The sequence below is a fragment of the Chenopodium quinoa genome, unplaced genomic scaffold (assembly GCF_001683475.1).
Source record: "Chenopodium quinoa cultivar QQ74 unplaced genomic scaffold, ASM168347v1, whole genome shotgun sequence".
Lineage (NCBI taxonomy): Eukaryota > Viridiplantae > Streptophyta > Magnoliopsida > Caryophyllales > Amaranthaceae > Chenopodium > Chenopodium quinoa.
Genome location: NW_018745650.1, coordinates 4,178,242 through 4,289,000, shown reverse-complemented (window position 1 = coordinate 4,289,000; position 110,759 = coordinate 4,178,242). Strand labels below are relative to the sequence as shown.

General features: G+C 36.1%; 4 protein-coding genes across 6 annotated transcripts; 2 read left to right on the top strand and 2 right to left on the bottom strand.

Moving 5' to 3' along the window:
- Positions 1–26,286: 26,286 nt before the first annotated feature.
- LOC110716846 (glutaredoxin-C4-like) lies at positions 26,287–32,199 on the bottom strand. 2 transcript variants are annotated; one of them, XR_002510611.1, is made up of 6 exons: positions 31,828–32,199; positions 29,760–29,833; positions 28,350–28,448; positions 28,144–28,260; positions 27,045–27,161; positions 26,287–26,927 (listed from the first exon to the last, which is right to left on the bottom strand). XR_002510611.1 is itself a non-coding variant. In XM_021895492.1 (5 exons), exons 1-4 carry the CDS (start codon positions 31,986–31,988, stop codon positions 28,184–28,186), a joined length of 411 nt encoding a protein of 136 aa, XP_021751184.1. In that variant the 5' UTR covers positions 31,989–32,197; the 3' UTR covers positions 26,287–26,927; positions 28,144–28,183. The 2 variants fall into 2 exon arrangements, 1 of the variants encoding a protein (XP_021751184.1); XM_021895492.1 differs by lacking the exon at positions 27,045–27,161 and having other exon boundaries at positions 31,828–32,197.
- A 770-nt stretch (positions 32,200–32,969) lies between these two features.
- Positions 32,970–58,059, bottom strand: LOC110717047 (ABC transporter B family member 25, mitochondrial-like). Its single transcript, XM_021895684.1, has 20 exons — positions 57,809–58,059; positions 55,003–55,221; positions 50,931–51,117; positions 50,753–50,814; positions 48,827–48,870; positions 48,509–48,611; positions 48,308–48,415; positions 46,191–46,274; positions 46,054–46,114; positions 42,642–42,787; positions 42,434–42,550; positions 42,032–42,117; positions 39,842–39,930; positions 39,216–39,271; positions 37,339–37,419; positions 37,193–37,258; positions 37,027–37,119; positions 34,954–35,018; positions 34,465–34,600; positions 32,970–33,542 (listed from the first exon to the last, which is right to left on the bottom strand). The coding sequence occupies exons 1-20, from the start codon at positions 58,022–58,024 to the stop codon at positions 33,399–33,401; spliced, it is 2,163 nt and encodes a 720-aa protein (XP_021751376.1). The 5' UTR covers positions 58,025–58,059; the 3' UTR covers positions 32,970–33,398.
- A 17,374-nt stretch (positions 58,060–75,433) lies between these two features.
- Positions 75,434–76,851, top strand: LOC110716921 (transmembrane protein 230-like). The gene is made up of 2 exons (XM_021895574.1): positions 75,434–75,802; positions 76,294–76,851. Exons 1-2 carry the CDS (start codon positions 75,613–75,615, stop codon positions 76,413–76,415), a joined length of 312 nt encoding a protein of 103 aa, XP_021751266.1. The 5' UTR covers positions 75,434–75,612; the 3' UTR covers positions 76,416–76,851.
- Positions 76,852–97,347: 20,496 nt separating this feature from the next.
- On the top strand, positions 97,348–99,810 carry LOC110716812 (zinc finger BED domain-containing protein RICESLEEPER 4-like). 2 transcript variants are annotated; one of them, XM_021895455.1, is made up of 2 exons: positions 97,348–99,457; positions 99,569–99,810. In XM_021895455.1, exon 1 carries the CDS (start codon positions 98,554–98,556, stop codon positions 99,166–99,168), a length of 615 nt encoding a protein of 204 aa, XP_021751147.1. In that variant the 5' UTR covers positions 97,348–98,553; the 3' UTR covers positions 99,169–99,457; positions 99,569–99,810. The 2 variants fall into 2 exon arrangements, with proteins under 2 accessions (XP_021751147.1, XP_021751146.1); XM_021895454.1 differs by having other exon boundaries at positions 99,549–99,810.
- The last annotated feature ends 10,949 nt before the right edge of the window (positions 99,811–110,759 follow it).

Below are 110,759 nucleotides of genomic sequence, written 5' to 3'. Positions count from 1 at the left end.
GCGAAACGGGCCAGGCGGCAAGGCTACTTTTGGCCTACTCTTGAGGCAGACGCCATGGAAATGGTGAAAAAGTGCGATAAGTGTCAAAGATTTGGCCGGCTCATACACCGTCCGGCTACTGATTTGACGGTTATCTACTGTCCGGTTCCATTTGCAAAATGGAGCATGGACATCATGGGTCCATATACGCCTGCTACAGGAGGACGGAGGTACATCTTGGTGGCTGTAGATTACTTCACCAAATGGGTTGAGGCAGAGGCGGTCAAGGGCATTAAGACAAAGGATGTCATCTCCTTCATCTGGAGAAACATCATCACCCGATTTGGGGTACCTATGTCTATAGTCTTCGACAATGGCCCTCAGTTTGAAACACCTACCCTCAAGAGCTAGTTGGGAGATTAAGGGATCTCACATTATTTTGCATCAGTCGGCCGGCCCCAAGCAAACGCCTAAGTTGAAGCCTGCAACAAACTCATCTCAAACGACATTAAGAAGAAAATTGAAAGGGCTGGCGGTTTATGGGAAAATGAGTTGCCTCATGTCCTATGGGCCATCAGAACAACTGAAAAAAGGGCAACCGGTGAAACCCCGTTTCTCATGACATAGGACACTGAAGTCATCCTGCCCATTGAACTTTATAAGCCAACACTTCGAATCATGCTCTATGATGGAGAGGCAAATTGGGAGGCCATGCGTCTAGCATTGGATTTACTACCGGAGCGCAGGGGCAATGCCGCCTTCCGTCATGAGATATACCGTCTGAGAATGACGAGGGCCTACAACAAAAGAGTACAGAAACGACCCCTAAAAGTGGGGGACTTTGTATTACGAAAAATGGAAGCAACCGGTAGGGCTAATGAGCAGGGAAAGCTAACCCCTAATTGGGACGGCCCCTACCGTATTTTTGAAGAAGTTAGAGGTGACACCTACCGCCTGGAAACCCCAGACGACAGGCAGCTAGTCAGAACCTGGAACGTAGATAACTTGAAAAAGTACTTCTTCTAAGGACTTGTAAATATTTGTAAATAGAGTATATAAATGAAAGAATGCTTTATTTTCATCGTCTTTTGTACAGTCCCATCTGTGCAATGCACAACCGGCAACCGCCTGCTCTAAACTGAGTAGACGTAAGCTGAGTATCAAACTTAGCAGCTATTTACAAGGCCAATGGCCAGATAGTTTTCAAACCACCTGCTCCAACATGAGCAGGCAACCGGCGACACCCATTTGGGTGAATTCGTCGAAGAGAGCATCTCCCATTTGGGTGGTACATTGTTCTATAAATCATAATTCAAGTGGCTTTAACCGACTGTCTAGGTTAAAGATAACTCATGGCCGTTTCAATGATCAATCGAAACCTAGATACAATCGGTCGTTGCTTCAAAGCAACACAGACGGTAATTCAAATATTGGTTGAATGTAGCCGGTCTTTGCTCAAAAGCCTTACAGCCAGTTACAAACTCAAATTAAGCAAGGTCAAAACCTTAGCATTTAATTTATAACCTGGTTATGATACATACGTTCGGCCAATGGCCACCTGCATGCCAGCAAATGAAAATGACGGATACCCAAAGGGTAATCCACAGCCGGTTAAAAGAATAATCTAGGTTGGCCCTAACTAGCACCGTCTGCTAATCTAACTTAGAATAATTCTATTTAAAAAACGGTCAAGGACCGCCTATCTATTTGTCCGGATGCTTGTATGGACGACTGCCTGCTTAGAGTTGAATAATATTAAGCAAACAACCGTCCAGGGTCAGACAGAGCCAATGCATCCGGCATACCGCACATATCGAATCAAATTGCAAAAAGAAAAAGATTTGTACGAGCGAAAAATTGCAAAAATTGAATAAAATAATATCAAAGGCAAAACCGATTCAATCTGAAAAATATATTAATAAGAAAAGATTGTCAACCGGACCTATGTCTGGGGAAAGGAGATACAAGCAAATTACACGGCTCGCAAGCCAGAAGTAGAAAGAAAGAAACAATTCAAGCTACTGCTGTTGCTGATGTTGAGACGGTTGGCCCTGGCCGGCAGGAGGAGCATCTTGAGTTTGCCGGGCTTGAGCTTCTTTAGCCTCACCCGGAATTTGATCTTCCGTCTGCTCCTCCTCCTCTTCCTCCTCGGCAATGCCAACCCATTCTTTAAAGGGAGTCGACTTCTCTGTTCCGAGAACCTGGGCATCGAACACCTCAGTGGCGTATCTGTACCGCAGGTCAAAGAAAGCCCAGTCGGTGTCCGGATGGATCATAGATAAGGCCATCTTCATGCGCTCTTCACAATCGCGCTCATTCTGCTCATCCTCCAGCTTCCCCTTGTGGTCCGTCTGGGTCTGGGCCAACTCACTCTTCAGCCGGTTGACCTCTGCCCGCAGCTCAAAGTTCTCCTTGTCATAATCCCCCAATGCTTTGACATTAGCTTGGAGGTTTTTGACTTGAAGTTCAAAGTCGGCTGCTTTCTTGTTGGCTGCGTAAACAGCAGCCGTAAGCTCCTTGATTAGCTCCTCCTGTTTCATCTCCCGGCTTTTAGTTTGGATTTCATACATAAGGGTGTTATATTGGGTAACATCAATTAGTTCGGCTGCCCTTCTATTGGCATCCCTTACCTCCTCTTGCTTCTTCCGCAAGGGGACCTTTAAGCCGTCCACCCTCAACATCAGCTGCAAAGTCAGCTGGAAAGGGGTTAGTTTTTCAATTACGTTACAACAAGCAAAACAATAAGTGGCACAAAAGCACCCTAACCAGTCAATTACCTCAGCGAGCAGTGAGTTAATGCGGTCTATGTTGACCTGGTGTATACCCGGCACCGCCTCCTTCTCGGACCGGGTAAGGGTTCTGATAGGCCGTCGTCGAGCCTACCAAAGATAATAGTTCCTATCTTGGTCTCACTAACAATAGTAAGGGTAAGAAAGGGTCGAACCCAAGAGAGGCGTTGAATCAACCACCGAGTACTACCGTTTAAATAAGCTAAACGAATTCTAAATTGGGTTGGTTTTGAGTAACTTCTTCTAACACAATTCAACTAAGCTAAGAGGAGGTTAACAATATTTAGAGGAATCTAGCGCTTGGTTTATACCACTCAACTTCATCACAAATCACAATTAGCATGCAACAATCAAGGTAAATTAATGGGATAAATTAGGGGAAGTCATCTAAAGCACCCAACTACTCTCTCAAGCTAGAGGGATTACTTGAATCATGAATACAACCTACTCTCGTGGTTACATAGTAATAAACAAGTGTTAAAGCATAATCACGATGACATAAATATTCCCTTGACCGGTAATCCCTATTCTCATGGCATTTCGGGTCAATCAAGCATAAGGGAGCTAACTCAAGTTCATCTCTCGATCCTTCGTTGCGAAAGCTTGGATAAATAGTTCTAGCAATGGCCATATACAAGAACTAAGCAATTAAACCACTTAAGCTCAACTAATTAACATCCCACAACAACCAAAATAGCACATGCAACAAGTAATTAATGACTACATTGAGGGTTTTACCCAAACCCTAGAATTTAGACTACTCACAATCCATGGGGGTTAAACCAATTAAAGATTTCAAGCAATTCATGAACAAATTCAAACTAAGGATTAAGCTAATTAACAATCCAAAACATGCAAGAACTAGCAAATAATCAACAACAAAGTAAAGAGAAGTAAAAAAGATGAGTAAGAAATGGTTACTATGAAGCTTCAAGGTGAGCAACAATGGTGGATTTTGTCTTCTACAATGGTTGAATTTGAATAATTCCAAGCTAATAATTGAGAACTAACTAATGATTTGAGAATTTAATGTTCTAAGACTACAAACTAAGAGAAAAGCTCTGAAAAACTGCCTCCTCTGCCTCCCCCGTACAAATGAGCTCTAAAGGGGTATTTATATGACCCCCAAATAAAAAGGACGGAGAAAACAAGGAAGGAGTTCGACTGCAGGTCTGCACGGACGTGCCAGATTTGGCACGGACGTGCAAGGCTAAGCACGGCCGTGCCAAGTTTGGCACGGACGTGCATGAGGGGGCATAATTGAGGCTGAACGTACTGCTAAGAGTCGAGCAGTTCCGCACGGACGTGCAGATATTGGCACGGACGTGCTTAATTTGGCACGTCCGTGCAGGCCTTGGCAGAATGTTATGAGTTTCTGGAGCACCCTGCACGGACGTGCAAAGTCTGGCACGGCCGTGCACCCTCTTCTGCACGGACGTGCCAGATTAAGTACAGCCGTGCAGGCCTTGGCAGCTTGCTGAAGCTTTCTGGAACCTCCTACACGGACGTGCAAGGTATGGCACGGCCGTGCAGGGTCTTCTAAGCCCCTTTTTTCATCTTTTCTTCTATAATGCTCCTTTCCTTGGCTTCTTTTATCCATCTTCTTGCTTCTAACCTCGGCTTTGTATCCGTGGGCTCCATTTGGTCGTTCTTTTGAACCTAGAATCTCAACAAAAACACCAACAACCCGTGAAGCATAGGATACACAAAAATTTCATAATAATAGAGTAAAAATGAACCAAAACGCAATTTATATCAAGTAAACTAGGTTCAAAACACCCTAAAATCGTATCAAATAGCAAGTTATCAAATCCCCCCAAGCTAAGCTTTTGCTCGTCCTCGAGCAAAACAAAATATGTCAAACCAAAGGAGGAAAACAAATTGCTAATCATCAATCCAAGGATAGGCAACAAGGGGGAAGCATACATAAACAAATCCGCTTGGTGACAACCATCATCACTTTTAGCACAAGTGAGAAGCAATTTAAACCTCTAAGTCGCCTTAGAGGACGAGTTTTTATCTCGTGAGGGTTTCCAATGAGTTTGCCCCACAACTCACGCAGTCCACAACACATCGCCAAAAATCGCACAAGTTCAAATTTTCGCCCAAGTCAACTCATCGGGATATGAGACACAAGCAAGACAAGTGAACGACTTTCAAGAATTACCGATCATACAAATGTACACATGAGTTGGGGGTAGAGAGGAGAACTAAACAAGGTTGCACTAGGATACTTCCTTTGGCCTTTTACTAGTTCATTAGAGCACACCTAGATATTCCAAAGTTGTAATGAGCCCTCTTTTGGTTATAAAATTTCAAAATGCTAGTCCACCTCCCAAAATGCACACCCAAGGCCCCTTAATTACACTCTAACTCGGGAATTTCACAAGAAACAATAAGCAACAAATTCGACAATGTGTGGGAGGCATCCACAAGTTGACCTCTAAAGAAAAGAAAATCAAAATTTTGAGAAATTTTGGGGGAGTTTTTTTTTTTTTTTTGTTCTCCCTTCTTTTCTATTTATTTTTTTATATAATTTTTTTTCATTTTTTTTTACATTATTGCCCTCGCCTCTTTTAACTGTGAGCGGTTCTTTCTTTATTCGAAACATGTGGCTTATTATGCCACTTATTACACATAATACAAGTATAACCAATTCCCTAATAGAGTTTCATGTCGGGGAGGAAAGGAGGCACATTAAGGGCACAAGGGACCGCAATTTGACTCAAACATATCCTACTTTGGGCAAATTTAACAATATCCTATGCTAGACGTGCAATTGAGCATTCATCGACTTTCATTTCATATACACTAATGCAACCAGGATTAATAGACCTCTAAATGACCCCAACTCTTGCATGCACCCTTCTAAAAGAACTTTTACTCATCACTCAAGAGTCAAGCAAGCAAAACATATTAGCGTCGTCATTTGAGTTTCATCCTTGGGCAATTTTTTCATTTTTTCAATATTTTTCGTTTTTTGATTTTTTTTTTTTTTTTTAGTAAGAAATGAAAAATTACAGCATTAGGGTAGCTAAACTAAGCATAAAAATAATAATAAAAAAAAACTATACATCTAAATGAAAAGATAGGAGAGGTATTCACAAGATAAGAAATTTGGATTTAGGGTATTGGATTTCAAAGGGAGCAAATTTGGATTTAAAGGATTTGGATATTAGGGAAGAAGAGAATGGGAAAAACCAACATGCAAACTCAATCATGAAAACACGAAAACACAACACGAACCAATGACACATGAGAGAACACTCCCCCCAAGCTATTATAAACATTGTCCCCAATGTTAAAGTCATGCAAGCACAAAGAGAAGGGGAGGAAGAAACTAACTCATTGGTTCGGGCCCCCTTGGGAGCTTGAGCCCCCTGGGTAGAGATGCCGGTACATATTGCGGAAATCGCCTAACTCCGATCTGAGACCTTCGAAACTTGTTCTCATGTTGTCAAAAGAAGTCCTCATATCTTCGTTTGATCTCCTTAAGGTCTCGAATTCGGTGGTCATGCGGGCGAAATTCGCATTCATGTTGGCTACCTGCTGCTCAAAAGATATGTATGGGTTATTTTCACCCACACCTTGATCTTGGTAACCCTCTTGGTCCCTTTGTTGGAACTCGTGTTGTTGATGAAATTGTTGTTGCTGAAATTGTTGATGATGTTGATGTTGTTGAAATTGTTGATGATGTTGTTGCTGTTGTTGTTGTTGTTGTTGGAATTGTTCCTCACCGCCTTGGGGTTGGTCATCTTCTCCACCCGGAATCCACTCAAAATCCGGCTCAAAGACCCAATTCTCGGGGTTGTAAATAACCGTGGCTTCCGGATTTGGAAAAGTTGCATAGGGGCGCCTACTTACCATCCACGTGTAGGTCCTACCCTCTTCATCTTCCTCCAACCAATGCATAGCCTTGAGGGAGCGGATGTCAAGTGTCGTTGGCCCGGGAATGATTTCCAAAGCTGCAAAATTAAGATCGAGAAAAGCAGCAATAATAGTGATCATCCCCCCAATTGTTATCACTCCACTCCCCGAGGATACATCATCTAGGTGGTCTACAAGCCAAGCCCCTAAGTTCAACCTCTCGTCACCCTCACTCAAGTGCCAAAGAAAAAGCAACTCACGGTTAGAAACTACACCTGAACTATCTCCCCTAGCAAAAATAGTATTAGCTATAAGGCGCTGGGATAGTCTAAAGGCGGGGTGTACTATGGCCGTGGCCTTGTCGGTCCTAGGATCTCTAGTAAATAGGCCGGTGATTTTTCTCCAAAAAGATCCTGAGTTATGCTTTCGAGAAGGCTTATCCTTAGGTCCGAATTTGCCATCCGTTGGCCACCCAAATGCTTGGTTCACTTGTTATTTCTATGGTTAGAAACCGTCATAATGCTGCAGGCTGAATCTGCACGGACGTGCAGATTTTGGCAGAATGGCAACCTGTTCTGTCTTCGACTGCACGGACGTGCCGATTTTTGGCACGGATGTGCTTATTTTGGCATGGACGTGCGAACCTTCAGAATGCACTAGTCAGGTTCTGAGTTCGTCTGCACGGACGTGCGATGTTCTGCACGTCCGTGCAGACCTGATGGTGCACGATTTCTTCTTCTTTCCCCCCTTTTTTTTTATTTTTTTTAGAGAAACCTACAAAACAAAACAAAAATATATATATATATAAGTAAAAGAAAAAAAAGGGATAATAATAAAAATAAAACAAATGAAATAATAATTGAGGGGGAGTGAGGAACTCGGGTTGCCTCTTGGTAGCGCTTCTTTAACGTCACTAGCTTGACGACATTACGGGATCAAATGTTAGTGAGGAATATCGAACTCATCAAGGTGAACAAATTTTGCCTCTTCATTCACAAAACCATCAAAGTACGCTTTTAGCCTTTGGCCATTTACTTTGAACGGTTCACCATTTTCTTTGGCAATTTCGATCGCACCATATGGGAACACCTTCTTGACGGTAAAAGGTCCACTCCATCTTGATTTTCGCTTACCCGGAAACAACTTCAACCGGGAATTGAATAGTAGGACCTTGTCACCTTCCTTGAACTCTCTTTTGTTGATATGCTTGTCATGCCAAGCCTTGGTCTTTTCCTTGTAGATCCGTGCATTCTCATATGCATCCAATCTTAGCTCTTCCAAGGCATGGAGGTCAAGTAACCTCTTTTCACCGGCACTTTGAAGGTCAAAGTTCAACGTTTTAATAGCCCAATGAGCACGATGCTCAAGTTCTAACGGTAAATGGCATGATTTCCCATATACTAGCTTGTAAGGGGTGGTGCCAATGGGAGTCTTGAATGCGGTGCTGTAGGCCCATAGAGCATCATCTAGCTTCGTAGACCAATCCTTTCTAGGCCTATCCACCGTCTTCTCTAAGATAACCTTTATCTCCCGATTTGAAATTTCGGCTTGACCACTTGTTTGAGGGTGGTAAGCCAATGACACCTTGTGCCTCACACCGTACTTCTGAAGAAGAGCTTGGAAGGACCGCTTTGCAAAATGCGAACCTCCATCACTAATGACGGCACGTGGCACCCCAAACCTCGGAAAAATGACCTTATTGAAGAGTTTGACCACCACCTTAGCATCATTAGTAGGAGATGCAACCGCTTCTACCCACTTTGACACGTAATCGACGGCCACAAGAATGAATTTATTCCCAAAAGAGGTTGGGAAAGGCCCCATAAAATCTATGCCCCATACATCAAAAATCTCCAACTCAAGAATGTTGTTCAATGGCATTTCACTTCTTCTTGAAATATTGCCGGTTCTTTGACACCGGTCACAAGCTTTCACTACACCCCACACATCTTTGAACATGGAAGGCCAATAGAAACCACATTGTAAAATCTTTGCCAAAGTTTTGTTAGCACTCATATGTCCTCCACAAGGTGATGAGTGACACATTGTGATAACACTTTCAATTTCATCATCCGGGACACACCTTCTAAAAAGGCCATCAACACCTTGTTTAAAGAGCAAGGGTTCGTCCCAAAAGTATTGGCGAACATCATGAAGAAACTTCCTTTTTTGTTGATAGGTGAGGTCGGGAGGAAGAATAGAGCAAGACAAGTAGTTTGCAATGTCCGCAAACCATGGTGCCGGTACTTGAAGGATAGCAAATAGTCGATCATCCGGAAATGAATCATCAATTGGCAAGTTATCAAGATCACCTACAAAGATAGGCAACCGTGAAAGATGATCGGCCACAACATTTTCGGCACCCTTCTTGTCTCTAATCTCAATATCATAATCTTGCAAGAGCAAGACCCACCGTATCAATCTTGGCTTAGGTTCCTTCTTAGACAAGAGGTACTTCAAGGCCGCATGGTCGGTGAAAACTATGACCTTAGAGCCCAACAAGTAGGACCTAAACTTCTCAATTGCATGAACAATGGCTAGAAACTCCTTTTCCGTGGTTGTGTAATTCCTTTGTGCCTCATCCAATGTTTTGCTAGTATAATAGATATCATGAAGCTTCTTGTCCTTCCTTTGTCCAAGAACAGACCCAACGGCGAAATCCGAAGCATCACACATAAGCTCGAAAGGAAGTTCCCAATTAGGGGGTTGAATTATAGGAGCCGAAATCAAGGCCTCCTTCAACCTATCAAATGCTAGCAAACAATCATTAGTAAACACAAAAGGGGCATCTTTTACCAACAATTGAGTGAGCGGCTTTGCGATTTTTGAAAAATCCTTTATGAACCGGCGGTAAAAACCCGCATGTCCAAGAAAGCTCCTTATCCCCTTCACATTTGTAGGGGGTGGGAGGCGCTCAATTACTTCAATCTTGGCACGATCTACCTCAATGCCCCTACTAGAAATCACATGACCAATAACAATTCCCTCCTCTACCATGAAATGACATTTCTCCCAATTCAAAACTAAGTTCACCTCTTGACATCTTTTTAACACTTTAATCAAGTTTGAAAGACAAGTGTCAAAAGATGAACCAAAAACAGAAAAGTCATCCATGAATACTTCAATTGATGATTCAAGCATGTCGGAAAAAATAGACATCATACACCTTTGAAATGTGGAAGGTGCATTACAAAGCCCAAATGGCATTCTTCGATATGCGAAGGTGCCAAAAGGACATGTGAATGTAGTCTTTTCTTGGTCCTCGGGGTGGATTGGAATTTGAAAGAATCCCGAGTATCCATCCAAGAAGCAATAATGACTATGTGATGCTAGTCTTTCCAATATTTGATCAATGAAGGGGAGTGGGAAGTGGTCTTTCCGGGTGGATTTATTCATTTTTCGATAGTCAATGCACATCCTCCACCCGGTGACCGACCTCGTAGAAATGGTCTCACCCTTATCATTTTTTATGATGGTCATGCCTCCCTTTTTAGGCACAACTTGAACCGGGCTAACCCACTTACTATCGGAGATAGGGTAGATTATGCCCGCCTCAAGAAGTTTTAAAACTTCCTTTTTTACCACTTCCTTCATATTGGGATTGAGCCTTCTTTGGTGCTCAATCGAGGAAGCATGATCATCATCAAGTAGAATTTTATGCATGCATATGGTGGGACTTATCCCCTTAATGTCATCAATTTTGTACCCAATGACATCTCTATACTTCCTTAAAACAACTAGGAGTTTCTCAAGAGAGGTGTCATCGAGCTTAGCATTGATAATAACGGGATAATTCTCACTATCATCAAGGAAAGCATATTTAAGTAGAGGGGGAAAGGTTTAAGTTCAACCTTAGAGGAGGCGTAGTCCTCTCCTCTTTTGCCTCCACGTTAAGCACTTCAAATTTTATCACCTCGTGGACCAAAGGTTGGTAGAGCAAGAGATCGTACCCCTTTGCTTCTTCACCCTCCTCAACTAAGCTTCCTGCTAAGGTAGCTTGTAAAGGATCTCTTTCATACAATCTTTCTCGGAACTCTTCTAAGTCCCTCTCCAATGTGTCAATTCTATGAACTTCATCAATCAATGGCTTTTTTAAAGTTTGTGATAATGAAAATGAAATTTTCTCATCTCCCACATTCAAAGTCAATCTTCCTTCCTTCATATCAATCACCACTCCCGCGGTGTTCAAAAATGGTCTCCCCAAAATGAGGGGTACTCTTGAATCTTCTTCCATCTCCATTACTACAAAATCACATGGCACAAATACTCTTCCAACTTGAACCGGCACATCTTCAAGAATCCCCAAAGGTAGCCTAACCGTGCGGTCGGCTAGTTGTAAGGACATTCTTGTTGGTTTCAAGTCTCCAACTTTCAAGGTCTTTGCAATAGAATAGGGCATCAAGCTCACACTTGCCCCAATATCACATAAAGCATCCATAGCTTCCAAATCTCCAATCTTCACCGGTATTGCATAGCTACCGGGGTCACCAAGCTTTTGGGGAAGCTTGTTTTGAATGATTGCACTCACCTCCTTAGGGAGGGAGATGGTTGCACTCTCTTCAAGCCTACTCTTGTTGGATAGAAGATCCTTCAAAAATTTTGCATAGGTAGGCATTTGTGACATAGCATGAAGAAAGGGGATGTTCACTTGAAGTCCTCTCATGACTTCAAGAAATTTTGAAAACTTCTCATTCAACTTCTTCTCTACAATTCTATGAGGAAACGGAATGGGGGGCTTATATACTCTCATAGAGGGCCTTTCTAATCTTTCTTCATCTCCCTCGTCTTTCTTTGTGGCTCCCTCATCACTCTTTTGCTCTTTTCTCTCAACTTCAACTACTTCATTTTCAAAATCATCCTCACTTCTCACCACAACTCCCTCATCTCTCTTTTGTGGCTCCTCTTCACTCATAACCGGGCCCTCATAACCCCTTCCCGATCTCAAAGTGATAGCCTTAGCTTGCTCCTTTGGGTTCACTACCGTTGAGCTTGGAAAGTGACCACTAGGATTGGAGGATGAACTTCCAACTTGTTGTGCAATTTGAGCCAATTGGCCTTCCATTATCTTATTATGTGCTTGGAGTTGTTGGATGTTTGCATTCATCTCCGCATTGTTCCTTATTTGTTGAGTCATGAAAGTTTCAAGAACGGACTCAAGGCTAGTCTTTTGAGGAGGTGGAGGAGGAGGAGCGGGTTGGTTATATTGGGATCTTTGGTGGTTTTGATCCCTTTGGTTGGGATGGCGGTATGGAGCTTGTTGGTTTTGTGATTGAGGTTGGTTGTAGTGGTTTTGAGGTTGGGTTTGATTTTGGTTGTAGTTATTTTGTGGGGGGCCTTGGTTGTATTGCTTCCATCCCGTGTTATGTTGGGGCTTCCAACTTTGATTGTGGGATTGGGAGTATTGTTCATTCCTTTGCCCAATTGCCGCCGCTTGCTCTTGATTCGTTGAGTTGCAATAAGAGGACAAGTGATCATTTCCTCCACAAGTCTCACAAGACATGACTTGCGAGGAAGAGCTTGAGGGTGTGAAGGTGGCTTGATCTAGCTTGTGAGCTAGCATATCAAACTTTGATGCAATAAGATCTATTGCACTAAGATCATGAATTCCGCCCTTCTTTGTTTGAGGTTGCCTTCTATCACCTCCATATGCATAATGCTTGGCCACTTCTTCAATCATCTTGTATGCATCGTCCACCGATAGCTTTTTGAGGCTACCACCGGCCCCGGAGTCAAGGTTGGCCCTTGAAATAGGAGTAAGACCGTCATAGAAGCTTTGTACAATGATCCATGATGTAAAACCATGGTGGGGGCATTTCCTTGTGTAATCTTTGAAACGCTCCCAAGCTTCACTCAATGTTTCATCAATGTCTTGATTGAAATTGGTGATCTTTCTTCTTAATTCGGCGGTCTTTTCCGGAGGACAATACTTTCCAAGAAAGGCTCTAGTGACTTCGTCCCATGTACTCAATGATCCCTCTTCAACCGTTCTCAACCAATGTTTTGCTTTATCACGGAGGGAGAATTGAAACATGTGCATACGGATGAACTCTTCCGAAATGTTGTTTTGCTTGATGGTTGTACACAACTCAAGAAAGTTGTCCAAATGAGCAAAAGGACACTCATGAGGACTACCTCCGAATTGATCGCTTTGAATCATACGGATGAGTTGAGGTGAAAGTTCAAAGTTGTTTGCATTTGTGGTGGGAAGACGTATGCCACTCCGAAGTTGGAATGCGTTGGGGTGGTCATAGTCTCTTAAAAATGGTTTAGGAGGATTCTCTCCCATGTTATCTTCTTCGTTAGTTCCAAAAACCTCTTCCGGATCGGAATCCGAATATACAATGGAAAACTCGGGTGTGCCTTGCAAGAGTCTCCTCACGTTTCTCAAAGTCCTATTTAGCTCTGGATCAACGGGAATAAGCGGTGATTTCTTACTCTTTCGTGTCATGCAAAGTCAAACAAAGCTAAGAAAAACGTTAGCAATGACTATCACAAGTTAAACACACATAAACAAAAATTAAGGTTAGAAAACTACTATACATATACACACATCTAGTCTCATTCCACAATAATACATTCAATGTGACCTTGCCTCCCCGGCAACGGCGCCAAAATTTGATAGGTCGTCGTCGAGCCTACCAAAGATAATAGTTCCTATCTTGGTCTCACTAACAATAGTAAGGGTAAGAAAGGGTCGAACCCAAGAGAGGCGTTGAATCAACCACCGAGTACTACCGTTTAAATATGCTAAACGAATTCTAAATTGGGTTGGTTTTGAGTAACTTCTTCTAACACAATTCAACTAAGCTAAGAGGAGGTTAACAATATTTAGAGGAATCTAGGGCTTGGGTTATACCACTCAACTTCATCACAAATCACAATTAGCATGCAACAATCAAGGTAAATTAATGGGATAAATTAGGGGAAGTCATCTAAAGCACCCAACTACTCTCTCAAGCTAGAGGGATTACTTGAATCATGAATACAACCTACTCTCGTGGTTACATAGCAATAAACAAGTGTTAAAGCATAATCACGATGACATAAACATTCCCTTGACCGGTAATCCCTATTCTCATGGCATTTCGGGTCAATCAAGCATAAGGGAGCTAACTCAAGTTCATCTCTCGATCCTTCGTTGAGAAAGCTTGGATAAATAGTTCTAGCAATGGCCATATACAAGAACTAAGCAATTAAACCACTTAAGCTCAACTAATTAACATCCCACAACAACCAAAATAGCACATGCAACAAGTAATTAGTGACTACATTGAGGGTTTTACCCAAACCCTAGAATTTAGACTACTCACAATCCATGGGGGTTAAAGCAATTAAAGATTTCAATCAATTCATGAACAAATTCAAACTAAGGATTAAGCTAATTAACAATCCAAAACATGCAAGAACTAGCAAATAATCAACAACAAAGTAAAGAGAAGTAGAAAAGATGAGTAAGAAATGGTTACTATGAAGCTTCAAGGTGAGCAACAATGGTGGATTTTGTCTTCTACAATGGTTGAATTTGAATAATTCCAAGCTAATAATTGAGAACTAACTAATGATTTGAGAATTTAATGTTCTAAGACTACAAACTAAGAGAAAAGCTCTGAAAAACTGCCTCCTCTGCCTCCCCCGTACAAATGAGCTCTAAAGGGGTATTTATATGACCCCCAAATAAAAAGGACAGAGAAAACAAGGAAGGAGTTCGACTGCAGGTCTGCACGGACGTGCAAGGCTAAGCACGGCCGTGCCAAGTTTGGCACGGACGTGCAAGGCTAAGCACGGCCGTGCCAAGTTTGGCACGGACGTGCAGGAGGGGGCAGAATTGAGGCAGAACGTACTGCTAAGAGTCGAGCAGTTCCGCACGGACGTGCAGATATTGGCACGGACGTGCAGCTACATCTGCACGGACGTGCTTAATTTGGCACGTCCGTGCAGGCCTTGGCAGAATGTTCTGAGTTTCTGGAGCACCCTGCACGGACGTACAAAGTCTGGCACGACCGTGCACCCTCTTCTGCACGGACGTGCCAGATTAAGCACGGCCGTGCAGGCCTTGGCAGCTTGCTGAAGCTTTCTGGAACCTCCTGCACGGACGTGCAAGGTCTGGCACGGCCGTGCAGGGTCTTCTAAGCCCCTTTTTTCATCTTTTCTTCTATAATGCTCCTTTCCTTGGCTTCTTTCATCCATCTTCTTGCTTCTACCCTCGGCTTTGTATCCGTGGGCTCCATTTGGTCGTTCTTTTGAACCTAGAATCTCAACAAAAACACCAACAACCCGTGAAGCATAGGATACACAAAAATTGCATAATAATAGAGTAAAAATGAACCAAAAAGCAATTTATATCAAGTAAACTAGGTTCAAAACACCCTAAAATCGTATCAAATAGCAAGTTATCAGGTTCTCAGCATTCTCTTGGCATAATTTTGGAGATCCGGCCAACGAGAAGAGGCATCTGCATCAATAGATTTATCGGTTAAGTACTGAGCATAGGCGGTACCTATATTCTACCGGCTGCCTGAAGAATCCCCTGATTGGGTTGCTTGGGACTTGACTCGCATAGGCTCAAGCGGCCAGGGGGGATCAAAGATGAGAGCAATACCTTGATTTTCAGGCTAAGGGGTCACTCCACCCCCAGCCGCATTGGAGCCGGATGCTACAGCAAGCACCCGGCTTGGGGGAATTTCGGGCTCCCGCGTTCCAACCTCAGCCGGCCCTGAGCTAAGGCCAAGATCTTTCAAGCTTTTTCCTGCTGAGGTAGGCCTCTCAAGCACAGGCGGCCTTCCAGTTAAGGCAGGGGCAGCCGGAACCCTTCTTGATTTGGAAGCAGGTTGGGAGGGCTCCTCTCCCGGTCTCTTCAGCATCTGTTTTAGAGAACGAAGAACATTCTTGCTCCCCGTCTGAAAAGGAAAACAACACATCTGGTTAATATAAAAAATAAGCTTCAAACAATACAAATGGTAAAAGAGCTCAGCCAGAGCTTACCCCATCATCTTTGGCCGCCAGTTGGGCTCTCTTTTTCTCCAATTGATCTTTTCGGATCTCTATAGCAGACTTAGTCGGTGTCTTTTCAGGTGGCACCATCTCTAATCCTTTCTCTGCAAGGAAGAAAAATCAAAAAGTTAAAATCCATTCAAGCATGATACAGACGGCATAAAGTGCCGGTTAGCAATCAACATACATCTGCTAATCATTGTGCTTAGGCCACAGGCGGAAAGGAACGCCTCGTCCTTTAGCCAATCCGGATGGGGGTTCCGGTTTTTGGGGACAATGACTTATGTCCCATCATCCAAAGGCAAGGAGGTCTTTTTGAAGAGACCCGTCTCCATTATTTGATTCCAAGCCTCTTCCGGTACTCTAGGAAGGGCGCACTTCTTTCCAAGGAGAGCCGGGTGTGTGTTATAGCAATGCAGCCGGTGGTTTAGCTGCAGCGAGGGGAAAGAAACCATGTAAAACTTGCTCTTCCAGCTGCTCCATTTTGACGGCTTGTCAAGCGTCATCATGAATTTCGGATGCATGGTCAATGTATACCACGCATTCCAGCTGCTGGGGCACGGCTGAGGTAGTTCATATGTGCAAACGCCTCCCAGCTAGGCGTTATGTCCTACATCTCGTAGGCGGCTATGTATCCTAGTATATTCACCCAAGAGTTGGGTGTTAGCTGCCAAACGCCAAGGTCGTAACCCCTTAAAATGACCTTTATTGTATTATGGAGGGGAAACCGGAGGCCGGGTTTGAACGCCGCCTCATAGCAGCCAAAATAATCATTGGCATGGTCAAGGTCGTCATCCCAGACGACAGTTACTTCGACAGGCGGCACAACGATCTCCCATCCGGCCCCACCCGGGCGCTTTTTCAATAATGCGAGCTGGGTGGCATTTAGAGTGACCACATCCCGGGCGGTCATGTGTGCCTCTGTTGGATTGTTGATAGAGGGCCACTTATATGCCTCCTTATCCTCTTGAGGGGCATCCGATTCCATAGTTGACTCAGTAGAGTCTGATTGCTGGACGGTCTCTTCGCCGCCTGTATCCTCGGATTCGTCCAAGATATCATCCCCGGGCGTGCTAGGTACGCCCGACTGGTCATAAGGTACATAGTCAACCGAAACTTCTGCTTAGCCGTCTGACTGATATTCAGGGTCTACAGCCGCCCGTCTCGTTCGAGTCATTCTATCTTGCATATGAACAGAGACGGTCAGATTTGAGAAGAGTAAGGGTGGTCCAAACACCCCCCTGACGACATCCCCAGTCCTAGACTCAACCGTATCCGGTGACCGGCTGACAACTGTCCTAGGCCGTGCCGTGTGTGTGTTGGGTGAGTCCATTATTCGTTACAGCTATACAACCGGAAAAAGCGTAAAAAATTTGCAAGGGGTAAAGACGGTACCTTGAAGTTGTAAAAAATCTGAAGAAGGTTGACTCCTTGAAGTCAGCAGCCGGAAATCCTTTTTGTTGCTTGATGATACCCCAGACGGTATCCCGGATGTACCCCCTTGAAGAGCATCTGAATTTCATTAAAGACCTAGACGTTTTTCCCAGAAATTTGCTTGAAGATACCCCAGACGGTTGTGACCGGCTGTGGGTGTATTAGAAGCTAAGGAAAGGTCAAAGGGTCTTCAGGCGGTTTGAAGGAAATTTGCTTGAAGATGCCCCAGACGGTTGTGATCGGCTGTGGGTATATTGAGAGCAGAGGGAAGGAATTTGAGTATGGTCAGGTGGTATCTATGAGCTTTGAGCAAAGAGCACTCAGGCGGAAGCCGGATGAGTGAAAGAGAGGAAGTTTTTGGAAATAAAAGCAGCCGCTCTTAGAGCTTTTCTCTCAAAAAGTTTTTTGAAAAATATGTAAAGTGTTGAAAATGAGGGGGAGGGTTTCTACTTATAGAAGAACCCAGAAGGCGAACAGTCACCTCCCCATTTCAAATTCAAAAAAAAAAAAAAAAAGGGAGACGAAGCATCACCTTCTCAGAGCGTGACACCTGTCACAGGTGCCACGTGGCAAGCCACGTCACACCTGTGAGGGGCAAATGTTTAGGGTAAAAATACCCTGTCCACGTGGCCCTATAGCATGCTGACACGTGTCAGCCTCGGCGAGGTCCTAGGAGATCCAATCCTCTACTGACACGTGACACTTTAACCCTAAAAGGGGAACTGATCCCCTTCCACTATAAATAGAGGAAAATCCTCATTTATTACTCATTAATAAATATACACATAAAACCCGAGCAATATTAATTGCAGAATTCTCTCCGAATCTGCGAGAAAAACCTTTACATTCCGCACTTTTATACATCCGGAAACGTTCTAACTTGATCGTCGGAGGCGGAACTCCACCCAACCGGAGTTTTCATGATTTTGCAGGTACAGACGATCGACACGCAGTCTTGAAATTGTAACTCTCTCGAGAGACTCTAATAACCCTGAAACAGAACCCATTTTATATTTATTATCTATTAATGTACATTTAAGTCAAAATTTAGTAAAATTAGACAATTAGATCCGATCAAAAAACATAGTTCAGACCACATAAAAAAAAAAAAGTGAATTAAACATAACCTTAACTTGTATAGATTCAAGTCGTGGCTTTGGAGTTGTATTCAAGTATATATAAAATTAATTAATAATTATCAATATTTTGTTTATATGTAGTTTTAATTTGTAGATTTGATTGGTCATTTTAGATACGTCTTATAATAATGATCTAGAATTTTTATTTATTTATTATTATTATTATTATTATTATTATTTTTTTTTTTATTTTTTTTTTGGTCAAGACTCTATTTTCATCTTGTTAATACAATAAGCTAATCTAATATGTTTGTTTAAGCTTAATTTAGAATAATTTTAGTTGTCTAAATTCAATTCACTACTAATAATATAAGCTTTAATAATTTTAGATTAGTGCATTTCAAATTGATGAATAAGGCTAGATAAACGGAAATTATATGAATAATTAATTAGCATACCTTATTTATTTTATTTTAACTTATAGTTTAGATACACAAACTATTGTGTGTGGCAATAATTCGTACGGCGCTCCTAATAACTACCTCAAACTTCTTATCTTCTTCAATATCCTGCATTTCATTCAAACACCATTTTCTTCTCTTCTTCCATTTACACCTCTGATGGCAGAAAAATTAATATACCAATTATCGCTCCCATTGGCGGTGGCATTGTCGACGGCAAGAAACTCATCGGGATCAAAGACGTCATTCATGGCGGAAGAGAGTGAAAGTTTAAGAGAATTGAAGAGGATGGAGAGGAGAGAGAAAATAAAGATTGTTGATTATATTTGTCCATGATTTATGCTTGAATTGACTTGATAATTGTTTGAGATTCTCGAATTTTTCGAAATATGCCAAAAAAAATCGAATTGGGGTTTTCTTGTGTGATGTATAATTGTTGAAATTGATTGTCCCATGTGATTGTATGTTTAATTGTGAGTATTTTGATAACAAATGCATGTATTTTGGTAGAGAAATGAGGAAGTTATGTTATACCTGTGAGCTTAGTACGGGACCTTCAATGGAGGTTCCGCCATTGTTGACCTTTTAATTATTTTTATGTATATCAGCCAACAAAAGGAACTTATCGACCAACAAATGAAACATATCAGCCAACAAAAGGAACATATCAGCCAACAAAAGATAGATATCAGCCTACAGATTGAACATATCAGCCAACAAATGAATCATATCAGCCAACGAAAGGATGAAATCAGCAAAGAAAAGCAACAGGTAAGCCAACAAAATAAACATATTAGCCAACTGTACATATCCTCTAACAAACTATAAATATCCTCTATCAAATAACACATATCCTCCACCAAATAGTACATCATATCCTTTAACAAACTGTACGTATCTTCTATCAAAGATAAATTATATGTATCCTCTATCAAATACTACATATCCCCTAACAAACTGTACATATCCTCCACCAAATACTACATCATATTCTCTAACAAACTGTACGTATCCTCTATCAAAAGTAAATTTTACATATTATCTATCAAATACTATATATCCTCTAACAAACTGTACATATCCTCCAACAAACTGTACATACCCTCTATCAAATAACACATATCCTCCAACAAGTTGAACATACCCTCTATCAAATAACACATATCCTCCAACAAGTTGAACATATCCTCTATCAAATAATACATATCATATATACTTACCGCACAAATTCTTTGGTGCGGCTTGCCACACCCAATACCTTCTCATTTAGATATTATTGAATATCTGAACTTAACTTGTATAGATTAAAGTTATTGATTTGCTATATTGGAGTACTTTAAAATTAATTGTTTTGATAGTGAAGTTTATATTTAATATTTATTATATTGTTATTTTATAGATCTAATTTATGATTTTAAATACATCTGTTTGTTATATATGATGATTCCTAAAACAACTAAACAAGTATTAACAAGGCTATATTTTGTTCATCTGATTTTATAAACGCATTTCATTAAGTTGAACTCGGGATAAACATGACTACTCCATAAATAAGTAGGGATGTCAGTGGGGCGGGGCGGATGTTGGCCTTCCCATCCCCATCCCCACCTAAAATTTTCATACTTATCTCCATCCCCATCCTCGCGGCGGGTCTAAAATTCATCCTTATCCCCGCCCCGGCATGTACAACTCCAAAACCATCTCCGCCCCACCCCCCACTTGGATATCCACCCCCACCTAATCTCCACCTAAGACCCGCCTAATCCCTGCCTCCCAAATACACAATCTTTCATAATTAATAAAGATTGCAAAAAGAAAAAAATTATTGTTAATATTACACATTTTTTTGTTTATAATATAAGTGTATTACATAGTATTATATTTACTATTTTATTTTACATAATTTTTTTTTTATAAAATAGTATAAAAGTATATAATTTTGTTTTTAAAAATATATGGATGTGGGGGTGGGACGAGTACGAAGTGAGGCGGATACAACCTAAAATCCACCTTCGCCCCATCACCCATGGCGGGTATAATTTTTATCCCCGTCCCCACCCCGTCACCCGCCAAATCAAGACCCATCCATGCCTCGTTGGAGCGGGGATGGGGTGGGTCTCATATTTGACTCGCCCTACTGACATCCCCGTAAATAAGTTTAAGTAAGGAATAATTAAAGCTACCTAAATTAAGTTCACTACTACTCTGTAATATACTACTATCTCTATTTCTTTTCTTTTTTTTTTTTTTTTTTTTTTGAAATTACTATCTCTATTTCTATTTGTTGGCTATACTATGAATTATTTTGTGAGAGAAAAAGATCAAAATGCAATTAACAAAAAAGGAACAGAGGGACTGAGGAAGTAGCAAGTTATAATAATTTTGGATACGAATCGAATAAAACTTGATAAATTAAACTCATGGAATAATATATTTACATAAGTGAAATTAAAAATAGATGAATAAACAAAGAAAAACATATTTAAAAAAGGTTAAACGACGGCGTTTGGGTCGGCTTGATAAAATAGTTGACTGTTGAGTTGGAGGCATCAATGTGTTCATTTTGTTGTTTAAAAAGGGAAAATGACTTTTTCAACCCCAAATAAAAATAATTAAAAAAAACATAAAGTGAAAACGACGTGTTACGGTCCATACCAAGTAATGGTATGAGAATCCAAGTAATTTAGGCTGGATGAACTGTTAACAGTTGAGTAGCTTTTGGAAGGTTTTATAAACACATTTTTTTAAAAAAATTGATTTTTCATACTTTGAGAAAAATGCCAAAAATTTTAAATTCATAGAATGTTCCTCTCTTAATATTTTTGTCATTTAAGACAAAATAAAAATTCTTTATTCTATCAAGAGAATTCACAATATAATACTCCTACAGTTCTACTATGACTTTGTTCTTTTGAGCTGCTCTGCTCTGTTCTGCTGTGTTCAACTGAAATCTGCTTTGCTCTGTCCTGCTGCGTTCAACTGAAATCTGCTTTGCTCTGTCCTGCTGTGTTCAACTGAAATCTGTTCTGCTCTGTCCTACTCTACTCTGCTTTGTAGTGTGTGGAAGCCTTGCCCTACTCTCCTCTACTCTGCTGAAATCTGCTCTATCCAGAAACTCAAAAAAACAGGGCTTATGTATAGGTTATGACTAAGGTTTTTCTATTGGTTATTTTCCATGACATTTCTCCATAATTGATGTGTGGTCACTGTAAATCATTTTTGAACATTTAGGTTTAAGCCATATCACATGAATCTTTAGCACTAAAAGTCATTGTCAAACGATTTTACTGTCATACGATCACCATAGAAAACTTAGTAACAGATACCATGAATAAAATAATAAATTATAAAATAATGTAAATAATAGGGTCATTAACACTTTTGAATACACACTACTCACTTCCTAAGCAATCACAAGTCATTTGCAACCATCAGTGGTGAACAACTAAACAATCCATCCTCCATTTCACCACCTCATACACTTTATTTATAACACTAATAAGTTATCCCAATAGGCCAATAGTGTCCTCAATTACTTTGAAAAGTCATTTTAAACAACTTTTTTTTTGCTTCTTAATCTCATTATTTATGCATGATATGGGTGATTGTAGAGTTAATGTTTATTATTGGAACACATATATCTCAACTTGATTTAATTATTTTCCTTGCAAACAAATATAAGAATTAAGCTAGCTAGTTTTTGGGTCCGGATGATGCACAAAGTCGAGTTATCATATAAACAGATTATATATATATTATATTCTTATAAATAAAATTATAATCGAATATCACTTTAATTTTATTATTTTTACTATACACACTAGAAAAGAGTCCAAAAATCTAACATACATTATTATATATCTATGTCCCATATGACGCTATTTGAAACACACAGAAACATATACTATATGGTACGTACTCTAACATCTATCTCTTTCCCTATCCTAGTCGTCTCTCCCTCTCAAAAGTGACTTAGCTACTAAACCATTGACCAACAATAGTTTTTTGATCATGTGTTACATGCAACTCAAGTATGAGTGTGTTGAAAAATAAACCATATATAAAATCCAACATATACTACTTGTACATGTTTGCTTCAAAGTTAAAAAAGTCATATTGTATTTGTTAAGTCATTACAAATTAATATTCTAATTAAAGAATAACAACTAGAGAAAATGAACTAGCATCTTCATGATTGCTTCATAATTCATATAAACCAAATTGGAAGGTATGACTTGTCTTTAAGCAAAGTGACATCTTTTAGTTTGAAGAATCTCTTAAACGTGAGGTTTTCAATTCCTATCAATTTTAGCCACGTTATTGGCATTTTCTAATATCTTCTTCTTTTCGTGCTCATTTTTATATTGTTCTATTCTATACAACTATACAAGTCTCGTCAAATAAAGAAAAAAGTCATAAGAATGAAAATAATGTACATTTACTAGTAACAAGATACGGTGGCACGTAGAAAAATTAAATAACGTTACTTAACATGATTAGATTGCTAATACTTTCCTTATTCTGGAAGTCCATTGACCTAATGTTGCCAAGGAGGGGTTTGATAAGTATACAAACTCTTAAATGGACCTGGTTCACACTAATTTATCATGAATCACCAATATTAAAGACACTATGGTTGTTTTATTAAAAAAAAAACACTATATTAAAATAAAGTTATTATGTTGAAATAAAAGTTATTGTGACATCATTATAAAGACTATAAGAGGTTATTTTTTTTTCTTAATGAAATTTTTATATACTAATCAATATGAATAATAAAGGTCACTATTTCAACATAACGTCATACTTCATGTTCACAATAATATTAAAGGTCACACAAGTTTTAATAAAGATTACTATGTTAAAAATAAGGTTACTATGTTAAAATTAGAGTCACTATGTTCAATATAACGTCAGTTGCGTTGCATATAAACCTTAGGTCTACAATAATTTCATTGTGGACCAGGTTTACGCAAGTTTTTTTCCTGATAAGTCAAAATGATAGCCGAATTACTGTAGATTGTAGTCACAAAATTCTCATTTAGTGTAGATATACATCAAAACATATTACTAAAAAACATACTTCGTATATAATAAGTTGATACTATATGTGTGATTACTTTTTTTGTCACAAATCGGAAGCGTAGCCATTTATTAAACCATCAAGCTTTCAAGAAGAACACCAACGACGGTGATCATTTTTTTCCTCATGAGAAAAATCATGAGGAAATTTGGTCTAAATGGGCATCACAATAATGAGCATTTTTCGTTTTTCTTCCCGAGGAAAACTGAATAATTTGTAAAGGAATAGTACCAAGTGGCCCCACCACCACTTGCTTAGTAGCATTTTTTTTTTTGCCTGCTGCACCTCTAAATGACGAGTTTTGGGGGGTGTTATTCTAGTCCGCACCTCAAAAGTCGATGATTTGGAGGTGCGGTAAGTAAAAAACAATAATAAATGGGCGTTGATCGAAGTCGTTCTCCTTTAATTTAATGTAGTCGTTAAAACTTAATGTAGTTGTAACGATATTTATCTTTGTAATGTTATTGAAATATTAAAAATAAATGAGTTTTTAATCAAACGGTTGATTTTTGGTGTAAATTTTCGTTATTGTAATTTGACTAATTGTTAAAGTCAAATAATTTATATCTAATTATCAAGTATAATTAGAAATTTTTTTGTTTTAGAATCGTAATTTGTAGTAGTATATTTTCAATAAAACATAAGATAATATGAAGTAAATAATTTTTTTTGTGTTCCACCCGCTTTACCCTTTGAACTAATCTAGATTCAGGAATCAATTCTGGGTGGTTAAGTTCCAATCCCCCTGCCAATTGTTGTTGCGGAATAAATATGAATATGGTCATTTGTAGGAGAAAGAAAATGTTGATAGGATATTAAAAAAAGTAAGAGAGAGAGTGTTGAGGAAGTTTTTTATTTATTTATTTTTTTTATTTTTTTTATCGTTGCTGATCATTGGTGATATGGTGATTTGTAGGAGAAAGAAAATTTCCACACCAAATCTCCTCATAAGGAAAATGAAGATTTTAGAGAGAGAAAATGGGTAGAGAGAGAATGAGGAAACCTTTTTTTTTATTATTATTATTATTTATCATTGTTGAAAGTGCTCTTACAAATAGCCTCTTGTAACTCTCTTGTAACTCAAGATCATTACAAATATTATTTTTATAGAGATAATATAGACTTAAAGCGTGATAAGAAAAATGGTTATTATAGGTTCTAAATGACTTAAACGATAATCCGTGAAACAGAAGAAGTACTATGTAAGTATGTATGTAATTTTACAATTTACATGGTAAAAATAATATTAGTGTTATTGATGTAACAAAAGCACACAACTTTATACAATAACAAAAGTACATAAAGATAGAAATACTAGGAACATACTGTAGCACTACTATACATTTGCATAATTGCATTAGACATTTTTTACAAGAGATTAGAGAAGGTAAACAGATAAATTGGATAATCAATGTTTCATTACTATAATTTGTTTGTGTATTTTCCTTTCCTACCTCTTTCATAAAATGCATGCCGAAGAACATGTCACGATTTTAGAATAAAAAAATAAAGAATTTTAGTAACATCAAGTCCAACTATTACCGGTTTACCACTAATCAAAGGAGGCATTAGATTATAGATAATTATCTGTTAAATTAGCATTAGTGTCACTTCTTTGCGTAGTTTGCAATGGCAATAGATTGAAATTAATTAATAAAATTATTAAAATACCTTTACCTTCGTTTGCTTTCGGTGATGGGCAAAATGAACATCTTATTATCAATCCCGATTTCCACCCCTAATTTAGTAATCTATGTTCCCTACAAATTAGTAAAATCATGACAATTTCAATTTCACCTCTTATTTTGTTTTCCACAAACCAAATATGGATGTATAATCTCGCCCTATTTTACACTAAACAAATACACCCATGATAATATAATCCCCTTGTAGAAAATAGAGCTGCAAAACCAAAATTATGGGTTAACTCGGATTTGAGTTCTGATGAAGTATATTTCCAACTGTCTTAGTATATTGAGTTAGTCGAGCGATATATTGTTTCAATTCGTATTGATTTTTATATAAGCTTAAAATTTTACTATGTTGGTATATAAAAAAAAAAGGACTTTAAAAACCAATACGTTGATATGAACACATTCTCAACATCAATTAGATCTTTAGATGAAACTCATGTGTATGTACTCTATACTTCTATAGTAGTCTCCTCCCTCCCTTTCCTCCTTTAATAGAGTATGAACTAATTATAAGTTTAGCACAAGTAATTACACAAGGACCCACCTTTAAATTGTTAACTTCCCATTTCCAATTTTCCACCAATTTATGGTGCACATCACCAAAGGTAAACAACACATGCGACGTATATGGTGCAGACACCTAAAAAATATCTATTGCCATAATACTCTCATATTTAGAGTAATTGTTGCACATATGGAGTTACACCGCTAATAGGTTCTTCCTAGATTGAATACACACCCTTCCTTTTCCTCCCCCACTCCCCGACATAGAGCCATAGCCGCACAACCATTGTTGGTCATGAGAGCATTTCCCACCACCAAAAACTCATCAGCAACAATTATGGCAGCAGTAGAGGATGCAGCTAAAGCCTTGCTGTTAACCAATAAATTTTGACAGGATACAGATGGTTCCTCAAGGACAGGATGCAGATCACAGCTCAGAGAGAGAATCAATAGATGAGTAATAATCAGCTACGAACAGTATAAGGCGGTACAAGTGAAAAAAAAAAAAAAAAAAAAGTGGAAAAGGGAGTGCAGGAACATTGCAGCATCAAAGACATCCACTCTTTCGCCCAACAAGAAAGCATCCATACCGTACAGGAAGGGCCACCGGCATTTTAGATATCTGTCGCGGGACACACATTATAGATACCCTGCTTGTAAAAGACTAGCATTGGATGCAATTAATGTAACACAGGAATCCAACGTAAAGTGCGGAACCTGATTGCCACTTGATGCACTTTCTGATCAAGGCCAGGTGATACTTTTAAAACTGTCGATAGATGCTCAAAAATGACAAAACCACAACTTAAGATGAGACAATGAGTCCAAATTCAAGTCCAAAACTAACATTGAAAGAAAGAAAAAGGTTACAGAAATCATTCCCTACTCTTAGTTTCAGGGTGTATGCTAAGCAAGAAAAGATTACATTTGCATTGTCAACTAATGCCATGGACCATAACCACAATGTTTGTAGAAATCATAGCATAGATCACGAGGAGCTCAAACTTCTAGCAACCTCTACATTTTGAAGCCTGATTAGCTAGTACCTGAACCATTTTCAAACCAGTTCTGTAAGATGTTATCAAAACAATTGGAAATACAAGCGATAGTAGGTTTGAAGCAGAGAAATTTATAAACAAGTATAAATAGTAAGCTTTTGACACCTTGTTTCAATCTCAGGTCAATTATCATTGTTTTCTTCACATCACTTTTTGTTTTCTAATCATGAAATTGCAATTAAGGTAAGGTCTTTGTCTCAGTCTTGCATACTCCATACTTATCTGCATGAATAACTTAACTATCTTTAAAAGGATCAATTAATACTTGCTTGTAATTGACCATAAATTATTGAAATAAAATATGCATTAAAGTAAGTTTCTCTTTGCTTAACCACTTTAAAATAGGGAAAGAGGTTTACAGAAGGTGGATATAAAGGGTGATATGATATGGGTATAGACCTCCAAGAGATTTGTACCATAGAAGATATTTGTAACTCTGAACTCTGACACTTATGGTCACCAATTGAAGATGCTCATCTATAACCTTTTTCTAATGCTGGACATATAAATTAGCATTCTCTACTAGATCTGGTTATTGGGTAAGTAAGGTCAGGGTCGGTGCCCCAATTGCAGGTTGGGTCACAACTCACAAATGCCTTGTGACAAGTCAAAGTGGGCAGGCCAATAAACGGGCAAGAAAAATGCGAAGAGAAGTGTGAGACAAAACTAAACACAAGTGAATATAAAACTACAAATTTTCCCCCACTACTCCCTCCGTTCCTGAAAGATGTACACATTCCATTTTGAGGTGTTTTAATTGATGTAACCATTTCTATTTCATTCTATTTTGGGTAAGCAAATTTTACTATCTTACCCCTTACCCCACAATATTTAAACCTTTCCATATACTTACTATATACTCATTTATCTTATAACCACCCTTTTTTTTTTTTACCCTCTTACATCATCCACCATTTCTTACACTCACTTAACTTTTCTAAAAACAAGAGTCGATAGCAAATGGATACATCAAAAGAAAACGGACGGAGCACCTTCTTTCCCAAAATTATTAGGCTATCATACCCAGATACACTAAACCCATTAACTCTGTCCATTCTGACTAACAAGGCAACATTCCTTCTCAGCTAAAAAATCCATTCTCAGCTCACAATGGAAAAATCAAAACTTGATCTAAATGATGAAAGAAAAAGTCACAGACATTGCTGAAAAAACCATTGAAATGAAAAATGATTAAAATGCGCACCTTCATTCTAAAATTATGACTATAGTCTGACTTCACAGAATCACAGATCATCATGATCGGTTAAATCAATACCCAGAAGTTTGGCCAGCTCTCCATTTTGATAGGCTTCAACAGTATCTGAAAGATGTACAGGTCATCATCCTAAGTCATTTTCACAATTTTGAGACGAGGACTGTCTTAAGTTTGTTACAAACGAAGCAACTCACCATCTGATCCACCAATGTGTTTTCCGTTGATGAAGACCTGGGGCACTGTACGTCTCCCAACAATATCTCTAAGTGCATCCTGAATGCTATAACCATCATCTGCAAAAACACAGGTATACACAAGTTAGAGGGAAAAAACAAATATGAAGAGGTCAGCCATATACCAACATAAAAAAAAAAAAAAAAAAAAAAAAAAAAAAAAAAAAAAACAATGATTTCACTTGCCAATTCAGAGATATTCTATAGCATATATAAATATAAGTTGCAACACATCCATCAATATTCATAGGACACATCATGTCAAAAAGAAAAAGAAATCATACATCAAGCAATTTTGCATCATAAGTAACATCCACAGCTCAAACTTCCATGCAGATCATTTCAGATGAGGCAGCTCAGCTGATTCCAGCCCTAAATATTGCCCTAGGAAAAAATAAGCAAAACCCCTCCCCCCTTCTCTACCCCCCACTGTGCCCTCTCACCCCGCCAAAAGAAACAAATAAATAACCTACGAATAGAGTATACAGCAAAGAATTGCATATAAGAAGGAAAAACAGTCATCCATCAAGAGGTTTAAGAGCTTATCAAGCACGAATTACATGAATACAAATGAAAAGACATTTTTCAAAGTGTTTTAATTACAAAGAGAAGAAAATTGAATATGATATAATAATATTGTATGCAATAGAAGATCAAGTGACTGAAGGAATAGTGCATTCTATTCTATTGACTCCCCTCCCCCAACCAGATTTACAAACAACTAAGAGCCCATGCATTGCAATGTAAAGCATTGATCTTCTTCATAAGACCGTCGGATTAGCAATTTGAAGGGACCACTAGATGGTTTTTAAGGTTACAAACCTAGGATGTGATACCAGAATTCCATTGCATATTTCCACCTTATCCCATGTTTTGCCTCTTTTATCAGGATAATAATGATTACAATTTAAAGTTTAGGTTTGAGATTTTTAGAGTAGACACATTGATATTTAAGTTTAAAAACCTAGGATGTGATACCAGTATTCCATTGCTCATATCTTCCAATTAGGAGGAATAAACATGAGAGCCCCCAGATTTCTCCTCCCTCGCATATTTCCACCTTATCCCATGTTTTGCCTCTTTCATCTATCCTTCCACATTTGTCTCCGTTCCTACAAAACTTCTTCCTAAAAGCCCTGATCAATTGCTATACAAAGCAACATAACCAAGTACATCTATCTAAACAAAAGTCCTGAAATTATTATTCAATCACTTCAAAAGGGCAAGAGGATAATCCTCTACTTCATGATGTTTCTCCACAGTGAACACAAATGGGGAAAATAAATAAATTATTATTATATACAAAATAAGTCTAAAAGTTCAAATATATATCAATCAATATGAATGTCCCAATAGGACTTTCAAATATACCTCTCTCATCCAACTCAATAACATGTGGTGCTTGGTCTAACTCTCTAAAAACCTCTTTCGCCCTCTTACAGTACCTGTAAAGAAGCAGATTCCACAACATTATCTTGAGGTATGAGAAATGTCAAAGGATATAAAATAAATTCTACAGTATACAAGAGAACAAGATACCGTGTCTTTCCTAAACTAGATTCATCTCTTCATGAATAATTACTTCCAAATTAAGATTTATGCACAAGAGAGTCAGTGTAGGCTTTTTTTTTTTTTTTTTTTATTTACTTCCAACTCTAGGCCAATAATTATACTTCGCAGTTAGGTTCTGTCCTAATTGAAGGCTATACTGCTTTTTATGCTTTCGAGAAATCATGCAGCCTGCCCTTAACTGCCACTTTAACAACATTGCTCTCTGCAGTCCCTCAATACAAAATTGGACTAGGTTTTCATGAGTTACACTGTTTGGATAGAGAGAAATGGAGGGAAAGGAAGAGAAGAGAAAGGGGCGGAATTGGCATCCCTTCTTTGGATATCACATGGAAGGAGGAAAGTGAAGGGAATTGGTAGGATCCATTTTCCTTCTCCTTTATTTAGGCTCCGTTTGTTTTGACAAAAAACATTTTTCGGGAAAATGATTTTCCATGGAAAAATAATTCTCATGGAAAAACACAATTGTAATACTAGCTTTCCTTTGTTTGTTTCCTTAAAAGAGAAAATTATCGAGGAAGAGAAAAATGAGAGTGAAAGGGAGAAGATGTTTGAGAGGAGATGAGAAGGGTGTTAGGCGTGGAGAGGAAAAAGTGACATACCTTTTTTGCAAAAGGTAAATGTCTTCCACTCTTGGGAGAACTATTTTCCACCTTTGGGAAAATTATCTTCCACCATTTTCTGACCAAACAATGGAAAATGAGAAAATTATTTTCATGGAAAATGTTTTCCATCAAAACAAACAGAGCCTTAATAAACAAAAATTTTCCAATACTGGAAAGGTTTGGAAAGACAATGGAAGCTCACACTCTCTCTGCCTTCCTTTTCCTTCCCCGTCTTTATACTTCCCTCCCTTACCTTTCCATCTATAATTGCTACCCAAACATAGTGTTAATGCCTTTGATGCAGATACGGAGAACTTAATTATCTTTTAGTTCATATCACAAGGCATGGCATGCAGTGATACAGAAAGATATGATGCTTATATGTACATCATCGAGATACAGAAACATAGGGAGAAATCAAAGGAAAAGAAACACATCAGACAGCATCAGTAAATCAGCAACAATTATAATAAACTAAATAGAAAGAAAGCAGTGACTATTTTCATGTGCTGCAAAATTTATAGAGCCTTTTGCACGTCTCTATGATATGCTACCAGAGAAGAGCTCATAACTCTAGCTGAAGAGCTGCACAATGCACCAACACTTAAATCGCCAGAAGCAAAACCCAGTACCCTAAGAAAAATTCGACTTCACAAATCGTTACACACAGACCTTAAGCTCTAGATGTTGGGCCTTGATTTCTTTCTGTCACTTTTGGTAATCACTTACGGCATTTAAAGGGCTCCAATAAAGGATATTATTTCATTGAAATGTGCTTGCTATTTAAGATCAAGTATGAAGAGAGCATTAAATAGCATTGATTGTATCCTGATTCCATCATTTGCTCATGTACAACAAATGGATCAAAGACGATACATCACTTAACTACTTTTCGCCTTGAATTTATAATGTTGATAGCTTAAACAATTATTGTTCTATCTGGTGACTAAACATCAGGAGTATAATTTAATTTGTCAATGATAAATAAAATTCAAAAACACACACACACACATATATATATATATAAACCATTTCCTCAACAAATTAAATAAACATCTTTCAAAACAAATACGAAAAATTACAAACTTCAACCCTAATCCCCCAATGTAGCTAAACTACTCCAAACAGAAATGCACTTCAATTTGATCCAATTAAACCCAAACCAATCATTCCAAAACTCTAATCATTTACAACAATACTAAATCCAGCTCAATCATTCAAAATCAAGCAACAAAAATCAAAATTCAAAAAGGTGAGAAAATTACGGGCAATAAGATTTGGAGAAGATGACAATTGTATGAGAAGAGATAGTTTTCTTGATGAAATCAGCCTGAGAAGACGAAGCAGAAGCCGGCGACGCCGCGAGGCAGACTGAAAGCAACAGAATGACGGCGATGCTACGGCGGCGCATGGTTTCTCTCTCCATTGTTGGCGGTGGTGTCGAGGTTAAACTTTTAGTTTCAGATGCTGATGATGTTATTGTTTGTAGTTTGTGATTTTGTATAAATGAAGATGTAATTATTTTAGTAATAACAATATTCCTATTTTGCTTGTAATTATTGGATTTTGTTACATATTTTTGGAGCGGAAAGTTTAGTTGAGGGTATTTTTTTACATGGAAAAGTATGATCTTTAGTACATTGGTGAGGACCATTATTCTCTAGCTATTGCAATAAGCCAATGAGTCGATGTTTATGGTTATGGGCGGTATCGTCATTATGACGTATAGACATATGGTAATACTTTAATTTAAATTGTAAATTCTGCCACGGACATTTCTGAATACATAATACTTTTCTTTTCTCCCACTTATTACATGACGTAATATTTCAATTAATGGATTCATATCATATTATTACTGGATACCCAGTATTTCAACCAATAAATTCATCCCACGTCGTTTCTTGCCATAATATTTCTCATATCTCCTCACTGAAATATTGATATAAGCATGTTTAATTGGACTATTTTTATTAATTGATCACACATGGATTAATTAAAGGATTCATATGGGATGATTTAAGTGAAATTAATTTATTAATTATTTCATGGGGTGGTTGTTATGAACTTTACTCACTCTTGTGAGTGAAGGATTAATTATATTTTATTAATAATATAGATGGTCAAGTTTAGGCTTTTGCGATTATTAAGTGAAGGATTGTAGTCGACTTATGATTATGACAAAGGCCTAATTTAAAGGAATTAAATTATGGGTCAACTTGCGGCGATTACTAAGAGTATAAGAAAATGAGTTACTTAGATTGATTAAATGAATTGTTTGAGAGTCGGCATTCATTTAAAATGGTTAATCACTTAAAGTGAAACATGGATGAGCAATATCATTTTTATCATGTGCTACTTCATCAAGAGTAGAGTTGAGGATGACTAACTTGTGGGAAAACTCAATAAGAATCTCTTTTGGTGTGAGAAAAAGGAGATAAAACGCAGATTATGATTAATCATTCTCAGAGTTGAAAGGTTGATGCAAAACTAGAGATCTAATTAATCAAATTAAACTAGACATTGAAGCACACTATAAAAGAGCTTTTATACACATTTCAAAAAAGAGATGATGGGGAAGGTTACAAAAGCTCCAAAAGGATTTCCCCCCCCCCCCCCCCCCCTCTTCCTTTTCAAGTATATATTATTAGTCACACAATTATGATCTTGCCACTCTTTCAGGATTTGGCAGTAGAGAAGGGAGTGGCTTGCAGATTAGGTACACTTCCTTTTGCGTTTAGATGATAGCCCTGAATCCCGACTGCTCTAAACTGAGCCCCAACTAACAAAAAATTCGATGTATTCGTCTGTTGCCTGAAAGCTTCCTCATTTGTGCCTAGGTTTGCAACTTGACAGCTGAATCAACAAAATCAACCGTGCTGTTCTGCTGAGTCCAGAGCTGAGAGTATCTACCAGCCTTTGACAGAAGAACCTCATGAGATCCCTGCTCAACAACCGCTCCATTTTCCAGAACCACAATCTAAAGGCAGAAATTTCAACAAGTAGTCAAGTTAGAAGCAACTTAATCATAACATGCAAACTAAATTCTAGTCTTTACACCAACCAGTTAGCAGGTTAATATAACTTAAAGTATCGTAATATCACATACTAACACTTCAACAGGAAGAAAAAGTGTACATTCCTTTCAATCAGTGTTTCTGTAGAGCCAGAGTTGATCATTGTCCATTTCAAGCATTATTGCATATTTCAAGAAGACATGCAGTGTACTACTTTCAAGACACAAGTAAAATTGTGAGTTTCGTACTAGATTTTCATATTGCGAATTTAAAGCTGAACTTCAAGACAATTTGACAACATCTATGACTTTGTTATATGGGGTCAAGGTTTCCGTCCTCAAATGTAGAGCTAAGCTTGGTAAGCTTGCGGCAGCCACACTACCCTTACTTTTCACATTGGAAAAGAAGCATGAAGAGATAATAGCAACAAAAACTAAAAAATTGGAAACAATAATTCCAGAGGCTGAGATTTCATTTTAGAAGCTGTAACTGACATTCATTTCAAATTTCTTTGGAAAATAACTTATGGATATGCATTCGAAGTTCAATTACACTCTTAAAATTAAATAGAAGGTTCATTATTAACTTTATAGTAATGATTTATCAACAGATTTCACAGACAATAATAGAATGAATAAAATCGTATTTATTCAAGTAAAGGATCATTTATATGCTGTATACAGGTTGTAAACACATCACTTATCAATAGAATTCAATTTGAAGTTCATCTGGTAATCTAGTATAGTTGGAACATTATTTGGAATGCTCATTGATGAACATCAAAGTAGAACCATGCTTTTTTCTCCCAGGGCCAGGGGCAAGAGGTACTTTTTCATAATGACACTAATAAAAGATCAAGATTTATTGACTAGCTACAAAACTTACCTCGTCACATTGCATAGCAGTTGTAAGTCGGTGAGCAATGAAAATGGAGGTGCGATTAGTTGCAAGTGACCTCAAAGCACTTAGAATTTCTGCCTCTGTGGTGCTGTCTAGTGCACTTGTAGCCTCATCACAGAGCCTATATAGATAAATCAATTAATAGTTGACGTAGTCTAAAAGCTATTCACTTAAACTTTCATAAAGTGAACCTTTATACATGAATCTGGTGATCATACAGATCAAAGACTCTTACACTAATAGCCTTCATACAGTTAATTAAAGGGGAGGCAAGAAAATACATAACTGGCTAACTGCGGATTACAAGCAATTCAATTAAAATGTACATAAACAATATTTCAAAATTTTAAGCACCCAGAACTGTAACAGTAATTAGAAGTTTGCAAGTAGGTACTGGCAAAGTGTGAAACTAATCCCTATCCATTGCACATTTTATCTTGTACTACTATGTGCACATTAAATAAAAAAACTTACAGAATGGGAGGAGATTTGAGAAATGCACGAGCCAATGCAACGCGCTGCTTTTCACCACCACTCAGCTGCAATCATGAACAAAGAAAGTAAAACATGAGCATATGTGATGATGAAATAAGTCACAGAAAGGAACAGTGTATTAGCAATGAATTTTTTTATTTTTTATTTTTGGTTAAAATCAGCAATGATATAACAATATGTTACAACAATGTTGGAAGCCACCTATGACCTTTCGTGGACCAACCTGAATTCTTCCAACATCGTTCTTGAACAAAGACCCAGACACTATATAAAATTCCTTTTTCCTGATTAATACTTATTTAATGATGCATCAATACACGATGGATAAAAATCAAAGGCCAGGGTTGGCTACCCCTTCTACCATCCACTCATTCTTCAACTGCAAAATCACCTAATTAACTCCATTCTTATAAAAATCCTGCACTGGATATCCTCTAACCCCTTCAAATCTGCCTGACTACTACCGGGTGTATCTGCTTGTATATATACATGTATCTTTATTTGACAAAGCCAAACCATAAATCAAATTTACTCATTATCTTGGGTTGACATCAAACTTGTCTCTCATGGTGCTGAAGATGTCATTGCCGTACCATCCTCCTTTCTACTACCGGTAACATCTAAAACATTGTGAAAAGCTAAGCAGAAATCACAGGCAGCAGTTGAGTGTTTGACTTTTGTGCGGTCCATGATGATTTGGCCACCATTGATGGTGGATAAGGTGAGGTTGTGAAAAGTGTAGCTGACATGGTCAGAGAATTTTGGGCCGAAAAGTTGCAGGAGAAACTAAAGTGTCAAGAACAGAGTTAACGAAGGAAACTTTAGGAATACACCAGGAATATTGTATATAGCTTGATTTCCTAATGGCCAGCTAAGACTTAATTGCAAAAATTAACCACATCAGAAGATAAAGGAGTAATGAGTTGCATGGAAATGGAAACGAGGAAATAGGGATAATGGGAAACCTAAAAACTTTCAGATGGTAGGAAACAAGGAAACGGAATTTAAATACATAAATAATAAAAAAAAATAGCATTATAATCAAAATAAAAACTGCTCAACCCATCCCATATTAGATTATTCAGGACATTTTCTATAGAAAAAATTATAATAAAATAAAGATATTAAAAAAAAAAATTACAGTAAAAAAGCTCCTATTATCAATTTCACTTTCAATCCTTTCTTTATTCTCTCAACCTCACTTCTTTCTATAGTGTCTTGTTCTCTTCGCCTGCTGCTCCATTTTTTTGCGCACATTGTTGTTCTCATCTCCTGCTCTTATCTTGTTCTATGGCCATAATTTCTTATCCCTCTGTTCTTTTATCATCTTAATTTTAGTTTGGGACAAAAGACAAGCACAGAAGCTGAAAATGCAGGTGGAAACGTGAACATGCTAACGAAATTGGGTTTCCCCTATGTTTTCTGATTATCTTACATACAAAACGTTTCACAAAATTGGAAACTGGATTTTGATACGCAATTTCCATTTCTCTTTTCAAAGGTAATTTGGAAACAGCTTGCCACAGAAATTTGACATTTCCATGCAATGTAAATGATAGGTTTGGCTGTAACTTGGTAAACAGCCAACTGAAGCACTAATAATATGAACAAATTTTAGACATATTAATACTTGAGGGTTTCATGATTTCACCCATATCCTTAGACTATCAAGTACGTAGTATCAATTAATCCACAAAATCAAAGGCAAGTGCAGCACTAATTGCGATAATTTCCCTCCAACTATAATACCTTAAGGCCTCCCTTCTACAATTATTGCTGCTTAAGTTTTTAACTTTTTCTTGTTTTACATCTCCCCTTCATTCTTTGCTTCTCAAAAAATGCATCAAAACAGGTCTCTTGGATGTAGGTTGTTGTAAGCTTGCAACACTATACGGTGTGGAAATCCATAATGAACATATACGACTTGGGAAAGCATCAGCAGGGAGCTTAGATTCTCATTTTGAATCAGATATTGTCTCAGCTAGTCAGCTGTAGGCCTGTAGCGTATTGGTCACCAAAAAACCAAAATTTGAATAAAATAAATAATCTGACCTTTAGGCCTCTTTCCCCTACAACAGTTGAATACTTCTCAGGGAAATTCATAATAGTATCATGAATTGCTGCTCGTCGTGCAGCCTCATACACCTGATACATATGTAAAATCAGATAACCAGTTTACATGTGTAAAATTAGCTAAGAAAGAGGTGACATTACAGACCTCCTCTGCTGTTGCTGTCAGACAGCCATAATGAATGTTGTGAAATATTGTGTCATTAAAGAGTACCTGAGACCAACCAAAAATTTCTCAGTGAACATGCCTCTGTCAAAAATTAAAAAAATCTTTCAATGGTATCCTAACTTTACCGTATCCTGCGGCACAACACCTATAGTTTTCCGGAGACTTTCAAGAGTAACCTCACTTATATCTTGGCCATCAATTCTTATCTGCAATGTCAGACATGATGTTATAACAAAGTTGTGAGTCGCAAACAATAGAGAAATTAATAGAGCAGAAAACATGATGCCTCAATCGTAGAGATTAGAAAACAAAGATAGCTCAGGTTCCAACAAGGCAACAATAAGGCACACAACAGCGATGATAAATATAACAAATTTAATCACCATGGTACAAAAATAATGAAGAAAATAATGCTTCATTATTTTTCTAGCATGACATCTTTTCTGATGTGAGCATATATGTATAATATATGAAGTCACGACACTACAGTCCACAGCTATAAGAACATGATTACTGCATTATCTTAAAGAAGGGAAACTGTGACAGGAAAATGAAAATATATTAGCTGTAGGCCTGTAGCATGTGCTGAACTGGGTTCATAGGAAAAAACATTTGACATCAGCAACTTTAATATAATTCTAAGTTTTCAAGAGGTAATAAACAATCAGTATTATTTTTCATATTTTCATTCTCTCTACTCTTCTCTACAGATACTTATTTAAATCACTCCCCTACCCCCTCCCCCCTTCTCTAACTAGCGCACTGCGTCCTTCACATGCTTCTCATAACTGAACTATATAATATGTTTCATATTGCCAATAAAGGTTTGCTTGGCATTAGCTAGTTCACATGGAAACAACTACAATAAGGACACTGAAACAGCATATGAAACTTCAGGAACGCTGGTACAGGAAAACACATTATGATATATACAAGTATAAAAGGGTTGTATTTCTGATAACTTCAAATTATACTTCCTCCATTCTCAATTAGATTGGAGTTTCACGCATCCCGACACACTACTTTTACCTTTAAAATCTTCAATTATCTACAAATTAAAAGTACAAAAAGTTGATACTATGAAAGTATATACATCAAGACTATATTTTTCCTTATGTAAAAGTCACAATAGATTGTCACATGATAATGTGTGAATAATGTAAAAACCCAATTGTGGCAATGATTAAATACCAGAGTATTTAATGTTTAAGTGACTTGTGAGGATTATATTATGTTAAGTTTAGTTAGTAAGGGTAAATAATTGTTAGTGAGAGAAAATTAATATATAAGCAGTGAAAGTGGGTTTAATGGGAGAGAAAAATAACTATGGGCCCTTACCAAATAAAAAGTGTTGCAATTAATCAGAAATGGATGAAAAAGGAAAGTGTTGCGATTAATAAAAAACATAGAAAGTATAAAAGTTCACTATACATGTATCAATAATTTTAGGCAACATACAAGTATACAACCTTGATGTTAGCTAGTGATCAATTATTTTAGTGTTGAACGTGTCACATAAGTCTTCCAATATTGTGTGTCCTTCAAGTATTATTTGACGGATATGCGTTGGTTAGGTCTTATGGTACATTAAGTAGAAGGTGCATCCATGTCTCCTAGGTTAATATAGTCTAATCTCTACCCCTCCTTTTGGGCTCGGTCCTTGAAGCATGCTTCTCAATTATGCAATAAATTTTGGTCGACAAGGTTAATAATCTTGGCATGTTCAATGTTTCCTTGTCAGCGGCACATTTCCATCAACCGATCAAATGGTTTCAGCTCTTTGAGATCAGACATTCTTTATGTCCCCAAAATTGCTTTGATCTACTCATAGTGATTTTATAATAAAGTGCGATTATTAAGGGGATGATGTCCCTTTGACGAGTCAGAGTAATAGACTAATAGCTGCCTAATGTAAAAGAGCATAAAAGTCCACTGACAGAAGAACAAAACATCATTGGGAAGTGATCACAGAGAAGACAAACTGATAAGCATTATTCCTTACATGTCCAGTGTGAGGATCAAAGAATCTGAAGAGCAATCTGAGAATGGTCGACTTGCCTACAATGTTATGATACAAATCAGAAACATACATAAATAAACAAATTAATTAATTAATAAAAGATTATATTATAATCGCAAAGTTTTCAAATTAACAGTGTCAAGAAAAGAGAGAACATTAACTATGACTCATCTTCATTTAGCCATCTCTAGAGATTAAAGTAATACCTAATCAATAGACAAAGAAAGCTTAGGGTAGCTAATAACAAGGCTTAGCATACTTAAAAATTTAACAGAAGACAACTATACTGCCATCCAAAATTCAGTTTTGCCGATGTTAATCTTTACCAAAGATGCACATGTTTCAAGGAAAAATTAAGTTACCATGACATGCTAAATTAACATTTAACAACAAAATACAGAGCTTATCGGGGGAAGTAAATTTACATCTAGTCCCAGATAATTAATACTAACAAGAAAAACACAAACAGTGAAGTAGTGAACTCACATATCATTGAAGATTATTATTCAATTCGCTACAATTTTTTTCTCCATTAATAGAATAAGAGAAGGAAACACACACAAGAGAAAAGAGACATAATTCAAATAGAGGATACATATTTAGCATACCACTTCCACTAGTGCCAACAATTGCCACACTTTGTCCAGCTGGTACAACAAATGATATCCCATCAAGTATCTTTCTTTCAGTCAGGTAACTGTAATTGTCCATAACCATTTATAAGAGACTATAAAAACTAAAACAATCTTTATACTACCTCCGTTTCATATTATTTGCAACGATTAGACACTTTCCACTCACACTTTATGTCAAATCGTTGCAAATAATATGAAACGGAGGTAGTACACAAAAAAGATACGCAAGACAGACTTCAAAATCTTTGAAGAAGTCCACATACTAGATATTTTTTTTACTACCACAGAGCTGTCAGAATAAGCACAACTAGCATAGTAGAGAGACTACAAGATTATAACTTGCATTACATACAGTAATCCCTAAAATGAAAATGTTCACTGAAAATGAGTAGTGCAAGAAGACGTGGAGGATGAGAATAGCACAAAAGTCATAAGAATCATGATTACAAAAACCTCTGCCTCGAAGTGAGGCTAAGAAAACAAAATCCCCAAGAACTCTACATTAAAGCCAAAATTTCAGAATAAAAGTCTTCTCCACGTATCTAAAACTGAGAACATGTCCAGTGTTGCTCATTACAATCCAGATAAGTGTCACAAAACCTTGCTCTACCCCAATTGCTAACCCAGCCTTACCTCTTCAGGGCATAGTACTAGACAGCAGTAATTTTGTCAAGGGTTGCAATGTTGCAGAAAAGGTACCTTTTTTGCAACACATCAGGGCCAAAACAGTCCTGGCGTGCATTAAACAATTAGGACAAATTTAGATTCGAAATTCAAAAACAAGGTCATACCATCTCATTAATAATGGAAAAACCATAAATCAAAAGTTTAGTAGCATCAAATGGTACAAAGTCCTGAGCAGTGGTCTATAATTCTAGCCCCTTTTCTATTAGTATCCTGAAAAAACTCTCAACGGCTATTAGCAAAAACCCAAAGTGAAGGCAAGGAAAAGCCTTATGGACCAAGGAAATAACATAAACTTTTATGTTTTAAATGGAGTTAGTTTTTAGAAGACCCCCTTCAATCAGTGAGTGAGCTTTTTCTTCATTTATCAGTGACTCTTTACTCCACCCATGGTACAACGGTACAACCACCATAATAAAAAATAAAAATAAATAAAAAAATATAGTCACAATAACTAATTAGGTATGCCAAGTCCCAATTACATTCAACTGTTCCATATCAACCAGCTCTGTTGAATAAGGTTGCCTTGTAATCCAGAAGCACAAACTCAGCTTATCAAAATATAAGAGGCACCAGAATAACATATATCCTCGATAACAAACATCTATGAATAGCTAGAATCATAAAACTCTATGCTGCATCCTACACAAGGTCCTTACCTAAAAAAAGGCTCTAAGCTGTCACAGAACTCATTTGTAGGAAAGATGACATTTCTCCGTGTCTTAAACACATTTCTTTCAGAAGGGGATGAATTATTATCTCAAGTGTGTTCTCAACAAAACCATGAACAGATTTCACGTCTTCGAGCCCCAAAGTTCATTCCGAAAGGGCTTCCCTGAGGTTGGAGGTGAACTCTTTGACTGCTTAGATGAAAAGACTAAAAGGGAGCAGGTCAACCTAAGGGCACATGGCTAAGGTAATTTTCCCATTTGTCAGTCCCTGATTATAAGTTCTCATTGGAACCCCCCAATGGGAGTAATTACTAGGGTTATAGGTTGTTGGACAGCCAGTGCACGGAGCCTCAACAAGGAAGCACAGCGGCAGCTGTATTATTGAAATGGTTCTTCATTAGAGACGTTCCCACAGGTGCCCCTTTTTCCAATGGTATTTCAATTCTTATTCAAGTTAATCTTGTTAGAAAGCAATATTTTGCTTTGGCAAATTGATTTGATGTTCAGAGATGGAAGAATTTCTGACGCTGGCGGTAGCATATGCTAAGCTCAAGGAACTACAATATCTTCTTTGCGTTAGGCAAATTCAGATGACAGAGAGCGAACAAAGAGTTCAGGCACACTCCCAAGACCACTACCATGTAGTTAGGTAGGGACCCAATTAACTTAACATGAAGGAGTACTTTCCAACATTCCAAACAGAAACAAAGAACAGAGAAGCATATGAAAAAACTGTGTTACATATACGTATGATAGAGCTATGTGTCAAGGCACTAAAGCTGCTACTGTATGAAATTCCTCTTCCTACCTGAAATGTACATTCTCAAATTGAATGCTACCCCCTTTTAACATCAAAGGTTTTGCAGTTTCTTTGTCACTGATATCAGCCTTTTCCTGCAATGTTAACAATGAAGTATATATAATGAAGCCTCTAAATAAAACTTACATACCTGCAGAAAGAACACTCCCTAAAAAGAATCACCACACAAATAGACATTAAACAATTCCACAGATTTTTCAAGAGTATAATAATGCAGCACGCAATTAATCAGCCTCAGTGAAAAAGTTCCTTCATATAATAAAGGTAACAGCCAAGCCACAGAGTACAATACTCACCTAACATATATGTAAAAAGAATGGCAAATCATCACAATTAATAGTCAGACTATAATCTTTAGCAGAGATCCAAGTAATAGGTCTTGAAGCATACCTCTAGCAACTGAAACATTGATTTCATGTCAACAAGACTCTGGATTGTCTCCCGATATACACTACCAAGAAAATTCAATGGAAGTGAAAGCTGAAAGAGGAGACCATTAACCATAACCTGCATTTTAATTGTTTAAGTAAGCACTCCACAGAAATTTTGGTCTATAATAACAAAAGTATTCAAGCATCCAGAACGAGAATAATAATACCAAATCACCAACTGTCATCTGCCCAGCCATTATACCGTTTGAGCACAAAACCATAGCAGTTGATAGAGCTGTGCTAAATATCACATTTTGGCCAAAATTGAGAAAAGCAAGACTGCGTTGAGTCTTCAGTGCAGCATCTTCATACCCTGATATATTAAAATAAAAGAACCATCATGATAATTTGAATAACAAAGGTGCCCAAGAATTGTCTATGATGAAAGGTTATATAGGTGATAATCGATAGAGCGATATGATACATATTTAATGGGCTATACTTGTCCCGTTTTGTAGTGTTTACTCCATATAGAGACGTAGACTGGCCATGGAATTTGGCATTGAAGCTTGAGTGATAAGCTTTGAAGATTGGTGGTAGCTTTTCCGAGCTTTGCTCACAGCTTTTGCCTTATCTGGGCTTGGCGCAGCAAGCTTTGCCCAAGCAGTTATTAGCCTCCGTGCACAAGTGAGAAACATCAAATAGATTAGCAGACACCACAGGCAGGGCAAAACTTGCCTCTTGGGGTCCTGTGGCCTTGGCCTGCCCGTTGCCAACACATGACAAGCCCTTAACTACTACAGAGTATTATTTTTAGATATTTTTAGAGTTTAAATTAGGGGGAAGAAATTTTCCTAATGTTTTGAGAAATAAATAGGCCTTTGTTAGTCATACATTATTCTTCCTCACACGTTTTTGTGGGAGCAAAACTCTATGGCATTACTCATACTTTCTACTTGGAATTGTTCTAAGACTTCATCTTTAATTAAATTTAACCAAGTATTTGGTATTACCTTCCCTTATTCTTATATTATTGCACATCATAGCTTTTATTTATGTTGTTATTTTATTATGAGTGAGTAGATTATTAATCTAGGGTTAAGTTGAACCCTAATTACGATGAATGTATTATTTTCCCTAAATTTTTAACTAGAATAAACTATTTGCTCTTGCTTTTGAATTGTGCTATTTGATCGATGCAAGGGTAGACATAATTTGGTGTAAATTGGACCTAAAACTATATTATCAACAAAATTGGATTTGAATGGTTGTGATTAATTGCAATGAGGGCATGAAATGGAAATAGATCTAATCAATTTTTGAGAAGTTAGGATATTGTGTCAAATGTCTCTAAACCTGCATGATACCATGGAATAGGCTTGAATCGCTTGACTGCATACTAAGGAGGCCATAAATACTCTGAATAGTTTTATTAGGAACCTTTATTGGGGATATCTTTCAATTTGAGCATCTAATTTGATTAGTGGGCAAGGGATTTTACCTTTCATTGGTCATGTTTTTGAAGATACTTAACTAGGATTCCTTTATTAATTAAACTAGCACTATATGCACGCGATGCGTGCGATAATTTCATAAGTTATTAATCTTAACTATCTTATACTTGTATGATTTTATCATGTATACAATGAGGAAGAAATATTTAAAATAATATATTAGATAAAAATAAATATATAAATTTGTAAATATGAAAAGGTGAAGGTATGTAGTTGGCTTGGTACGGTACTCCGACTAACAATGGTAGCGAATAATCGTGTTTTCAATGTCATCCTTTTTTTGTGACTGAATTTCAAATAAAGAGAGTAGAATTGAATTTCTACGTCGCGTATACCATAAACCTCAATATAAAATGTATCAATGCTATTAATATATTGACTAATCATAATTTAAATCAATAAGTTATGGAAAAAAGACATTTTTATTTCTTTCCATTATTAGCTATTGAATTCAATTAAGATGATCGATCGCGATTATACAAGTATGTTTTAATTGATTAATTGAAAATTTATATTTTTGTATTATTGATTGATTATACTAATTGACATAATTTTAAAAATTCAAGTAATTGAATTTTTTTTTTTTTATTCATAGTTGATTGATTGACCTTCCTTATTCTTTGTGCTGATCGATTGACTTTATTCAATTTTCTCTTTTTCACTATATTTAAGGAAGAGGGGTAATTTAGTTATCATTGGGGACACCACAACCCCATGCCTTGGCTTATATAATTAAGATTATTTCATTATAAATTCAATTACAATTCCATTAATACAAATCAAACCAATTAATTCTTGATTCTGAATACATAGCTAACTTTGATTTTCTGTAAAAAAAATAACACACATTTAATGAGTTTTATATATGGATTAAAGTGAAAAACAAGAATTGTGTGTTATTAGTTTGTTTTATTAGTTGACTTACAGATATTTGGATGTTAAATTAACTTTATGAAATAATTCTTTTTGATAAAGAGATAGTATCAAGATGATATATCTTTCATAAAAGTTCGTGGGTATAATAAGTTAATAACTCTTTCCTAAAAGTTCATCAGTATGATCAGGCTGATAAATTATGAAAGGGAATTCAAGGCTAAACATATCTTTCTCTTGGTTAATTGAGTAATGAAAAAATATGACGCACTGATTATAATAGCACTGGGCACCAAGCAGATTACTTTAGAAAATATTTGTCCCCAACACGGCAACACCTCCTTAGTTGATATGCAACTTTTAAGGTGACAACATTTGCAACTTGTTTTTGAAAAGAGTGATTAGGTTTGGCTCAAATTGCAACCTTATAGACAAACCTCAATGCAGATAAAGGATAATAAAAATAAATAAATAAATAAATAAAAAACCTTCACTATTTCACATAAGTAATCTGGTTCATTCCAATTACAAGCAAAAATTGGAAGGTAGCCTTCAAGTTAAAGCTGAGTTAATACATGATGTTTTCCATGTGTCTCAATCAAAGAAGTTTTGAGGGACACTTCCAGTGGCAACTCATATTCCTAGTTGGTTTCATGACCAACATGTCTACTGTATTACAGCATCCCAAGGCTATAATTAGCAGGAGGGTAGGATCCAGAATCATGCTGCTACACAATTATTGGTTAGATGGTGGGATATATAGATAGTGAAGCTTCATGGGAATATGCTGAAGATTTTGAAAAGAAATATCCTACTTTTGTTATATCTCAAGAGGGGAAGTATGATAAGGGAGTTGATAATGATAGTATTCCGTAGTTAATAACAGAATGTTGTTATTCTGTTAGAATTCTGTTATTACTGTACCTGAAATTCAGGAATTCAGTTAGCTGGTTAGTTGCTTTCTTATTACAGCTTTGGTGATTAAATGTTTTTACAACTATATAAAGAGCTTTAAGCTCACTTTGTAAGATTCATTCAGAAAATCAAAAAAATCTCTTATTTTCTCTCTATCTTTCTCTATCTCTACTATAATTCTGCCACTTCTAACCAGTGATCTTTGATCCTGCATCACAACCCACCCTCTTGAGGGTAACTTGTGAGCTAAAACAACAAAAATTAACAACCTTAAAATGAAAAGATCTATTACAAGTATGAAAGCAAAAGCATGCGACAGATTAACTAGGAAACTTACTCTTCAAAAACTCATCATATTTGTCAGCTTCATAAGTTTCATTGTTGAAGTACTTGACAGTCTAATAATGCACAGCATAAAAAATTAGAGTTTGAGAATCATTGTATTATGTAAAGGTGGACTATATGAGGACACACCTCATAGTTGATAAGTGAATCGATAGCCCTTGTACTTGCATCATTATCAGCTTTATTCATGACCTTCCTGAACTTTGTCCTCCACTGCAAAAGACACAAAAAAATTAATAAAAAGATGCGTTCTCAAGAAATCATTTTATATGTCAACCTAATGCCACATTACCCACCTCACACAAGAGGCAGAATCCAAACAGTAACTTAAAAATCTTATATGAAACCCTAATTTGGATTATGTGGGAGAAAAGTGATATTGGTAACTATAATGCCAATATTTGGCATATTCTCGATTCTAGATCACAAAGAACTAAAACAGATGTCCAACCAAATTGTTGTCAACTGCTTAATATGTTGAGAGGTATGCCTGAAAATTGCCATTCAAAACAAGGTTCCAGTGAAACATCATCTCTGCAATTGAAAGGGTAGGGTTATGTATTCCCACCTTAGGTAGAAGCCTTATTGGAGGCATATGTTAATGATAGAAAATATAGAGTGTTGGTAGCAAATTCTATTCCTATGATGGGATTGAGGAGCAAAAAGAGGTATAAACTGGATTCAGATGGGTCTAGACTGCAAGGGAGGGAAAAGGTAATGAAAGCAAAACAAATACATAGTAAGTTGAACTATGTCACCTCAAAGTAAGAACTTTGAGAGAGAAGAGTTGGAATCACAATTTACTGCTATGCTTTGCACTTATTGAGAATACCTCAAGTAATATACTCCTTTCAATAGTACTACTTAATTTTACTGCCATACCAAGCACTAAAATTTTATTATTAAGTAATTCTCCACATAATAATGACCTTAAAAATGAGAAGGATTTTATATGCATAAATTTTGAACTGAGTATGCATATTTTTGAATTACATGTGCAATTTTTTTTTTTACTCAAATTGATGTGCGTCATTATTTAACATAATATAATTACTTTTTTCAGAACATTTAAAATTTATACTAGCTCAAAAATCAAATTCGCACATATAGTAGAAAAAATATGCATACTCAATTAAAAAAATTTTGCACATTTATCCTTCTCATTTTAAAAAATACTCATTAGATCCCAACCCTATATATATTAAATTAGGGTCAAATGAGAATTTTCTTAGAAGACATCGATTCAGGGTCAGAACATTCATCCTATTATGTTAGAACATTCTTTCACTTCAAGTCTTCAAAATGAGGGTGCAAACATCCTGAGCTTCTTAGATCTCACAAGACATTTGATAAAGAGAAAGAGGCCAAAAGGGGAGTAAAACAAAAGTTGTTTCTATTTCTCCAGTAGCCCAAAATAGGTTCTTCGGAGTGAGAAAAAGAATCTTTTAAAACAGCTTCTCAGGGAGCTATTTACCAACTAATAATATTTTATCAGCAGACCATATTAACCCCTGCTCAAGTTTATGAATGCCATTCTTTTCTTAGAAAATATAGTTGAGCCTATGTTTCTGCTTGTCCTCTCACAGACTCTCACTCACACCCACCAGTCCACCACCGCAGCACCGCCATTAAGTATTTACTCAACCCTTTTTTCTAATCTCCTCAGTGATTGCCAGCTCTCTCCCCTTACCATTCTTGAAACCAAAATCTTTCTTAGAACGTGTTTTCCCCGTGTCTTTCATTAATAGAACAACTTTTTTGCCATCTCCACTTTGTTGAAGCGTTGACTTTTACCTTATAAATAATAATATCCAACCAAAAACTATTATATCTAACCAAGTATTCACACTTGAGTCAACCTGATTGTCAAAGTTGCTTGAGAAACCTAAGTGTGTAACAGTGTAAGTGAATAGGCTTATTGTGTGGGGCGAATAGAATAAGCCCTAAGGGTACCAGCCTTCATTACATGACAATTTTACAAATGAATTGCCTTAGCTCTAACCCAAGTGTGCAAGTTGGCTTTGCCTTGTGGGAGATATATGTTTTAAAGGTGTCAATGATAATCCAATGTAATCTATATTCATGCATCAGGGATTCAGGGTTCTTTGAGTGAAACAAAATAGAGGTATGCATGAGAATACATCAGCACATTTGAGTTGTTCAGTAGTTGTTACTCATTCAAAGATTTTCCACTATTAAACACCAATTTCTATACTCTTAGGTAATAGTAGACAGAGTTACTCTACCTGCGTCACGGTCAACGTGAAAGCAATGTATGCAGCAACTGACAAGGAAGTAATCCATGCAAAAGGCGCTCCAAATTTGTAAGCCAAAATACCTGACACCATAGATATCTAAAAAAGTATAGGTTAAATATGTCAATGACTCTTTGGGAGATGACAAAAATGAGCCTTAAGAGGATAATGGGATAAACTTTAGAGACATACCTCTAAAATAGTGGGTACAATATTGAACACCATAGATGAGAGAATGAAGTTTATGGCACGACTACCACGATCAATGATCCGATTCAGACCACCAGTCTCTCGACTGTAGTACAGCAAACAAGAAATGTCAGACATACACTTTATCAACTGAGTCAAGAATAATAGCCAGTCAAACCCGAGTATATATAGTGTTTGCAAGCGCCATCCTCAAATAATTCAAGTAATCAGAATAGTGTTTATCAAAGTAGAAATTAGCATACTTCCTACATAAAGTATAAAACAAGTTTGACCATGCCAACCAGAATATAAAAACAATACCTAAGATGATATCGGAGATCAAGGTCGTGCAAATGTGAGAAAACCTGCAGAAACCAACAAAGGTAAATATTAACAATAACTGCAATTGTTTCTTTCATAATGAAATAACTACCATTTGAACAGCTATTGACTGTAATGCAAGAGTTATACACAAAAAATTGAGACACAATTACATAATACACCAGAACTCCAGTCAATTAGCATATAATAGATACTTAAAAAAGGTATAAACTTACAATTATAACACATAAGTAAAAAAAGAAAGGCATAAATACAGATACTAAGTACTATGCACAATTTCAAATTAACTGACAAGATAGTTGAGCACATTTTAGTAAAAAAAACAAGACAGCTACTGTTTACCTACTAATCTGAGTTGAAAAAAGGCACAAATTCATTTAAAGATGATAAACTTCCGAATTGTTACACTACATGATTGACATATTCTGAACACCATGTTGACACGTGGGAAGTAAAACTTCAAGTATATTTTGCTTCTAGCTTCTCAAGAATTTGATTCCAACGAAACATGATACTCCCTTCGTCCCTTAACGACTACCCCATTCCTATTTTAAATAAAGGTCCTAATTACTTAAAGATAACTTTTGGCCAATTTTTTAAAAAAAATAAAAAGATATTTCCCCTTTAATTGTCATTAGCCTTCTGATTTAGATCCCACCCAATCCTCTGATTCACTGATCTCCTTCTCTCTTCTTTCATATCCATCTCTGTCAGTACATTTCCAGATTATTGCACAGTCATCAACTCCCCATCAATCTATCTAGTTTTCCTTCTTCAAACAACAAAAAAACCTATCTCCACACTTCCACCTTTCCATGTTTCTTTCCTGCGAATGAAATTGCTAGCTCTTTCACCTTTATTTTTGTGAGTTATAATTCAGTGTAGACCTACTTGATATTGTTACAAATTTTGGTAAAATAAAATAAAATAACTCGATTTTCCTCAACTGTATTTTGTTTCTTATATCTTTCAAATCCTTTGGAAAAAGTTAAATATCTACAATTTATGACTTTTGGAGAAAACACCCTACATCTAAGAGCATAAACTAGTTGTTCAGGGTCAATTATTTTGGGTAAAATTCTAAATCTCTCACAATTGTTTTCGAGGCTACAAATTTGCATCTAAGAGCAATATTTGTTTTAGAGCTTATATCACCTTTTTAATACCTTTTGTTGACCTGTGTGGGGATTTGCTAAAAGAAAAACCTATAATCTCTCTCCAAGCCCAAGCCTTAACAAAGTAAAATTTGGCAATGGGACGATATTTAAAGGATGAAGTGAGTACTATTTAAGTTTGATAAATATTTGCAATTTTGCATTGTTCAAAACTTTGTTATGTGACCTTTTCTTTCTCATTTCTCCTATTTGCTGACTAAATTCTATTAGATAACATCATAAACTACAATATTTCTACTAATGAAACATCTAGAAAATCATACCACAATTGTAATGACAAATATCTGATAATTCTTGGCAAGCAAAATCCACAATAGGATATGGGAACCAGAGAAGATGCACCACTAACCTCTCCTCGTCGGACAAAAACACCAATGTCTACATGTTAGTTATGGAGGATTTCTTATTCAACTGACAAATCTTTAAAAATTCTTACCATAGTGCACTAGTTTATAAAACCTTCAGGTTTTTGCACTTTACATAAATCTTAAAGAACAATAATCACCTTAATCTCCCTCCCCCATCCCCCACCTCTCCTCTTCCCTCTTTAGATGTCGGTTAAAATGGGTGACTATGTCCAAGTGTAAATTATCATACCCATCCCATAACTGTGCCAGGTCCAAAATGAAATGTACCGATGCTGATATACTAGCAAACATGGCTTTTCCAATTAGCTTAGCAGCAGACACAAATAATGCCCAAGTAGTAAAGTGAAGAAAAAAGAAGTTACCTTCCGTGATAAGGAACGAATTGTCCGCAGAGCTACCTTGGAAAAAACAGCAGTGCGTAGTTCTGCGTATGCAAGTTATAAGTATTAAGATATTAAAAAATAAAAACCATTAGACCAAGTCACATGTTAATATGCTATAAAAATTGACAGGCCTCAAAATTATTGCATGATAAAATACCATTAAAAGCCGAAGCACCAGTACGTGCAATCCCATAACCAATTAAAACAGCAGCAGGACTAACAAAAAAAGCAAGCATATATGAATTGCCAGCTGTGAAGGAAGCAAGAGTGTTGGCATTTCCAGTAGCAGTTGTAAGCCAATCAACCGCAAGTTTAAACAAGAAAGGCACCTGAACATTCAAAACCTGAAATAAAAACAGAAGCAACCAAAACCTCTGTTAGCATAACATTATTCCTACCCCAACCCACCCAACCCCGCAAATGTAATCATTATTCAACAAATCAACTCCATTCTTTTGATATTTCTCTCTTCATCCTATTATGAAAATTACAAGATAAACCAAACACAAAAAAGCAATTTCATAAAACTAAACTGGGGTATCAAATCTAGACGTCATCGCCACATACAAGTTTTTAATCTTTTGGACTCGGATTATGGACTAGATTGGACTTCTAAACCAATAGTTTTTGGACTTGGATATTCGAGTTCAAGTCCAATCCAAACTTTCTTAAGTCCGAAACTAGTCCACTCCAATAAAAAAAATAAAATGTTATTGACATTTTATTTATTGTACCTTTAAGGCGGTATAAAAAATGAAAAAATATTCCATATGATTAAAACAAATTATACTCTCACCATCTCATACAAGATGTGGGAGAACCGCCTGAGGTTGCGTATGGAAACATGATATTCATTTCAAATGGTGGAATTGAATTTCAGAATTTGAAATCTTGATATTCAATTCCATAGATCGGTGTTTGGGAAACATTAGAATTTCAATTCTGGAATTTCAATACTGACTTATGTTTGGAGATGAGTGGAATTATGAATTAAGCAAATGAAGTTTTCACGAGTAAAATAAAAATACATTTACTTAATCAACAATAGATAATTAATTAAAGGAAAAAATCTGGAAATAAATCAGCTAATCAACATTTAACTAAAAGCTGGATGAAATTATACTCAGTAATTTAGCATAATCACATTCAATAAAAAGATTTATTGATTGGCTAAGTAGTTAATTGGCCCAAAAACATATACAATACTTAGTAAAAAGATTCAACAAATTACAGCTGATATAACTTCGTCCAAAAAAAATGTCAATTAACTGATATCACGATATCAAATGAAAATACATTTGATTTTTGGTGTTTGAGAGAAATAAATGCAACTGTAGAAGCTGCTTCAATGGAGGTGAAAAAGTTCACAAGTTGATTCAATGGAGAATTGGAGTACACTTCAATGGAGAGAAATCAGAGTACGCTTCAATGGTGAACAAGTAGAATAAGCGTATGGTGGACCAAGAGGAATAATGAGAGTACACTCTTATGTTTGAGCAAGAAATTCAAAGTTCGCTTCAATGGAGAAGGGGCGAGAGAACTTGTGTACGCTTCAATGATGAAGAACCCTAGGAGAGAGAAAAAAAATTGGGGAAGAGGAATGAAATAAACTCAACAGGTGTGTGGAATTGGATTTTAAATTTACAAATCTTTGAACTTAATTGGACTATTGGACTCAAAGAGGTTGAGTACAAGTCTCATTCTAAAAAAAAATTGTACTTGAAAATTTGAATCCATTCAAGTCTTAACAAGTTCGGAATGGATTGGACTAACCCCCTACCTACAGAACAACCATTAGCATGGTCGGGACCGCATGCAAAATTTTAAGGCTTTGATATGTTTATATAATAAGGCTTTTATTGATTGATTGATTGATATGATTGAATTAAACACAATAAAATGTGAACTTCGGAGTTAAAAGGCAGTCTATTCACTGATTATTTCTTATTATGCATTTTATATTTATTGATTATTTCTTAATATGCTTTCTTTTTTATGTTGCTAAGTTGTTAGCTGTTATCAATGTAGAATATATCTGCCAATTTGTCAAGACTTTATGTTGAAAATGACTAGATTTTGTTAAAATTTCAAGATTACTAACTAATTAAATTATGATTTTCTTGAATTATGGTGAATCTAATATTGTATTTGAATAGTGTTTTAAGTTTACAAAAGTTATAACTTTTAAGCTGTTTTTTCATCTGATTATCTTTATTTTGCCGCATCTCAAATAAAAACATCTTTACCGTGACAAACATTCAGGAGCTTCACTGCCAGATTTAATTGAAATACTAAGGAAAGACAGTGAGATAAAGAAACATGTTGAGCCTATCAAGGGAATACGTTAAACTATAGGGAACTAAATAAAAAATGGCGACATTAAGTTTCTAGGTCTACAAAATTGTGGACCAATTTTGAAGGAACAACCATTAAAGACAGTCTTGTGGAAAGGATATGCTATCGTTGAGTGAAATTCTTGGACCAAACACTGGAGGCTAGTCAACCTCCAGCAATCCCTGCAAATGTGGAGACTACAACTTCCTAACATAAGAGTTGTATAACCATAGTCACTCACAACACATAACACATTTACGGAATCAAATTGCCCCTTTTGATACAATTCAATTCTTATTGACAAAAGCCCTAGTTGCAAGGTGCTCTAAGAGATTAGGGGAAAGAGGGAAGACAAAAACAAAGAAGAACAAGAATGAATAAGGGAGTATCTCGTGTGCCTCTGATGAACCTCATGCACAATGTCACATCCTTCTTAGACATGCTTAAGGTGTACCTCATTGTTTTCGCAGTAAGATTGCTTGGAAGGGTGCAGCCTAAGCAAACTTTTTTAGATCCAAAAGACAACCAATGATTGGAAACAAAAATCACATCAGGCAATGATATAATCCTACCTTTTATGTTTATCACACTTCCTTAACATTAACATGGTATAGTAGGGTTAAACAAAGAATGATTTGCACATGGTATTTATTGGAGAAATTGAGAATAAATTAAAATCGCTCAATGGATTAGGAGTATGAGTACTACTAAAGGCAGGTATTAGCCAGGAAAGAACGGGTGGCTCAGTATATAAAGTGCCATTTTAGTATTGGGAGGAGGCATAGTGAGGATGTTGTGACATTATATGGTAAGAAAATACCCGCTAGTGAAAGTTTTGAGTACTTTGGAGCAATTTTACAAGGAATTGGAGATAATGATCAAGAGGTAAATATAGAGCTAAGTCTGGGTGGCTCAAATGGAAAGTCAATGATGGCAGCCTGCCTTTAAAATTATAAAGGCAGTCTGGGTGGCTCAAATGGAAAGTCAATGATGGCAGCCTGCCTTTAAAATTATAAAGGCAATAAGACCGGCATTATTATATAGATTAAGGACCCGTTCAATTCACCTTATTTTTGCTGAACTGGAATTATTTTTATTGATATGAAATTATTTTTGCCGAACTTAAATTAATTTTACTAAACTGAAATTATTTTTGCTGAACTGAAATTGTTTTTACTGATTTTATATTATATTTCTTCTTTATAGTCACTGAATTTTACTAAACTGAACTTATTTTTACAGAATTGAAATTATTTTTACTGAACTGAAATTATTTTTACTTAATATTTTTTTTTTTAAGGTGAAGTGAACAGGGCCTAAGCTTTAAGAAGGAGCATATTAAGTAGATGAGTGTAGCAGAGATGCATATGTTATGATAAATGTGTGGGAATAGGGAACATATTGAGGGTTATAATTAATTAATTAGGAATGTAGATTATAAAAGAAATTAGAAAAGCAGATTAGGGAGAAAGACATCGACTTAAGGATACACGATGCATTGGTAAGGGAGGCGGAGGATTGGGATAATATAGATTTTATAAGTCACCAAATCTATCCATTTGGGAAAAAGGATTTGGTTATGTTGTTGTGGTTGTACACTTCCTTGACATAATTGTCAAATTCTTTTTCACAATATTTTTTTTTGGATGAATATACCTATTTCATTCCCAAGAATACCTTTTAGACACAAATATCAGGTGATGATTCTTTCATTTAAAAAAAAAAAAGGCACATGCCCAACTATTCAATTTTATAGATTTCAAATATCACATGCCATCCATTAAAAAAAAATTGTCATGCCCACTGATTTTCTAGCCTTGATATGCCAAACACACTTATGTACAAAATAACAAGAGATTGGGTTGTGTAACAGAAAGAAACAAATAGAAGCACACCTTAGCACCAACTAGGAATCCTAAGGCTGCTATGACCCTGAGACGAAATTCAAGGTTATCCTTTGACCATAAGTACTTAGCCAAGGTGGTTAGCATTTTCATATCTGGAACTTGATCAACTTTAGCTTCCCGGCTAATGTTTTGCTTGATGACCTGCTTAGCTCCATTTACATCACCAGGTGAAGTTGACAATAATGCACACCCCTTAAGGTTTATCCTCTGCAATGAAACTCTGAATTAGAAACTGAAAACTGTTAAAAGAGACACAGTCAACATTGATATAAAATTTCTTTTCTTCATTGATTTGACATTAGCTAGAGTCTCACAAACAGAGGTGGAACCATCAACTGAGAAAGGGGGTGTTATTAGAGGGGAGGGGGTAAAAGTCTCCAATAATCTACAAAAGGACAGGTATCTTACAAAAAGTTGTTAAGATACAAACATTAGAAATGCACCATAACTCCTCTGTTGGTGTCTTTTCAAACACCAATATTGGTGACAGCAGCAGCTCCACAACAGTAAACACGACAAGCCTACACCCACCCCCCAAAGAAAACAAACTCATCTACATTGAGCCATTTGATAATGAAGAAAGACATGCAAGCAAGATACAAAATTGGAACGACAATAAGTATCCATATTCCATAACAAATGTCAACCCTGGCATCCACTTCACACATAATGAGGGTGTTTACTATTCCTAACAAAAGTAATACTTCCACCGTTCTAGTAATATTGCAATAACTAGATTTTTGCACTATTCATCGTGCTTGTTTGACCACAAATTATGATTATACGTAAAGTAAAATATAGTCATGTAGGGTCTTGTTTGATTCGTCTCGTTAAATACTTTTACAATATCGACTTTTTATATTTTTTACTCTTATATAATAATAGATATTTAACATATAATGTGCTTTGGGATGCGTAATTTCATCCTTGTTGCAATATTTGTAGAACAGAGGAAGTATTAATGTTTTGCTTTCCTAAATAGCTTAGTGGTCATATTTGCAATGTCACTGAACACATTCCAGACACGAAATAAATACAGGAATAAGACAGAAAGTAACAAATCACAGTACCAGAAAACTATCATTTGTCCCTAAATCCCGAATATGTCCTGGTTATTACCACTATTCCAAGCACTTCCCCCACCCATCCCCATCCCCAAGTGTTGAAGGGATTTGACAGGAAAAGAAAGAAAATACATGATCTTTATTACTAAACCATGTATGGTACTCCCTCCGTATTTTATTACTTGCTCCATTTCTCCAGACACGGAATTTTAGGAGGAAAATTTGAAATTATATAATATTATGATGGAAGTGGGGTTGGTAGAAGAATAAATATATCTTATTAAGAAATAGTGAGTATAAGGTGTTGTTTGGTTGGAGGTAAAAAACATAGAATATTCCATTTCCTAGGAAATAGGATATGGGTGTGTTGTTTGGTGGACACAAAATTATCAAATTGGGGGAAATGGAATTTTCAAGGAAAGTTTCAATTCACATGGAACATGGGAATTCACCTACCAAGCCCCCCTTGGTAATTCACATTTCCCATAATTATGTAGGACCTACTTGCATTATTAGCACTAACAATTTAATCTCTTTCTTTCTCTCTCCAAATTAGTTAACTTAAATAATAAATCATAGGAAATCAATTCCTAAGGAAATTTAAGTTTATATATTATTAACCAAACAAGCTTAGGTCAATTCCTAGGAAATGGGCAAGGGAAATTATTTCCCATGACATATAATTTCCTATAGGAACTCATTTTCCATGGCAACCAAACAATACCTAAGTGGGGAGGAAAAAGAATATGAAAAATATTAAAATATGATATGAACTCACTAATACTCTAATAGGGAGGAAGATAGTAAAATATTGTTAAAAGTTTCCAAAAAAAGAAATAGAACAAGTAATAACATACTACCACAAAAGGAAATTGGAGTAATTAATAAATACGGAGGGAATATGATATAAGATATGGGAATTGATATGAAAGGAAAAGAAGTAGAAGGAAAGCCTCTCTACATAATTTTCTTTCATTTTCCCTTCCTCCCAAAATTGGAGAATTTAAGAGGAAAGAGAAAAATAAAAGATGTTTCTTTGCTAAGACCAAACATTGGAAAATAAAATCTCTCTTTCCTTTCCTTTCCCTTCTCTTCCTTTCTTTTCTCTTCCCTTTACTAATATTGAACCAAAAAGGGCTTACTGTTACGCTTAATCTCAGAGCTCCAAGCCTCCAACTACAGATGAAGGGTAAAAAAAACCTCCCACTGCATTTCGATTATTTGCCACACACACACACACACACACACACACACAAAAAAAAAAAAAAAAAGAGCAGCAATGTACCACCCTCACACTACATGTCTACATTCAACTGAAATCACAAACTACACCAAATTTCTAAGCTTACAATTCAAAGATGTCAGCATTATGGTTCTGTATCACATGATTAAAACCATTCAATAGACAATATCAAAGCCAATGAACTCAACGTTTCGAATTGCACCGATTTTGCTTGAATTTCTTAACACCCACCACCAAAACCCAGGATTTTCAACAAACCCACTACAATTAAGCTCAAACAACTTCAAAGAACCACAATCACAATACACAATTCATCAATTCCATTAATAAACATCCAATCATAACATCAAACACTAATAACACAACTTTGATCAATTCAACAAACAAACAAACACCCATTATTCAAAAAACCAGAATTCAACAAAACATCAACAAATTCAAACAATCCCAGTTCAAATAGAAGTCAAATGAAAGAGAAAGAGGTAACCTTATCAGAATTGAGTCCATTGTTGGGCCGGAAAATGCTATTAGACGACGAAAGCACGGCAGTTGGAGAGAAGAAAGCCGGCGACATCAAAGGAGAATAAAAATGAAAACCGACGCCGGAAAAATGCGCCGGAGAATTGCGCCGGCGTATGACCGGAGATGTAAGTTTGCGAGTGACGTAAGCACGTAGAGTGGAAGAGGACCTCCACATTGTCATTTTTTGACGCCTACCAAATCCCCCAAAATTCGTTTACTGCTTCGGTTGCAAGCGATACACGACTCTATATTACGGTGTGTAGCACTGTCAAACGGTTTGACAGTTCGGGTTTGGTTCGGTTTGAAATCGGTTCGGTATTAAATCGGGTCGGTATTAAATCGGTTTAAATGTCTCGCGGGTCGGTTTCAGTTCGGTTTAAATATTTAATGGTTCGATTCGGTTTCGGTTTAATCTTGATCGGTTTTAATTCGGTTCGGGTTGTAAACAGTCCGGGTAGTAAACGGTTCGATGCAAACGGGTTGCGGTTTGTTAATGGTTTGGTGTAAACAGTTTTTATCCCGGTTCAAACAGTTTCGGGTTGGAAGCGGTTTCGAGTTGGAAACAGTTCGGTTCTTTTTTGGTTCGGTTTATAACTGGTTCGGTTTTTTTCGGTTCAGTTTATAACTGATCCGGTTCTTTTTTGGTTCAATTTATAACTAGTTCGGTTCTTCTGCGGTTTAACGTTATTCGGGTCGGTTCCATTCCGAGTTTACTAAATTACGATTCGGGTCAGTTTTCGGTTTCAAAAAATCAATTGTTTATCGAGTCGTTTGGATTTGGGCAGTTAAATGGTTTTGGTTTGAAATTTGATAGTATTTGCTGGTTAACAAGTTTTATATAAAGTAAAGACTTCATCATTTCATATTTAGGCATCATATTATAAACAAATTCACATTGATTTTATAAATGTATATCATGTTCTGTTTCAAGTTTAGTCATATTGATCTTACTAGTGTATTACGAAGTAGATTATAAAAGTTAGTGAATTAATGTATTATTGTTTTACAACTAGGTTGTTATATGTTTCTTATTTAATCATTTAAATACTAGTGTCATAGTCATGATTTGATGAGTTCTTATTAAATGAAAATTTGCAATTTGATAATTCGATACTTGATTAATCAACAAGACTGATAATTATGGCTCGTTTATCTTTATATATTTTCATGAAATTATGAAGATATTACAAAGTAGTTTGATTTGTGTAATGAAAGAAAACATTAATGATTTATTAACAAGGTAATATTGATTAGTTCAATCGATCGTATGTACACATTAACGCATAGCATCTAACCATCTTATAGTTAAATACTTCGTATGTATTAGTACAAAGTTATAAATTAGTGAACATTATTTTGATTGGATCAATAACTCGAGCTGTTGTTTTAAATTAAATTAGGATCATTGTTCGTGTAGTTTAAGTATAATGATCCACACCATCTCTAACTATTATTTTAATACTCCATCCGTCCCTTTATTTTGTCCCTTTGTCATTTTTGGGGTCAAACTTTGAAAATATTGACCATAAATTACCACTAATCTATAAAACAGTAAAACTTAATTTTGTCACGAGACTCATGAGTCATGACTCATGACTTCATGAGTGATCTTTTTAAATTTGTATCATTATATATTTTATTAATATAACGTTTTTATAATTTTTACTTGTATGAAAATAAAGATATACTACGTAGATGTTTTAATACGCGTCTTGGAGACTGATCCCGATCAAATGAATACACAACACACAAAACATCATCTAATCAGTCTCAACCATAGATCAAAAACAATCTACGGTTAATTTTTTCTCCCACAACACACACGGATCACCACTCTCAACCATAGATTAAAAACAATCTACAGTTAGCTTTTTTTCCCCACAACACACACGGATCACCATTCTCAACCATAGATTAAAAAATCAATGGTTAGATTTACATCTCAACCATTTTGATACCCTAATTCCACTTTCACTTTCACGCCTCCTAGTTCTTTCTCTCTCTCATCTCATCTCCTCTCAGATCTCACTCATTCATTCACGGCGCCTCTTCGTTTGTCGTCTCTCTCATTCATTTTCAATTCTCCCTAATTCATTCACGGCGCCTTTCGTTCGTTGTTGCTGCTCATCGGTGTTGTTGCTGCTCTAATCCTCGCTTATCAGTGTTGTTGCTGCTCTAAACCTCTCTTTTTTTGTCCAGGTATGATATCTCTCTTCCTCGTACTTCATGCAACTGATTTAATCTGATTTATGAAGTAGAAGAATTAAAGTTGTAGTTGATTTAATGAGTATATAATTGTATAATTGTAATTTAGTGGTTTACTGTATAACTCTGATTAGTGGTCTATCTTAAGTTAGTTAGTATTTGACGGTTGTATTTCTTGACTGATTTGCATTATTGTTTGCATATCAATCAAAATGAATCAAGATTAAAGAATTGAACAGGAAAGAGTGAAAGACCAATAATCAAATTTGACATTAAAATTTAGGTTTTCTAAGCTACCACACTATATAACATAGGTGTCCACTACGTTTTGCATTATTATAGTTATAATTCCCCTTAATGAGTATATAATTGTATAATTGTAAGTTAGTGGTAATAGTATATAATATGGGTTCATCTTATTTAATTTTCTAGTAGTTAAAAATTTAATGGGTTGCTACTGAAATTTGATTATATGAGTTTATTAGCGTTTATAGAAAAATAATATGGGATTAATGACTTTTCACTCTCTATTCTATTTGTTGGTTTCACTATTAAGTGTACATCTCAATGTAATGGGTTTTCGACTCTTAACTAGAGTGTAAAAAGTACCTAAATGTGTTAGCATTGATAGGGACAATTATTTGTTATAAGGCTGAAATGTGTTGTTTTGATCTTGTTTTTTCAGCAATGGATCAAGGGTATGAAAATTATGATGAGGACAGACAAGATTATTTAGAAACTTCAGATTCTCAAAACACTATTCAGAATCAAGATTCTTCTCAGCAACAAGTCACTACCACTAGTGGTAGTAAACGTGGACGAACATCAGATGTGTGGAGGCATTACACCTTTTTTGATAAGATTGTTGGTCTTGCTCCGATAAGATATGTGCGATGCAATGTTTGCGGTAATGAATATAAAGCACCAGGTAAGGCTGGTACTTCCACTTGTAAAGCTCATACTAAGGCATGCATGGGTAAAAATATACATCATCCTGCAAATCTTGAAAGTGTTGTTGATCCTACGTTTAATCAAACTTGATTAGGGGATTTTTATCCACCAAGCGCCGTTTGACAAGTGGACCAACCAGGTTCCGCCACGCGTCCTCCACGGACCACTTAAGACACGCCACGTGTCCACCCATGCCAAATGGGACAACCGGCCATCAAGGCCCATTTCAGTCTAGAAGCCCGTTCGGCCCTAGGTTTACCTTAAACCTAGAGAGTTGCACGCTTCCCAAGGCTATAAATACTCGATTAATCCTCATTAATCAGGGACCGAATAATGGACAGAACACACTAATAACCGGCTGATCTCGCTAGCAAAGCAGATTACCTACATTAAATACTCTCACCTAGAGAGACCTTATTACTTTAATTTCTGTATTAATTACTCCTTAATCAGGTACTAACTTGACCGTTGGAGGCGGAGCTCTCAGGAGTCTCCGTTATTTTGCAGGTACAGGCGTCCGGTTCCAGTCTCGGAATTGTAACTCTCCCGCAGGACATCAGAAAACCCCGAAACATTTGGCGCCGAAACGACTCCCGCCCTGACCGAACAGTCAAAGTTGGGACGACTGCTCTGAGAAACCTTGGTGATGACTTTCACAACCTGTTGAAAGAATACAAGGACATCTTTGCATTTGAAGTCCATGAAATGCCAGGCATTAGTCCTGATCTGGCAGTACACAAACTCGCTGTGGATCCGAAAAAGAAGCCGGTACGGCAAAAGAAGCGGAACCATGGTGAAGAAAGAGGTCAGGCGGCCGCCGCCGAAGTCAAAAAATTACTTGATGCAGGGTTCATTCGGCAATGTTACTTCCCAGATTGGGTTGCAAATGTGGTACTTGTTAAAAAGCCGAATGGCACCTGGCGAATGTGTGTAGACTTTACAGACTTGAACAAGGCGTGCCCCAAAGACAGTTACCCTCTGCCCAAAATTGATAACCTGGTCGACTCAACAGCCGGCCATGCCTTGATGAGTTTTATGGACGCCTATTCTGGTTTTCATCAAATTCCTTTGTGGAAGAAAGATCAGGAGAAGACGGCCTTCGTCACTGATCAGGGATTATACTGTTATACGGTCATGCCGTTTGGTCTTAAGAATGCCCCGGCTACATTCCAACGAATGATAAACACAGTGTTCTTTGATCAGATTGGGAGAAACGTCGAGGCATACATTGATGATATGATTGTTAAGACTAAACTTCAGAAAGATCATCTGACGGACCTCCGAGAAACTTTCGCCACACTTAGGCGGCACCATGTCATGCTCAATCCCAAGAAATGTGTATTTGGAGTTGAGTCTGGGAAATTTCTCGGATTCCTTATCAACCAGAGAGGAATAGAGGCGAACCCTGAGAAGGTACAGGCGGTCATTGACATGCAGTCGCCTCGTACCGTCCGAGAGGTTCAGAAGTTAACAGGTTGTCTGGCGGCCTTGGGAAGATTTCTAAGCCGATCAGGCGACAAATGCCTATACTTTTTCCAGGCAATTAAGAAAAAGGCAAGGTTTGAATGGGGGCCGGATGCTGAGGCCGCCTTCCAGAAATTAAAGGTTCACTTGCATTCCTTGCCAAGGCTGGTCAGCCCTTTGCCCAAGGAAAATCTCTACATGTACCTGGCCGTCTCTGATCATGCGTTAAGCGCGGTGCTCCTTGCTGAAAGGGACGGCTGTCAACTTCCGGTCTACTTTGTCAGTCACGTACTGAAAAATGCCGAGTTGAGGTATCCCCTAGTGGAGAAATTTGGTCTTGCACTCTTCATGGCTGTTAAAAAATTGAAGCCCTACTTTCTGGCACATGCAGTCGTCGTGTATACCGACCACCCGATCAAACGGCCCCTTACCACCATGGAGTCCTCCGGACGAATGATCAAATGGGCCATAGAAATGCAGAGTCTCGAAGTTACTTTCGAGCCTAGAAAAGCAGTGAAGGGGCAAGCCTTTGCTGACTTTATTGTAGAGATGACTCGTCCTCCTGACTCTCAAGTTCCAGACCAAGTCTGGAAGGTATATGTGGACGGAAGCTCTACTATTCAATTTTGTATTACGAGGGGCATGCCGTCTGTACCTTTACAGTCGGCTACTCTCCATTGAGTTTCACTCTTTATCTTTACAGGGGCATGCCGTCTGTTCCATTACAGTCGGCTACTCTCCCTCGAGTATTTTACTCACAATACTTAGCTAAAAAGTTTAGGGCCTGGCCGATCCTGTAACTAACAGGCGGCTACCCTTCTTTTACTTAGCACATACGTTCACCAAGAACGTACCAAGGCCACTGGCCGAATGATCAGACCAGGCGCCTAGTCAACTGATCTAACTTTTAAAAACTAATCCGACCTGTCCCAACATTATAGCAGGCGTCCGGCGGCATCCATTCGGATGAAATTCGTCGCAGAGAGCAGCTCCCTTTTGGGTGGAACATTGTTCTATAAAATAATTACACGGCACCTATACGACTGTCCCAAAGGGCAACCACGTAGCCGTTTTTGAGACAAGGATAACTCTATCACTAACCAAACCAGTGGTAGCAGTTGACATCTGAGTCAGATGACCGCCTGTATTACTTGGGATAAATGCAGGGGGTACCTATTGAGTTAATAGCCAACAAACATTGGCGAATCAAGGGGTCTAGCCGGTCTACGCCGCCTGGTACCTCTACTTCTCAAACAAAAGTGACGGAGACTGAGTAACTCCAAAGTTAACTCATAGTCACTCCTTCAAATTTGGTATGGAACCTAAAAAGTTTGAGTCGTCCGCCTGTTTTATACAAACAAGGGCACTCGAACCCCTATTCCTACTGGATAACCTATTGAGTAAATAGCCAACAAACATTGGTGAATCAAGGGGTCTAGCCGGCCTACGCCGCCTGATACCTTTACTACTCAATCAAGATTGTGACGAAGACTAAGTAACTCCTATGTTAACTTAATAGTCACTCAAACTTAGTACTGAGCCTAAAAGGTACGAGTCGTCCACTTGTTTTTAATAAACAAAGGCTCTCAACCAATACTCTTGCTAGGTTAACAAATAACAAATTAGAGGCCAACATTGGCAATAAAGGGAAACAACCGGTACCCGCCGCTTGTTTTCCTACTTAAATTCCTTGGCTACTTGGTAATTATATTTACTTGGTCAAATTGAATAAAGAGTTCGAATACCGATTGATTAAATGGCCGACTGATCATCTATCCTGGAAACAGACAACCAGTCGTCCAGGGGCATAGGCGGCATACTTACTATTTGTACCTGTCTTAACGTTCGGCCATACACAACAGTCTGTCTAGTGAGCAAATTTCAAATACTTAGACAAATTTGAACAAAAACAAAAAATTTGATTAAAATGAGCCGGCCATAAAAGACCAGCAGAATATTCAAAACCCCGGCCCCCTGGCCGGGTAATTACAAAGCAAACGGCACGCAGGCCGTGAAAAAAAAAAAAAAAAAAATATACTTAAAGCTTAAGAAGGGGGCAGTTCAGTATCAGCAGCAGCCGCCTGGTCAGCACTCTTCTTGCTGGACTCGGCCTTAGCTGCATCATCTTTTGATGCCTTACCCCCAAGTGGCACAAGCGCCACAACCGGCTCTTCCTCCTCCAACGCAACGTCCATCGCCTCTTCTTCAGCAGCCGCCAGGATCTGTTGATTATATATTTCCGAACACTGGCGGTACGTTCTTTCCCATGAGGCAAAGTCGGCACTGGGGAACAGTCGTTCCCAGGTCATGCGTTGGATTTGGGCGGAGTCTTCCACCATCTCCCGGACGAGCTCTTGTTTCTCTTGCTCGGCCTTGTCCGAGAGCTCTTGGGTAAGACTCTTCTCCTGGTTCACCAGGCGTTCTTTTACGTTAGCCAAAGATTTCTCCATGGCTTCGTAAGAGTGCATTTTCTGACGAAGGGGCTTCAGCTCGGCTTTAAGTTTGGTGACGGTCCCCTCCAGCTCGTCAACCTTCTTTTGGGCCGCCTCTAGCTGAGCCCGAACAGCGGCGGTCGCCTGCGCCTGATAATAAAGAAGATCAATGGTCAGTACTTCATTTTGGGCAATTTGAAACATTGCTTTATCACAGCTGGAGGCGGCCATAGCCTTTGCGGCCTTTACCTCTTTGTTTTTCCGATCAATCGGCTTGCGAAGGCTGTTGACTCGGAGCAGGGCCTAAGTACAAAGAAAAACAGGCGTCAGTTTCCAATCATAAGGGTTAACAGGCGTCCTGGAACTTCAAAAGGGTATACCTCAGCTAGGATCCCCGAAATTCCATCGAGGTCAAGGGTGCCGGCACCCTTGACCGCCTCCCTGTCAGAGGGAGGAACTACTTTAACCATTGACTTGGCTACCTCAACCAAGTCAAGTCCCTGGGGGCCGGCTGCATTAAGCAGAAGGAAAGACAAGTTAGACCTAATCAAGAAGGAAGCAAGAGTGAGTTTTTACAAGCAAGTGTCCATACATCTAGGCGGCCCCGCCTGGGTTTTTGAAGAAGTGGCCGGCTGCTTCTCAGCCGCCACTGTTTTCCTGGAAGACCCAGGAGAGCTTGCAACAGTCGTTCTCCGGGCCTTGGGGTCCGGCTGTTGCGAGGAAGAAGCCCTTGGAGTGCCAGACTGAAAACAAAAAGAGTTAGTATATGCATAATACAACTTAAAGGGGAAGAGTTTTCAAAGCTTACCAAGGGTGCTTCCTTGCTGGGGGAGTCGGCGTACGACTGCTTCATTAGCGAAACCCGCAGCATGGCCGCCGCAGTCTTAGATGCTGTTATTTTACTCATGGCGTCGGCTGAAAGAAATAAACAGCAAAGTTAGTAAAAATCCCAAGTAAACAAGGCGTGAGAAAACAGAGTATTCGTCAGGCCGGCTACCTCTAGAGCACCGACTGCCGAGGCCACAGGCGGCCAAGAAGTACTCATCATAGAGCCACTTGAAGCTCGGGACGCAGTGTAGGGGTACTTGCTCTCGTACCCCTGAAGTAGAGTTCACCCTAGTCTCTACTTTGAAGAGTCCTTTGTCTAGGATCTCTCTTTTAGCCTTTGGGGGAACAGGCGGCATGCTGCGGCCGCCTGCAAGAAGAGGCGGATCCCTGTTCCACTTGTTAAAACGTTTGTTCAGCTCCGTGTCTGAACTCTCGATAATAAGGAAGGTGTTCCGCCAATCCTTCCATTTGTTTGCCTTACCTCTCGTCATGAGGTAACCCCTGTGGCTTGTTAGTTGATACCAGCCGGTACCTCCCGACTTAGGGGTCCGGCTGAGATAGTTCATGTGGGCGAAAGCCTCAAAACTTGGCTCCACCCCGTTCAGTTCGCACCCGGCCACATAGCCGAGTACGTTTACCCAAGAGTTGGGGGCTAACTGCCATAACCCCAGATCATACCCATCTAAAATCCGCTGAACAGCCGGATGTAATGGGAAGCGCAGACCAGCTTTGATGGCCGCCACATAGCAGCCAAAACAGCCGTCACCATAGCTGGTACCAGCCGGCCAGACGACAGTATCTTCTGGATCCGGCACAAACAGTAAATACTCCGGGCCCATTTTGTGGTTAGCAATAAAGCTCGCCACGTTGTCTCGCATGGTTGCGATCCGGCCCCGGGGCACCCTGCAGTAGTAGGGGGTGTTTTCCTCTCTGTAAGAGGCGGACGGCTCTGCCCAATTATCTCCCTTCTCCACTGCATGGGAACTTCTCGCCTCTTGTAGGCGGTTATGTTTTTCTTCTGAGTCAGAAGAACTATGGTCAGAAGAACTATGGTCAGAAGAGCTGGAATCGGACTCGTCCCCTGACGAGTCCGAAGAGGACGACTCCTCCCCTCTCCTAGAGGGGCCCGCCTCCTCTCCCTTAGAAGGAGCAGAAGGTAAATTAGACATGTCCACGGTTAGATGAGAAGGGAACACCTTGGTCCCTCTCTCAGAACTGTCAGCTTGACAGTCGCCTCGTTCCACATCTGGCGCCTGGTCAGATGTTTCGCTAAGGAGTACCCTTTGGGAGGAGCCGTCTGAGTTTGATATTCTAGCAGTCTTTTTTGTTCTGGCCATCACGTTCTGCATAGACACAGATTCAGTCGGACTTTGTATAAAGGGCAAAGATGGGTCCAGAAAAGGGCAGGCGGCACTCCTAGTCCTAGATTCAGCCGTCCCCGGTGACCGGCTGATCACTAACTTAGGGCGTGTCGTGTGCTTCCATGGTGCCATTTCAAAAAATAAAAAGAAAATTAAGAGTAAGAGAACTGAGTTACCTGAACGGATGACAGTTGATGAAGTCCTGAAAGTTCGGGTCAGTCGGCTTGTCAGAACAGGCGGTAGGCAGAAAAAGTCCGAAAATGTCAGAGCAAGTTCAGGGGTCCGAATGTTCTCGCAAAAATTCTCAAATGTGAAAATGACCGAAGTCAGCACTTCCTTTTATAGGCAAAATGAGAAGGCGAAGGGTCGCTTCCGAATTCAAATTTGGGCGGGAGAGTCTCCCGGCCGTCTGCAAGGTGACACCTGTAACGGGCCGTCGCCTGTCACCGTGCGACGCCTGTCACAGGCGACACGTGACCAGTCGCGTGCCACCTGTGAGGGGCAAATGATTAGGGGATTTTTATCCACCAAGCGCCGTTTGACAAGTGGACCAACCAGGTTCCGCCACGCGTCCTCCACGGACCACTTAAGACACGCCACGTGTCCACCCATGCCAAATGGGACAACCGGCCATCAAGGCCCATTTCAGTCTAGAAGCCCGTTCGGCCCTAGGTTTACCTTAAACCTAGAGAGTTGCACGCTTCCCAAGGCTATAAATACTCGATTAATCCTCATTAATCAGGGACCGAATAATGGACAGAACACACTAATAACCGGCTGATCTCGCTAGCAAAGCAGATTACCTACATTAAATACTCTCACCTAGAGAGACCTTATTACTTTAATTTCTGTATTAATTACTCCTTAATCAGGTACTAACTTGACCGTTGGAGGCGGAGCTCTCAGGAGTCTCCGTTATTTTGCAGGTACAGGCGTCCGGTTCCAGTCTCGGAATTGTAACTCTCCCGCAGGACATCAGAAAACCCCGAAACAAAACTCGTCATTTACAATTGCTTGCTAGAGCTATAATTTTAAATTCCTATCCTTTAAATATTGTGGAGCATCATGGCCTTAGGGAAGTTTTTACGAATCTGAATCCTAATGTGAAGCATGTGTGTAGAAACACTATGTTGAAATATTGTATTGCTGAGTATGATAAGTTTAAGTCCTTTTTGTTGCAATCTTTTTCTGGAATTGAAGGTAGAGTTAGCTTCACTTGTGACTTGTGGACAGCATGCACTAATCGAGGTTATCTCACTTTAACTGCACATTATGTTGATAAAAATTGGTGTCTAAGGTCTAAAATTCTGAATTTTAGATATTGTGGTCCTCCTCATACTGGTGTTGAGATAGAAAAATTTGTGTTTAAACTTATTGGGGAGTGGAACCTTCAGGGTAAAGCTTTTGCAATTACTGTTGATAATGCTCGATCTATGGATGTTATGGTTAAACTTTTGAAGAAAGATTTAATGTTGACTTCTCCTCTTCCTTGTAATGGTAAATTTTTTCATATTCGATGTTCAGCTCATGTCTTGAACATTATTGTTCAAAGAGGTTTGAAAGAAGTTGATAGTAGTGTTCAAAAATTGCGTGAGGTTTGTAAATATATTGATTCTTCGTACTCTAGACTTACTCAATTTGAGCATGCTCTTTCTGAGGTTAACTGTCTATTTAACGATAAGTTACGTCTTGATGTTGTGACTCGTTGGAATGCCACCTATACGATGCTCCGAAAAGCTTTAGAAGCAAAGGAAGCCTTGAAAGTGGTTATCGATAAGTATATGGGTTATGAATTCAAACTTTCGGATGATGAATGGGATACCCTTGCAAAAATATGTCATTTCCTAAAGCCATTTTATGAAATCACTATGTTATTTTCTGAATCTGAATATCCTACCGCAAATTTGTATTTTGCTAGTGTTTTGAAAATTGAGCACACAATAACTAAAGCCCATATAGACCCTAAACTTGCACCCATGGCAAAAGTTATGCTTGAAAAGTTTGAGGGCTATTGGGATGACTATAGTTTGATCCTTTCAATAGTTATTGTTCTTGATCCTCGCTATAAGCTTTTTCGATTGACGAATATGTTGAAAGTGCTTTATGTTGAGGAGGCATGTGTTGAAAAGGCGAAGGTGATTAAAGATGCTCTTTTGGAGTTGTATAACTTTTATTCTTCTATGTGTTCCGGTTTTAAGTCAAGTACAATTGTTCCCCCCTCCATCCCTATTGGGGTTGATAAATCAAATAGTCTCTTGGATGATGATGATATATTCAAGGTAATCATTTTCTGTTTATTGTGGTTTACTAAAATAATAATTATATGCCTTAATTTTTATTATTTAATAAAAGCATATTTTTTGCACTTTTCTAGGATGTTGATGATAGCCTAAATCGACCATCGATGGAGATTGATAATCATTTGAATACTCCTCGTCAACCATCAATTGAAGGGCAGAATTATGATGTTCTCAAGTATTGGGAATCTCAAATTAATGTGTACCCCATATTAGCTATTATGGCTAGGGATGTTTTGGCCATTCCTATTACATCGGTAGCCTCTAAGTCTTCTTTTAGCATGGGTGGTCGTATTTTAAACAAGTATAGGAGTGCACTTTTGCCTAAGAATGTTGAGGCGTTGGTTACCACACAAAATTGGTTACGTGGTTATGATTGTGATATTGAAGAAGACGTCCTTGAAATTGGTAAAGAGGTGATAGATAAAAGTTTTGCATCTAATTAAGGTATGGATGTTGCTATTTTACTGATGCTTAATTTATATTGTGTTGCTTAATTCAAGCTTTCTTGTTTTTTTTTTGTGAGAAAAGTGTAGCTTCATTTCTTACACTAATGATAAGTATAGGGTGCTGCTACTGCTGACTGCTTCTTCTCCTTACTGCTGTTCTGCTGACTTGCTGTGCTGCTGACTTGCTGTTCTGCTGTTGTTCTTCCATTCTACTGCTGCTCTTCTTCCATTTTGCTGTTCTGCTGCTCTTCTTCCATTCTGTTGTTCTGCTGCTCTTCTTCCATCGCTGCAGTTATGCCATTTTGATGTTGTAGTCTGCAGTGCTGCTGATCTGCCATTCTGCTGCAGACTGTGGTGCTGGTGTTAATCTTGTTATGCTAAAAACTTGTACAATTCTGTTGTTAAAACTTGTTTGTATGGATTGGTTGGTTTGATTTTGTTACTTTGTTGTTAAAAATTGTTTAATTATGTGTATGGATTGGATTAGTTTGTTTTGGTTTTGTTAAGTTGAAACTTGTTGAATTAGAAATTTTATAACTTGTTAATGCTATTAATCCTATTATGCTACTGGAATACTGCTATGTTGATGAATAAGGCCCAAAAGGCCAAAAAATTGTAGGTTATTGCCCAAAAAACCAAAATTGCAGATTATTCCCCAAAAACCAAATTAAAGTCAATACTCACGGATTAGCTAACGAAGTGCTATTTCTAAGGGAATTTAGTATTAACTAAGTTACTAAGATATATACAATTAATATGATAAGTATATGGTCTCAAGAAAAATTGATAAGTATGGAATATATGCTAAATATATTCTAAGATTTCTAATACTTAATCCATATAATTACATAAAAAAGTGCACCAAAAAAAAAATTATTATTACATAAAAAAAAGCTTGTAAACGGTTCGATTTATAAGCGGTTCGGTTCATAAGCAGTTCGGTTCATAAACGGTTCGGTTCATAAACGGTTCGGTTTATAAGCAGTTCGATTTACAATCAGTTCGGTTTTTAAATGGTTCGGTGCAAACGAGTAGCAGTTTGCTAACAGTTCGGTGTAAGCGGTTTTTATGCCAGTTCAAACGGTTTCGGGTTGGAATCGGTTTCGGGTTAGATACGGTTCGGTTTTTTTTCGGTTCGGTTTTCTTTCAGTTCGGTTTATATTTGGTTCGGTTTGTTAACATGTTCGGTTCTTAAACGGTTTAACATTACTCGGATTGGTTCGGTTTCAGATTTACTAAAATGCGGTTCGGGTCGGTTTTCGGTTTCAAAGAAACGGTTTTTAATCGGTTTGGTTCTCATTTGGGTCGGTTGGATTCGGGCAGTTAAACGGTTTCGGTTTGAAATTTGACAGCACTAACGGTGTGTATACGAGTTTTCTCTCCTCGTTTTTAGAGTGATTTTGAAAACGTTTTCTAGAGTGGCTCATTTTAAACTAAGGTTTGGAAACGCGCAATCGGTGTTGAGTGCTCAGGGTGTATCTGGTCAACATAATGATCAAAGTTCAATCAATGTTCATTGAGGTTGAACTATACCAAGTGAGCGAGCCTTGATTGATCTATTAGATCAACAAAATGTTGTCAATCAAATAGTCTTATTGTAACTAGGTTAATTCCGTGCGATGTACGGTTTTAATAATAAAAAATTCTTGTAAGTGTGTAATATAAATATTTTAAGTAAAACATAACAAACTGTGATCCCTCTAGTTAGATTAATTGAGTTAAATTGAAGGATATAATTAATCAATCATTTTCAAATATTAGCTTTACCTTGGAAAAGTTAAAAAAAAATGATTTCAATAATAGTTTTGGAGGGAAAATTTATTATAAGAAGTTGCCACGTGGATAGTGATGATGTCAGCGGTAATTACTTTAGTATTAGTTATATAGATATGAGAAACGGTACTTAGCTGCCTGGTCATACTTGTACATTTTAACGTTTATACATGGTCATTTTGCTTAGTCATAATGAAGGCGAGTTAACTGTATGTAGTAACGTCAATCTTGAATCTTGAGATTTTTAAGGGGAGTCTATGGTTAGTTGGACGGAAAATTCGGCCGAGTCCTCGAAAAGTGAAGAAAATAAGTGAAAATTCTTAAAAAATTAATCCCTATTTATATGCTTAACTCAAAATAGAATTGTTGTGTAAAAGGTTTATATGATGCTAATGTGGTAAGTGAAAAAACCTCTATGAAATTTTTTCCATTTATATTAACCTAATGCCCTAATAAATCATTCCCAAAAAATAAATAAAACAAGTTAATCAATATGGCAAGGAAAAAAAAATTCATACTTTAAAAATTGGAGAAAATTCAAGTTTATCTTCATGATTAAAGTAAAGTGTTTGGTTTATCCAGAGGTAAAGTAGTAAAATACATCATTCTGGTAAGGGTAGTAACATAATTTCATTAATAAGGGGAAATCCAAGCTTATAACGAAAATAAACATTTTAATAATGACTTTTTAATTATGAATAGTAGGGATAATTTTGGCTTTTCCATATTTTGGCTTCCCTCTCCTTTCTCCTCTAGCCACTCCACCGCCATCACCACGATAGACAACCACTAGCACCACCAAACAAAAATTCCTCCCCACCGCACGACCACTAGCACTACCTTGTCGCTCCGACTACACGACCCTACTTGCATCACATTGCACAACCACTAACACCGCCCCTTGCGCCAACAACATAACCCCACTTGCATCGCTCAAACCTAACTATAAAAACTACCAACACCACCGCTTTTAAGATTTCCCTTCACAACATGCTCGTTGGTTGGAAAATACCTTTCCCTATGCCCACTTTACATAATTTGTTAGGTTGGTCGATATATCGCTGCGAAGCAGCGATATAGATGATTGATCGGCGACTCAGCGTGGCCATGGGAGGAGAGGGGAGAGAAGGGGTGGTTTGGTGGTGGTGGTGGAGTAGTGAGAGGAGAGAGAAAGAGGGTAGTTGGCATGAGATGTCAAGTTATTTACCGAATTGCCACTGAGATAAATGTCCAAGTTTCTCTTTGAGAGAAACCTGGGCTCCCTCATAAGCAAAATTAAATCCACAAAATTCATCACCTTCTTTGTCACAATTAACATCCATCTCTATTTTCCATCACTCAAATTTGAAGCCTTTAATGGAGAAATGATCAGCTGCAATGGAGAAATCGAAGATGGTGACAAACTCCTACCCTTTGGAGTTAATCATGCATTTGTTTTTCCATTTTAAATTAGGGTTTTTGTTTAATTATGCAGCAAACCCACCGAAAATATGGTGGTGGACATGGTGGTTCATAAGGAAGGTTCAACCGTTCAATAGAGGAAGAAGCTTGAGTATCTTCAATGGAGTAAGATGAACCTTTAAGTCAACGACATCTATCACGAATTTTTTATTTTATTTTATTAAACATTACAATTGGCCACTAGATAAGAGATGTTAGATGTGTAATGATTTGACACAAATGTAATATTATTTACAATCCGAAAACTAGACTATTTGATCCCCCCCACCCCTTAAAAAAATGTACTCCATAACAAATTTAGTTTTTATTTTTTTTACCAAGTAAACTATGTGTCGTGATTAGCTCAATTGAAATGTCTATCCGTGAGTGGTAATTCAATAGCATAATACTAAAACAGACTCCAGGAATGACACGTGTCATTTTCTAGTGTTGTTATTTTCCCTCCAAATCATTTTTTATTACATTTTTGTTTACTTGATCAAATCGTTAAAGAATATTTAAAATATTATAATAATATTTCCTTCCCATTTATCCATAATCACAATTTTTTTGTATGCGGCCTACTGTACCGTGCGGCAGGGGTTGCTCGAGTTACTCGGCCTGGGGTTACTTGAGTTGCCGAGGTTACTCGGGTTTCTCGGCCAGGGGTTACTCGATTTACTCGGTCAGGGGTTACTCGAGTTGCCGGGGTTACTCGAGTTACTCGGTCAGGGGTTACTCGAGTTTGCCGGGGTTACTCGAGTTTGCCGGGTTACTCAAGTTACTCAGTCAGGGGTTACTTGAGTTACTCCTGACCGAATAACCCTCGAGTAATCCATGACTGAACCCCTCGAGTAACCCCTGACTGAGTAACCCCTCAAGTATCCCCTGACCGAGTAACCCATCAAGTAACCCCTGGCTGAGTAACCCCTTAAGTAACCCCTGACTGAACTCCTTAAGTAACCCCTAACCGAACTCCTTAAATAACTCCTAACCGAGTAACCCCTAATCGAGTAACTCGAGTAACCCTTGACCGAGTAACTCGAGTAACCCCTGACCGAGTAGCCCCTCAAGTAACCCTTGACCGAGTGAACCCCTCGAGTAACCCCTGACTGAGTAGCCCCTCAAGTAACCCTTGACCGAGTGAACCCCTCGAGTAACCCCTGACCGAGTAGCCCCTCAAGTAACCCTTAACCGAGTGAACCCCTCGAGTAACCCCTGGCCGAGTAATTAGAGTAACCCCTAACTGAATAACTCAGGTAACCCCTAATAAAATAACTCGATCGGATAACCCCTATCACACGGTGTGGCCTGCTACACCAAAAAGTTGCTGATACATAATAAATTTACCATATATATTCAACTAAAATATAATTTCAAATTCTAAGGTTTTTTTGGTCAATAACATAATACTAAAACAGACACCAGGAATGACATGTGTCACTTCTTGGTACTGTTTTTTCCCTCCAAAACTCCCCCCTCCCTTTTTAGGAAAAATCTTTTATTTTTGGAATATTTGTATAATACAACTATAATAGTATAATTCCTAATCTTATATATTATCTTTATAATAATTGTATTCCTTTTTATTTCTTGTTCTATTTATTTAAAATAGTTACATAAGATTTTGAGACCTTTTAATTAACGGAGAATAAGCTATAATTTAGAAGGTTGAAATATAGCGGAGAGTACGAAATTTCAAAGCCAAAAATACAATATTAACATTTAAATTACCATTATATAATTGTACAATAGTGTGGTTCAATATTCATGGTGTTGATTTGAAATCTTATGAAATAATAATAATTGAGTTAGTTTTCTGTTAAATATTTCTCTAATAATTTTACCAACTTAAATTTTTTTTTCCCTCAAAAAATCTATTAACTATTATTAAAACAGGTCGTCGATCATTTTGGACCTATGTCAAGCTATGATTAAAAAAATTTCCCGCCAATGCAATATATGATGTCAGTTTTAAGTTTTTTTTTTTAAAAAATAATTATTCTACTTAGCTTATTTTTTGGAAGTACATTATATAGTTTTTTATATTTTTTTTGAACTAAACTAATTCATTAATAAAAAGTCATGCGACATTAACATTGATAGTTTTATGGGGAATAACATACATCATTAATTTAATATAATGTATATTATTTTTAAATATTTTCAACACAACTAATCAAAAATAATTTTTTTTTCTTTTTCAATTGTGGTTTTAAAAATGTTTTACCTTATTATTTCATTTTTTTTATATGCATTGCATTTGTTTCTTTCACATAACTTATCTCATTTTTATATTATATCACAAATTAATTATGGAAAATTACTACTGTACATCGTACGGACATTAATCTAGTTTTACACCATACCAGACTTCTATTCAAAGCTAACGACTTCGGCAAGACGGCAACTACGCAATAAGTATAACCAACTATTCTCCAAAAATCCCCCTTTTACTTTCTTCATCATCTACCACTTTAACGACCATCAACAACAAATTAAGGTTCGAAAGAAACGTTTCATCCTCTGCAACATAAAAAAAAACTCGAGCTTGCAAAAACTGTTAACAATGGCGTATGTTGATCATGCTTTCTCCATTACCGATGAAGATATTATGATGGATAACTCTTATGCAATCAACAATAAGCCCCCTATTAAAGAGATCGCTCTCGCTGTCTCTCTCCTCGTTTTCGGTGTTGTCGGCATCGTTCTGGGGATTTTCATGGCTGTTAATCATATCGGTGGTGATCGAGCTCATGGTATTTACCTTAACCCTAATTCAGTTGGGATTTGTTTGAATTTTTGTGGGTGTATTCACTTTTTGCTTGATTCAGTCTGAAACTAGTATACTTTTTAAAACCTAATTGTATCCCTAATTCCCTTTTTCGTTGAATGCCTCTTTCAATTGGGATTTTTTTTGAATTTTTGTGGGTATTTTCATTTGTTGCTTGATTTAGTCTGAAATTAGTTTAATTTTTTTAACCTTATTTGTATCCCTAATTCGTTTATTTCGTTGATTGCCTCTTTCAATTGGGATTTTTTTGAACTTTTGTGGGTGTCGAGTGCCTCTTTCAATTAGAATTTTTTTGAATTTTTGTGGGTGTTGCTTGATTCAGTCTGAAATTAGTTTACTTTTTTTAACCCTAATTGTATCCCTAATTTGTTTATTTTGTCGAATGCCTCTTTCAAGTGTGTTGTTTGGACATTGTGGGTTTTTGATTTTTGAATTGTATGTGTTGAATTGAAACAGGGCTATTCTTTGCAATATTAGGGGCGATCTTGTTCTTACCGGGCTTTTATTATACAAGGATTGCTTACTACGCATACAAGGGCTACAAGGGTTTCTCTTTCTCTAACATTCCTCCTGTTTAGTGGTCAAATTCTAGATTTAGTACTCTACTTGCTGTGTTTTCTGTACATAGAAATGGATAAGTGTATCAAAAGAAATGAAATACGGAGTATTACCTTTATCTTCATTTAAGAACTGTAATTGTTGGTAATTTTGTGCTGGAGAGGGGTGATGTGTTGCTGGTTTTAAGGTTTTTTTTTTTTTTTTTTTTTTTTTTTTTTTTTTTTTTTTTTTGTTTTTTTGTGCTGTGGTCTCGAATAATCCGCATCCTGTATCTAGTGATGTTGTGGAGTTGCTTGAGATTTTACAAGGTCAAGGTTGTAATTGTTTCTTGTGTATCCAACTATCCACAGATTTAAATTGGCCTTTTTTTTTAGTACAAATGGACTTTCTGAGTACTTCGTGTTTTGTATGCAATGGGATGCTTACTCACTTCAAGTTATGCTTTTTAATTTTTTATAGCCTTGATTTCATCTTGCCTTTTTCTTTTTCCACAGTTGAATAGTTTTTACTTTCATGCTTCCTGATTATCGTTTTTTTTCGTATTTGAGCTGTACTTGTATGACTAATTTTGAGACATGTGTAGTATGAGATAGAGAATTGAAAAAAGAAGTTGTGGAATAATGAAGTGCTGCCTTTTAGCCTGTAATCATTCACACTTTGTTTGGATAAGAGGAAATGGATAGAAAATGAGGGAAAGGAGAAGAACAAGTTTAGAGGTTAGGGGAAGGAAGGGAGAGGGAGAGATTCATTTTCTCCTTATCTAATAGACATCATCCCTCCAAAATTGAAGACATTTAGAGGGGAAATGGAGCTCTACCTTCCCTCTCCCTTTCTTTCCCCTCCCCACCCCCTTTCTTTCCTTTCCCTTTTACCTAGGTGATTTTTTTTACCGAAGTGTCATTGAAGTTCCAAACATGTAGTTGATTTTAATGTCACCATCTATGTTAGGGGCTTTTTATTTACCTCAAGTACTCAAACAGGATCCTTGACACTCCAACATTGGTATTGACACTTCTTTGGATCAGAAGCATGGGGAATTTTATAAGTAGATTAGTTTGACAGTGCACATATTTGCGTCTGATTTGAGTTTCCGATTACAAATAACATGGGTCAGCTTGGATTGGTCCTGGGAATATACAGTGTACTCTGAGCAATTTTCTTCAAAAGCTGGACTGCCCTTGGAAATTTGCCTTTGCATTTCCTGCATTCTCCATTAGGCTAATCATATTTACTTTCTTTGTTGTAAATGCTCCCCATTTTAATCATAAAACATATTCTTCCTTATCTCATTACATCTGGATTTCTCAAAAACTTTATTCTCTATCTTCTTATTTGTTACGTATTTGCCTTCATCACTATAACCATTCAACAACCATTCCATTTTGGTGAATGATGTGATCCTGTAAGCAGATCTTAACCTGTAATCTCTACTTTGAGTGTCCATTTGAAGCTACTAATAGGGAGTGTTGGTGTACCTTTTATTTAGTTTATGATAATTGCATTCTTGCTCATTCCTATTTCCACTCGCAGAACATAGCCTGTATATACGGTATTTGTATCATTTACTAAGATAGGCTTCTAAAATATGAGTTAGGAAATGAGCAGGCTCTACGCTCATGCTAGCTCTCCAGACTGAATGGTGCTTGCTTTTGGTGATATCTCAAATCTATTATCTCTTTCAAAGGTTGCTTCTGCTACATTTTACTTGCAACACTTAACGCTTGCCAATGTACAATTTAAACTACTCCGTATTAATATCTTTGGTTGCATTTTTGTAAAAATATAAAAAAAAAAAATTAAAGTACAAATTAAGACAAATCCAATAAGACCCTAAATTGACTGCATGAATATATTTTTCTTCCGTATAAAAATAATATGATGTAACAAAAGAGTGAAGTGTCTTTTATTCAACTGGTAAAGTGGCTAGGTAGACTTCTGGTCACAGTTGAGGACTTTGTTAATGCAGTGCTGGCTTTGTTGTCTTATTGAACATGGAAACGCCACACTACCACTTCTAATCTTCTATACAGCATATATGGGTTTGCATGTGAAGTTCGTTGCTATAAGTTTTAGCTTTCATATGTTAGGCATATAGATAATAATGAAGTTTTGGATGACCTTGAGCTTCTCATGGGATTTCTATGCCTTGGAAACAAATGCTAGTGTAGAAGACTTCTTGGGAATGATATATAATGATGTAAAGTGTGATAATCAGTAGGCTATTTCTTCTCGTTTACTTCTTTTAATGGTCTACCTGCGGCGTAGTTTTTCTCATATATTTTACCTCTTGTTGCTCTTTATCTAAACTGTACTTTGGTTGAATGCTTTTCTTTCTTTTGATCCCTTCGCACGTCCCCTATAAATTATTTTTTCCATATGTATATATATGGTTTGACAGAGTTTGATCCTAGCTATTACCTCTGTGTCCAGAAAATTGCTGGACATTGTTATCAATATGTTGAATGACCATCTACATAAATATCAGTATCTTCTCTGGTAATCCATCAGGTATAGTTGTTTGGTTAATGCTTGTCAAGGATAAGAAGGCAAGGGTGATGCTTTTTGCGTAACTTCGGTTTACCAAGCGGTGGTTTAAGGAATTGTTGTCTGCATTACTGTGTTAAATCTTACATCTGTTATATAGGATTAATTCTGGTAGGAATGGTTGTTGTTCATTCATATTATTTGCTAGGAAAGACATTAGAATTAGATATAAACATGATATCGATCTTGCCTTTGTTTTCGTTGCTGTCAAGTGTCAACTGCCTGTACCCCTGTTTTTGAACTTTTTTCCGCCTGGTTGGTATTATATCTGAAATCTTCCTGCAGGAAATGTGATGCTATCACAGGTCTTCGGAGAGCACGTTTTGTAAGGTAATCCTATTTGTTCTTCCGTGTTCTTGCTTTTAACCTCCTCTGTGATTCTGTGAATAATCTAGTTAATGCAGCATTTATCACTATGTTTTGTATTGCATATTTGCATTATATATTTTCATTCATGATTGAGGGGTTTTCATGCATACTTCATTTATCACAAGTTATTTTATTAACATGTTCATTTCTCAGCACAAATTTCGTTCTCTGTACCCGAGCTAAAAAGCTTGCTTGCAAGTATCATGAAATGATTAAGTGTATGTTAGAGCCTTCGTCAAACAAACTGCAGTGGTTATCTTCTTGATATTGAACGCCATTCTACAAGCTAAAGCCAAGCATATTGCACCCAATGCATTTCAATAGGAGTAGTCCGTGATTTGCATGTTATAGGTTTGAAGTCCTATCCCTCCGATATTCAGAATATAAACCATCCATCTTCCATAGTTATGGCAATCTCGATTTTGAAAATTCTAGTTAAGAATGGAACAAACACAAGGAAGCATACATTTAGGAAGACAGATTTTATATGTATAGTATACTGTTTAAGTATAAAACTGCCAAAGCTAGCTGGTCCCACGACCAGAAATGATCATTTATTATAATAAAAATGAACATTTAATAATTGAACATATTTGAAAAGTAATTGATTTTCCCAACAAAAATGAACATTTAGTAATTGAACACATTTGAAAAGTAACTGATTTTCCCAACAAAAATGAACATTTATTAGAAAAAAAAATGAACATTTAGTAATTGAACATATTTGAAAAGTAACATTGAAATTGCAAATGTATATCAAAAAACTCAGATGAATATTTCGTTAAATAACAATTCACACTTTTTCTTTTTTTTTTTAATGAAAAATGAATAATGAATTTCAAATCAAAAGAACGAAATATCTAAAACTTGAAATTAACATTGCAATATATAAAAATGAACATTTATAATTTAAGAATAAAATAAAGAGACTATGAAACTGAAAAAAAAATTATATATCTAATATTATATAACTGAACATTTCAATTGTAAATGAAAATGAACATATAATGTTGTTGCTTATTCATCACCATTTTTTAAGCTTCAAGTGAAATTAGACTGCATGAAAATGAACATTTAATTATCGAGAAATACAAAACATCTGTAATACAAATGAACATCTAATTTCATAATTTTTAAAAATAGAAATAAATATATATATTTTTTTACTAACGTGATATACACGGTGGCGGATACAGGATTTCCGAGCCTATGAGTCACTCAGAGTTATTGTACTTCTGTACAATAACTCAGGGTGAGCTATGAGTGGAATTTTGAGGTGAATTGTGTGTGGGAGAAGAATGTTGTTCACTAGCATGATGTGGAGTGGAAATTTGTTCATTTGGAGAAAAATTTTGTTGACTAGGAGGATTACCTTTAGTGAAGAAATTATCAATATTCTACATTTTATTTGGATTACGTTTCCGCTTCATTATGAAAATCATTCCCAGTTTCTATTTTCGTCCATCCTTCAATACTTAACACATTACTAAATATAAAATGGAACCACTAATAATAAAAAAAATTCCCTCCATTTTCTCTCTCCTCACCTACCCCATTCCTACCCTACTTCTTGTTTTCTTACAATATAAAAATACAAAAGAAAATCTTTTATACAATAAACAAATATTTTAAATGGATCCACTTGTAATTTTCTTAACCTACGTGTTCCTCGTAAGGTCCCAAGTATTATAGTAAGAAATAACAAAAACTTCAGCAATTCAAATATACATAATTTCAGTTTATTTGAATACAAATAATACAATAAAATATCAATTAAATCTAAAACAAATCAAACTATCAAAGTAATATACAATAAGGTTAATAACCAACTAATTAAGACTACCAAAGTACCAATATTACCAAATAAAATTCAATTCATTTCAATTCAATTCAACATTTCAACATGACAACACCACAATGAACAACCTGCCAACCTTGATATGAAATTATAAATGACTGAAATTATAAATAATTAACACAACAATGAACAACAAATCAACAATTCAGTTCAATTCAATTAATCAAATGATTGAAATTACACATAATTAAAATTAATACTAAATAACAAATTAATTAGTTCATAATTAAATTTTAATATAATAATACATTAATACCTTGCTTTGCTTCAGTGAGTTCAGTCGGTGGTCGTCGTAGATCCGAGGGTGGTGGCGGCAGGCTTGCAAACAGGAGACAACAGTCACAACACTACAGCAAGACAAAGTCCTTGAAGGCTTGAAGGAGTGAAGCGGTGGGCTAGTGCGGACGGTGCGGTGGGCTGGTGGTTGGTTCGGCGTCGGTGGTCGGCTGGTTGAGTCAGTGAGTCAGATGGAGAAAGGGAGTTAGGGTTTGTGAGTTGTGACGTTTGAATGGGTTGAATTGGTCAGTGGTTTGGTTGTCCCTTCACGCGTTATTCATTTTTCATTTTTTTTAAATTAATCTTCATTTTTTTTACTGTTGGGTCACATGCACCACTGTGCACTCATGTAGGTCCGCCCTTGGATATACAAATAAACATACAATTTTATGATATTGAACATTTTGCTAATATTAACCTGAACATCATTAATATACTATTCAATAGTAAATTATTCACAAGTGAACATAAAATATATGAGAATGAAGATATATTGATTTTATAATGAACCAAATTGTAAAATATGTTCAGTTAGAAAATGTTCATTTTTGTTATAGTAAATGTTCATTTCTAAACGTGGGACCAGCCAGCTCTGACTGGGCACAAGTCAAGCCAATGCTAATTGATAAAACTGTACGCAAAATTATGGCAAACTGCAAGTGTACTCCAATGGCCTAGATTGTCTCCTTTGGCCCTTCTATTAAACAAGCTCCACTCTAAACGATACCATGATATTATTAAGAGAAATTAGGACATATATCATGAACGATGACAACCCTTGATGTAGGAAATTCAATTTTTTGAGGAAAGCGCACTCTATCGGACTAAAACCTCTCATAAATTAACTCGGTTTGGATTATTGGACAAGCTTCAAGTAAGGGGGAAAGATTGCCCATAGTGGGGATTGACCTTACCATAAGACCAAATACTTCGTAGGAAAATCAATATGGTTGTTACTCTAGGTTCTAGACATGGCTTATAAAATTCACCGTACATCCTTGTTCAATGTTAGTGTTTTAGGTAATTACTAGTATATATAGTACCCGTGCAATTGCACGATTTAAATAGTACAAATATTAAATCTCACATAATCTAAACTATTAGTTATCTTAGTATATAATAGCAAAATCTTTTAGTGTACATTAGTTGATTATTCATTCTTTTATAACAATTTTGATCACCATAATGTGTACACATCTAATCATCTATTACAACACTCCGTATCATGTTTTCAATTTGATGTTGAATAAAAAGATTTAGAAATAGCTATATGATAAATGTATAATAGAAAAATTGTCGGGAATAATCCGACATTTGTCTCATCCGCCCAAAATAATCCTACCTTTCGATTATTTTTTAATAATCCGATCTTTATACCCAATCCACTCTCAATGGTCCCAACCGGTCAATTAACTTGTTATAACAAGTTATCTGACACGTGATTGGTAAAAAAAAAAGTAAAATAAATAAAATTTTAAAAAAAGTTTTAGTTTTTCTTAAGGAAAAAAATAAAAAAAAGTAATTATTTAAAAAAACCACCCCCACACCCAGCCCAAGCCACCTTCCACGTCGCCCATTCCCGCCGGCCCAGCTACCAGAATCCCCTGTCACGCAGCGCTGACTGCCCAGACCCACTCCCCCGGCGCAGACGTTCTCCCTCCCCCTCCCTCCGCCACAAAAACCCACTAGAACCATCCCCCACCCCCGAAAACCCCCTTCTTTATCTTGATCCCAGCCCCCTTCCCCTTCCCCAGTTCCGATTCCGGCACCTATCCCCTTCCCTGTTCCGATTCCGGCGCAGCCTCCCTTCCTTTTCCCCAGCTTGAGTTCGTTCTCCCTTACATTACCCCACCACAATTTCGACCTCCTTCACTTTCCCTTGCCTCGATTTCGGCCACCTAGACCACCCAAAATAGCGTCGACGACGACGCATCTTGCCCCGCGAGCTCCGATCTCACAGTTGTTGCAGTTGGTGAGTATTACGATGGCTGGGCTGGTGGAGGGGGTGGCTGCCAGTATTTTTTTTAATTCAATTTTTTTTTAAAAAAAAATTTTAGACAAATTATACAGTGACACGTGTACTTTAAACCTAAAAAAACCCTTTTTAACAGGTAACCAATCACTTGGGACCGTTGGGAGCGGATTGAATATAAAGGTCAGATTATTAAAAAATAATTGAAAGGTAGGATTATTTTGGGCAGATGAGCTAAAGGTCGGATTATTCCCGACAATTTTTCCATGTATAATTTATACCCTTCAAATATATTGGTTATGTTTTATCTTTTTAGATCATAATGAGTCATTCACATTCACATATATCATATATTACCCTTCATGTGCACTTTTATTTTAAATCAATAAAACATACTCTCTACATCCCTTAATATAGCCACATATTTTTTCTTAACAAAAAAAATACAGTGTCCAATACATATTGTATATTGGTTGAAAAAGTCTCCATAAAATGATAGGTCAAACGTTACCCAAGATAAATCAAAGCCACTCTAATATAAATAAAATTTCAGCGCATTTTCTGTGTGGCTGGCCACACTGTGTGGCCAGCTGACACACACCAAAACACTAACTTGGTAACCCTTGACTAAGAGAGTAATCCCTAACCAAGTAACCCCGACCAAACGGTGTGCAGTGGCCAGCCAACGCATTTTGTGTGTGGCCGGCCACACCGTGTGGCCGGCTGACACACATCAAAATATTGACCGAGTAACCCTTGACCGATTAAGTAACCCTGGGGCTGGCTGACATACACCAAAACATTGACCGAGTAACCCTTGACCAATTGAGTAACCCTGGACCGATCGAGTAACCCTTGACCAGGTAACCTTTGATCGACCAAGTAATCTCGCCCTCACGGTGTGGTCAGCCGCATATGAAATTTTGTGATAAAATTAAGTTATATATGCTTTATTGATGAAAATACTCTATTTAAATTATTAAAAAAAAATATGAGTGATTAAATAAACTATATAACTCTTATAAAGCTTATTATTATCCTATTGTCTATTTATTGTAATCAAATCTAGTTAAAATAAATTTGTCAAAATTAAGAATAAACGTTATCATGAAATTGTTCGGATGTACACTACTATTATGGTAAATTGGGTGTACACCAAAGTGTTTATAATATATTTTTTTTTACGAGAAGTGTTTATAATATATTTGACTTATTTATTGATAAATTTTATCAACTTACCAAAACATACAAATAAAATAAAATTTTCTTTTAAGTATTTGATCCATCTATTTATAAACCTATGCTAAAAGCAAATTTTGGGATGACACATGTCATTCCCTTGTAATAAAAAATTCTACCAAATTCTTTTTCCAAATTTGTCTTTATTATTGCTATTAAATCTAAACATTTTTTAAATTATGTACTATTTTCATGACCTAAGACTTAATCTAATAATCACCCTATTTAATAAACAAATCATAAGATATACTCCCTCCGAACCTGAAAGTTTGACTCACTTTGCAATTGCGTGGTCTCCAATGTATATCTTTGACCATGAATAACTCCGGTTGTGTATAAGTGAAATTTGTAAAAAGTTGATATTTAGATTATTTATAATAAGGGGAATCTAATATGATCTCACATGCTAATTATTTATATTGTATAGCTCATAAAATGTGGTCAAAGTTATTTTATTTTGACCACATGAATAGTAAGTGAGTCGAATTTCAGAAATGGAGGTAGTATATCATTTCATTTTTATCAATAAGAATTTATATTTGCCAATTTCCTATAAATAAAGAAATAAAACTATACAAGTACTACCTAGTATTGTAGTAGTACACCTCTCTCTCTCTTTTTTATTTTTTATTTTATTTTATTTTATTTTATTTTTATTATTAAAAGTGAGTAAAAGAAAGAGCGAAAAAATTTTCATTCTAGAGATGTCACAGCCCAATTAGATTTTAGGCACTTGTGTACGTGTATGTTTAGTATAGTTATACATTTCCTCCATCTTCTTAAGTTGACATGTTTTCACTTTGTGCATTATTCGCTCAACTACTTAAGCAAGACTTTGTTTTGTTATTTAGTGATTAAGGGAAAAAAACAAAAACAAAAATTCATGTGGGGTTTTAGATTCGTCTCAACAATATAAAATTCTTATAATAGTTGCTAATACGTAATTACGGATATATACAATTAAAAGTATGTGTTGGCAACCGTAAAATGCCTAAATGAAATGTGTCATTTAATATGATACATATGAAATATATAGTAAATAAATGGATTATTGATGTATTGATTACTTTAGGGTTAATTTTATGTTTTGTTTACACTATTGGACATGGGATTACATATATGTTTGATTTCCAAAAAAAAAAAAATTTAAAAAAAAAGTTTGATTTATTTACTTGCACCTAGACCTGTCAATTTTTGACCCAACCCGAACCCGACCCATTTTTGTGGGTCTTGAACAACTTTTTTTACTCGTAACCCGATTTAACTTGAACCCATTTAACTGTTAATATGCGGGTCAAACCCGACCCGAACTCGACCCGTCGACTCGATTTTATGTTTTTTTTTTTATTTTTTTTATATTAATACATTTATTTGAAAATTAATATTAGTTTATTGATTAAGGTTGATCGTTTGTCTACCATCGAACATTCATTTAATCTTCTTTTCATTTATTTATCTCATATAACTCTTGCTTAAATCCACACCAATCACCTCTTACACCAACTATTGACCCACACTAATTCACTAGGCGAAAAATGTAAATGAGCACCGGTTCAAAACCCCCCTATAGCACCGGTTTTGAACCGGTCCAGATTTAAGGGATGCCAAAAATCGGATACATTCGCGCCGGTTCAAAACCGGTGCCAATTTTAAGCTTTCGCACCGGTTAACCGGTGCTAAAAGTGAAATGTCGCGCTTTTTTTTTTTTTTTTTTTTTTTTTTTTTTTTTTTTGGTTTTAAAAGCAATTGGCACCGGTTAACCGGTGCAATTAACTGTATTTTTTTGTTTTTTTTTTTTTTTTTTACTACTTTTACTACTTACTACTTACTACTACTACTACTACTACTTACTACTACTACTACTACTACTACTACTACTACTACTACTACTACTACTACTACTACTACTACTACTACTACTACTACTACTACTACTACTACTACTACTACTACTACTACTACTACTACTACTACTACTACTACTACTACTACTACTACTACTACTACTACTACTACTACTACTACTACTACTACTACTACTACTACTACTACTACTACTACTACTACTACTACTACTACTACTACTACTACTACTACTACTACTACTACTACTACTACTACTACTACTACTACTACTACTACTACTACTACTACTACTACTACTACTACTACTACTACTACTACTACTACTACTACTACTACTACTACTACTACTACTACTACTACTACTACTACTACTACTACTACTACTACTACTACTACTACTACTACTACTACTACTACTACTACTACTACTACTACTACTACTACTACTACTACTACTACTACTACTACTACTACTACTACTACTACTACTACTACTACTACTACTACTACTACTACTACTACTACTACTACTACTACTACTACTACTACTACTACTACTACTACTACTACTACTACTACTACTACTACTACTACTACTACTACTACTACTACTACTACTACTACTACTACTACTACTACTACTACTACTACTACTACTACTACTACTACTACTACTACTACTACTACTACTACTACTACTACTACTACTACTACTACTACTACTACTACTACTACTACTACTACTACTACTACTACTACTACTACTACTACTACTACTACTACTACTACTACTACTACTACTACTACTACTACTACTACTACTACTACTACTACTACTACTACTACTACTACTACTACTACTACTACTACTACTACTACTACTACTACTACTACTACTAAAAAAAAAAAAAAAAAAAAACCTGTACATCCTGCATTAATTTTACCACTATTATAATATATTATAATAACATAATAATTATAATTATTATTATTTTATAATATTAAAAATAATAATAATAATTTCTAAATTGAAATAATAACAACAATACATAGATATTAATAATCCCAAATGCAATACAATGAAGTGTCATATTTACAATTCCTCAAAAAAAAAAAAAAAAAAAGAAGTGTCATATTTACAAACAATACTAATTAATAATGTAGTTAAAAAGTTAACAAAATCTAAATTCAAATAGAAGTGACATTTACAAATTAAAGGTGATGAAAGACGCCAATATGTCTCGAACTTCATTAAGTTCTTTGCTTTGTCAACGGACCATCCCTTTGTACCTTACAAAACTTGGAATAAACAAAAATTATGTTAGAATTAATTACTTAGGTTATGCATGTAAAAATACATTTTTAAAGAATTAAATACCAAACTTGATTTATTATAAGTGGCTCAAATATATAGAATGTTTCTATTATTTGTAAGTATAATCAAGCAAGTAATAGTCAAATTCATACATTTACAAGTTCACTTAGGCAAAAATTTATTACTTAGATCTATATGACTACTACTTTGCCTATTTTCTACATTTCTCATCAAATGAACTCATTCTTTCTCATAACATGTCAATATTACTTAGTTATAGGCGGCTAAGGCTTGAAATCACATGAATGGAGCAATTTAAGGGTTTTAGGACGCATTTTCGTCCAAAATGGCCCAAATAAGGCCTTTATGACTTCTACTTTGCCTATTTTCTACATTTCTTATCAAATGAACTCATTCTGTCTCATAACATGTCAATATTACTTAGTTATAGGCGGCTAAGGCTTGAAATCACATGAAAAGAGCAATTTAAGGGTTTTAGGACACATTTTCATCCAAAATGACCCAAATAAAGGCCTATCTGACTATTACTTTGCCTATTTTCTACATTTCTTATCAAATCACATGAAAAGAGAAAATTTACTAAGTCAATGACATACCTTATCAAGTTGTAGTATATCTGTACAACGACTCACTATGTCAAACATGAATCTCATCACGTATAGGCCACAATCAACTCCGTTATCTTGTTGTGCGCACTACCATAGGATCAAAGTACATGAATCAAACATGCATAACAAATTAGCAACATCTTACGCATTGTTTCATACGAAAATCACAATATCATGTGGCATTACTATCGGTGATTTCCATGTAGGACCTTGAGGAGCTCGACAATTCAGCTTCTTCATAACACTATAGAAAAGTAGGTTCAAATTTGATTAGTATGACTAATAAATGAATTAGGTAATGATAATCAACACTAGGTAGCTATATTTACTTTTGTAGTATGCCCTTCACAAGCAACTTTTTTTGGTTGAGGCAATCGAGCTGAATCAAATAGGAAGATTGTGTTATTGGAAACACAAATCACCAGCAGGGTCCAATGCAAACTACATAAATTCACAATAGACAAACAAATCAATAATTAGGAGTCAACATATAATTAGGGGAAACAAATGAATTTGACATGGTTATACGTACTCCTCATAACATGGGGAGAATATGAACTTGTCTCCCGCACGCACTGATTCCTTGATACTCCATTCAACATAGTACATCACGTTAGGGTGGTTGGCTAAGATTCTAGTAGTGGAGGTCTGCTCGGGGCATAACCACCCAACTTGATAAGGAGAATCAATGTCACGTAAATGCTCCTGTAGTGCTCTGCATGCATGATAATAGAATATTAATGGAAAAATAAACGATAATCACCACTAATCTAAATAACATAATTTAAGCGGCAATGAATTACCTCATGAATGTTAATGAGGGAATTGTTAAGCATTGAACCACTTAGAAATTCCTTCACATCTACTTTGCTAATCCATGCAATTACATCCTTATCATAGTGGAACAATGCCTTAGGTAGTGCAACTTATATGGGAGTGTCACTAGGCAACATACTAACACAATTGTGTAGAAAAGTTAAATCCTTAGAGAGCGATTGAAGGACCGTGCCTCCAACAAGTGGAGTAGCTTGCATGGCCGAACCTCTCAAAGAGTTCTTCTTCGACGCTTGTTCACTCTTCGACCGTTGTTCACTCATCTTCTTTGTAGGTTGATCAATGCTTTTAGGCTTCTCCACCCTCCTCCTCTTTGAAGTTTGGCTTTTATTTGAAATATGATAAAAACAAATCACGCAATTGGTTAGAAAAGAAATCCATCCAACTCTTAGGAAGACAACCGGGCATAGAGTAAAGAGTGAACCCAAAATCTTACCTCGTTGATCAACCTTACCCAAGCCTATAACCATTGCACAAAGCTACCTTTTGCTTCCCAAAGTGTAGTAATCCCATCCTCCTCTACAGGCGCCAGTAGTCAGATGTCCTGGAACCCCGCAAGCACAGAATTGATCCCGACCGAGTAATGTTGTGGCCTATAGACCGTACCACAGGTATCGGTTGCGCGCTAGCATGCGCCACCAAATGCAAAGCTCCGCTGTTTGATAGCCCCGGGTGTAGAAGTGCACAACGGATCTCTTCCTACACCAATTTGAAAGATCACTTATAAGAACCAAACATATCACAAGGGGTCTTTTCCTACACAATTGATAATGTAAAGAAATTCACTACGCTAGAACTAAACTAATCACCTGTAAATCTGAAAATTCATGAGGTGTTGGATTATCAAGCTCCCTTGAGTCCGCATGTGTAGGAGTACCAACCTGCAATAGTAAATTAATAATTCCACCTTAGATCTCACGTAACTCAATATGCCAAAACTAATAGATTTGAAACTACCTCATGTATCTCATCATCTTCTCCTTGTCCTTGTGGGTGACTACAAGAGTAGACCGGTGTAGTCGAGGGAACGACAAGCTCGGTAAGTTCATTTGCTTCACCCAAACATTGAATTCACCTACTATCTTGTTGCGCACTTGTTCCTTAATTGATGCTACCTTGGCATCCAAGTCATGTGGTGAGTTAACACTTGCTCGAGATCTTCCTGATTTGGTGTATTATGCACCCATCACCTTTTCCCATCCTAGCAATGTCCCTCCCTCACCTAATACCCGTCCTGGATGGTAGGGCTTTCCCAAAGCCAAGGTGAAAGGGTCTTTTTCTACAGTAGGGACGAGCTTGCCTTCAACCAGTTCTTCAGTGTACTCAAGTTGCAGCAAAATAAAAAAGGTAACATGAATATAGTTACTGTTTTTGTATAGTGATATATATGCAAAATCTTCATAAAGTTCACAAGTTCATAGTTAGCTTACAAGTTTATCTGCCATTTCTTTGGTTTCCGGAGCCTTGATGACCCATTTTTCGATTTCCTTGTCATGTGTATGCAGAGAACAAATGAAATCGCCAGCACAACTCACCAACGTAGTGATCGTGGAATTAGAGGGTTCTTTGGATGACCCTAGAAGCGAAGTGGGGTATATTCCCTCCTTGACCCACATTTCCCTCCATTCACCAAAAGTCTTAGACCCCAAACGATGGGTGTATTACCTCTGCAATGCATTTTTGGAATTTTTCTCCTGGAGTTCCTACATAATTAGAAATGTTAGTTTCATTACTTCAAAAAGAGTCAATATATTATACAATTGTCATCAGATTTACCCAAACTTACAATTGCTTCCTTTTGACTTCTTTGAAGAACAAAATCTTCCCAATCATCCTTCGATACGCTTGGCCATTTTTGCCATGGGAATGCTCTTCATCGATAACTTCATCATTTCCACCTCCATTATCCTTTCCCTTGCAAGCTTTCTTCTTCTTTGGTTTTCTCACAACTCTCTTAGTGATCCACCCACGAACTAAGGTGGTCTTGAAGCCTCTGAATCTTTCCGCTAGTAAAGATTAAAACACCCTTCGCTTGGCGGCATCATTAGGAATATTAAACAGACTCTACAAGCACAAATAAAAACGATTATTAGTTTCACCTTTTAAATAATAATAAGGTGAAGGTATTTATAATTGTGTAAATGTGCCAACAAAACACTTGCCCTTGTATCATTCCAAAATGTTTGAATCAAGCCTGGAGATACTTGCCGCCAACCAAGTGTAATGGGGATTTTGCGCGCACATATGCCAACGTGAACAACATATTGACAACGCCATTTGCCCGTAGGTTGGCCTACCTTGTCATACTCCAGGACCATGGGACAGGCGGGTTTCTTAAAACTTGTCGTTGGACCCCTAACCTTTTTCTTAGCCGTTGCCTTCACCCCCCCTCCACCACCTGTGTTGTTCATTTGACCTTGTCCTTGGCTTTGAGTTTGGGGAGGCGCATGTTCAGCTGAAATTTCAAATTCATCAAGCCTACGCTCAAACTCATCCTGAGCCTGATCTTCTGGCTCACCCAAATCATTCTCCTTGTTGACATCATAAAGCTCGTCCCCATCCTCATGGAAATCATCATCATCATCCTCCATATCCTCTACACACTTACGGTCCTCATCGTCCTCCATGAGATATAAACACCTTCCATTACAAACATAACACGTTATTAGTTTTAATATAAATAAATTTGTTAGGTAAAGTTATAATCAAATATAAATTATGAATTATAATACAAATCAACATAAAAAATTGGCAAGTAAGTTAACATATAGGTCATTTTTATTCCATATTTCACATGTTTTAAGAGTTACTTCAATCATTTAAAAGAAAATGTGAAAAATGGGAAAGTAAGTTAACACTTTCATTCATTTTTACCAAAATAATTCTTTAAATCACCTAACTTGTACTTTTATAATACTTTCAACGCCTACAATTTCAAAATCACAAAGAATAGTACCTCAATCTAATATTCCTTCGTTGTGGTCTGATCGCATATAATTTGCTTGGTTGTCTATGTCATTTGGTACAACATGTCTAGGAATAGTGAAAGATACTAAATCATCAAACGCATCATATTCTTCTTCATCCTCAACATCTCCAATGCCTAGGATTCTTCTTTTGCCGGCTAGCACAATAAACCATTTTGAATCGACTAGGTCAGTTACGTAGAACACTTGCTTAGCTTGAGATGCAAGGATGAATGGTTCCGCACTATCATTCAGGTGGCCAAGATCTACAAGAGTGAAGTCATCATATTTGACGTTACGCCTGATATTATCAACCCACTTACATTGGAAAAGAGCAACCATGAAGTTACAATAATCAAGCTCCTATATTTCTTGAATTCGACCATAGTATGACAACTCTGCATCAACGGGTGATTTATCCTTAGCACTTGCAAACTCCCTTGGCGATGTCACAAGTGTTACACCACTGGTCGAGGAAGATTTCAAATCCTGATGCTCAGTCCAAAAAGTGTACTAATTTATGTCATATCCCTCAAATGAGCGAATTTCATCCCTAGGACCATAAGCAAGCCACCTTATTGTATCAGTGACACTCTCATCTAATCGACCCATCACTTGATCACGAAACCAACTCACAGACCTCTTATTATGCAACTGCATCAGTGCCCTTTCGCTTTTCGATGGAAATTCATCACGCTAACTAGCCATGTGCTCGTCTAAATATGGGTGAACATCTGCAACATGGTGCAACACATATAGGTGTGCTTGTAAGAACTTATCTCGGTCATGGGACATTTGTTTCGACCCAATTGTGCCATGACCATCAAGTCTCCCTTCATGTCGAGCAGTAGGAAGACCAATAGGTTCAGCAACGGCTATATAGTCGGCCACAAAATTACTAATCTCCTCACCCACGGTCCCTTGAATCATACTTCCTTCCGGGTGACCCCGATTCCTTACTTTATTTTGCAATGTACCCATGTGTCTTTCAAAAGGATAGCACCACCTCATGAACACTGCACCGCACAACTTAATCTCAGTCACCAAATGAAGAATCAGATGCACCATTATGTCAAAAAATGAGGGTGGGAAGTACATCTCAAATTTGCACAAAGTCACAACCACATCCGCCTGCAAAGCATCAAGTGTACAAGGATCAAGCACTTTGCTGCATATTGTATTGAAAAACGAACAAAGTCTTGTAATAGCTTCCCTCACGTGCTTCGTTAAAATACCACGTATTGCAATTGGTAGGAACACTTGCATCATAACGTGACAATCATGAGATTTCATACTTGTCAGCTTCAATTCTCCATTTAAGGATACAAAGCTTTTCATGTTAGATGCGTACCCTGATGGAACCTTAATGCCGTACAGACATGCACAAAACATCCATTTTTCTACCCTTGACAATGTGTAGCAAGCCGGAGGTAAATAAGTCTTTTCATCCTTGGCTTTTCCCTCATATTTCTTTTTCGACGCATCCGTGGCCTTTCCATTTCCCTTGCTCTTCCCCTTTCCTTTTTTCAAACTCATTTCATTTTCCTTTTCCTGTTCCTTTCTTTTTCTAACCTTTTCCTGAGCCCACAATTTTGGACGAACCCCCATCTTTTCCAAATCTAACAGTGCACCCTTTCCATCCTTTGTTTTGCCTTGAATATTCAATAGCGTTCCCACAAGAGCATCACACACATTCTTCTCTATATGCATCACATCAAGACAGTGCCTAATGTCATGTTCTTTATAGTACGGAAGCTTCCAAAAGATTGATTCTTTTTTTAAGAGAGCAATTGGGTTCGAGCTTTTTCTGTTTTCCCAAATACCGTTCATATACCCTTAACTCAAGCATAAACCTCCTCACCAGTCAATGGCCTAGGCGCAGTCCCCTCTTCAGCTGTCCCACTGAAAACCTTTTTCTGCCTACGGTACGGGTGATTGCGCCTGAGCAACCTTCGAGTCCGCACGTACACCTCTTTGTGAGAATGATCAAGGCGCATGCTTGGTGTGTCATCAATACAAATGGGGCATGCTTTTTTTTTTTCCTTTGTTTTTGTACCCAGACAAGTTTCCATATGCAGAAAAATCATTAACGGTCCACATAAGAGCTGCACGCAATGTGAATATCTCATTCTTATGAGCATAAAAAACGGAAACCCTTTCGTCCTACATCTTTCTCAAATCGTCAAAAAGTGGCGCAAGATAAACATCTATGTCGTTTCCAAGTTACCTTGGCCCCATTATTAGTAGTGAAAGCATTACATACTTACGTTTCATGCACAACCATGGAGACAAATTGTAGATCACTAAAAGTACCGGCCATGTGATGTGTTGGGTACTAAGAGTGTCAAATGGATTCATCTCGTCCGTGCACAACCCAAGCCTTGACTTTTTTGACTTCATCACCAAATTTCCCAAACTTCATATCAATGTTCTTCCATTGCGGGGAGTCGGCTGGATGCTTCAACATTCTGTTTTTCTTTCTTCCCTCTGCATGCCACCTCAAGTTTTTATTCTCAAGTACACGATGTAGATAATTACTTACCCACATATGTACCCAGAGAACATGGTGAGGAAATGGTAAGCCAAGATGTTCCTTAAAATTGAAAAAAAAGACATACATTCACCACCTAAGTGAGAATAAACGTTCAAGAACAGTCCCAACTGGGGACTATTCAAGACTTTCTCCTAATGAGAAAGCCTTGAGCAGGTATCTAGGCATATGATGATGCAAGCATTTTATATATTGTTTTTATTTGTCATTAAACAATACACAAGTTGTAATAGCATGAAAAAACTTTTATTAAATGGATAAAGAGAAAGAAATATAGCTTAGTAAAGTTTATGATTCATACTAGGGCTGAGCAAAAAAATCCAAAAAACCGAACCATTACCGAACCGAAAAATTGGGTTCCCGAACCGTTAAAAGAAAACGGGACGGATAACCGAACCGTTAAGAATTTAACGGGACGGGTTGCGGGTACCCGTTAACGCTTTTTTGGGTACCCGAATTTCCCGAAAATCCTTTTTTTATAAAAGAAAAAAAAAAAAACTGACATTTGAGATTTTCAAAAAAAAAAAAAAAAGAAAATCAATGAAACAAGAAAGTGAAAAACCCTAATTAACCCTAAACTCTTGTTTTTCCAGATCCTTGGTTCAATTTAGGGTTCTTCGAACTTTGGGGCCTTTTCACGTTTACGCTGCGTCGCTTAACCCCTTCATCTCCTCCATTGAAGCGTACTTCGACTTCTCCATCGAAGCGGCTTCTGAGGTTTCACTCCTCCGTCGAAGACTCGAAGCAACTATTGAGGTAATTTACATTTTATATTATTTGTGGTTTGATTTTCGGATTCATAAATGTTAATTTTTCCTAATTTTTTTTTATTGTGATACTATTATTTTGCTTTTTTGAGGAATGATACTAATTTTGGTTTTCAGAATTGAGGGTTTTTTTTTTTTTTGTCAAGTTGTGTTTGTTAGATTTGGATGAGTGAGTAAGGTGGGATTGATGTTGCTGATAGTAAGAAGAATCATGAATTTGGCTATTGGTCGTATCTGGTTCTATCTCACAATCTTAATGACTTAATTTAGTTTTAATATGAGTAGTTCATTCATACACCAATCAATGGTTCTAGAAGGGGTAATGTGCATCAGACTAAGATAATCAGTGGTACCATTGCGTGTTATACTGTTATACTCCTCTTTTCTGTAACTGGGTAGTGTAAAAAGTATGTATGCATCTTATTTGTTGTGGGGGTTAAAATTGAGGTTACTAACTTACAATCGGGCTTAAAAAATTCTGAGAACCATAGCTAACTCAATCAAATCAAATCAAATATAGAATATTTGATACTGGAAGTGACCTGTTTTGTATTTATTTTTGCTGTTTAAAAGAAATTTTTGATCAGTCATTCTTCTAATGAGAAGCTAAAAACCCCCATTCTTGGCTCCCTTCTTTTCTTATGTATAGTAGACATTAGACAATCTGATTATTGATTGCATTGATTGTATAACCTTGCCTGTGTTTTATTGGTGCCATTCTAGCATTTCTTGTCGAGAAGATAACAACACAACTCTCTCTCTTTGACCGTCAAAAGTTAAATGGTTGTACTGTTGTTTTAGAAATGTCACTTGCTAATTAACATTTTAGAGATAAAACTTTGTTGTTGATTATAGTGAATGCATTCCTCATCATTATTGATAAGTAGATGGTAAGCTGTTCACAAAGAAAAAAAATGGAAACTTAAGCTTATCAACAGTTTATTTTCATAGACAAATACTAATTTATCATTGTTATTATTATTTTTTTTATATACTTAATTTTAATTATAGGTATCACAACTACCTGCTACATTGTGTTAGAACTTAGAAGAACTGGGCTGATGTTGATATTGGTATATGTTGTTTTCTTATAAATTATGTCAGACGTTTCCTTTGAATTTAATAGAACTCACCTATTTTTCATTTTATAATGACTGACTTATGGGTTATGACTGTAAGGTGGATCTGTTAATACACCCATTTGCGAGGCTCTATGGCCTCATGGGTCCTGGAAAAAGGGTTTCTATTCCTTAACTTGTTTAACTTCTTTCTCAGAGACTGTTCTTTTTATAAAGGAACTTTTTATTTTTTATTTATTTATTTATTTATATTTTTTTTATATATATAAAGTCTTCTACTTTTCTTAGTGCTAGTTGAATGGGATTTGTGTTTTCTTGTTGTTGAGAAGTGAGTACTCAAACTATAAAGCCTTCAATTATGCTTAGTGTAATCTTTCTAATATAAAATATCATAATCACTGATTTCTAGTTTCTCTTATAAAGATTGTCTACATTTCGTTACTCTTCTCAAAAGGAGTGGACTACGTTGATGCTCCAACTCCATATATCATCGGCCTTCATTCAAATGTTGAGTAAACTAGCTGTTCATTTATTTGTTTATGGTATGTGAACTTTGGTGGTACCATTGTTAGCTATGACTCATTCTTGTTATTTGTGTATACATGATTGAACTTATTTGTTTTGTTCATTTGTAGGAGTGTATGGAATCTAGAAGTAATGGGGATATGGAAGACTCATCGGCTACAAGTCAAGCTCCCCCAATTCAATTCCAAGTCCTCCTCCCGAGCCTTGGGAGTATGACCCTTGTCCAATGACGGAAAATAATGACCCCTTTGAGCAGCAAAATCAATCAAACCAACCTTCTGGAGCTGTTGATGCTGCTGCCCCCTTAGGTGAAACTTAAAAAAAAACTAGAAAAAGGCGCTCTCCTCATTGGAAGCATTTTATAAAGAAGGATGGAGAAAACAAGGCTGAATGTATCTATTGTCATACATTAATTGGCTGTGCATCACTTCAAGGTACCTCCGGCATGAAGAACCACATAAAGCGATGTAAGGAATACCCCCCAAACATTGATCAAAATCAGCAACTATTGTCCCTTAGTCAACAAACTCTTGATGGGAATCTTGTGGATAAAAAAAAGGTAGACTTGAGTTGTGGAAATTCAATCAAGAAGATAGTAGGAAAGCTCTGGCAAAGATGGTGATTATGGATGAAATGTCTTTTCGAATGGTGGAGCATGAAGGTTTTCGCAACTTTATGAAGGTAACACAACCCTTCTTCATTATTCCTTCTCAATGGACAGTGACTAGAGATTGTTTTAGGATTTATTTGGATGAAAAAAAAAGTTTGAAAAGTTTTTTTTAGCAAGTGTACTTCACGTATATAAGTCTCACCACTGATACTTGGACTTCTTGCCAAAATATGAATTACATGTGTTTAACCGCTCACTTTATTGACCAAAATTGGAAATTGCACAAAAAAATAATTAATTTTTGTATAATTGCTGGTCATTCTGGTGAAACAATTGGTAAATCTGTCCAAAAGTGTCTACTTGAATGGGGTTTTCTAGAGTAATGACTGTCACTGTAGATAATGCAAGTTCAAATGATGTTGGCATTCAATATTTGAAAAGGAGGTCTGAAAGTTGGAAGACTTTAGTTTTGGGTGGTCGGTTTTTGCACATGAGATGTTGTGCTCACATATTAAGTTTAACCGTTAAAGAAGGATTGAAAGAAAGTGATGTGTCAATAAAAAGAATTTGTTGTGCTGTTAGGTATGTAAGATCATCGGGTGCTAGATTGCAAAAGTTTATGAGTTTTGGTAAACAAGAAAAGTTGGAGTCAAAACGTTTTCTCTGTTTAGATGTGGATACTAGGTGGAATTCTACTTATTTAATGTTAGAAGGTGCTTTGGCATTTCGTAGGGATTTTGATTTGCTTGAATGTTCAGATGGTGGTAAATTTAGGTATGAGTTACAGAAGTCAGATGGGGTGGGTGCCTGAACCTAGTGATTGGGATTCTGTTGCTTCTTTTCTTCCTTTACTTAAAATATTCTATGGTGCTACTCTACGAGTTTCCGGCTCGTTGTATATCACCTCTAATGTGTATTTACAAGAACTTGTTGGGATTAGTGTGTTAATCAAGAAAAAAGTGTTGAGTAATGATGTGGGGGTAAGTTTAATGGCTAGTGGAATGAAGAAAAAGTATGACAAGTATTGGGAAAATGTTGATAATGTGAATCTCTTGTTGTATATTGCTATCATTCTTGATCCTAGGCGGAAAATGGGATATACTAAATGGGCAATTAATCAACAATATGATTCTGAAAAAGCTAAATACTTGTGTGATAAAGTGATGCAAACTCTGAATGACATGTATAAACTTTATGTTTTTGAAAACCCTCCAAATGAGTCCATTCCCCCTAAAACTTCTGATTTTCCGGAGGAAGTAGAAGATATGGATTCTGATGTAGATGTTGCGGAATTAGAATTTGAAAAGGAGGTGGGTTCATGTGTTGGAGTACAGGGGAAAAATGAGTTCGCCAAGTATTTAGAAGATGATTGAGAAGTTAATCCTGTCGGAAAAAGCTTTGATTGTTTGGGGTGGTGGAAAAAATATGGTGAAAGGTACCCAACAATAGCTCTCATGGGTAGAGATGTACTTGCCATTCCCGTGTCAACAGTCGCTTCCGAATCAGCTTTTAGCACTGGTGGTCGAGTGCTTGATTCATTTCGTAGCTCACTCTCAACTAAGATGGTTGAAGCCTTGATTTGTGCACAGGATTGGTTACTTACATCTCAAGGTCCTCTTATACTTGAGGAGAGACTTGAAGATATGGAAAATATTGAATCAGGTAACATTTAAATATTTTCTCTCTTTTTTAATCTCATTATCTTCTTGTTAATTATTCATTAACTTTTTTTTTTTTTTTTTTTTTTTTTAAGAAATGTTACCTCTTGGTAAGGAACATTCTCTCTTTGTTGATGATGATTAGAGGCAGCAACTTATAATCATGAAGGTTGGTGGTGATTGTATTGAAGGCCGGAAGTCATTGAAGGCTTGGAGTATTTTATGAATTATGTTTACTATGGACTAGTTTTGTTTTTAAAACTATAAACTATGGACTTTTTTTTTTGTTATGTATTGGTTTATTATTGTTAACTATGGACTTTTTTTTTTAAAGAAACAGTATGTTTGTATCAAGTATTTGTTCTTTTGTAATCGGGTTGATGTGTTGTGTTATGTGTATTCAGGTTTAAATATCAGCCTATTAGGCTGTTATTTGTTACAAAAAAAATCAAAGTACTAATAACAATAATTAATACTAGAAAAACAGGTGGAAGTTTGAACAAAAATATTATTAAGCAGGTGGGTAAAAGGAGGACAGGCAGCCAGGTAGGAGAGGTAAGGAAGCAGCAGCCTTAAGGACAGGGATTGGACGATTGGTAGGTTGCCAAAGCGGAAGGTAGCGATAGTTGATTAGTTGTAATCATTTTTGTTATTTGTGTATTTAAGTTCAATTGTTATATTTCAAAAAATAGGAAGTAAAAAAAAAACTAGTAAAAAGCATCTAAAAACAAATTGCAAAGCAAGTTTTAAATAAATAAAAAGACCCAAAAATAAAAATTTAGCTTATTGGTTCGGTTCAGATATTTGGTTCGGGTACCCGTATTTTCGGGTATTCGAATTTACGGGTACCCGAACCTTATCGGAACGGTTTCGGGTATCGGTTTTAGCCTTAACGGTTATCGGGTCCCCGAACGAATAACGTTAGTGGAACGGGTACCCGTCCCATGCTCTCCCCTAATTCATACCAATATAGCTAGTACAATGGATGTACTCTTTCTACTTCCCACTTGAGCTAAATATGTAGTCTTCAAGTTAAACTTGTGCTTCACATATATGAATCTATAAAAAAACAAAACAAAAAACAAAAGTTAGTAAATACCTACATACATTGCTAAAGTATAACGCATCATTAATTAAACTAACAATTGCTAATCACTAATTTATTTAAAATTTAGACTAATTAATGTAATTTCACTAATTTATTCACTAATTTATAACACAATTGCTAATCACTAATTCAACCACATTATATTTTACATACCAAAATTCAAATAACTAACAAAGTTACTAATCTCTAATTTTTTCAAAATTTCCCATTAAACCACCTAAAATTCACAAAAAGAAACATATAATATAGACAATTTAGGCAAAAGGAAGGCAGTTAGGCAGTTAGGCAGCAATTCAACAAATGCAATTAGACAAAAAATGAAAGACAACATTCACAATTAGTCAATTAGACAATTTCGACAACATTCACAATTAGACAATTTCGACAACATTCACAAATCACAATTCGACAATTTCGACAGCAATGAAAGACAACATTCACCATCACAGTAATTCACAACAAGCCAGCAATACGCATTAAAGGAAACCAAAAAGGCAAGCTGACTAGATACCAGGTCTACTGTTCGAGGCCGTGCCGCCGTGACAAGAAGTCTGTTGTGAATGTACAGATTACCCCCTTCTAATCTACTTCCGCAATAAATCGACGATAACCCATAACAAGAAGTCAAGAACAATGTACAGATTACACTAATTACAGAACATGAGAACAATGTAGTACATATTAGCTACCTCAAGAACAACCTCCATTGATAAACACTCTAAAACAATAGACATTCCGCATTTCAAGTTTTCAACACTTCAACAATCAATAATCAGCTGTGGTGGAAGGGGTCTTGTTGCAGGTGGTGGTAGTGGTTGAGGTGGAGTCGTGCGTGCAGGTGAGAAAGCTTACAAGAACCCTATATTACAAGAACCCTAAAATTACTATACTGAAAATCAAATCAACGACAAACCCTAGATTGCAAAATTAGAATTCAATAATTTAAAAAGGACAAAAGAAAAATCTTACCTTGAAGCTGCTTCAATGGAGGTGAGAAAGCTCAGAATCCGCTTCAATGGAGATTTAAGAGCATGTGCTTCAATGGAGGATAGATATGGAGAGAGAAGGAGGTGCAGCGTAAAAGTGAAAAGCTCCAAAGGAAGAAAAATGAAAACTTCGGAGGGAAAACAAAAATGAAAAAAGCAGGGGGAAAGAAAGAAGAAGAAGAGAAGCCATCCGATTTTTTTTTATTTTTTTATTTTTTTATTTTTTTTTTATTTTTTTTAATTCACACCGGTTTGAACCGGTTCTAATAACAACATTTCGCATCAGATTGGTTTGAATCGGTGCGATTACTCTTTCCCTCTTTTTATTTTTTTATTTTTTTAATTCGTACATGGTTTGAACTGGTGCTAATAACATCATTTCGCACCGGTTTGGTTTGAACCGGTGCGAATTCCCCTTTCCCTCAATCCCGCCTATTTTTTTTGGCACCGTTTTTTAAAAATCGGTGCGCATTTTGCGGTGCTCATTTCTGTTTTTATACTAGTGATTGTATCCGCATAACCCACATCACCGACATGCCACCGATTGATATGTCTACTAATATTATGTCAGGTGATATTATACTCCACATATATTGTGCTTTGGTAAAATGATGACGGTTTAAATTATGTAGTATAATGGCTAAAAATAATATGGTGAAAATGTTCGGTTAAAAAAGTGGAAAAAAATAGCAAAGTAAGCTTAAAAAATCAGAAATTTCTAAAAAGTAGCTAAAAAAATTAAATAAAATAGTTCTAAACCCATTGGGTTGACCTGAAACCGAAACTTTGGGTTAGGTTTGAGCATTTCTCGACCCGTGACCTGACCCTAAATGATCCGTGACCCAGAGCGACCCGACCCGGTCGACCCGATTGACAAGTCTACTTGCACCTATACTTGCTCCCATTTTCCTATTGTTATCATTATGGTAATCGTGCATTCAATTGTTTATGATTTTTTGAAAAAAGACTTTCGAACAAAAATTCACGAATTCTATAAATTAGATTGACTACAAAATGCATTCAACTTTACTAATCTATTGATAAAAGAAAGATAGTACATAGTACTATACATATTGCCTATATATATTTTAATCATAAATTGCATTATTGTTTGTGGTCAGATATCAAGACTAAAAAATATAATAAATACGTAAGATATCTTAATCGAATCTATATATGAAAAAATAGAAAATTTTGTTCATATATTATATTGATATATTATAATAATTGATTTTATTAGTATAATAATTAGTAATATTATATTGTACTATATTTTGCCATATTGCCATATTTAGTTATATGAATACATGAACATATTTTCCTTAAAATATATATATATATATATATATATATATATATATATATTATACTAATAGATCTTATTAGTATAATAATTGATATTATTATATTATACTTTACTTTGTTCCCATATCAATATATGTAATCCCCCTTATTTTTAAATATTTTATAAATGAAATTTTATTTTATTTATAATATTTATTTGTATTTTTCCAGAATTTAATTTTCAAATTATTAATTTGGGTAAAAAAATATTCTAGGCTAAATTATTTTATGAACCTATATCCTACAATCCATTATTATAAAAAACAAAGCCTAACCCATTTGTTTATTTAATTGGCTCATTATTTTCATGAGGCCCAATCCTACCCTACAATTCTCTCCTGTAAATACCCCATAAATCCCTAAATTTTCCTCCACACAAAAATGTTAGTCTTATTTTCTTCCTACCTCTTGTTTTCTCTTCTTTTGTTAATTCAACCCAAGTTTAAATCTTTATCAATTTTTGTTATTTAATTGTTATTATTATGGTTTGATTATTTATGAATTATAAAAGATTATAAATTTATAAGTTTTATTATGTTTAAATTATGCATCAAAAATTCAGATTTATTTAGTTAAGAAATTAGGGTATGAAATTTAATTTTCATGGTTTTAGGGCTTAAAAACGTGTTGCTAAAGTTATTCAATTTAAGCATGATTTTATTGTGATTCTACTATGATTATGATGATGTTTAGTTCAAAAGCAAGTTTTCAGTTTTTCATAATCAATTTCTGATTTACGTTCTTAATTTCTATTAATCACGTTTAGATTCTAACTCATCCGATTTTTACAAAAGAATAGTGTTTTTCGTGTTTAAACAACGTTTTAATCAAAACTCACTACCTTTGGTAGTGAACACCAACCTCTTGTGGCCAAATTCAGCCTCTAAATATGGTTTTCGGGCAGTTTTTGATTTTTAACGAAGGTTTAATGTTTAAAATAAATTTTCAAATTTTTATAAAGCTCTAAACTTGTTGTAATTTTATTAATAAGTAAGTATTTTAATGTTTTTATGTAGGAAATTTTAAGAATAATATATAAGCTTTTAATTCTAGCAAAAATGAAGGTTTTAAAGTGTTGTTTAATTGAATTTTGAAGCTTTGATTGAGTTTTTATAAAACTAATTGAATTCTAATTATATATTTCAAGTTTAAATTTTTATATTCTTACATTCTACTATTACATTAAATTTTCAGATTTTTAATCTTGGTTTTAAATCATGGTTTTATGATGGATTTTTAGGTTTTTAACATACTAACCTACTATATAATGATTATTTCAATTAGAGATGTTTATGAGGTTGTTTTATAATGTTAAACTAAATTTCCAGATCATAATCCTTACTTTAAAGTTGCTGGAATTTTATGTTATAAGCTATATTTTCTTGATTTTAACATATAAACTTATACTTGAACTATTGAATTATTAATTAACTTTGACTATTGTGAGTAATTTAAAAGCATTATTTCAATGGTTTAAGGGGTTTTAAAGTAAGTTAGTATTGCTGTAAATTATATTGCTTGGGTATTGATTGAACCATTATTGTTTGGTTTAGGAGAGAACTTCGTAGAAGGTGACTTCTAGTTTTAAAGTGGCCAACCAACTCGTGTACTCAAGGTACGTACAAGGATACGAAAATCTTGACTCTAGAAACATGTTTAAGGACTTGGAAGACTTAGAATCATGTTAGGAAACTTGTGAATCGGTTGGAATTGTATGGTAGTAAGTTTGATTGGTGAATAATGTGAAAATTGGTTTTGTTTCATGTATGAGAATTGCGTATTAATTTATCTTGTAAGCATTATTTATGCATTAACTTGCAAGATGAGCTTAGAGGCAAAGGTACGTGAATATGTGGAATGAATTATTTTAATACTCGTTCATGTTTATTGAAATGGAATGAGTAAAGGAAGAATTAAAGTCTTATAAGACGAGGTCGAGGATTTGAGGTGCTTTATGCACTTAAGGTGTTTATACACTGAGGTAGTTAAAAGAGTCAATAATAAATATTGTTTGTCACTAATAAATCAAGAATTGAATTGGAAATTTGAATTGCTTGAGTGATTAATGTTTGATTGATTGTATTATTTTGCATTAGAGTCATCACCAAGTTTAAACTGGTAAATCATGTAAAGTGCAAGAAGGATGAGCAATAAAACTTTTGATTTGTGCACATCTAGAGTAATGACAAACAGGGGTTGGGGTACACGGGGTATTAGCTGTGTACTTTTTAGAGGCCGTCTGATCTACGAGTCTCTTGTTTTCAAATACTTTTAAAATTATAAGGAGTTAGATGAGATCTCATACTAGCTATGGCCACGGAGTCGCGCCCGTCTGCCATTGGATGTTTATTAATGTTTCTGAAAGGAGGCATAGGGTTTTCTTTCATTAATGTTCCGAAATGGAGCATAGGGGGACGACCTGGTCTATTGCTTAATCCAATCAATGAATGAAATGAAATGAAATGAATTATTGTTAGTAATTAGTGAAGTCTTAGTAATGTTAATAGTTGAGGCATGTGTTAGAGTCAATAATTATATTGTGTGTGCTAATTTATTTTTAGTAACATGCTAGGGACTCTTTGATATATTTCGTAGCTTATATGTACTCAGCGTTGCTGATTGCGTGCTTTTGTGTGTATTTTTCTTGGTCATGGCCTTCGCCTTTTCAATGACCCTGTGATGATCCAATTTTTATACTTGTAATATTGGGGAGCAGATTAATCGCTGGTTTATACATAATCAGAACTTGCATCAAGGTGGTGGGGTTTTGAGTGGAGTGTTGGATATTTTCACAGTTTCTTTCATTTCATAAGTTGTATTTATTTTAACTCTGATTTGATTTATTTACTACTTTTATTTGGGTTTTGAATAAGGGCCGTAATGGTTCCAGCTTATAAGACTAAATTTAGTTTTGATCATTGGTTTTGAAACTTATTTAAAACTGAGTTAGTTTTTCCGCCACTAAATTCTGAATTAGCCTTAACGTTTGAACACGTGGCAGTAGCACGTCAGTAATTCTCTTGCAGATTATTAAAAGTATTTACAGGTTTTAAAGAGAGAATTATTGGGGTGTTACAATATACATATGGTTAATCGCAAAATCATAATAAGATTTAATTAATATATTTAGGGTTGGGAAGTTGAGCGGGAAGATTTTTAATCACAGAGCGACATGTGTCAAGTTGTAGATTAAGCGCATTCTATTTTAGTATAGTTATATAGATAGATAGATTTGAAAAATTTAGGAGTATTTGGCAAGACAATGATTTAGGTAATGGGTACCATATATAATATCCACAATTTCAGACTTTGGTATCTTACACAAGTCAAAGGCTTTAGTCAATGCAAATGAATGAGAGTTTGAGTGGTTGAGCTCCTAGAGCTCAACAAAGTGGTAGAGTTTTGCTAGCTAATGAAGAATTGAAGATTGACCTCAATTACTTTTTATTTATTTTTAATCTACAACAACCCCAGGCCATGCTCCCTCTGAACAAGATATAGATGGGAATGGGCAACTTCAGAACAAGAAAACTGTATGTAACTTCTTACCAATCATCAATTTATGGTTCTTGGAAACCACATTGTTTAAGATGTTCATCTTATGATCGGTTGTAGAATTACGCCCTTTCTCACATTTTCCTTTATAAACATATACTCTATACATTAACACACGTAGAAATAATAGTAATAATAATAATTAATTTAAACGGTGTAAAATTACAGAATATAAGATAAATTCTCAATTTTGAATTTGAAAATGTAATTAAAATTGAGATTGAGGAATCTTGGTCTTGTATCAAATATTTAGACAAGCATGTGATTCATTCACTGCCAGTAACGGCTTACTCCATTAATATTAATAATAATAAAATAATGATAATATGCTAGTATTCACTTCTCTGATGCTGCTGTTGTCTGTGTACACAACAGGACGGTCCGCATCAATTATGAGGGAGTTTTCCATGGTTTTGTCAATATAATGTCTACTTATATTATTGGATAATTAACCAAAGTAAGCTTAATTACAAAATAATTTTTAAAGTTAGACTCGTGGTCAAATTATTTACTAAACTAAGCTTCTAGGGTAAAACGCTGTCTCGAACAGCGTTTTATACCCTGTTTTTTTTTTTTTTTTTTTTTTTTTAAAAAAAAAAAAATACAATGTGTAAAACGTTGCCTCAGTCAGCGTTTTTCATGTTGACTTTTTTTTTTTTTTAATTTCGTAATTTTTGATTTTAAAATAAAAAAAATAAAAAAATAACACTAAAAACGTTGACTAAGTCAGCGTTTTTAGTGTAATTTTTTTATAAAATTCTTAATTTTTGATTTAAAAAAAAATAAAATAAAATTAAACACATAATTTTAACCTGAAAATGGTATATTATGAAATAGAGGCAAATCAAGCTTTATGACAGACTAGAGAGAAAACAAGAAGAACAATTATTAATGATGTCTTATATTTCCATTTATCAATCCCATATTAACTAGGAATTGAAATATTGGCGAAATAGAGTATTCCTTATTATAATCTCCCTGTTGTCTTCTTCAAATTATATTAGTAATTTTTTTAATCATTTGAAATTTGGAAACAAATTAAATGGGTTGCGGTGAATCAAAGCATGCAATTGCAACGATAGAGTCATTTTTGTTGAATATAAAAGATAAAACTAGAGATAAAAAGATAAAGAGCATAATTACTAAACGTTGATATTATTTTCTTGATAAAAACGAAATACATCTGTTCCTTTAAATAAGCTAATGATAAAAAAACAAAGCTAAACATTAGGAAACCACTACTAACCTAACTACCCTCTAAATAGTAGCAATGAAGGTAAACAAAACAAGACTTAGACTAAGTAAAACTCCCTGTATTACTTGATTAAGCATAAAACTAATAATCCATGTATAACAATAATGCCATGAACAAAGGAACTACTAATACTAAGTGGGTAAACATGCCCCATGATTTACTCCACTAACCTACTGATTTTATTAGTAATGTTCCTAAACTATAGGAACTAACTTTGAATCAATATCCAACAATTTTCAACGACTCGTAAGAAGCTAAATTGCAATAGTAGAATGTGTTTAATTTTTATTTTTTTTAAAAATCAGAAATTAAGAATTAAAAAAAAAATGACACTAAAAACGCTGATTGAGTCAGCGCTTTTAGTCAACGTTTTTGTGTAATTTTTTTTTTTAAATTTTAAAAATTAGAAATTACGAAATTTAAAAAAACAAGTCAACATACACATTGTATTTTTTTTTTAAAAAAAACCAGGGTATAAAACGCTGTTTGACCTAGAAGCTTAGTTTGATAAATAGTTTGACCACGAGTCTAGCTTAAAAAATTGTTTTGTAATTAAGCTTACTTTGGTTAATTGTCCTATATTATTAACATTATTAACATTGCTAAACAATGCAAAATTAAATTGTAATACGTAATTGGTTAGATCATTCAATTTCTTTTAAGTTTGATACTTTTTGGATGAGATTAAAGGATGCTACTAAGCCAATATATCCCTTGCGCATTAGTATCTTCCTTGTTTTTAAGCTAATCTTAACTTATTTTTGCTTTACATAATTACTCATTTTGTTTAATGAGCTTCTTCCCATTTATCTTACAATATCGAGGAAATATATAAAATAATGAAAGTTAGAAGAGTATGTGATTATAATATTGTATTATGACATGAAGGATAAAATACGTAATTAAAAAAAATGGTTCCATAAAGTGGAATGGGGTAACAATGTAACGTAGTATTACCCTGATAGAAAAAATAATTATAATAAAAGTAAAATTGAGTACAATTTATTTCATGGAATTATATTAAGCGGAAAATAGGAATAACTTCATGAATTGGAGGGAGTAAAACATTGTTGTGCACCCAAACATTATGCATGCTCTTGGTTATATATATCAGTAAACTGATATGCACCATATCTGTATTTAGATTTAGCTCAATGTTTATTTTATAAGAATATATTGGTAGCAAGTTGCTATTTCCCTAAATTGAGCATTTTCAATTTATGCCATAAATATTTAATTTTTGGTTCCACTACTATTGGCTATTCCTAAACTTGAACTCGTTACATTACATGTGAAATAAATAAATTTAAGAAAATATTGTCCAACAATCAGGATTAAAACAATCTAATATATTTGGATTTACTTGATAATTTGCTTTGTCATTTGCTTAAACAATAACAAATTTTCTTTGTCTAATAGTTCTGAATCAAGATGCATGCTCCTGCAACCACAGATATTATTGTCCCAACAAGTTAAGACAGATTCCCTTATTTATTTATTTTAATTTTAATTAGTTTTATTTAATTAAAATCAAAAAAATTGACCAGCACAATTAGAAAATTAATATTGATTTCTTAGATCTGACTTTTAATTTTTGCTAATTTCCAAGCATTTTACAAACATTAAGAAGTAAAATAATATGAAATGGATCCCACCGCCAATTAATGGATTTTTTTGGGGAGTTCATGTGCCGCTACGCTTGCAGTGCCGCAGAGCGAGGCACCAAGTTAAAATATTGGTAGTAACAACAGTGTTTTCTAAGGTTATCTTATTCTCGTGTTTTATCTTTAGGTTGCAATCTTGAGAGAAGTCGAGCATTCGAGCTTAGTATCTTGTCTATGTTATACATATGAAGTATGAAAAATAAAATCTTGTTCATATGCAAACTTTTACACGGTAGCTGATCAAGTTATGTCATTGTGTTTCTCCACGTAAAAACGTTCTTCATTGATCACACGCTTTAGTGCACATTAAATTGGTTTAATCAATTGAGTGCATCATATATGTAAGTGTTGCTTAGCTTGTATCGTAGTGAATCTTGTTTATAATGTAATCGTATATATTATACGGCGTACATAAGATATTTACGTTTTCAATTATATTTACATTTTCAATCATGGTACCTTATAAAAATATTGTTACATGCATGCAAATGTTACAACTAGCAAAATGAGATCAAAACAATTGCAGAGTACACGTTATAAATGATAAATATCTTTATGATATATTGTTACATTATTTATCATTTGCTCGTTGGAAGAATTTTGATGTATGATCTGAAACTTAACTGAGATTTTGAGCCACTGTTATTGCTTACGTATTGTAATCATTTATGTTGTTACTTACTTTGCGTCTTTAAACATTCAATAATCATTTAATGTAAATTTTGAACCAATATGATTGAAAAAGAATTTGCTTTGCTTTAGTTATTGCTTTAAATTTCTCTTAAATGCGGGAAATTGTTGTATTCCTCTGCTTGATGAGTGTGCAGTGGTTAGAGTTAATTCATTCAACCATCAATAGAATTTACACTTCCCTTTATTAGTGACATTTTTAATTTACCCTTGGATAAAACATTAAGTATGTAGTGTGTACTTTGTAAATTTTTTACATTTTTAGAGGTTCCTTTTTTCACTAAGCTTTGTATGTGCTTTGTACAAGCTCTTTACATTTACAGAGCATGATATGCACCAACAACAACAACAAAGCATTAGTTCCAAATAGTTGTTTTTTATAAGATCCAAGTACCGGTTTTGATTTTGTGTAAGGTTTTCTAGGAACTTTATACTACCTCTGTTAATTTTTAGTTGCAACAAATTAAAATAATATTTTATATAAAGTATCTCATAAAAAATACCCTTTGTTGCAATTAAAAGTTAACGGAGCTAATATTAAAAAAAAAAAATTGACTTAAAAAACCTTAAGATTAGTGGACATAAGTAGTTCTATCACCTCTTATCTTTATTACAATCCTTTATATTATTATAATAAGTGAAAGTCTTGTGATTTTTAATAAAAGTTATATTTTGGGCAAATTAAAAAGTCATTCTCATCAAAA

Bases quoted from the DNA above. Each gene is read 5' to 3' on its own strand.
- LOC110716846 (XM_021895492.1), bottom strand. From the start codon at position 31,988: ATGGAGAGAGAAACCATGCGCCGCCGTAGCATCGCCGTCATTCTGTTG. The intron at 29,834-31,827 runs GTAATTTTCTCA...GCTTCTTTACAG, and splicing joins TTCTCCAAATCTTATTGCCC to GTACTGTAAGAGGGCGAAAG. The intron at 28,449-29,759 runs GTATATTTGAAA...GTGTTTTTGCAG, and splicing joins TATTGAGTTGGATGAGAGAG to ATGATGGTTATAGCATTCAG.
- LOC110717047 (XM_021895684.1), bottom strand. From the start codon at position 58,024: ATGACAATGTGGAGGTCCTCTTCCACTCTACGTGCTTACGTCACTCGC. The intron at 42,551-42,641 runs GTATTATTATTC...ATTAAAATGCAG, and splicing joins AGATGACAGTTGGTGATTTG to GTTATGGTTAATGGTCTCCT. The intron at 34,601-34,953 runs GTAAGTTTTTTT...TTATCTATATAG, and splicing joins CTCAAATCTCCTCCCATTCT to GCTCTGTGATGAGGCTACAA.
- LOC110716921 (XM_021895574.1), top strand. From the start codon at position 75,613: ATGGCGTATGTTGATCATGCTTTCTCCATTACCGATGAAGATATTATG. The intron at 75,803-76,293 runs GTATTTACCTTA...GAATTGAAACAG, and splicing joins CGGTGGTGATCGAGCTCATG to GGCTATTCTTTGCAATATTA.
- LOC110716812 (XM_021895455.1), top strand. From the start codon at position 98,554: ATGGTGGTAAATTTAGGTATGAGTTACAGAAGTCAGATGGGGTGGGTG.